The sequence below is a fragment of the Cavia porcellus genome, unplaced genomic scaffold (assembly GCF_034190915.1).
Source record: "Cavia porcellus strain 051 isolate PalLab524CR breed Dunkin Hartley unplaced genomic scaffold, mCavPor4.1 scaffold_22, whole genome shotgun sequence".
Taxonomy (NCBI): Eukaryota; Metazoa; Chordata; class Mammalia; order Rodentia; family Caviidae; genus Cavia; species Cavia porcellus.
Window position 1 is genome coordinate 49,507,861 of NW_026947505.1, and position 144,179 is coordinate 49,652,039.

The 144,179-nt window shown below is 35.5% G+C and overlaps 1 protein-coding gene and 2 non-coding genes across 10 annotated transcripts; all 3 read right to left on the bottom strand.

Annotated features, from left to right (window-relative positions):
* Positions 1-3,047: 3,047 nt before the first annotated feature.
* On the bottom strand, positions 3,048-113,911 carry Snap91 (synaptosome associated protein 91). Of its 8 annotated transcripts, none has more exons than XM_063233146.1 (29): positions 113,770-113,911; positions 112,769-112,928; positions 76,585-76,727; positions 75,888-75,963; positions 75,170-75,272; positions 73,304-73,397; positions 71,358-71,469; positions 62,512-62,618; positions 58,504-58,545; positions 52,958-53,028; positions 47,709-47,736; positions 44,446-44,555; positions 42,681-42,796; positions 37,082-37,096; positions 36,768-36,935; positions 30,855-30,962; positions 29,980-30,243; positions 29,666-29,743; positions 29,429-29,500; positions 28,941-29,024; positions 27,623-27,706; positions 19,569-19,703; positions 17,850-17,984; positions 14,013-14,043; positions 12,991-13,102; positions 10,650-10,733; positions 9,946-10,050; positions 6,382-6,484; positions 3,048-4,450 (listed from the first exon to the last, which is right to left on the bottom strand). In XM_063233146.1, exons 2-28 carry the CDS (start codon positions 112,896-112,898, stop codon positions 6,392-6,394), a joined length of 2,700 nt encoding a protein of 899 aa, XP_063089216.1. In that variant the 5' UTR covers positions 112,899-112,928; positions 113,770-113,911; the 3' UTR covers positions 3,048-4,450; positions 6,382-6,391. The 8 variants fall into 8 exon arrangements, with proteins under 8 accessions (XP_063089216.1, XP_063089215.1, XP_063089214.1 ...); XM_063233145.1 differs by having other exon boundaries at positions 17,850-17,999; XM_063233144.1 differs by having other exon boundaries at positions 17,850-17,999; positions 37,082-37,099.
* Positions 34,120-34,223, bottom strand: LOC111758353 (U6 spliceosomal RNA). Its single transcript, XR_002792540.1, has one exon. It is a non-coding gene; the product is annotated as a U6 spliceosomal RNA (small nuclear RNA).
* On the bottom strand, positions 70,873-71,036 carry LOC111758327 (U1 spliceosomal RNA). Its single transcript, XR_002792520.2, has one exon. It is a non-coding gene; the product is annotated as a U1 spliceosomal RNA (small nuclear RNA).
* Positions 113,912-144,179: the final 30,268 nt, after the last annotated feature.

The window sequence follows — 144,179 nt, forward strand, 5'->3', positions numbered from 1 at the left end:
ATGATTGCCTACTTGCAAGGTAGGCGCTTATGCCGCTGAGCTAAATCCCCAGCCCCTTTTCAATAGTTTTAAAATCCACATGTCTCAAAGTAAAGATGATTTAAAAAGTAACTTCATCTTTCCTTGGAACATCATTGAACTTTTTAGATTGTAAGACTTAATCTGTTTAGGCTTTAAAAATATAATTAAAATTATAAAATTATTTAACATACCCCAAAGAGATTCCCTGCACCAAAGGAGAGAGATGAACCACAAAGATGTAGTCTATCTGGAGATGAATCTAGTATTAAATACAGTTTACTAACAAAGTATGATCACTAGGTGATTTTCTCCTCATCCAGTTAAGAGCAGGCCTGCTTCTCTGGGGTGTTGCTTTCTACAGGCCTTGCTGCTGTTCCATGCTATAGTTTTGTAGCACAGACTTGTTCAAAAGTATGTCCAGCCTCAAACTCTGATGGATCACACTGATAATGTAGGTATTTTTATCTTTAACAGCATCTTTCATATCAGTCTAATTCATCACTAAATATTTTCTTGGTTAAGAACATCACTGTCAGTAACATAATTCATTCATTAAACTTTGATTTCTAAGTAGGAAAACTTTCAGCTGTGTCACTGTCATAAGCACCAATTATCATCATTTATGTATTTAAAAGCAGTCATCAGAACTGTGACAAAGAAGGTTCCAGAAAACGGAGTTTAAGCTCTGCTCAAGACTGCCTATGCCTGGTTCAGATACCATTTTCCAGTTGGTGGTGCATCATTCCCACTCTGGGTTGAGTAGATGTGTTTATGTGTGGAGCAAACACACTGACTAAATTTCAAAGCACATTTAGCACTCCGGTGACTGTGAGTTATTAAGAGATACTATTATCAGTTACTATTTTAATACTTTCATCTTCTTTATCCTTTAGTACAATTGATTAAAGATAACCATAATAATTTTAAAAAGTAAAACCAGCAGTATTTACCGAGCACTGCTTTGTGCCAAGCATTTTCCACTCATTATCTCATTTAATAATGCATACATAGACAGAAATGCTCCCCATTCTTCAGCTGAGAAAACTGCAGAGAAGTTTAGTTTGCTGCCTGGGCTAACAGTGGGTGCTTGAACAGAGATCTGCTTCTGTGTGGTATGGACACGACAAATATTCTTGCATCAGCCTGAGTCACTTAAAAAGTGAAGTGGGGCCCTGAAGGCAGGCATTCGGAGAGGTGCCCAGCACATGGTGGTGGTAGTGCGGCTATTAGGCTCATAGACTGTTGCATCACGCACATGAGTGGAATTAACTAGCAAATGTAACAATTCCTTTAGAAATAAAGTGGTGTTTCTCCAAGCATGCCCAGCGGATCCCTTAGATCAGTGATGGCGAACCTTTTAGAGTTTTCTATAACAAATAGCTGTGGTATGTGTGCCATAAGTTTATACCAATACTTAGGTTCATTGCCAGTACTTTGGTGAGGTCTGTGAGGTTAGAATTATTTTTACAATACTGTGTTGTCAAAGTTGTTTTTACAACAACAGTAAACACATATACTCTTACAAGTCTGCATGCAGTGAAAATTTCAACAACTACCTGACATGACTATTACGTGATCCTCCTACCTCAGGCTTTCTTGCAGCTCGGATTACAGGGATGCACAGCCATATCTAGTTTTCATTTTGATTTTCAACTGCTTCTATTTAACAAAACAAAACAAAATTAAATTAAACAAAACATGCAATCACCACACCAAAACAAGGACTTTTCCCCAACAACAAAAATTTGAAGATACACTGGTAAGGTGACTATTTAAGGGCCAGGAAGAGATCTTTATCCAATTTTTCTGAGAATTGAGTTCTCATTTCTCTCTTCATGTCCTCCTCTTCCAAACCTCAATACTCCTTAAATCTTTATTATAATATGACCTCAAAACAATGTGTAGTTAAACTGAAATACATAAAAACATACTGCAAGCTACATGTGATACCATATACTTGTAAACCCCAGAAGCTTGACAACTGAGGCAGGAGGATCATGAGCTCAAGACCAGCCTGGGCAACTTAGTGAGATAATGTCTCAAAACAATGAACAGAGCGACAAACAGGGCTGGGGATGTAGCCAGGTGATAAAGTACTTGCTTATGCATGTGAGAGGCCCTGGGTTCAATGAACAGCATGAAAAAAAATTGTATCACATGGATCAGATCCTAGCTTCTGAAAGTTTTTAAGACATGTAACTAAAGGAAAGACAATTTAAAAGTAGACATAAAATATGCTTCTTATAGGAAATACTCGTATCTGAGACTGGATTTTTCTTTTTCCACTGGTGATTACTGAATCTAGAGCCCTCCCTGCAAAGCTGGGCACGCACTCTACCACTGAACTATCCCAAGCAGCCCCAGGACTGGACTACTTTTTGAGATGTTGTGACAATCTTATAGGGCTAAAGTCATCCAATGTTATTAAAATAGGCTAATACAGAGTTTGTGTGAGAATAATGTGTGTGCAAGTATATTTGTACATTAAAATTAAAGGGCATATTATTTTTGATCTTCCAAGGAAGATTCTTGTGAAAACTATTATGAGACTTTAATTGCATGTTTTAAAAGAAACTTCACCCTGAAACTGTATGTATGTATGTATGTGTGCGTATATATATATACATACATATATATATGTATGTATATATATATGTATATGTATATATACATATACATATATATACATACATACATATATATATATGTATTTTTTTTTTTGTACCAGGAATTGTGACCTCACACTTGCCAGGAAAGCACTTAAGACACTGAGCTAAATTCCTGGCCTAACATGTATTTTGGAATATGGAACTTTAATGCACTTGAAAGTAGCCGAGGGATCCTAAACTTAATGACAGTTCATTAAAACTGATTTTTCCCTTTTTAAATGTATTGAAAAATAATGAACTGTACTGGCATATATAGCTTTTCTCAACTCAAATATTTAAAATTTTTCACTATTCTGTGTTGCTGTGCACAGATCTTTTCCTTAAAATGTTACCAAATAGAGAAAAGTTGTATTTGCATTTTCTTTGTTCAAGGTGTTTATTGCATCTCAGAGGGCGTACATGCACTGGGTTTTTAAACCGAAATACAAAGAAAAGCCATTTTGAAATTGGTTTTAGGTAATTTTTCCCCATTACAGTGTATGTTATCCCCACAGTAAATTCAGATACAACCACTTTTAAATGGTACCATACATCTATTAAATGATTTGAAAAATAGGCAAATGCCTTTCCAACCCAATATGCTTTTACGAAGAGCTGCCAAGCCACTAGCAACACTGATCAACAGTGACCTCATATATGCATCAAAATCTTAAGCCAAGCCATCAGCACAGACAGTATGACAACAAATTAAAAATCAAAGAATACAGTATGTACAGGATACAGTTCTCTGTATTAGTTTAAATCCTAATCACAATGGTACAACAAAACATAGTTTGAGCTCAATTGAAGGATGAAAAACGCTAGTCTATAGAATACACAAAGAAATACTAAATGAACAGAGATGTACATAAAATCCACAATGAAGTAAAAATATTTGCAATAATCTTTAAATTACAGATATATCTTGAGTGGTTTCATAATCACTTAAATAGCACATCTCTAATTGCATTTTCATGGACATGACAGAAACAGACCCTTAACTTTTCAGTGCATTTAATCAAGAATGAATAAATAGGTCAATTTAGACACAAAACCTGTCAAATATAATTAAAATATATATTTTAATATAGCAGTGATAAATATGGAATTCTTTCCACATAATTTTTCATTCTTGATAAGGTAGCTTCAAGGAGAAATATTATGGATGTTACCCTTTATATTTTTTAAAATAAAATTTCTTAACATATACAGTGCCACAAAAATAAACATTTCTCACAACAGTTGAAGTTTCTGTGATTGGAAAACTGTACTCCACACCAAAAACAGTTTTGTTTATTTAAGAGTGTTTTCCTTACTATCTGATATTATCACATTACGCTTGTAACAGAGATACAGAAGAAAAGAGAATTGATAGGGAGAGTTCAGGGTTTGTCCTGAACTCAATTAAGAGTTATATATACATCAAAACCTTCAAAAACACAGACACATCTTTCCAAATGGCTCTCCACACAACATCTGTGCCATCCATCCGTGGGCAAGGTCCAGAAAAGCACTAAAGGCGTCAGAAACATCCATTCATTGGTTACATCATACAACACACAAGTAACCCAAATACACTACAATTTCGAGAGTAGGGATAACAGCTAAGGTGGTACACATTCCTAATGTTCACTTTCACAGTTGTGCTACACGTTTTGGAAGAGAAGTTATGAGTAAGCACTGGTTTTGGTACTGGTGGCTCACTTTGAAACTCTGAGCATTATCTTATTTGAAGTCTCCAAATTCATTTGATTTTTCCTGTTCAGTCACAAAAATTGCAGCTGTAAAGAAAAAGTAGCTGGGTTACTACATAGACTTACATACTCCTTAAACATTTTACTTTCCAAATTTTACTTCTCAGTTACCACAAACACCTTTTCACACTCGTATACTTTTCACAATTCTTTAAAATGGGCTTAAAATGGCAGCTTGGGAACTTTAAAAAATTTGTTCTATTTATAGTTTTATCTTAGACAAACATTATATCAGCAAAATTTTGAAATTTAGATACTTCCCAGCAATCTTAGTCATAGAATATTCAGTATCAATTAAGTCGGCTAACCTTTAAAAATGGGCAATAAAAAAGGTGTCAGGGAAGTAATTTCCGGTTTTTTTGTTTGTTTTTATTTTGTTAGTGTTGGTGAGTCACTTAGTGAATAGTTAAACAAACGAGAGATGAGCCGGAGACAACCCAGATGCCCAATGCCTTCTCTCACATCACTCTGCACTTTGTTCATAGATCCTTTTGGCCAGGAAATCTTTGTTGAGATCTCAAGGTTTAGCCACGATGGTACCTTTTTCTCGTAAAATCTGTGTCTGTCTGTCTCTGGGCTGTGAATGCCTAAGGGAGGGACTGTCTAAAACATCTTTGTTTGTGGTGCTTATCAAAGTTCCTGGATGCCATGAGAGCAACATGTATCAAGTAAGAAGTGGAGAAAAGGCAGCTCCATGCAGTTTCCTTGTTTATACTTGACACTAACTACTTGAAATAAGCGCTCACGGTCTTATTTATGCCTACAGTAGCTCAATCCACGTGGAACAGAAAAACTGGGCACAAGGAGAAATGACGTGCTTGACAGCTCAAGGCTTAAGATGATGTATTACTTTGCTTATGTAAGAAAAATAATCATGATTAAGGATTTGACAAATAGTAGGTATTAGAGAAAGTTTTAATAAATGCTGGCAATAGATGTACGATAAAGGAACACTAAAGGACCATAACTAAGGCAGCACACATTCCTAATGGAATGTGATCCAGAAGCGTCTACATTCTTGCTCTCCTTCCGCACAATCCCGGACAAATCACTTAATCACTTCCTATGGCTACAAACAGAGTAAAAATATCTAATAGTCTAATTTTAAACACAAGTTTTGCTCTCCTACTGAAAAGATCAAAGGAGTTAATCATTCACTTCAAAGTGAATGTAAAACATATTGTGTGAATGAAAAGCAGTTTTACCAAGCAAGTAATTTTTAAGAACCTACTCACTATGCTAAATGCTGGGTTAATAGTAAACTTTATAAAATTTTTGCTCATAAGATCACTATAAATAATCTTATAATATAGATGAAGTTGATGAAATTTAAAAGTAGAATGCTGGAAATTTAAAATTCTTCTTGATTCCAGATGGGCTGGAATCTGGGAGGCTGAGGCAGGAGGCCTGAAGGTTGGAGACTAGCCTGGGCAGAGAGGCAAGATCCTGTCTCAAAATAAAACATGAAAAAGGGCCTGAAGATGTAGCTCAGTTTGAAGACCCTGGGCTCAGTCCCCAGTCTAGGGGTGTGGAAAGGAGGAATACAAAGGCTAATAAAACAAGCTTTATTAGGTAAAATACAGATACACGAAACAATGATTATACAGCATACATTCTTAGGTGATTTCTAAATGCAACGTTATAAATGTTAGCCTTCTATAAATTCTAGTCATCATCTGCTAAAGTAGTAATCTTCTAACTTATCAAGTAGCTTGAACAACTTTTTTGCTTTATCACTGTAATCTCTGCTTTCCAGAATAAGGGGTACTTGGAGATTTCTCTCCTTCTGAGTTTTATAAATTTATAAGACAATAAAAATCATTGATAGTTTTGATATAAAATTTAAAACTCTAACCATTCAAATTATTATTCTATATAGCTGTTTAAAATGCAGAAGTAACAAATATCTGAAATAGCTAAGCATTATGTAATTATTAATACAAGCCCACATTAGATACCTTAAATTGTTTATAAGAAATCCTTGATGTTAAGATCCGCTAATGGGTCCTTTGCTGGAGGTTTCTTGGGACTCTGAGTGGCAGGTGTAGGGCTTGGAGAAAGCTAATGGGGAAAAAGCCATTCCAAAGAGCAGAAACAGAAAGCAAACAGAAAAAGATAAGCATTAGGCAGAATATATTCTACAGAAAACAGGCAGAAGAATAGACGGCTAAAAGTTAAACAAAATCTATTTTGCTCCACTTAGTTACAGTGTTGCTTAATTCTGGAGTGGTAAAACATACTTCGAATAATTTGCTTTCTTAAAATTATTTGACTTTCAGATTTAGCCAAAGTAAAATTTGGGGCTCTGGTAAAACAATATGGATATGAGTTAAGGAAGATATGAAAAAGTAGTCACATGAAGATATTATGTAAACCAAACATACAAAAAACAATCAATTTTTCTACACAAAAGCATTTTTACTTTGAGTTAGTACCACTAAATTAATAAAAAAGTTTAAACAGCTCATAAGCATGAGAGTGTGAAGGGAAATTAAAAGGAAAGTTAACAGTCACTTAAGAAATTATTAAAATTTTTAGTTAAATGTTAGAATTTCATATAAATTATTTAAAGTGGAAGCTGTCTTTTGAAGCACTGGTCTTTTCAGGTGAGCAAGCAGCACTGATGTCTCTAAGCCCTAATTCCACTTGCACAGTTTCCAGGAAGATAAACACTGCAAGACCGAACTGTACTGGACTTACAGAAAAAGGAACAAATCACTTATTTTACTATGATTAACCAATACTGAAATCACAGAAATATCTTACAGGAGCAGGTTTCCGAAGTTATGTCAGGGTAAAGGACTAAAAGTCTCATGTGGTCTCTCTAGAGAAATAGTTGATATCTACCCTTTGAGTTTAATTCATCTTCTTTGCTTGTATGTAATGGAAATTTCAGAACTCTAGGACTGTGGAGCACGGATTTACGTTTTTAATAGCTCAGTAATCAAGACTTCAGAAGTAAGGAATATGAGGTTTGTTCCTATGTTTAGAAACTGACTGAGTGTATCATCTATTAGTCAAATTCTTGTTTATAAAGCAGAAAGTGCTTCACAGAAATAATGACAAGTACATGTAAAGCTTAAAATTGCTTGGAAGGAAACTGCCTATAATTCATAGTTAAAATTGAATTGGCTTATAATAATTAGGTGAGATGATAATCAAATGTCAAACAGTTAAAGAACAATGGGATAATTCAGGGATCCGTGATACAAAATTGTTTTGTATTATGAAGACAAAAACTCATGTTTATTTTATTTCCACAATATTTATGCTACTTCTTTGATACGGAAAATAGGATATAAAGGTTACACAAATATGGGGTGCCATTCCTTGACTTACTATAAACTGTATTTCTAAGACAATGAATGTTTATCACATCATCTAGTTTTCATTTTTATTCTTCAAATTAAGCAAGTAATTCATGCTAACACTAGCATGAGACAAACATTAAATTACATTAATTTAGTTCTAAAGATTTTGGCACATTGAATAAGGTTTCTTTGTTTTTTAAACGTAATAGCTTATTTTTAATAACATACAAAACTTGGAGAAAGCCCCCAAAGCAATGGGGAGCCCACAGAATGGAGTTAGATGGGAGAACAGATGTTGCTCTCTCTACTGATACAATTAAGGTTTTAAAATTCTCAGTAACATTCTTCTAGTTCATTACAACAAAACCATTTTTTTAAACAAAAAAGATGTTAAGTATTCACAGCTGTACCCAACCATAATGGAAACACAATAACTAAGATTTGCCTTAAATTTAAAAACTGTATATGAAAAAGTTATCCAACCAGCAGGCCCCAAACTGTCCTCGTAGTCTACTAAACAATGGTAGGCAGAGTTCATGCAAAACAGAAAAGTGCTCCTGAATCTGATGGACCGGTAAGGCTGCTAGAGCTTTTCATATTCCAAACACATCACACGTTTTAGCACCCACCACTTGTTTGCGTGGTCGTTATGATTTTGGAGGAGTCAGAGTGAAGAAGGTGAAAGCAAATTTTGCGAATTTGTGGAGGATGGATTTAGAGATAGATCACGGAAGTAAAAGGGATTAAAACATGCTCAGAATATTTAGAGTAAGTGTGCTCTGGATATGATGATTTAAATGCCAATTTCATAAGTTAAAAATATTATAGGAGTAAAACCATTTACTAACATCAAGTGATTTGAGCTGTTTGGTTTAATTTGCTCAGCATGTAGCCATTAAAGTTGTAATTTGGTGTTCTAACTCTATTCAAGTCAATTTCTCATGGTGAAAAGCAATTTGGTTCCAAAGATACTTCTGCCTTGCCAGAGAAAGGGTGACTCATCAGTATGACTAGGAGTATTAGTACCAAAGCAATTTAACAGAGTACACATAGTTCAGCTTACTGCAAATGGAGGAGGCAGCACATAGTAAGAAATTTGGTCACTCCAGGTTTTCCCTTTGTCTTGGATCCTAGTAGATAATCTCTAAATTCTTGTGCTTTCCTGAGTGACAAGAATGTTTTTGTTTCTCCTGGTGGTGAGCACTTGAAACCCAGGATAGTTTAAACCAACAAGGTGACTCATTGGGTTGCGGTGGGGTATTAATAGTTTATGCTAATAAGGTGACTCAGAGACTGATCTTGCAATTAGACCAACCATATGATTAGATGGTTGAGTCTGCTCGCCACATAAAACCAACCTAATCTGTAGGCAGAGAGTTGAAGGCTCACTTCAATTCATGGGCAATAAGTCAATCAATTTTATCTATGTAATAAAGGCCTACTAACTTTAGAGAGACCTTTCTCTAGAGTTGACAATACTTATTTGTATTGTCATATATTAATGCCAGGAGGGGAATATATCTTGGAGGACAAAGAAGCTCTATGCTTAGAATTCTCCCAGATGTCACCCACTGTCTCTTCCTTTAGCTGCATCTAATTTGCATCCTTTCACTCCAGTAATAGGTAATCATGAATTTAGCATTTTCTTGAGTTCTGTGAGTCATGCTAGGGAACTGTCTAATTTGAGGGTGCTCATTGAAAAACCTCAAATTTATAGCTAGCTGGTTTGAATTGAGGGTGGCCCTGAGGATTCCCAATTTGATTTAAGAAAGGGGATTCTTATGGTAGCCATTCCCTCAGACTTTGCAGTTTGAAAAATTCATTATTATTGGTGTCACAAGCTTGGAGACACTTGGAAACCTGGAGAACTGAGCCTTGAACCTTTTGGGCTAATTCTGGAAACACATACTAAACCATAGATAAGAAGCACTCATTTTTTTGGGGATACATGCCTTGGGTGCCTTAAATATTTGATTGTTTTAAATCATTCTGAATTAAGGAAAAGAAGAACAAAGGAATCTTATAGAAGTTGTTTCTATCATTTTTTTTTCAATCTTTATTTTTGTCAATCTGTTTTTCAGGCTCTCTTCATTTTTTAAGTACCAGGGATCAACAGTACAGGACACAAAACGCCTTCTAAACAGCTAGCCGCAAGAAAGTTCCATGCTGAAAAGTTATTGTCACTTTTTTGTGGACATCTAAGAAACTGACCTGTGTGCCAGGTACAGCTGCAGCTCCAAAGGGTGGCCTCATCATGGGCTGTGCAAACATGACTGGCTGCTGAGGCATCATGGGCATGCCCGTCGCAGCAGGAGGCTGGAAAACAAAAGTGGCTCAGAGCAGGCATGGAAGACACTGGCTAGGCCCTGACATGTATGGCGTTTACATGCTTCCGACAATTTTTGAGGAATCCAGGTTGGTAAGAAATTATAATTAGTAATTTTGAGTTCTGGATTCTGAGATTGTCAGACTGCAGAGAGGCACTGGGGGCCGTTGGGTGTGGATTACAAGTCTGGCTGGTCACACAGCATCCTCATTTCAACAGACATTGTTATTGTTATTCAGTTTCTGTTAGCATAACTCTTGCAGAAGTAACAGTCTGTTTTCTTATGTAAGAGGCCCTAAAATTTCCTGGTCATGGAAGTGGAAAGTTCTGGCATATCAATTAAGGTCCAATTTTGGTGACTGAGCTAAGACCATATTTACTAAATATTATTGCAAAAATGAGAGAACAATGTACTATAACTCAATGGTAGAACTTAAGTATTTTATAACCGATTTTTTATCACTTCTTGTGTATGCTAATTAAGGTCTGAAGCAAATAACTTTTCAAGTGCACTGCATTTTGAGAATAATTCTGGAGTACTTGTTATTTTGGGATTTGGCAAAGAACATTAGGATAAGTTATCACTCACCATTCCAAATCCAGTTCCAGGCTGTCCAACAGACGGGGCCCCAGCCACAGGAGGAACTGAACTGGTGGGAGGTACAGCTCCTTGCTATACACCCACATCCACAGAACAACACAAAACACACATACCACCCAAACAACAACAAACAGAAAGAATCAATATAATTAGTTTTAAAATGACAGGATATAATTTTGTATTTCAAAATTATGCATATGAATATACAAAGAAATTTCAAATTTCAGTTCTACGTTAAAAAATAAATAGCTCTAGCTTCATGCCAGTGATATAAGCAAGGTTACTGACTTGATGATGTTCACTCTTGGTAATGCTATTTGTAAGTACTTGCTGGCTTGTTTCTTATTTACAACACTGAGCTTCCTTCTCAATTTCCTAATGCTTTATCAAAATTGCAATTGCCTTTTTCTTTTGGATAAATGGACAGTTTTAACTAAAATTTAGGTAGAGGTGCAAAGGTTAACAGAATATCCAAAATGGCCTTGAAAAAGAATGAATTTGGAGCATTCATATTTCCTAATTTCAAAACTTAAGTTGCATCAATCAAAACATTTTGGTTCTGGCATAAGAAAAAAAAAAAGAGATCAACAAAACGAGATAAACAGTCTGGAAACAAACTCTCACAACTAAGGCCAGTCGATTCTTACATAGGTATTAAGAGCAACTATTAGAGAAAGAATAGTCTTTTTAATAAATGATGCTAAGACAATAGAATTTCCACATGCAAACAATCTGGATCCTCATCTCCCACTATATACAAATAGAACTCAGGTCAAAGACATAATGTAAAAGATAAAACTCTTCAAAGGAAACACAGGCGAAAAACTTTAAGACCTTAATGGACAAGGTTCCTTAAACGTGACACCAAAAGGACAAACAAAAAATATGTAATTGGAAAGTTGTCAAAATGAAAACTTTTGTGCATTAAAGGGAAGCACATATACAATGAAGACAGCTCACAGAATGAGACGAAAATACTTGCAAATTATATATCTGACAAATATCTACATGTCCAAACCAAGATACCAAAGATCTCTTGAAATGTCATAAACAACTGAATTACAAAATGGACAGTGGGGAGTAAAATGTGATGCCCCCAAATATGTCAATCCGCATTACGATTATTTTAAGCTTAGGGAATAAAAAGAATACTAATCAAGATTTTCTGCAAATTTATTTTGCTTTGGTAACTAACCAAACTCTTTTTCTTTCATAGTCTTAAATCCCAGTTCTATAATTTAGGTCTGGTACTGTAAAAAGCCTACCATCTTAGCCCACTGAAATTGTGGCAAAGTGTGAATATAAAATATAATCTTTGTTGTCATTCTTTTTTCCCAAATGTTTTACTGAAATAAAATTAATAACATTTCAATTCATCATTTTAATAGTTTTACAATGTACAAGTCAGTGATCTTTAGTATATTTAGAATGCTGTGAAGTCATAACCATTATCTAATCCCAGAACATTTCAATCAAACTTCCTAAAAAACAATCCCGATTTCTTGCTCCTCAATTCCCTACCATCCAATAATTTACGCTTATTTGTGGTCTTCCCTATTCTGGATTCTCCATCTAAACTGAATCCTGTAAGCTGTAATGTTTGCAGCTGGCTTCTTCCACTTAGGGTAACATTTACATTCTAATTTATATTAGTTTACGTCAATGATGTTCTGCTGCAGCAGTTAGTGATGGTGCAGAACTAATTAAAGCAGCAGGGAAAGCACGGCAGCAAGAGAGCTTTAGAAATGGGTGTGCTTCGGACAGGTGGAGGTGGAACTGCAAATGAGCCTGGAAACAGACTTGCCTGGTTTCACTAAATCTAGGAACACAGAGAAATTTAAAATATAGAAATGAAGCCTGTATAAAATCTTACAGAAAAGATGATGTTAGTGGTTTCAATTTTTAAATGGTAAGCAGAGGTAATAGGGTTTTAAATCAAGATTTCACTTACACAATAGAAAACTGCCCAATCTTTCTGGTAAGAAAAAAAGTTTTCATTACTTATTAAGACAATCAGGAAATTTGTACAAGAAATGTGGTAAAATATACAATGATCAATGATATTACATCATTTGGAAAAATAATTTTCACAATTTTATAAAAGAGGCAAAATATTTCATAATATTAAAAATAATATAGGACATAATTCTTATTAAATATAACATCAATGGAATTTGTATTTCAGGAAAATTTGCATCTTACTTATATTTCTTCACTGTAGATGAACAAGTACAGCATCAGTAGCAAAGTTAAACAAAATGTACTTTGCTCTATACATTTGGAAACTGGCAAACTACCCATACAGTCCTGGCCTCTGATGGCTACGTACCAAAGGTGCACTTGGTGGGACACCTGCTGACCATGTGGCAGGTGTTACTTTAGGCTGCCAATTGGCTCCACCAGTCAACTTTTTCTCTCCAGCATTCCACTGAAGATCTCCCCTAAAAGCACACAGAACAGAGTACAGAAACAAATTAATAATTAGAAGCAATTGTGTTGTGTGGCTCTCTGGGTTCATTTATTTGAGTTTAGAAAGAAACTAAACTATTTAAGTCAATTGATAATTAAGAGTAGCCTAAAATTTACAGGGAGCACTACTACACTGTATCTAAGAGATCTTAAACTCAATTGAAAAAAAAGTCACTTAGAGTTTTGATCTCAGTGATAATAAGGATTTCCTCTCAGCTATAATAGAAAAATATGACAAAGATTCAGTTAAATTTCTTACTCATCACATAAAATTCCAAATAATATATCATAAATTCCATATATTTATATTTCATTGAATTTAAAATGCACTGATGAGGGTGATTTTTGGATTTCAGAGGGTTTAACAAAAGGTTTCACACAACCGTATTGTGCCTCAATCTGACTTCCAGTGATTGTAAAGACAACACCCAATGTGAAATGCACCCAATTTCAATGACACAGCATATACCTTAGAACATACATTGTTCATTATTCTCACCATCCTTCCTTAAAACTAATATTCTATAAAAGAATTTTTAAAATCAATATTAGGTACAAATATTATAATGAACCTAGAATTTAAATCAAAATACAATTATACAAAATACAATACAAATATTATAATGAACCTAGAATTTAAATCAAAATACAATTACCAAACATTTCTCCATACAACACTGACACTCAGAGACTGAAAGAGATTATTTCTTTTCATTGTAAAGCAATAGTTTGGAGGTTTCAGTAGAGTAACAGCAAAAATAATAACAAAACATAAAACAACCTTGAAATTATCTAGCCTGAATAATATACTCCAATGAATATGTTTGATAGTCTCCAATAAAAATTCTGTAAGAAGAATAACAGATAATTTAAAACACTTACTTTTTCGAGGTGGTACCAGAAATCCCAAGATCTATAAATGCATAAAATAAAAAGAGTGTAAGGTTATACATTCATTTTATATAACATTCAAAAATAAAACAATTAGAATTTTAGAAAATTTACATATTTTATCTATGAATGAATAAATTCAGTTATATGGAAAAGAAACTATGTTATGAACATACCTATTAATTTGAGATTTTCTCCTATTCACTTTAGACTTAAGAATCATATTTAGCTATGAACTAGAAAACCAGGAAAGAGCAGATGTAACAGGCTTGAAATTGCTATCATAGAAAGGACTATTAGGCTGGTGTCTGGGAACTTGGCTAGTAGAAAGTTCTCTAAATTGACATAAAACTTTATATGATAACTAATAACAACTATACTTGTTTATATAAACAATAGGATTTATGCTGAACACCTGCCTCCTTTCTGAAAGTTTGGAATTTCAATTTACGCCAGCCAGAGAGTACCCACAAAATCAGCAGTCAATAAAATCCTGGGGTACAGAAATCATCGAGGGCTCCCTTTGGCAGAAACATCTCGCACAGGGTTGGGGATGTTGCTTAGCAGCACAGCACTTGCCTAGCAAGCACGAGGTCCTGAGTTTGATTCCCAGTATCAACCAACCAACCAATCAACCACACAACCAAACTAACATGTCACTCATGCTACTGGACTCTATTGCTGGGGAAAAGAATGTGCCCATATCTTCATAGGAAAGGGCAAACACAAGAAGTTAACATGTAGATTCTTCCAGACTCAAGCTTGCTTCTTTCCCCTTTATCATCTAGCTGTGCATCCTTGCTGCACTGCTGTAATAAATATCATTGGAGTCTTGTGGGTCCTTCTAGTGAGTGTATGAATGTAGGTGGGAACCCTCATATTGATGGCTTAATAGTATGATCTAATTTCAATTCACTGATTACTTTGGCAAAGATTTAATCAGCTTCACTTGTGACAGGTATTGGTCTAGGCACCTGGGATACATGAGTGAAGAAAACAGTCAAAGATCTCTGCCACAAGGAGCTTGATGCATTCTGATAGTGTGAAAGAAGCAAGAAACAATGAAATAACAAAAAATTACACAGGCTGCTAGAGGGTGATATGGAAGGTCCACGGAAAAGTGAAAAGAAAGCAGGTTAAGGAGAGATGGAGGGCGAAGGAGTTAGACAATATTTCAGAGGGTATTTGTGGAAGGCCACAGGAGGAAATAAGACTTGCACAAAGCTGAGTGGAGATCTTGGGAAAAGCTCTTTAGGCTAAGGGAGTAGCCAGTGCAAAGGCCCAAAACAAGCACAAAGCTATTTGTTGGAGGATGATGTATTTATTTGTGCCAAACTTTGGTATGATAAAATAGATGAAAGTATATATTAACTGAAAACCACATACAGAAATTATTACACATATTTTTAGCCATGTTTTTGGAGACAGTGACTGAGTTTATTGCCAGAATGGCCTTGAACTTCTGGGCTCAAGGGATCATCCTGCATCACCTCCCAAGTAGCTGGAACTTCAGATGAACACCATCATGCTTGACTCACTATTTTTGTTTATAAAAGACAAACTTAAGTTTTGAATCTTTCAAATAAACTAAAAAATTAAAGCTCTATATATTAAATAACTGAAAAATAAAACAAAATATGCCAATTAATGAGAAAGGGCAAAATAAGCATAAATATATCACAGACATGGATATATGAGTCCCCTTTCCAATTTCTGTGGCAGATGGAAATGCTAAGCCTAGTCCTGGGCCTTTGTTGCAGGCCAGATGCCTGGGAAGTAGGCTCTGAGTGATTAGTGTGCAGAAGGTTCACTATGGAAAAGAACATTTTACAGACCTTGTATTAGTACATATTAACATTATAAAACATTGGCTTATAATATGGTATTTTCATGTATGCATATATTGTGATCATATCTATCCCATTATTTGCCCATCATTCCTATATTCTTTTCCTCCGAATGATAATCTCCCTTCTACTTTCATGTCATCTTTTTTAGATCACACATATTAGGGGAAAACATGGAATGCTTGTCTTTCTGAGTCTGGCTTGTTTCACTTGACGTGACTATCTCCAGTTCTGTCTACAGTCTTGCAAATGACATAATGTTGTTCTCTGTGCCTGAATAATATTACATTTGCTATTGCGCCTTTGATTTGTACTGTCCTAATGGCTAATGATGTTCACCATCTTTCCACATAATTATTTGGGAGGGAAGAAATAACCTTTTTCAGCTCTTTTTTCAATTTTTAAATTACATAATTTATATTTTTATTATTGAATTGTACGAGTTTTACATTCTAGATACTGCTCTTTTGTAAGATATATGCTTTGGGAATATTTTCTCCCATTCTAGAGTTTTCTTTTCACTTTTTTTGCGGTACTGGAAGTTGAATTCACATCTGCTCTGCCACTGAACTACATTCCCAACACAGTTCCTTGAAAGGCGGACAGTAACTATTCTGTTGTCTCATGGAAGCACCCATGCCATTTTTAATCTAAATTACCAAAGAGCTCATTAAGGAGCCTACTCAGGTATGGAAGGCTCTTTTTACTTTGAGACAGCATCTTGCTAAGTTGCCCGGTTGGCCCCAAACTTGTGGTACTCCTGCTCCAGCCTCCTGAGTAATTGAGATTAGAGGTGCATGCTCTTTTCAATTTCTTGATATCATTTGTGCATAACAGATTTAAATTTTGATGAATACTTATTAATCTGTTTTTTGATTGTTTCTGCTTAGGTATGGTATATAAGTCACTGCGTAACCCATGCCATAGGAATTTATATCTAAGTTATCTTCTTAAAGTCTCATAATTTTGTCCTTTACATTTACATCTTTGATTCATCTTAAATTGATTTTCATGGATAGTACAAATTATTTTTCTGCATGAGGCTAACCAGTTGTTCCAGAAAGTTTTTGAAAAGATTGTCTTTTCTCTCATTAAATGGTCTTGGTAGCCTTGTCAAAATTGATTTGACTACATATGTGAGGTTCTGCTTTGGGCTTTTTCTTCTGTTTTTTGTTTGTTTGTTTTTTGTTTTTTGTTTTTTTTTTTTTTTTTGGTCTTTTTTCATTTTTATCGGTACCCGGGATCAAACTCACGACCGCCTGCTTGTAAGGCAGGTGCTTATGCCGCTGAGCTAAATCCCCAGCCCCTTTTTCTTCTGTTTTGTTGATCATTATGTCTACTGTTACACTAGCACCATTTGTCTTGATCATTGTAGTTTTGTAGAAGTTTTGAAATTAGAAAACATGAGTCCTCCAAATTTGTTATTTTTCATTCCTCCTAGAAACCTTTTGGCTGCCCTGACTTCTCAGGGGATTTAAGGCTAAACATCCTATAGAATTTACTGTTTACTGTTTTTCTCTGTCCTTTGAGAGAGTCAAAAGGACAGAAATTTTGTTTTGTTTACTAATATATCTCTAAAGCTTGGGAGAATTCCCAGTATGCAATAAATATTTGCAGAATGACTGAAATGCAAATACTTTTCTGAATATATACTGCATTTAACATCTTTTACTCTCTCTTCTTGCTTTCAAACGAAATGGAGAATAAAGAACTTTTTACACATCATGTACTTCCTTCCATAATTGAGTAGGCTCCTTAATGAGCTCTTCGGTAATTTAGATTAAAAATGGCATGGGTGCTTCCATGACACAATAGAATAGTTATTGTTCACTTTTCAAGGAACTGTGTTGGGTAAAATATCGAGTATTTATATCCATTCCTCAATATACTTAACCATAAGCAAAAGAAGAAATAGCACAAATTAGAAAACAGAAAAAACCAGCTCACATATGTCTCATGTGAAGAAAACGAGATTACTCACTGCCTACTAAGCTGGCAAGAGATGAATCAAGATCACTTCCAAGAGCTTTGCTGGCTGCCATCGCGGGACTGGGTGGTACCATAGAGACAGGTGTAGGCTGCCCAGCTGGTGCCATGGTTGGTATCAGAAGATCACCTAAACCATCAAACACTGGAAATCAAACAGATTAGGTTCAGAATCATTGAAAAAAGATCATATGCAAAAATTAAAGAGAGACACTGTCTTCTGAAAAACTATGGAAACAAGTGAGCATACATTCTTATAAAAGAAGGCATATCATTCACACATTTTGTGACTAGAACACCGAGAACATGTCTACATAGGTCTACTTATATAGCATGGAAATACTAATGACATGAGAAAGGAAGAAAGTTGTATAATATAGAGGAAAGAGAACAAAATTGGACTGCAATTCAGCTGTACTGTGGTTCTGAGAAAACTACTCTGAATTTTTAGTTTTCTTATCTGTATATGGGACCAATACCATTAATATAATAAACAGCTTTGTTGAGAATATTACATTAGGAATATATGCCATTCCTCATTATAATGTCTGCTCAGCGTAGGCACTCAGTAAGTGGTAGCCACTGTCCCTTTTACTGAAAACAATCGCTAAACTAGTTTCCATTCAAAACTATAGTGATTTATTGCAAAGTCTAAATGCTTTAATCCAAAAATCTAAGATGTTTATTATAAAAAATTGAATTTCTTAGTTTTCTAGGACATTACTATCTAAATAAAATCTGATCTGATGTTCAGCATCTAGCAATAAATATCTGAAAAACACCTGACCATATTTTAGAAATAACAGTTTTGATTTTTTCTTCACATATTAATAACTTTTGATTTCCAGAGTTTATTTAAATTAATAGTATTTTAAATATCAGAAATCAAATTTCATCATCAATGGTTCCTGGTCACCATATGATAGATACTATTTGTTCAGTTCCCAGAATAAAGAAAGATCATTCAAAATTCAGACTCAGTATTTTGCATAAGATACTACTAATATCTATGTCAAAACTTTTTGGCTGCTAAATTTTATCAAAAACTATGCATAAACACTATAATGAAGTAATTCTAAAGCGAAAAAGGACAGCATTCATCTAGGCACTGGCAACAGAAGCAACCAAGTTGTCAAGCAGAGGATATATTTAAGGTGTTTCCGAAACACATTTAATTGCCAAAAACTCACCAAGTGAAAATTTGTAGTAAGGACCCAGCATGAGAAGAGTAGAATGGAAGAGAATACAAACAAAATGACAGCAGTGATGAAAGGTTAAAGGCAGGCAAAGAATACTGCTTGTGTCTCAACTTCATAATACTGAGGGCCATGCAAGCTTTACAGGGTAAGCAATAGCAGGGGCACGTCCACATACTTAGATCCTATTCAAAGATTTAGTACAAGTATTTGTTTTCCCTTTACCATCTCTAGACTATGTGCATGTAAGCTCATGCATATAGATGGTGTGCATGTTTAGCTACATTTCTGCTAAAAATAAGAAACAGAAACACAGAAAGGGTTTCAGGGTAAACAGAGTTACCAAAATGTGTTAGAAATTTTGATTTAAGTGACAGAGTAAGAGACTTTCTGAAGTTTTAAACAAAGTTATCACTGAAGATTTGCTTGTTATAAATTTTCTGAAAATGTACTAACCTTAGGAGCTACATTTTATCCTTAGTACAAATGACAAGAACATTTCAAAGTCACTGCCTTACCTGATGGATCAAAGGAGCTGCTGCTAGAAGTTGAAGGTGCTGTTCCAAAAGCTGCCTCAAAATTGGGCTGCAGCAGGTTATTCTGAGCCGGAGTGACAGGGGATGGAGAAGGGGCCATGAAAGAACCCCCGAATCCTGAAAAAAATTTGCGGGAAAAAACATAAGCAAAAACAATTAATGACAGTAAAGACCATAAAGAGAGTCAGAAAAAGTTAAAGGAAATGGAAAAGAAATGAGTGCATATAGACAACCGTCAACAAAACTGGGGGAGTCTGTTTTTAAAAAATTTTTCAAGTATCTTGATATGTCTTGTATTAATGAAATTTAATTTAATTAGAGATAAGGTAGCATATAAAAACATGTACCTTACTAAGAGAACCTGTGGCATCCAAATCTGTTACAATGGAGCACATTAGGTAAAGGTAGCAGTAGTGTTAAAATTCAGATAGTGTTTACTACATTGAAATCTTACATTTCTTCAGATTCACGATGTCAGAAAGCTAAAGATGTTCACATATTTAGTATAATATGAATTAGAAAATGTCTTCCTTAATATCTTATTTCTATGTTTTACTATCACTGTTTTTACCATCAAGTCTAGGCCCCTTCAACACACTCTCAGAATTCCTAACAGCCACCTGGACAACGTCCCGTCTCCAGCCAGCACTTCCTCTAGTCCAGTCTTTGTGGTGGAGCCACAGCAACCTTTCTGAGTAGAAAATGTTGACAAAACCACTTCTCTAAAATATTTCATTGACTCTCTATGACTTTCAGATTCCTATAATGCAAATCCCTTTGTGCAGCAATCAGTCCTTTCTGTGCCTACTATCTCCTCCCCATACCTGCAAAATAGGCTGCAGCTAAAATCCACCATTCCCAGTGCCACATGTTGGCTTTGGAAGGGCTTCTCTGCCCTGAAGAGCTGCCCACTGCTGTCAGATGCACGCCACCCACACTCTACATGCACACCACTGTCTTCAACGTGTGGCAATAGCCTCATCCTATTTCTACTGTATGTCGTTATTCCCAAGAGCCCCAGATCCAAACTACAGGGATGGCCTTCTGGGGTCAAAAGCTGTGTCTTCTTTTCTTGACTTTTCCACTAATATTTAAGTCAGCATGGTGCTTAAAAGGTAAGAGAAGGTAAGAAAATATCGAAGAGTACTGAAAAATCAGATTTGTTTAAAGGCTAGAAGCAAATAACCTGTGAAATAAAAGATTTCTTAGGAAGATACTATGTATTATGGTTTTCATTTAAATGTCTCCCCAAAGCCTCATGTGTTCACAGCTGGGCTTTTGGGAGGTGACTGGATCATGGGCACATGACACACTCAGTTTATAGGAAAATATGATGTTAGGAAGTGAAGCGTGGTCAGAAGAGGTGGCTCACTGGGGACCTGGCCTGGGAGAAGGTATCTCCCACACTCTTCCCCTCAATCTTTCTGTGTCTTGACTTCCATGCCATAAGCAAAATACTCTCCCATGGAGATTCCTCTGCCATGGTGCCCTGCCTTGGAGCTAGCTAACTGTGGACTGAAATTTCTACAAACTTGGAGTCACAAATAAACCTTCAATTTGTGGGTGTGTAGTTCTGTGTCCCAGCATGAAAGAAAGTAAGATACTAGGTAATATTATATTATAACATAATCATTACCACCAGAACTCTTTCTTACACTCAGTTTGGATATATATTTCTTTCATATGTAGCCTCACATTCTCTTTTTCAAAACAGGTTTACAAAGGTATAAAAGAATGCTTCCAAAAATAAGACTATATTCCAATTTATAAAACCAATCTACAATTTGGAAAATAACTTCCACCAAAACTCTCTAGTTATTTTCTAAAAGAGATAGCAAAAGTGTTCAAGTCATGCTGTCCCTGGTGATTGACAGTGACATGGTTTTAGACTTTCATTATATACAAATACAAAAAATTGAAATTTGGGAAAACTATTAATTAGAAAACGTCCTTTTTAAAGTTCACAGTGACCATATCATGTAATTCTAGTATCTGACATTTTCATCACTTGTAAATTTCTTTACTCAAGAAAGGTACTTTCAAGATCAGTAGGCACTAGTAACAATGTGAAGAAAGATGGGATAGAAATACTTATTTTTGAAGGGATGTGAGTATTTTAGTTTTAGGGAGATATTCTGATGTTTTAAGACTAATTTTTAAGAACCATCTCACACACCAAGTTGTAGGGTGCTTGTGGTTAACTCAGGCAAGTGTTATGTTGTGTGCTTCTCTTTGTTATAGATGACTGTGGAGATAACTGCACTTGAAGCAGTTTTTTAAAATCTGGTCAAGGAAGGCATAACATGTTCTAGAATCAAAGCATAATAGTTTCAGAACCATTTGATCCAATCCTTTCTTTACATGGCTGGAATAAGTGGCTCAAAGAGAAGGATGCACACTTCACCAAGATTCATTAAAATGAGGACAAAATATACATTTATACAGAGCTAATCTCTTAGTAGTAATGAATTTCACTTAAAGGTTGTATAACCTTTACATAGATGTGTATATAACATTACTCCCCGAAAAAACTTATGCCTTCTATAAGAAAGTAAAACATAAAGCTCATACCCACCAGCCAGTGTTCTAAGGAATTTTTTTTTTTTTTTGGTACCAGGGATCAAACTCATGACCTCGCATTTGCGAGGTAGGCGCTTATGCTGCTGAACTAAATCTCTGGCCTAAGCATTCTTTTTAAGGTTGAACACTTTGAACCATATGCATTGCCTATATTTAATTATTTTGATTCTATACAAACTGTAATTCCATGTGGTTCAACCTTAAGACACACATTAGCTTATTTAATTCTCAGGGCAACTCCACAGGTTAAACGGATGAGAAAATTGAGACTAGAGAAATTAAATAATTAAGTAACCCAAGGTCACAAACACAAGTGGTAGATCCAAGATTCCACAGTATAACACTCCAGAGCCTGGGCTCCTTACCGCTGGAGTGCATAGCCTTTTCCCCACATCTAAGAATAAGTGTATTATCCTTATAGGTTCAGAGACTTGACAAGAGACTTGGCAGTATGGTTTTTTTTTCTTTCCCATTATACTCAGTGTTCTCTTTTCCCCTTCCTCTCTTTAAGATAGTGTCATGCTATGTTCAGGCTGGCCTCAAACTTGTGGCAATCCTCCTGTCTCAGCCTTCTAAATGCTGGGATTACTTGTTTGTGCCACCTCACCTGGCTATACTCAGTTCTTATGAGAACATGATTTTATAAGCATAGCACAATTAACAGGAGATTAATTGATATAGTTATCAAATATTTTACAGAAAAAACTAGTGCAACACTCTAAATGAAACATTTAACAAGAAAATTATAGACATTAATGAAGAGTCTGAGAAATTTTTTCTGTTAAGTAACTGAAGTTTTAGAGCTCGAAATGGTAAAGGATTTTACACAATGGAATTGGAAATAAGGTAGTAATCAGTAGGATTCTGCATGTCCTTCAATTATATTTGAATTATCCTATGGTATAACTAACTAGCCTGCCATCTTTGGAGGCTCAATTATCTGCAGTTGCTCTGTTTTTTATCAAACAAGACTAGTCTGATGAATGTTATCTTTCTAAAGAGAAAGTGCCTACAGCACTTAACCAACCTCTCATATAGATTATCAAACCAGCCTGCCATAATCTGACACTTCATATCATCTCAACTGGGAAAGTGAAGGTTTAAAACTATTTGCAGATAAACACTTTTATACATATTTCTCAGGCATTCACATTTATTTCATTATAATGGTGATATTACTTCAATTATTTTCAGCTGCACAATCAACTACTGATACATCCTATTTATTAAATGGATCTGAAATAGTATTTCTAGGAGTACTAGTAAGAGCATTTGTCAGATTGTTTCTTACATTCATATAGGATGACAATTAACTGGTCCTCTATAGACCTCTGATTTCAGTGAAGTTGTCTGCTTTTAATTTTGATCTGAACATTTTTGTATTTTAAATTTGATTCAAGAAATTCTAAGGTTCTGCTAAAAATCACCTGGGCAATATGGTTAAGAGAAAAAATGCCTACTATAAGGAGCCTCATAAGGCTAAATCTCTATTGTTCTTTGCCATTGGGATAAAAGATAGGATAGGACATACTCTACCTTTGTACAGATTTATGCTGTGGTACTGAAACAAGTATAAGAAATATTTTCATATAAGCAAAGCAGAGGGAAGAATGAGAAACCAACTCCCCAACTGTATTCAGTAATTTACTACTTCTTATATCAAGATATAGACTGAAATAACAGTTGCCTGTGGCAAGAAGATATCTCCATTTGTCTGTTAAATTATTCAAATTGTTTTCAAAGGAAACTAGACATTAACACCCACGTATATCTATTTACATCAACTATTAATCTACTCAAATACAAAACCAGAAATAAGGATGTTTATGAAATATACAACTTTCCCACCATTGAAAGAATCTCACGAAGATGCAGGGCAAGAAATGGAAAGTGCCCAGTAAATAAAACTCATGAAAATGACATTATAACTTGCATCGCTAGGTTTTTCCTCTTTTCTGCCCTATTTTAGTAAGATTTTAAAATGGACAGGTCAGTTGAATAACCTAAGCTTATTTCTGATGAAATATCTTAACTGTACTGTTTTGCATACTTCCCCAGGGCTCAGGTGTGGCCGCCAGGAGTGACAAAATCTTTCTGCCTTTCCCTAGATGTGCTACATTTCGTTTCCATCTCACTCCTACAACTGAGTCTCTCTGCTCAGGCACTGACCTGTGATCTGGAATTGGATGGGAATACATCCTTTGTCACAGGCTTTGCCTCTCTATTCCAGTTTCTACTATTTCGTGGACTTTTTTAAAAAAAGTACCGGAATTGAACTCAGACTTGTGTTTGCCAGGCAGGTGCTGTGCCACTGAGCTATAATCCAAGCCACCACGTTCTTTCAGAAATACAGTATTTCAGCTTCCAGCTCGAGGGCAGAGAGAGGCTACAATGCTTCAAGGGTAACAAAGCAGACAATGTGGCCTTGCAGCACTGGGAGTGGTCAACAGCAAGGCTTCTGTCTTGCAGGCTTCAGCCTCCCGCTTTTGTGTCCCTAAAGAGAGACATCATGTGTATTCTACCTTAATTGTAAGTTCAAAACAAAAACAGCCCTTTGACACTGCTATTTCTGTTGCCTATTATAATCTTACTGCTGGACACTGAAACTCCGAATTAAGCATATTGGTTTAGTAAAAATTTGAAAGTTTGTATGGTTGTTTTGAAACTGTTCTATAAAAACTAGGCAGGGAGAAAAGCCAGAGATGCACTGCCTCTTACATTTTAGTTTCCAAAGAATATAGCGTATCTCAGTAGGGCTCTGGTTCTTAATCGCTCAATAAAATACCAGTAGTCACTCACTGGGATGAAAGGACTTGGCTAACAAGAGTGCCATATTTGTTCAAGGAGTCTGGAAAGGATGGGAAAGATGCAAAAGTGCTATTGTCATTGGCAAAGACTTAAATAACTAGATTGAATTACTGATGGAAAGAAAGGTTAACAGCTGGATTTTCTATTTCCTCTACCTTTTTTTGGTCTTTGTTATGGTTGATACACTGTGTCAATTTGAGAAGTCTAGGAGCTTCACTAAGTAACTCACAGTTGTACATTCTAGGGTGTAGAGGACATGCCCTTAGCTCTAGGATGTCAACTTGAGAACTGTAGAAGCTTAATGAAGTGACTCAGCAGGGGACCAGGCTCCTCATTTTGTAAAGGTCCTGAGCCTGGGTAAGAGGAGAGCGTGGCATGGAGATGCTGTGAGTGCTCCACCCACCTGAGGGCTGGTAGCTTGCATACAACATAAGAGAGGAAAAGACTCTTGCTCCCCAGCCCTCTTTTGCACTGGTTGCCCTTGCTTTTTTCTACCACCATGAACGGTTGCTCCTCAGCCATGCCAGCCTACCTTGGAGCCAGCTGATATGGACTGAAATTTTTACAAACTGTGGGCTGAATAAACCTTTCTTTTCTTAATACTGGGTGTGGGGTATTTTGTCTCAGCAACAAGAGAAAACTAACTATAACACAAAACTGAAACGAGACATTACACTCTCCCAGACATTTCCCTTCTGGATGTCTTCCCAAAACAGTTCAAAAATATTGTGCTACAGTGATATATGTATACCCATAGTTACAGAAGTACAATTCATAAAAGTTAAATCTAACAAAAAATGAAAAAGACAAAAAAATGTAGTACTTATACACAACTGAGTACTAAAGAAAGATAAATCTTTTATTTTTCTTTTTGGTATTGGGAATCAAACTCAGGACCTTGTGCTTGCCAGGCAGGTGCTGTGCTCTGAGCTATATCCCTGGCCCCAAGAAAGGTGAATCTTTTATCTTTTATGAGTCTTTTATAGGAAAAGAGGCTTGCTCTCCCTCCCCTTTGGCTCTTGTTCTGCTGTCTTCTACCACCATGCCACTGGCTAGATAAACCTTTCCTTTCTTAACTTTGGCTATAGGTATTTTGTCCCAGCAACAAGAGAAAAGTAACCAAGACAGTCTTTTTGAGACAAGGTTTCACTATGCAGTTTTGGCTTTGAACTCACTTTGTAGTCCAGGTTGGCCCAGAACTCCCAGCAATCCTCCTGCTTCAGCCACCTGAGTTCTGGGATTACAGGTGTGTGCCACTACGCCTGGCTTATTCTACCTTCTTGAAGAAAAATTTGACTTCAAATCAAATGTTCTGCAACTCTGAAGGTTGACAAAGGTCTATTAGGATCTTCCATTACAAGCACAAGATTAGATGTTCCTTAGCTTGCTGTATTTGGTGTCACGGTTGATCACTGTATTACTTATACTCTATGAGCTATGGCTACATTTAAAAATTAGTACTAGTTACTTACACTACACAGGGCGACATGACTATCAGGGTATTTAGGGTGAGAAACTCTGGATCTTATGGCTTCCTTGTGTTGATGGAGTGCACACTGTCATTAGCCCTTTGTCAACCTTGGGATGGAACTGCAGCCCCTCGGGTGAACTGGGGGAAGGACATGAGAAAGCTGTATCTGAGTGCGGCTCCCGGGACCCCACTGCTGTACTTCCTATTATGCACCCTTCTAAGTTAAGATCAGGGAGGTACGTTACCGCATCTTTTGAGTTCCACTGAGTGTCTGAACCAAAAGTTACTATTGCAGTCTTACAACTGGTAATTTTTTACGTCTCTTATGAAGCACATCTTGCCTTGTTCTCAAGGAAGACTGACATTTGACTTTTGCTGTCTTTGAGTCTTTGGACTGCTCCCTTTCATTCTATCTACACTGTTTCAGCCACAAGTCATGATCCAATACAAATTGTGTCAACCTGTTGGCCCTGTGAAGCTTGGGACACCCCATGTATTTTCAGACAGAAAAATGATCAGCTTTTTTGACACAGATAGCAGCAGCTTCAATTCAACAGTAAAAATCATTAAGATTTTTTCCTATAGTTAGTCATGTATTTCTTTTTTGTTTTTTAACTTCTATTTTTAAAATTAATTTATTTTCTTTGGGTCATTTTCTTTATACTTCTTGTAGTATACAATGTTTACATTCCTTGTTTGGGATTGGTACATAATATATCTTAATTCCTTTTTTCATTCCTTTACCTTTCCTCTTATCTTTTGAGTCTGTTCTGCTTTGACAAAGATCTCGCTCCTTAATTCCTATTTTCTCTTTTATTTTGTTCTTTATTATACTTTAGATTTCTCATGAAAAAGAAACCATGCAATAGTTAAGCTTATCTATTTATTTCACTTAATATTATAGTCTCAAGGTGCTTCCATTATTCCTACAAATGACACAAGATTAGTATTTGAAAAGTACAGCATATTTTCCCACAAACTCTTTCAAAACAATGAGCACAGACATTAGAAGATTAAAATTGCTACACAGGTTCATATATAATGTCTTGTTCTTTAGTTTTGCATCTTGAAAGGAAAACAGAAAATGAAGTCTGTAATTTATAGTACTTGTTATGTCTGAAAATAAATACAAACTTAGTTTCGACTGAATACTATTTTATTTTAGTTAATTAATTACCAGCTAGTAGATCTGCCGATGCTGATGAACTAGAAGCAGCTTGGGGTGCAGGTTGGGGTTCAGAAGCACTACTTCCAAATGCATCTATTCATTATCCATTATGCAGCAAAAAATAAGACAGTGTAAACAGTAAGTACAGTAAGTAATTTAAGTGTTGTGCAGAGACATGCAAAGAGACGACGTTTCGTATGGTGAGCTTGTCTCCTATGCGTATGTGAAATGACTGAATGAAATGCATCATGCTCTATACAATTTATTCTCTTAAATGAGTTCTAAAATATTTAGGAATTAATACTTCTTTTTCAGATTAAATCTTTTTTCCCCTTTAAGAATAAATCTTTGGGCTAAATCATGTCATTTATCAAAACAGGATTAAACTTATAAAATTTTTACCAAAGGTAAAACAGAATCTTCCCATTTAGGACTCTCTTAAAATTTTAAAAACAATTAATGAACCTAATGGATCAATTACTGTTCTACTTGTACCTGTATATGGAGATTCAGTATTTGGGCACTTAGGACTCACTTTAACCCTCCAAGTGTCAGAAGCTGTAATATCTTTGTACTCGCATGTACTCATCTGACATATACCATGCTACTGAATAGTAAGTATTTAATGTGGGTACAACTTGCAAAGGATGGCATTTAAGCCCAAAGCCATACACAGCTGTGGGCATTCATGAAGTCATTTTATTTTTTCCTGTAAGTTTACTGCTAAAAGACAACTTTATGTATATTAACCAACTGAATGGTTTAAGAGTGAACTCAATACATCATGCTTTCAGATAATATAACAGGGAAGAAGAGAATACATTTAAATCAGGGAAACAGTTTTCAATTATCTGAAGGGTTTTAAAACTATTAAACTAATAAATTATAGAATAATGTATGAAATTTGGCATGTATGCTACCAGTTTTGACTAGCTTGTTTTCAATTGTGAATGACATAGTTTATGTTTATATTGCTTTTTAAGAACTCAACAATGTTGATTTAGTAAGTAGATCAGGATCAACAAAGCAGAATAGTATAAGGGAATTCCAATCAGGTAATTATATATTAGGATGAACAAAATGTTGAAAATACAAAGACTTCCTATGAAAAAATTAACTGGTTTTGTTAGGTCATCCACTAAAAATTATGGTGAACTGCGGAGGATGAAGATGATAGCAGAGATATGCAAAAGATCTTAAAAACAAGTTTACATGTAAGAGGTAATTTCATATAGTCAAAAGAAACAATGGTGAAATATAATGAAATGGAAGATCTAGAAACTATCCTTAAATACTCCTTAAATCTTGAAGGAAAAAGGATACGCACCCCCAAAGAGGTCTATCACACCCGAGGACTCCACCTTTGCTGGGGAGGCAGTGGTTGCCGGAGATGGTGCCGCAAATGCATCCACTGCAGTGAAGCACAGAACATGAAAAACTGTCACCCAGAGAAAGAAGAAAACTGGAGCCTTGGCACAGGGCATTTTGAGAAATTACGGTTGACTCCAGGCTAAAGGACTGTAGACAGTCTTAACAGCTGAGAAAACCAAGTGGATTTAAAATGTTCCAGAACAAAATAAAATTTGACTCCTCAAAGTCAGAGGTTTTATTGTGATGGTTTCTTTTTACTTTTTTACTTTATGTTTGAAATACTAACCCTCATCTGTGGGTGATGAGTCAAAGAGTAAGATTTCTTTTACAACATAATTTTACATTTAAAAGAACATACAATAAACCTGCAGCTTCTTGTGCCCTCCTGTCCATGCATGATCCCCATAAGACGACTCCAGAGACTGACCTTGGCAAAGCACTCACCGGATAAGAGGTCAGCGGTGAGAGAACTCTCAGGCACAGGAGAGGCCCCTTGTGGTGGAGAGGAGAAAGCATCTTCCGAAAGTGAAACAAACCAAAACCAAGCAGAAGTAAGTAGCAGAAAGCTGAAATCAAAGTCACAAATCTAACAAATGCATTATCACAGGTGAGTACAAACAGCTTAATCATGAAAGTATCTAAGAAAACTAAAACGGAAAAAAAGGGTTGCTGTGATTTTACCTGTACCAAACAGGTCTATGCTAGGAGCAGCATCTGGCTTAGGCGCTGCAGCAACTTCAGGAGCAGACTCAAATAAATCTAAGACCAAGAACACACACGCCTTTACTTCACTTGAAAATCAAGCCTGAAATGGCATCACTTCCCAGTTCTCAACTAGCTCTTTGAAGAATTCTGAATTAAGTAGCAAATGGTTTCCAAAGAACCATTTAATTATACAGCGAAATTCATGCAGTAAGAGCTATACATACATCTCAAGGACCACATAATTCAGTACATCAGACAGAAAGAGTTCAACAACGACAACAACAAATTACCACCAAAGATATCTAGAGCAGGAGGAGCAGTGGTGGCGGTGGCAGCGGCAGAGGTGGCGGTAGTGGTGGCGGCAGCGGCGGCAGCGGTAGTGGCAGCAGTGGCAGCTGCAGCAGCTGGCGCAGGAGAAGGAGCAGTGGCGGGAACTGGAGGGGCTGTACTAGCTGTAGGGGTAACTACAGGAACGCTGGTTTCGGGTGGCTTCATTGCAAAGAGGTCCAGCTCAGGTGCAGCCTCTGCACTACCTTCGGATGGGGCAAAGGGGTCTTTTGGAAAGCAAAGTGGAGACACATACGGCATCAGTAAAGAAGGAAAGCATCAAAATTACGGGTGAGACACAGCTTGCACACATACAGTATCTATATACTAGCTAGTCCTCGGGCTGCTTATATTCGACTACTCTCTATTTGCAGGGGCCAGCATTTGGGATGTCTTTCTAAATAATGTGTCATAGGAACCACAAGTTTAGAATCAGAAACAATTTGCAAAGCGCTGCAATATTAGCCTATAGTTTAGGATCAGATTGTCATCTCAAACCCTTATTTAATTTAGTTTGGTACCTTTGAAAGTTCATTAAAACGATGATATACTTGAACTCAATGTTGTAAGAGTACAATACAGCATTAGAAGGGATAAAACATTAAGAGAGCATACTTGCACTGACAAAAATTGTCAATCTTGAGCAATTGTCAATTTTGGTAAGTATGCACTTTATTGTCTTAATGTTTTAAATGCTGGAATTATTTATTCATTTATGATAAATGACAGTTTGTACTCAGAAGAAAAGAAAATAAGAAAAACATATGACCACATCTAACTACAAGGGTTTCACGACAGGACAGAAAAATGACAGACTGGCTCATGACCGTAAACCCACCGTTTCCTGAGCATGCATCAAGTGCTGCTGCTACGGGGGTGGGGGTAGCCGGTGCTGCGGCCCCTTCGGATGCTGCAGGGGCCTCCCCAGGAGAAGCTGCAAAGGCATCTTGGGTGCGGGTTTTAAAACAACAGAAATTAAAGGAACAAAAAGAGAAGAAAATATAGTAAAAGAACCAAGTTAAATTTTGAAGAAGGCTCCCTTATACAACATGAATTTCTTCAAATGCATTTTTATGGCCCACACACTGTTGGCAATCATGAAACAATTATTCTTTGTGCACCTTCATGTCAGATAACATGCAAGTAAGTGGTTGTGCTGATACTGTTGAGGCCTATTGGGATCCAATGAGATTCTCATTGTATAAGGGCTCTGAGAAGCATGTTTCATGTATCATCAGAAATTAATGGATGTGAAAATTAAAATATAAAAATAACTTCATTATTTAAGATATTAAACTTTCATGTACAGATAATACTTATTCATTACTATGAGACTCTGACTAGTGGCTTCTAGCAAACACCAATGTTTTTAATGCAAATAATATTAAACAAATGACGGCAATGTAAACAATTGTAGTTTAAAAATTTTTTGTAGTCTAGCACAGACAAAATTATGTTGTTACGATGAAAGTTCTAGTACATATTCATAAATGTTAAATTTTTACTATCCTTGAACAGCACCTTGGAATGCTGTATAAGACTTAAAAAAATATAACAAAACTAGGACATGATGCTATGTCTTTATTTCTACATAAATTTATTGTTTTCAAATATTATATTTTTCTGGTCATTTGAATAATGGTATTTTTCAAAGATTAAATATATAATTTCATGTTTTAAGACTACAAATCCATTATTTATAGAAGAAAGTTCACTAACATGTAGGCAGGCTCAATTTATAGATACCTACTTTCAAAATGGCTAGCAAATGGTTCTAATACATTTCTACCAGCAAACCATGTTAATTATGGTACAGTGTCCTGGAGTATAACTCAAACCTTCATTATTTCAAAAGTACTCAAGGAATCAAGCCATCATAAGTACGATGGACTTGAGAAGAAATCCTGGGAGAGTCTGACCAGCACCTACCTAGAACTTGTCACTTATTGCTAGACTTGCGCATACCAAATACCATCATTCACAAAATCTACTGATTTACCTTAGAATCTTATTCCTCAGTCATTAAAAAGAATTTGTCAAACATGTTTGGATGTCACGCAGTAATCCCTTTATGGAAATACAAATAGGACACTAGTTATTTATGTCTTGCAGATAATTTGTTCTGATTGCTTTTCTCAGCTACCCTGGGAGAAGCCTATGTGCTGAGCCTTGAAGTTGAGGCCAAATAGATCCAAGAGAATGAGAACTGCATCAAGGAACAGAGTAGGGCTCCTTCCACAGAGATTAGAGGACTTCCAGGGACATAAAAACCCTAAGAGGCAAGCAGAAGCACAGGAGGAAAGTGAAGAGGACACCTGGCGCACTGTCCATATTCTGCCATGAATCTGTTTTCTTTCTTTTCATCCCTCTACAACCTGGAACGAAGGCCAATAATATCAGGAAGAATAGGAACTAACAGTACACAAAATTTTTGGATTTTTAGTAAGTTTAATTCTTGGAATTATATTGTGATAGCTTCTATTATTTCTATTTTGTAGAGAAACGAACCAAAGTCTACAGATTTTAAGTGTTTTCATCACAAAAAAAAAAATGACTGAATCAACAACAAATGTTAATTGGCTTAATTTAACTACTTTAAAATCTACACAGATTAAAATATGTGAGATTTATGGGGCTGGGGATTTAGCTCAGCGGCATAAGCACCTGCCTGGCAAGTACAAAGTCTTGAGTTCAATCCCTGGTCCAAAAAACAACAACAAAAAAAGTAGAACATGATATATATATAAAATTAAAAATACATTTAAAAAGTCCAATGACTTGGCCAAGGTCATATAGCCAGCAAACAGCAGGGCTAAGATTTGGCCTGCACCTATCTGCCTAAGATTTAGCCACTATAATACACTGTTATGAACCATGCTGCTCTCTACTGAACTTTTCTCTCCTAAGATGATAAAGACGTTAGTGTTGGGGCAGAGGAGAGATTCAGAAAACAACCTCTTTCAGTTATACTGTATGTGTAAGTAGGTGAGGCCTGTATTTTTGGCTACTTCCTTGGGCAAGCGTGCTCCCTCCCCTCTCAAAAGCAACACATCTTTCAATGCTGTTCATGTTACTTAAGACTAAGTATTATGAACTTAACTCATCTACTTTGACAAAACTACTCTGAAAGGTGGGAGCCCCAGCTGCTCCAGACCCCAAATGTCTGAGTCTTCCCTGCCCAGGACAAGAGGGGTGAATGAGCTTCCAGATGATCCTACCCAGTCACTGTCTGAGTATAATCAAGCCAGGCACTGAGTGAGAACTGCCCTGCTGAGCCCAGCCAATGTCTCGAATTGTAAGAGAAAATAAAATCTTGATCCTAGTAAAACAAACGCACAGCTAAAAGCTTCTTTTAATATCTAATCTCTTCTCATTATCTTATGTACCTGGAAACTAAAGCTTTTTCCTGTCTACTTCTCTTTCCTTTGTTACTCATTTGCAGTTTGCATCTACACTTTTCCAATCTTCCTAACACTGCTCTTTTCAGGAAATGCATGTTTCTGCTGGTCTAAAATTAGGGGCCCAGGTCAGGCCTTCACCAGAAAGCTGACCTGACTGTTGCAGTCTTTTATATTTTTATTTTCCCTGTTAGCACTCTGACAGATTTTTCCTCTAAAAGCTTTAATACTGAGGCTATCTTTATCAAAACTGCCAGCAGCTACTGTTTCTCCAGTCTGAATCTCTCTCCCATTTACTCCACCACATTCACCACTCAGCAAAGGCTGCAACTGTGCTCAACAGCCTGAGTCACTATTCTGGCCCCCCAAATCCCAGATTATAAAGCTGTTACATGAGATCCAGCTGTAAGCACTTATATTTAAGTATTGCTTTTAAGGAAGGCTGACTGACTTAAGCCCATGAGTTGTATTTCTTGGTTTCCCAGCAGCTTGATTTCCTGCTTGTAAGTCAGTATTCTCACAAAGGTTTGTTCACAAATTGGCACAATTGATCAATAGGATACCCTGAGTGCAATGTTAAGGAACTGACATCAATTTGGCATTTTAGCACTTAGAAAAATGCCTTGTTGCTAGAAACCAGCATGCAATATAGTTTGTAGTTTGCAGGTATGAAAAGCGGGCTGCTTTTAAGGATTTTATGTTTTTTAAAATATAGAATGCTTCATAAATTTGCAGGCATCCTTGTGCAGTGACCATGTCAATTTTTTCTGTATCACTCTAGTTTTAGTATATTGTTGCTAAGGTAAGCACTGAATTTTTCCTTTACTGTTATCAATATCTATAAGCTTTGCTAAGTTTTTAAACACAACACTGCCTTATAATCCTGTTTATCTGAGTACAGAAAACAATTTGTTTCTTAAAAGTTCACCTTAAAAAAAAGTTCATTCTTTCTTTTCCTGTCTCTTATCTTTCCTTTCTTCTTTCTTTCCTCTTCTCCTTCCCTCTATCTTTTATTCATTTTATTTCATTTTATTTGATTTGATTGAACTCAGGGTCTCAGGAATGCTAGAAAGTGCTCTACCACTGAGCATCCCCCTCCTCGTATGTAATATATCTGAGAAGACATTTTTAATAACTTTAAAAGAACTACTTACACTGAAATGACTAAAACATTATGAATACTTCTGTTAAAGTAACAATTCACCTTTTTCCTTTGTAATTCACATACAACACTAAAAAACAAATAAAATTATAATATTTCATATTTGTGTATTTTTCTGAAATTGAATTCATTTACCTTATTTCCAAAGAAATCCCACTAGCTGCTGCAAACCTTATAAAGAACCTCAAGATAGCATGTTTTAACTTTGTGTAAGCAAACGTAGTAATACACATGTAATAAATTGGCCTCGTTAATCTGGAGTTCTACTACCTGCCCATTTTAGGGACAAGAAATACTTTAAAATGACCATACAGAATGGCCAAAGAAATGTAAGACTGGGTATTTATTTAAAGTCAAATCTCTAAGTGATTTCTTATAAATCAATTAAGGGCATGAAAGAAATTAGGAAAAAATTCACTGAAAAACACAGAGAACACCACATGCGACTCTTGAACGTAACGGGTAACTTTTATAGCTGCCAGAGGCCAGGCGACACTTCACAGCACTGCGCAGACCGAGGTGACAATCGCGGTGAAGTCTGCAGATGGACTAAAAGGGTAGCCATGAAACAGCAGAGGCAGCCCCCTTCTCTGGTATCAGGTCACCTGACTCTGCTGTAGTCCTTGGAACTTGTGTTTAAAGGTAAATTGTCATGAAAATATTTCCAAGTGTCCAGACTTTTCTGCTTGACAAATATAGCCAAAGGAGTAGTAAGTAAAAAATGAAAGGAGCATAATGGCTCAAAGAGTATTTCAAAGAAACATCTTGGGCTTTATTATTCTAGGGCATATGCTTGCTACGCAAGAAGAAACAGCTGATTGGTTTCTAAGAGGTAATCAGGCTCCGCAGAAGTGGAATGAAAATAAAAAACTGAAACAGCAAAATGTGTAGAAACATTTCAGTGCAAAATTGTTATGCAACTTCTCTGTATTTTCCATTTTCTTTGAGTTTTTTTTAACCCAAGCCTATGAGAAATTCCTTACACCCAACACCAATAATGAGGGCAAACAAATTACCATTGTAAGTTGAGGCTGAAACTTACTGAATAATGAGCTTTCAATTTTGGGCGAGTCTGTTTAATAAATACTGCTGGGTCTGCAATCCTTTCTCCTCTGCTTTTTTTAAGAACCAGGTTTCTCCTTACAGGAATGGCAATACAGCAAAGTGCCAGAAAATTCCTTTTGGGAAACAGTGATGACAATGCTGTGTCTAGCTGATCCCTGTCTCCCTCACACACTGAGGCAGAATGCCATCTGCCAGCGTGTGAGTGGATGTTCCCTGGAGAATGTATATGTTCTGCTAGAGCCTGCCAAATCTCTCCTCCACTGCCTGTCGTTTGCTCCCAATTTCTTTACTATATTCTCTGAATGCCCTGGAAAAGACATTATATGGTAATAAGAAACACAAAACTATAACGAATATAACACCACTTGGTGCATGCATTTTATATGCACGCTTTTCTAGGTTTGCACACCAACTACACTCAAAGAGGATTATATAAATAAACTGGCTTTAGATGGTTGTTCAGGTTGAGGCATATTATAGGATATTTTAATGGGTTCCAACTTACATCTGCCTGAAAAGCAAATTTCTAGACAATCATTTCAAAGACTGACAAACCTGTTCAATCAGCATGTCAAGTGCTGTTTCAGATACTCTTTGAAAGCTCCAAAGTAAAGAACAATGTTCCAAGTTTTTACAAACACACAACAAATTTAAAAAGTGCATGAAGGAGACCCAAATTGTCTATAGAGACCTCCAAATCTGAACTACTCTGAGATGTTTTGCCTTAAGTGTTAAGTGATTATTTAGGCTTGGACTGCCCTTTCATTTCTCTAAGTTGTCTCTGGGCTAGTTCTAATCAGTTTAAAAAGCCAAATCTGTGTATGTCAGAGGCGTATGTACCCCTCCTGTAGCACTACTGCACAGTAAGAAAGTGACAGGGCAAGAGATCGGGCAACAACCCAATTCTTAACGTAAGAATAATTGGGTTTCAAGTATGACAACCTTAAAACACCAAAATTAAATGGAACGATGATGAGTTTAGCAAAGACAAACATATATGAATGGACATAGGAAAGGTATTCAAACATTTTGCCGTCCTATTATATAATGTAAAAATATTTAACTGCCATGTAATTTTAGTTGCTCTGAAAGGGAAACTTAAAGCGCAGTGAAGTGACTAACTAACCTCCAAAGAGATCCACGTCAGCAGTGACAGCAGTCACAGTCGTGGTGGTTGAGGCAGAAGCTGAAGCAGTTGCAATTTCAGCGGTTGTAGTAGGAGGGCTAGGTTCTGGAGCAAACGGATCTGTGATCTGTGCTTCAGAAGGAACAGAGGAAAGTGCAGCCAAAGAATCTGTATGTCCCCAGAGAGGGAGCGCAAACGGGAGAGAAGAAAAAGAAGGAAGAAAGGATACACCAGACTCCAGCAAGTCACAACAGGACAGTTATGGAGGTACAGAAGTCTCCAAAAAGAGGAGTTCAAAAATGATCTGTACTCACCCTCTCCCAGAAGGTCTACTGAAGTCCAACATGTGGCAGCATATGAAGGAATAAGAGCTAAAGCTGAAACATTTGATCACACCAAAGTCACGCAGAGTGATGCACAGAACAAAGACATTTCAGCTCTATGCGCCTCTCCAGACCATTCATTATCTTAGAACATTCAAGCCGGACAGGACCGCAGGGATCCTCTAGATCCAGCTTCTAATTTTGCCGACGAGAATACAGAGGACAAAGGAGGTCCAGAGACTTACCTGAAATGCAGCCTAACAGCGGTGACAGACTCTGTTTCCCATCAGAATTACCATCTGGCTTTTTCTGAATTTAACATACTAAAAATGTCAATTCTAAAAAAAGGGAAGTTAGCTGAACTTTTTTGATCTTTTCCTTTTACTTTTTCTTTTCTTTCTTTCTTTTTTTGGTACTGGGAATTGAACTAAGGACCTTGTGCTTGCCAGGCAGGTGCTTATTTGCTGAGCTATCTCAGCCTCTCATCCTTCTTTTTTGATACATCATTAAACCTAGAATGCCAGAGAATAAATGGTTTTATCATAGCTGTAGAGTACCAAATGCATTCAAAGAACTGAATGCAAGGTGAGGGATCAGAAAAGGCAGCTCTACACTAAACAGTTTTTTTCAAAACTTTCAGATTTTCAGGTATTTTTAACTTGATATATACCCTTGACACTTATAAACATATGACAATATACAGAAATTATTTTTAAGATGTATGTGAGAGAGATTAGAGGGCATTGAAACTTTTCAAAGTTTCTGAGGTCTGGCTGCCATTCCGAGGTTGGTATTTTCTTAGCTCAACAATGGAATCATAGTTAACCTTCGGACTAGACACCTAAGAAAAGTGCTTTTTAACTATGGAATGATTTCATGTTAAGCACTTGAGGTGTCCCAAGGCATTCTCCTGTGCTCAATCATGTAATGTGTGATACATTTCTGGACTCACACTAAAATTCATAAATACTATAGGACATCTATTTTAATTATGAATTTTTAAACTTTTATTTGAATTTACCAGGGAGTTAATTTCTAGGGTCTTAAAAAACCATATGAAAACTCAGAAAACTAAGATTCATAGAAGAAATTTACAAAACTGAGAAACATTTGGTATTGAAAACAATAGCATTCATCTTTTTATATGAAAATACAGTCTCTGAGTCAACATAGGCTTTTAAAAAATCTCTGTCCTGCTACCTGCTAGACATATATTTTAAAATTTAAAAACTAAAATACAACGCATAATCCCAATCAATGTTATCTGAAGCACTCTGCAAATACATTAAGATAATGAAGATTCACATATTTTATAATATTACTAAACAGCTGTAGCTCACACAGTATTTGACATTAGAAACAACTTTGAAATTTTAGACTATATGCCTAATAAATGGCAGGCAAGGGGAAAACAACAAGTCCTGAGCTGACTTGAGGGCAGGGTATTTTCTGCTGTTAGATGGTCAGTCTGAAATCCTGAGACATAGTTCTTTAGGTGATTCCTCAAATCAATAGTTCCTAGCTCAATACAACTGCCATCACACAGGCACACATTTAAAAAATATCACTGAGAAATCAAGGAGGGTCAGAAAAAGCCAGCTAGATTCCATCTCTCTTCTGGCATCAGTGGGCCTCTCACTAGCCCTGCCTCCATCAATGCTGATTCAATCTGCAGTATGACTCAGAGGAGAGCGATGAGCCATATAATTTAACAGCTTCCAGACCTGTCATTGACTAAGACAGCAAGTGGGCAGTTTATTTCACATGTTTGGTAAGTGGTAGAGAAGAAGATGTGCACAAGAAGGAGCAGTAAAATCTATAAATAAGTATATTTTAAAAAGACGTACCAAAGATTAAAGTATTAGGTCTTTGGTTTTGGCTGGTGTTTTTGTTTATTTAGATGAAGGATGTTGAGGCTGCCTGTGGTGATATGATAGAAGATAGTACATTTCTTCTGTAACATTTTAAGAAAATGTACAGTGACTAAGTATATTAATAGACAATTAATACCAGACTTTTTCCCCATTTCTGGAAATCACAAATTACAGTCTGAAACTTTCTAAATGAAATGTAATTTGTATTACTAATTCTCTGTTTTAGCCAAATTTTTATCTAATATAAAAGGAAGTCCTTATATAAGTTCAGTTGTTATATATAATTGTAATCATCATTTTAAAGGATTAAACTATACACAAATTACAGCAAATTAAGTTGAATATCATCAGAAATATTTTTCACCAGAGAAATTGTTAGAAAATGTTTATTATAACCTAGAGAAAGTTACAATTAACAGAGAAAACTATAATCTTCAGTGAGATATAGTCAGATTTTTTTTCTTTTTTGTACCAGGAATTTAACTCAGGACCGTGCACTTGCCAGGCAAGTGCTTATGCTGCTAAGCTGTGTCACTGGCCCCATAGTCAAATTTTTTAAGGTTCTATGGAAAGCAAATTTGTAAATATATCTAAAATATTAATATCTGGGACATTATCTAAGGCTTGATAATGATAGCTAAATATAGTAATAGATAATATTTAAATCAAGTTAAATTTTCCATTTAAGAGTGTGAATTTCAATGCCTATGTAAGTCTCCCAGTGTGTGAGTGATATACATCATATAGTAATCCTCATGCATGTATATGAACACAGCCTATGGCTACGTACCAGATTTTAACATGGCAAGAAAATGAGCCACAAAAGTACTTGTACTGTATCTAACAACCCACATGAAAAATATGAGTCAAATGATGACATAATATTAATTAGCATTCAAATAAATATTGGCAGCAATCCAGTATTTCTCAAAAAGTAGAACTTTCACTTCAAACATTTGTAAAAAGAAATTGTTTTCCCACTTTTAAAATACAGACATGCAATAAATGCACTTGTTTATGCTCCTGAATCATATATTTGTTATAAAGAAAGTAAAACTCTTCCTACTATGGAGACAAATGGAGAGATGTAGAAAATTTTCTGTATTCTTTTAGACAAATGTCTGTACAAATGTTAAATCTCATATGCATCATTTAAATTTTGCTTAGAAATTAGAGAATTTATTTATTAGTATTTCTCCATAAGAAATTCCTAGTGGTATGAAATGCTGCAGTTCTGCACGGATGCTGAGACAGAAATGCTGTCTAACGGTTAAATGGTGCCGCGTGCCAAGGCTTCTAGCAGGCTACGGTGCCTTTGTATCGTCTATGAAAACGTGCTCCCTCTAGTGGATAAAATTAAAACAACACTTTATTTGGAGACTTGTAATGAACTATTAGCAAATTGAAATAATAAAACTTTAAAAGATAAAGCTCGGGACGAAAACATGAGCATAAGAATATCTTTGTGAAATCTCCTCAGAAGTACTTTTCTACTACCAATTGAAATTTAATAACAAACTTTAAAGATAACTTCACTTTAAAAATTGATAGTTGTAGGTCTAGTAGTTCAACATTCCAATACAGGAAGAGATTTAAATAATTAAAATGGAAATAGTCCAAAATTTAAAATATTCACATTTATACTTAGCAACTTTATTTCTGAACTGGTTATCTTTTTTTTTTTTACCCCCAGCCCCCTGAACTGGTTATCATATTGATTAAAAAACTGAGAAATGAGGCCAAAGGATTATAGGGTTTACTGTTGATGACATGCGATTTAATAAACCCACCCTTCATTTGATATTGCTTTAACTGTTAATTAAGAACTTTGATTAAGTTATAGTTTTTTTGATTAGTGATGCTCATCATTTCTTTTTTTAAGAAAAGATAACCACAAGGTCATGGTTTTTATTACCTTGTGGCATGTTCAAGCTCCGTGTATAATTTTTATTGTTTAGATCTAGAATGTCTCCCAATAGCCTGATGTGTTCAGAGGTGGTGCTTTGGAAGGTGCCTGGATTATGTGAAGTCATGTCTGAATATGCTGTGCAGATACGGAAAAGGAGGAAGGGGTGGTTCTCTGGGGGGCATGACCGAGAGTTCCCTGGGTTCTTCTGCTGTCTGCTTCCTAGTTGCTGGGGTTGAACTGTTTCCCTCCAGCACGCCAACGTGGACTGAATACTCTAAAAATCATAAGCCAAAGTAAACTTTTCCTTTAAATTATGGGTGTTAGGTATTTTGTCCTAGGAATGAGAAAGTGACTGAGACACTAAACTGGCTATATCAACATTTCTTTTCAAGTGCCTGTAAATACTCGGTTCCTTAAAATACTCTGAATCAGCTGTATCAGCTTACTGGTTTCCTCTTACTGGGTTACTAAATCTTTTACTAGTGTTGCTTCTATAGTTATACAAAGGGTGATCAAAATATACAGTGGATGTTTAAACTTTAAGAAACAGTAAACTTTACAGTAAAAGATACAATTGTCAAGAATATGGGGTAAGTGTGCTTCAAGTGAGGAGTATTTTGAGGGAGAATAACAGCAATGCGTCTTTCACTATAATAAAGTTTATTATTTAAAAATTTATCATAGTGTGTTGTATCGTAAACTTTTTGAAAACTTTATTGATAAGTTTGATCCAAGAGTACAGTATTAAAAATAACTGTGCAATTTTGAGAATCATGCATAAATTTTCTTCATTTTTATCAGTATTTGATATTTTTAATCAAGTATTTTTATTTTATTTATTTATTTTTTGGTACCAGAGATGGAACTCAGGACCTTGCACTTGCCAGGCAGGTGCTTGTGCCGCTGAGCTAAATCCCTAGTTCCAAATCAAATATTTTTAAAAGTTTAATTTCTCTTCATGAATCAAACAAGAATTCAGTGCTAAAATGTGACTCCTCTCAATCTGTGTAGTTAAAATCTTTTCTGACACAAACAAACTAAAATAGATTTCAACAGCATGAAATCAAATACAGTATGAATGTAACAGCTGAACTGGTCTGCCAACTCGTCAGCACCACCTAGGGGAGTAGAAAGCACACTTCTCGGTGTTTCTGGTGGGTCATATAGGCTTGACCTTGGCTATCATTTCTGTTACATGCCCGTTTCCTCTCTGGCAAGACCCTTCTTTTCTGCTTCCTGACTGCATGCATCGTGCAGGTTTCCTGTGACACACTCTTCTGCCACGGAGCCTGCTGACCACGGACCTGGTCCTCTAAAACTATCAGCAAAAATAAACTCTTTCTCCTTTATGCTGTGTGTGGCCATTTGATCTCAGTGATGCACAGCTGATTAACAATGAATAAATAAAACCAATTCAGGCCTACAGGAATCCAGAAACTCTACCTAGCCAAATCGATTTAGAAATACTGCCTCAAGGAAATTCATAAATTCATGGGAATACTCCATCCTCTAAAGCCTGAATCTCTAGAGAGCAGCAAATATAAATAATTAGAACTTTAGACTGGCAAAAATGCATTCTTCATTTCAGCTTTCAAATAGAACTATATGAGTACTTGAACACTGAATCTACATTAGCGGTACTGTCTCTGTCTCTTTCTTAATGTACTTCAATCAGAGGATGTCATTCTTAGCATTGTGCCTTCGAGCTTCTGACACCACTGTGTCCAACTAGGAGATAAATCTAATAATTGTAGCTTGAGCGAAAGCAAGCACTTAACAGAGAAATAACCCGTTTAGTTCCACTCACCTCCCCACGCGGTGGCTCCTCCAGCAGATGGAGGGTGTGCTGGTGCCGCAGCCGCTGCAGCCTCTCCGGAGAAGTCTGGCTGGAGGTCCAGGAGATCACTTGATGGCTTAGCAGCACTGACAGGGAAATATAACTTTACAATCAGATTTTGGTATTTTATAATGCAAAGTTGCTTTACAATAATGATATACGTTAAAAAATTTAAAAATTGGGATATTTTATATCCAACAAAAATATTCTGGAAAGTATAGCATTAGTATCACGTATTAAGGGTCAGAAAACTACTTTTTAAAGGAATAGATGGTATGTATTTTAGACTTTGAGGGAGAGGTGGTGTTTTGCTGTATGAAGACTTAACTAAAAATTACTTTTAATTTTTGTTCTTAGCTTTTCAAATTATCCACAAGTTTCAAGTGAAGTCTAAGTTTGCTAATTCAAAGTGTGGCTTCCAAACTAGCAATAGTCTCAGATCTTGTTAGAAATGCAAAGACCTCAGGATATATCTAATATATCAGAATCATCATTTTAAAAAGAACCTGATGATTCACTGGCACACTCAAATTTGAGGAACACTGGTTTGAAGATTAGCAGGCCAAGAATCAAGCCATCAGGGTCCCATACTCCCCAACCATCTTCAAAAACAACAGTCCTATCTTTGCCTTTAAAATATTTTGTTTAACATATTAGGTTTCCAAGTAATAGTTTTCATGAAAGGATTCTGTTATTTTCAAAAAATATTTCAAAACCCCTGAAAGCATTAGCCAGTTTTGATTTTCAGTGCTTAAAAACAAGTCAATTAAGTAACAGACCAAAAACGCATTTGTTAGTGGATGGTTAATCAGAGGCTCTGCGTATAGCTCAGAGTTAGAGCACTGTTAGAGGACTTGCCTAGCACACATGAGGCCCTGGGTTTGATTTGCAATACTGAAAAAACAAAAACAAAAATGAAAAAGGTTTTAAAAAGCAGTTTATCTTACTACAGAAAGAACTTGGTTTTATTAAGATTGTTATTCTAAAAAGCAAAATCAAGCAAGTAGATTATACACAATTAACAAGTGTATAACCTCTGAATTTATTGCTTTCTTCAAAAGTCAAGTCTCCAAATACAGGGCATTCATAACAGGGTCATGGACACTACAAAAGGAGACTAAAATTCTATCAAGGCAAAAAAAAAATCCAGAAATGACCCAGAATTACTATTTGAAAAGGCTCATATGTGTCAGCAATCATTTTATGCCGCTCTGAGGCTTCACAGAATGCACAGTCACCCCTTCCTTTCTCATTACTGTTCTGACAAATGGGTCCTATACAATCTGATTAGGAATACCCCAAAGGCCTCTTCCTACCACCAGAGCTTGATTCCTTGTATGCACCAACTGACTGGCCTACCATTACAAGTTTGTTACAGCTTTTAAAGCAGCTAAAATATATTTATCTTTCTTACAAAAAGAAATTAATTCTAATAGATATTTTCCATACGAGCAATTTTAAAAGAACCTGAAATGTACACACTTTTTCCACTTCCTTTCTCAAATGTGTAAGCAACAAAATGTTTTCTATAGCTTTGATCTAATGATTAAAGCAACACAGGCCTATATAGGCCTAAGTAACTGTAAGAGTGTAAAAGAACTTACTCTGTGACAAAAACAAGGCAAACCATCACATGTCTAAGATTACCTTATATTTGGTGAAGTCATTTGGGTAAAGTACATAAAAATCTAATCACAGTGTTAATAAACAGCTCAGGACACACTCACTTACTCACCTGACAGGGACGGCTGCGGATGCCGCTGCAAGTAAGTCAACAGGTGGGGATGTGTCGATAGCTTTAGCTGGTGTAGAATTAGGAGATGTAACAGTTGTAGCTGGAGAAGACTGAAAGTAAAGATGTATAATGCACTACAGTCAAATAGGAATCCACAGGACAGGGAGCAAAAGGACTTTCACTTTGTAGACCCATGACATTCCCAGGTATCTTTTTGAAACTCCTCATGGGCAAAAAACAAAAAGAAATGAAAATCAAAACGAACAAAACAATCTCAAGAAAATTTGAAATTGAGAATTTTAATAAAATAATCACAAATAAAATATTGCTGATATTTTAAACTTCACTTACATAAAATTTTTATATTTGTCCTAACACTGCAAATGACCCCTGTTCATATATTTAAAATCAAAGCTAAATGTATATTTTAAAAATAAAATCATTGGGAAAGAGTATACTAGATGCCACAATTTCAAATGCTATCAGCTGTAATAATAACTGCTATAAAACCAAAGTCACTCTTTTTCCATTGCGTCCTAAACACACTTTATGTGGAGTAGTAAAAGGACTTCCACTTGGGCTCAGATAACTTAACACCTGGATGTTTAACTCAACGAACAGCTCACAGGTGGCAGAGAACAAATAAGCAAATTCAGTCAATGGCAGCCTGAGGGAATTGGGACTACATTCTATGAGTAATATGAAATAAAAAAATTTAAAAAGTGAAAATCTAAACCTGTTTCCTTGTTTTTTATAGAAGAGTTTACAGTCAACTAATACACTGAAAACTAAAAATTTTGGTGGAGTAACTGTCCTAATTAATTGTATCCAGTGTAGTTCATTTTCCATATATTCATACAAGCACGATTAATGGATTATTTCAAAATCAACTATTGATTCTTAGCTTTGTAAGTGGAAATGAGACATAACAGCAAGTAAATACATGAAGATCAAGACCAAACACAGAGTTATAACTCTGCCAAAACTTGAGCATCTAGTTTCAAACAGACCAAATATTAAGGTAATTAAAAAAGAGTACAAAAAAGAATGAGTAAGATAAATTTTTAGGAAATTTCATACTTAAAATAGTTTTTGCTTACTATCCATCTAATAATAGAAGTATTAAAGAAGAAAAAGCTCAATAGATGTAAAACTTCTAAACACTTAGCTCAAGAGCCTTAAACAAATGAGCAGCACAAATATTACTGCCCTGAAAATTTAAATCTTTCTATTCAATAAATTTCCAAATAGGATACAAAAGATCATCAAAAGAACAGAAAAAACCTAAACTGTATTTTGTCCATTGTGCACAGTGACAGCTTCCATACAAAATTTTTTCTTTGTAAGCAATACTTGCAAATAAGCTTAGAAAAAACAATGTTTATGAAGCAACATTAAGAATATCATGACTTACTCTGTTCAACATTTTTTCATTTTTATTTAAAAAAAGCAAAAAAATATGGAAGAAAGAAAACACTTAGGATAAGATATTTCAAGTGTATGAATAAGGACTTGGGCTAAAAGATGAATCTTTTTTGAAACTGTTTACAAAAGAACTACAGCGAAGGTTATTCTAGTACCTTAGAATAAACAATACCAATCGTTAGGGAAAAAAATCATGAATACAAATAAATACTATCAATATAAATGCAGAAGTGACTAAAGTCCCTTGAAAGTGCCTTGCAGCAATAATCTGGGAGATATGAGAGCTAGAACAATAAAACCCAAATAATCCTATTATTACAAAAAGACACCAGCAAAATTTTATTTGGCCAAAATGTTGAAAAAGACTACCCCAATGGACATCACAATTTTACCTCACTCTACTTAGAAGTCATCTTGGAATTTTTCACACAGACACTGGCCTTCTATCAAAACTCAGAAAGCTTTTTACTTGTTTAATTTGTTTTACGTCCTAAGGGAATTGTAGGCAGCCAGGCATTGGCACAATGCATGGTGTCACAATTATCAGCATAATCAAATTGATATCCTAGAATGCCTATAATAGCAATCATACAATGGAAATTTGTCAGAGGAAAGAGCATATCACTGACAGTTTTGCTTGAAAAATAAAATGGCAAATGTGAATTATAGATCCAAGGAAGTAAACATTCATTGCCTATAACATTAATCCTACCCTTCAATGTGCTAAAAAAGAGATGGGGAGGTGAAGGGGTTATTAAAAGTATTCTAGTTAACTGTTGGACGGCATGCTTGTGGACAGATACCTAATTACAGTATTTTTAATCACAAAAACACTCAAAATGATTTGCATTATTTATCTCATAGGGCTGTGATCGGCAATGTGCGAAAAGGGTGTGTAACTAGAAAACATTACATTGATACTTTGTTTTTACTTGTAAGATAAACACATGAAAATCTCTCCTACTTTAAAAACACTATGTTCCAATACAGGACTAAATTACACACAGTATGTTACAAAGACCTGAGAATTTAATATAAGGGAATATATATGCACCAAATACCTACAGTGAAGGTAAACATACGTCGTAAGCATGAACTAAAATAATAACAACAATAAAATAACAATAATGAAAATGGGGAAAGGGGATCTAGAGACAGAGGAAGGAGGTGGGGAGAAGGAAAATAAAAAAGTTACATACATGTACCTATTCCCTGAGATGAATGTAAACTTTATGTACTGCAAACGTGTACTAATAAAAATTTAAAAACAACATACCTTTCTCAAAAAATTTTAAATCATAAGATCTGCTATTCCACTCCTAGGTATGTACCAAGAGAAATGAAAGTGGGGACTCAAACAAATACTTTAATACTCATGTTCCCGGCAGCACTATTCATCTTACCCCAAATGTGGGAGGAACTCAAGTGTTTATCCATTCTGATGGATAAACGAATGGATAAACAAATTGTGATACGTATATTCCAACCTTAAAGAGGAAGGAAATTTTGGCATATGCTACAACAGCTGAAACTTGAAGACATATTAAGATAAACTGGTCATCGAAGGACAGACACTGTGAATCTACTCATATCATATCATATGAAGGATATAGAGTAATCAAATTTATAGACACAGGAAGTAGAATGAAATCTCCAGGGCCTGGAGAGGTAAAGGAAAGGGAAATTGTTTAATGACTTTCATTTCTGAAAGGTGAAAAAGGTCTAGAAATGCATGGTGGAGATAGTCACATGACAATATAAATATACTTGATGCCACTGAGGTAAACATTTAAAGACGGTAAAATTTAAAGATGGTAAGAAACAAAAACCAAACTTACCTTACTTAATGGAGAGGGAGCACCAGATCTAAAAGGCAACATTAAGAAAATTAAAAATGAATATACACAAATACATTTGTAGAACATTGAAGCTAGATACCATTTATTGAGTATTTATAGTTAAAAAAATGGGAAAGTTATTAAACACTTTAATATGCATTTTCCTCAACTATTCCACCCTCTCCCAATGTTAATTTCTAGTATTAGACATTTTAAATTCAAAATTATTTTCTATCTAGCGACGTTTTATTTGATCACTATTGTCCAATTTTCAGCTTTTAAAAATTTGCCACGTTAGGAAAAAAATCATGATATGTAGAAATTTAAAACGTCTCTGATTTATAATTTTAAGAGGTCAGAAAACTCACAAAGTTTAATGCATATCATTGTTTATTTTAATCGTAATTAGAAGGAAGAACCTCAGGAGAAAAAAAATCCTTATGGGCCCTGTGTCTGAGATATGAATCATGTCTGGATTCACACTTGTGAAGTTTGTCTGTTTTTAATTTCACCACTGTAATAAAACTCTATGAAAAATATTGCCATTATCCTGTTATGACTAGTGGGATCTTGAAAAAGAACAGTAACTTACATGCTTGTTTCTAAGGGAAAGAGGGAACATTAAGGGACCATTGTGTATAATTTCTACCAAATAATCAAGAAACAACTGCCCAAATAGCTCAGAAGATAACAGTCTGAGTTGGTAGAAAAATGAATAAAACAAAGATAAAAATAAATTTCACTAAGAAGCTATATTCAGGGTCTTACTGAATAGAAAGAATGATTTTCTATTCATTTACAGGGGAAAATATCACACATAGTAATGGCAAAACAATATTAGCAGAAAGTAAGTTGAATTTTCTGCAATATTATAAAGTTTCACCAACTTATATGCAAGATTAATATGTTTTTATATATTTATCTATCATTTGTCATTTCAAAAGCTCTAGAAGTAATGAGATGTACAGTTTTCTCTGTCTGAAAAGTTACTTATAGATCTAAAAATCTAGTATAACTTGAGGTTGAAAATTCGTTAAGGAGCTTGGTTAATATCTTTAATCATTGTTCCTTTATATAGAAAAAATTTTAAATAAAAAGAGAAATTTAAATAAAAATCCAAGAACATAATGACCTGTACTCTTCAAGACACAAAATAAATCACTTGACATGGTTACTTTCTAAGATTAAATTTAAATGAATTCTTGTCCCAAGGAAATTTCATGAACCAATTCTTTGTGATACTCATACAATAAGAAATATTAATACATAAAAGAGAATTGAAAATAAGCAAGATTTTTTGAACTGTGCTTCCCAGGCAATACATAAAACTGATAACCTATCTTTTCCTCATAACAAACATTACAGAGTTGCTACGTGCTATTAAAGAATAGCATACTTAAAAACCAAGTATGAAAAATTACAATTAGCTGAAGAATCAGCATGCCAAAATCCTACCAGAACAGTATGATTAAGTGGTACTTGTAGTTATTCCATGGATTAGACAAATGAAAATCTTTTACTCTCTGTTACATTATCATCTTACCACATTATAATTTAATTGTTTAATTATCTGTCTTCATCACTAGGTTCTAAGTTCTAGAAAACAAGGAACTCATCCCACTATTTTATATCCTTTGCAGCCAGGATTTTCTATGTTATTTGAAATTTTAAATGAGAATTATATTCATGTATCTGTTTTATAATAAATAAATTACCCAGAAGATATAAAATTACTTTCGGTGTAATCAAGCTATCATGATGGTAAGCTACTCCCAAGAACCAGATCTGGCATTTCTGACATAATTTAATAAAAAAAGATGAGAACCAAAGGTTCATGAGACAGCTTTAAAAAGCATCGTTAGACAATTATTAAATTATGAGAGCTTCCTAGGCATAGTGACATTAATATAGTAGCTCTCCCAAGTGTCACAGTCTTTACTGGCAGATTTAGAACTCTGTTCCAAGTCTGTGTGCTGCATACAACTTGTGCTTGCTTTGCCCCACTGAAAACACAGATGAACCCAGAACAATCCTGTTCTCTTACACACCACATAGACTGCTGTGTCTCACAAATTCTTTGCTTTGTTTTCCATCTTACTGTTGGTCATTTCCCTTTATGAAAGAAATCCTACATACTTTTATACATAGTCAAGTGGTATTTATTAAACAGCAATACTTACATTTCTAATTTTATCTACAGAAATCTAGTACATAGTGAACTGAGTTAGGAAAACTAAGGCAATGTGATAATTTTAATGATCGACATAATAATCTAAATTCCTAAAATGATACAAACAAATCCATAGTGTTCATTATGAGCACATCAAATGCCAAAGCTTCCTGACGATAACAGAAGTAAGCTATTAAAGAGGAAATTTTGTTTTCTTGATTAAAAACAATAAATTTTGTTCTTTCTTGATTAAAAACTATATCATTGAGTATAAACTTTAGACAGAAAAAACAGAGAGATGAAAAACCTGTCTAAATATTACAAATAGTTTTCATTACAAAAGATAATTTTTAGTTTCCTGTACCTTCAACACTTACTAAATCCACATATAGAATAAAATTCTGTCTTTTACCTTGTGGAATCATAGAAACAACATACAAAAGTATATCATACTGTATTGCATGCAATTTCAAAAATAAACTGGATAATACTGTTGAATTTTGTACAATATTAAAAAGTGATAAAGTGAACACATATTTTTCATAATAGACATTTGCAAAGCCTTCATTTTATGTATATACTTAAAGAATAATTTATACTGTTATTGCATGACAAAGCAATGTCAAGTAATGAATTTTTGTTGTAAAACTATATTTTGATAATTCTACCATATCCCAGGGGGAATCTTACGTTTCTGTAATAAATGAAAATTCTTTTATTTCCCAAATTGAAGAAAAATATTATACTCCTAAGAGAGATTAAGTTTTGACCCAAGAAGACCAAAAGAAAGTTAAAACCATTTATGCTAGTCACTGTGGAAAACAAAAATAAAGTATAATAAGAAATTCATAGATGTGTAAAATGGAAAAAAATCAGTTTTAAATGTTATTCATACCAAATATGGTATATTAAGAATGTTTTTTGCATTTTTAGTAATTACCAAATGCAAAAAGGTCATTCAATGGAGTACTCACCCTTCACTTAAGTTCCCAGGTAAGCACAAACATACAAAGAAGAAAATAGTTAACTACCATAGTTTAAAAAAATAGAGAATAAGCAAAAGACAAATTCGAATGTGTTCGGAGCCAATTCAGAAGAGAAATCTGACAAGCATAAGATGATTTTAAAGTAAAATGAAAAGCAGAAGATAATTTAAATAAAATATTACTGAATTTTTATTTCACTTCTCTAGTAACTAAATGCCCATAGTTAATTTTTCCAAAGATAATTTACAGTGGCCACAGGGGGCAAATCAGAGTGGAAGCCAGGGCTAAGGAGATGCACTGTGTAACACTGGTAGCCTTAACAAAAAATGAGAGGAACGTGTGAACCTAAGCTGTGTATGGGGACGAGAAAAGGGCACGGAGAAGTCAACTTGCAGTGTGCATGTAACACCACATGGAGAAGAGACTAACTCTGGGGAATGTACATGTTTTCCAAGCTAACTAGGTCCTCCTGCTACTGTTACAGGAACATTTCTCAGGCTCCTGTCTCCACTTATGTAAACCTCAGGTAACTCATCTGGCCTCCTACACAGCCAGACAGAGGGTGACCCCAGCAATAACTGGAGGTAGGTACTCTGTTATTTAAGGTACATTTCTATCCAAAGCCAGACCATTCAGAGCCACACCAAACCTGGGAGCAGACTGTAGTAACAACAGCCTTGCCAGGATCCTGCAAAGTCCATCATTCCAAGTAACTCTGCGATAATTACTTGAAAAACTCCTCCAATATTATTTATCATTGAAAAATATAATAATTTCTATGCTAAATTGGAAAAGATAACAAAAATAACCATTTAGCTAATGAAATAACCAGCAAAGGGATGGGGAGTTAGCTCAGTGGCACAAGTACCTGCCTGGCAAGCGTGAGGTCTTGAGTTTGATCCCCAGTACCAAAATAAATAAATAAATAAATAAATAACCAGCAAAATGTAACACGAGGTCATACAAGTCTCAGTTCTGAGAAAATGGTAAAAAAGTCAGAAGTTACATTCTGACAGCTGTATTACAGGTTAACTTCATGATGAACTGACAGCCCTGCAATGATCAGTTCACTGGTTGTCTCTCTTATGTCCTGCCGTAATCTAAATGCACATAAAGCTGGCATGACCAACAACAGAAATTTAAACTGATATTGCAGCAACTACATAAACGTCAAGATAATGAACTATAAAATAATTTCCAAACTTCAGAACCAGAAAATCTATTGCATCTCATAGGCAGGAAAAAAAATACAGGGATGTTCATGATGAAAGAAGGCTTCATTAGAAAGCAGGACCACAGAGGGCTCTCCTTGGATGCATATGATTTACACAGGAGCACAAGGACAGCCCTCCCAAACTAGCAGAAACAGAGTCTAAACAAGGTACCAACACTGCAAGTACCAGATCTTGTGAACAGACAAGTTTCAAGCCTAACAGAGAAATAGGAAAGCAAAACAAAAACAAAACCAAAAAGCAGAACCTGGGTGTCTTTGTATGCAATGAGGAAAAACACTCAAAAAGTGTAAGCACCAAATACAAGGCACAAAAATGCAAAAAAGTTACACTTACTGTGTTTTGGTAGCTACTTGCTCTATAAAAAGACATTTGAGTAAAGTATCAGCAACTGTGCCATGCCTAATGTTTCAAGTGAGCAAAGATCAGAATCCTGGAACCTATACTGGAGGGTTTTGCTTTCTTAAACAAAGCTGTTGATAACATAAGTGTTTAAAGTTGATACTGAAACTGTCTTGTTTGTACACATGACCAATCATAAAAATTATTTTTTAAGCACAAGCAGCTCTTATTCTTTGTATAATACACTGCTTCTGAGGGCAAATATGTTACATCATCAGACTCAGTCAAAATGGGAGCACTCTACTAATTTCCTACCTTAGCCTGTGGACAGATTCAATGTTCATGAGATTACATCAATACAAGTTAATTTAGTAAAGGCAAAGTTCTGAGGGAGCCCACAAGAATGAGAAGATAGCATATCCTGAAATGGTAGTAGTTTAAGTTGTACTTTCACAAATTTTTCTTATAAAAAAAGACTAATATTTTTCATCTTATTTAAAATATACAACTAATGCATACTTGTTTCCAGGTTTCTTTCCTTCTAATGTATTTAGATGCTGTTCAAGGGTCTCCATTAGACTGCTGGGAGCCTATAATAAGAAAGTAAAAATAAATGTCTGCATTTTTTTTCCTTTCAAAGTAAACACACTGCAATATCACTGTAGCTTTTATGGTGGAGGTCTGTCGATGGATTCCAATGTGGGACAATTTCATGCCAGGTTCTACTGGTGTTTAAATATTAAGATTCCATGGAGTCTCACTTGGATAGGCATGTCTAGAATACACTAACTGCACTGCATACCATGTGGTTTCAGTGTGAGGTTACACTGGTAGACTCTTACTAAGATATTATTTAGATGCAGTAAACTTGAATTGAATTCACCACAATCTTCCCATACAACCACAATGAAAAAGAAAAAGGTTTTGTATCCATGTCAAAAAAAATGCCCAAATACAAATTTATAGAATTTTGGAAATACAGTAAAATCTCACTTATCCATATTTGACTAAAATGGCAAGAAATACTGTTATTGTATTTAAAAAAGGGGGAGTTAAAACTGTAAGGAACAAAATACAATTTTAATAGTAAACCAAAATTAAGATTTTATTATTGAATTACTTAATTTATATTTATAACAAAGTATTGTGTGTTGATAGATTTAATATAGTTCAACTCATTAAAAAGTTCTTGAGCATCTCTGTCTTTAATAAAATTTTAAACAATATAAAGTGATGCTGTTTTACTATATATTAGAAGGAAAAATTAAAGACTCATACAAATACTTTACCCAATTTATTCCTCAAGCATTATTTTATTTCATATTTCTGAAATAAATTTAACTCAAATTAGGTCTTTAAAGCAACACAGGCATTCATTTCATGATTGGATCATCTTACCATATATACAGATACACTTAATTCTAATAATTTTCCTTTAATGTGAAACTAATTTTGAAGGACTTTATAGTAATTATGCTGCTAAAATAGCTCATAGGCAGGGTGTGGTAGCCCATGCCGATAAGCCCCACACTCAGGAAGCTGAGGCACAGGTCTGTAGAGTTTCAGGCCAGTCTAAGTTACATAGTAATTTCAAGGCTAGCCCGAACTACATAGCAAGACCTTGTGTCAAAAAAAAATTTAAAGCTTTCAAAATTCAAAGAAATTCATATCACGGTACATTTTATATTATACTTTCCATGAAAAATTAAAATAAAATCTTATTAACACCTTTTAACTTCAGAAATTCAGGACATTTATTTAATATTCATTTAAGTTTTGCTTATAGATTCATAAATTGCTGACATTTATGTTATTACTATATATATAAATATATGATTATTATAAGTATAAATTACCTAATGAATTAAAACATGTAAATTCATAAATATATAAAGATTACTAAGTAAGGAAAAATACTAACTAATTAAAATGATAAACAGAGTATTATCTAGAAAGCTTTGGACTAAAGAACAAAAAATATTCAAGGAATACAATAATTTAGAAAATTATAAAAATTGTGTCTTAAAAATAAAACTCAGGTGAAGATAAGACTAGATCCACACATTCTAGAACCTGGAGTTAAAGAAACGTTTTAAAAATAAAATTTTAAGAGGGATGACCTATAAAGAAATGCTCATTGAATGAATATATACTGTAACCTTAAAAAGAAAAATACATAAATTCTACAAAATTTTAGATAAATAACTTCAAACTGTCATAATAACTGTTAGTGGTAATGATTATCCTTATAATGACAGAAATATGAAGCCTGAGCATATAAATGTAAACCCTTACATGTTTTTAATGAGATTATGGAAAGAAAACAATATACCATGAAACTTCTGATGAGACTCAAGTCCTCTGAATGTTAAGTGAACGGCAAGAAATTATGATTCATCACTAAATCTAAATTTAAAACACTGACAAAAATGGGTATTGTTTAGTCACAAAATAGATAATAACACATATGCGATAACAAAAATGGTAATATTTTCTACTTTAAGTTTCCTTAGTTGCCCAAAATAAAATATTAGGAAAACAATTGCAATTTAATTTATTTTGCAAAACTTCTTAATAAATTAAATGAAAAAAATAAAAAATGAAGTTGAAGTCACAGAAATCACAATAGTTGAAAGACATGTGACAAAGAAATACAAAAATGTAAACCTGAGTTTTACTGTAAAGGGAATTGATTATCATGCACCACATGTAAAATTCAATTTGCAACATCTTGTCACAGAGATTTTGAAAATGCCTCATAATTTATTTTTCTTATGAAGACATGACAAATCTAAGAAAAACAAATTCCTCAAATGTCTTTGGAGAAGAAAGTATTATGACAGCAATATCTAAGATGTGAGATCTTAAGTCTTCTTCTCAACTGTACATTTGACCTCAAGGATACCCTCACAAACAGGAGTCAGTAAATGAAAATGATTTCCTTCATTTCTAAGTAGTAACACTTTCAGAACACCTCTGCTATTGTAAAAGAAATGTAAGATAACAAAATATAATTAGCAGTTTATTTATTTGCTCTTTTTAAAATGACAAAATCAATCAATCAATCAGATGAAAACTCCAATGCAAAGAAAAAGAGTTGGTCTATAGAAACTAATAGACAGCAGCTATATACCCAGGGTTACCATTTCATCATGGCATCATCTTTAAAAGGAGACTTTTCTTTACTATTAGTTTTCAGATCTAACAAAATTCCTGACATCAAAACCTAAGGTAGTTTTTATATTTAGAGCACACACAAACATATACACATATCAAACAGGAAATCATATTCAAAGCATATTGTTGAAATAAATTCACAGCTAATGTTGAGGCTCAGGATCAAAAGGAAAGCATCCATCTACAATTTGGGTGTTTTAGATGATAAGGCATCATTAAAACTGAATGAATAAAACCAAACTATTATTCAACTTTATGACAATTAGACATATGAAATCATTTCTTTGGGTAAAAGTATCTCAGTTCCGACATCATATTCAATTTTTACTCAAAAAAGTATTTTAAAATATTTTACAAAAATTTCATTGATATTCTATAATCATTTAAAAGTACTTATGATATTATATGTGCAAATTTAAAAGCGTTTTAGATGATCGCATTGGTATTTACTGTGCATTCTCTACCCTAAAAGATAATTAAATTAATAAAGAGATTAAATTCCTTGTTCAAGTTTTCTGTAAGAGGAATTCTAATTCTTTTTTAATCAAGAATATCCTGCTCCAACTTGTAGTCAATAGATGTCCCACTGGTTTCCATTATTTCCTTAACCCTTTTCTAACAGATTTTTTTTTTTTTTTTTTTGCCTATCGTATGGTTAGATTCAACTGCCATGTTAACCATGGAGAAAGCTGACACAGAGTAGAAATGTAATCTCAAAGGAGTTAAACTGAATTCATTCAGTGTGGCATTTCTGACCCATCTCTCACCTTACCCTGGTCTAATGTCTTAAGGACTCACCACAGAATATCTTACATTCCAGCTCAAAATTATTGTGCTGTCACTGTAAGTCAAAATCCCGAGCTCAGCTAGAGATTTATCAGCCCTGTGGAAGGATCCTTAAATAAGAATTAAGGAGAGAGTATTTAACTCTGGTTTCTCACAATCTAAAAGAAACCATAATTAGGCTACTTCAGAAGCAAACTGTAATCTTGCATTGTAATTTAAAGGTCCACAGGAGAATTAACTAGATGATTTCTGTGAAGAGGTAATTTAAAAATAAATAATGAAGTTTACATATCTCTAAAGGTTATAACAGAAGCAAAGGAGAGTGCTACCACTTTTAAATGAAAATCTCTACCACTTAATAGCTTTTAGGCAGAGGACAAGATTTTATTTCTTTGATGGTGAAGTTTGCTCGCCTAATTATGAAAACATGCACTTTAAGTCATTATATTAAATAAGTTTCTGGACTACTAGAGAGATTACATGAACTATAGTGAATATTACAAAAGTTAAACCCAAGTGTGTGAATCTTTCCTTCAATCATATGTTAGCATTTTCAAATTTAAAGAACAAAGTATCTAAGTAGTCTGTTAACTCTTTCCTAGTTTCTATGGACGTTTTGCCCAAACTGAGGCAAACAAGTTGAGAATTTCTCTGACCGTATTTGTAGTTTTTCCTTTACGCCACAGAGAAGTTGTCTGCAGTGTTAAAATAAAGATATGCCATTTCTAAAAACTATTTACTGAGCTAAATATTTTAACGTCCTTCTTCCTAAAGTTAATATGTATTATTTTTCTGGGATATTTTAGCAAAATGAAATATAAATTTATGTTATAACTAAATAAGTGAAAATGCTTTTATTATAATGTTGGAAGGGTAAGTCTATCCCTAATATAGATTTTACATAATACTTTTATGCACAGTTTTTAATTAACAAGCACTATTTTTTAATGATAGCAGAAAGTTTTTATCCTAATATGCTGTTTACTAGATGGAGCTATCTCAGTTTTTAAACCACAAAATCAATGTCATCATGTTTTGAATTGCTCTGTGAATATTATTTGTGAGAAATTCTTGCTAATTTATTAGTTTTTTAAAATAATGCTAATACACAAGAACCATTTCTTTTGGTGCCCTGAATTTTTTAATAGAAATTTAATAATGAACATTATTTTAAATATGTGTATGTTCTAAAGTACTATGAAGATAGAAAATTACTAAACACATTTTGATATGAAAAAGTGTAATTTCATTATGACAATTTTCTTCTATTACAGTGATTTTCTGAATTTACAAAGACAAAATTCATTTATTCATTATTGGCATATGAGCTAGCAATTCTATATAGTTTCCCATCATCTTACAATGTCACTTTTAGTTAAAAAAAAAACCATGTTTGGAACAGGAGTTTATTTTCACAGAATTATTAAACAAATAATTTCTGCCAATTACGAGAAAAATCATAAAATAATCCTGTATCTGTGAATGACCTCAGTCTCTTCTGTCTTAGAAGCTATATATCCTTGACAGGTAAAATAATTAAGGAAGAAGTTTCATTATTGTTGTCACATACCAAATGGGACCCTGAAAAATCACTCACCTACCACAACTACCTCTTTGTTTTAAATAACTCTTTTTAAATAAAGAGAAGTTCTTCCTTTCATAGAGGATACTAGAATCAGTGTGGTACACTGTGACAGCTGAGTTTTTCCCATTCGTGGTCCTCCTTATAACAGGGACACAATGCACAACTAAACATGAGGAAGAAGAACACTTCGAGTGTTCCGATTATCACACACATGCACAGTCACATTTCTTAGAAAAGCCATTTTTCCTAACATTATTCAAGGCTCCCTTTAGAATCAAATTCAAGAATAAGAAGATGAGCTCAATTACTAGACTGAGTGACCTTTAAAGAAGAAACTTTATCTTAAAGGCAGGAAACCTGCTACCTTCAGAAACATAGTCAATAGCTGAAAAAAAGTAAGATAGAATATTTCCAAGATAGTTGGCTGGCCTAAATTTAAAATCCACTAAATGTTTACAAGACAATACAGACTAATAATCTCATGCATATTGAATCTTCCACCAAGAGCATCACTTACCTGAGTGAGGTCAGGAATGTCACCTTTATCAATACCTACTTGCTGTGGATTTAAAAAATTAGAAGTTACTTAATGTAGTTAAAATATTTTTGCATTTAATGAAAGATCACTGGCATAATTTGATTAAATTATAGGTAAATTTTTGTGTAAAAGGATTGTATCTATCCCTTTAAAAATCTGCACTCACTAGAAACAATGGCTTAATACTTACAATTAATGTATTTAATTAATATATAGGATTTGACTGTAATAAAATAATGAAAATAAACTGAAACATAAAATTTAAATATATCATCTCTGATCAGTAGCACCTATAAATCTAACTGTTAAGACAAAAGTAATCATGCCCATTAAGTTCTCTGAACAGGGAATGTTTGTTCAGTTCATAGTATAGTTTCTATTCTCCCTCTTATAGAAAGAATCACTTTGGTATTTCTTACCCTCCCAAAGTTTATGTATAACCAAGAAACTAGGAAATACTTATTTATCTCCCCATTCAGACATGAATAACAACATATTATATACACTGGACTTAGATTTTTCATGCAACCATACATTTTAAAGATATGTGCACATCAATACATAGAATATCTTCATTTTTAGACAGCTGCAAAGAATTTCCTTGTCTTATAATTTAATGAATAATTTAGTAAAGTTGCTTCTAATCTCTTATCATTGTAAAGAATACTGCATGCACCACTTTGCATCTGTAGGCTATACACTGGTCATGGAGGTAAACTGATAACTTAGGTAGCACGGTGGTGAGTGGAAGAAAGAGGATGGGAAATAAATATGGAAAAATATTAATAAACCCGAATCAATGAAGAGACACACTATATGTATACATTAATATCAAAATTTGTTTGTAGGTTTCAAAACTATTCAAAATAGAAAGATAAAGAACATGCCAATTACAAATTCAATTTTACCACTTTATAAAACAGGTAATGAAAATGAGGGTTAAAGAAACAAAGTAGTTTAAACCAAATTTTTTAAAAATGAAGTGCTTTCTTTATAGTGATGGAAATGAAAGAGCAAACACATAAAAGCTCTGGGCTCCTCCAAAAACAAGGCAACTATTTTTTTTTTCTTTGCTTTTCCTACAACTGAAATTGGTATTTTGGAAAGTTAATTTCTTATTGGTGACTGTCCTGTGCATCGTAGGATGCTCAGCAACACCTGTGGCTTTAAGCCACTGGATTCCTGTAGCTACTCCCTTTACTTTGATCCTCAGAAACAACTTTAGAAGTTCCTTCAGGAGGAGAGAGGAACAAGATCACTCCCTACTGACTGGCTCTCTTTCGTCTGGATCAAATTATGCTGGGAAGCAAAATTCCAGACTTTACCTTCCAACAACTGAGTTCTGGCTTTACAGAAGCTATGCATCCCTCCTTGTATCCATTTACATTATAAATTATGGAAATGATTAAATGAGGTAACTTCATTTCCATACTTGAACACCTGTTTAGATGATGGATTCATAATATTAACACGAATTGATGAAGGCATTCTAATACTCGTATATTATGGATGTCTATTACTGTTATAACTGGAAAAAGGGAATGTGTTCCCATTATATGGATAATTCTGTTAAAAGACGTATGTATGAATTCTTTATTATTGCTACTATTTTCACCTCCCTGAACATCTGAATTACAATGTAAGTGGGGGTTGGAGTGAAGCATAGGGCGGAAAACTCTTCACTTTCTGGGAGAAAACATTCTGGGAGACATAACTCCCATGAGTCTGATATTTACCTCAGAATAGAAAACTAGTAATAATGTAATTGTATGAAGGGGAATACTATACTATTTAACAGAAATTCCTACTACCTGTAAAATAACCATTTTATAGTATTTCAGTTGTCTGCCTTATAAGACTTTCAGTATAAAAATCCAAGACATAGTGAGTTCTCTGCACTTCAAGCTGTTCCTCTGAGAAATTCAAATATTTTCATACAAACTGTTCAACTGGTCAGTAAGACAGTAAGAGTATTATAATACATATTACTTCATTTCTTCACTGCTTTTCCTCCCCCACCCCACCTGTCCCTTGATCTTCTTCCTTTCTTGGTATATTTGTAGTACACAATGCTCTTGTTTCTTGTGTGAAACTCATACATGTATATGACACATCTTAATTCCTTGTTTCATTCTTGCTCCTCCCCGCCCTCTTGCTTGTTCTCGCTACCTCCCAGTTATATTTTTAAAATAACATTCTAGAAGTCTTCTAATAGACTCTTCAGAAAATGGTACTAGGTACAGAATAGCTACCAAGTATGCACCCGCAGATATGTACACCACGCACATACTGTTTGGTAGGAAGACGGTCTATGCAACTTGTTAAAAATTTTCTGAATTAACCAATCATACCTCAAACACTCAACACTATCTTCAAGCAGTAAGTGTTTAAATTGTGAGTAATTCAATTTAAATATCAAAGAAACAAATGATGTGGGCTATCTCAGTGGGATTTATGTATTTTATTAAAATCACCATAAATTAGTGTCCACTCTATAAAATGTCTTATGTTTAAATAAAAACCATTTATTATCCAGTTATTTAAAAATAGGCTCTTAAAATGTCATTGGATTTCAATGCATCTCCTTATTGGGATAAATCTGGCTACATTAGACACAAAGCCAAATTTTATAGTTAAAAAACTAGAGTCAATAAGAAGCCTTTTTCTCATGGAGATGTTGAATCCAGCTTTAATATACTGACTATATACCACAGACTGTCACATACGCACTTGCTTACAGTAACAAATGGAAAAACTGGGAATCATGTTCTCTAGGATTTCATGGAATAATTAATCTGCTGTGAGTGCTTGGGCATAACTGATACTTTCACAGAAAGAAATTAGATAAATTTTAATAAATTATATAGATAATTATGCCTAAACCAAGGGGAAATCATACCAACTATAAGCCGTGGAATATGTGTAACTGCAAGAGAAAAAATTTCAAGGTATTCTACTTTACCTTAAAAACAACCAACACTGATAAATCTATGAGGAAACACACATGAACACACTTTAATGTAAGTGCAGCTTACATTAGCTAATATTAACCTTTTGCTTCCCCATGTTAAGACACACATTTTAAAAATTCTGATTACATGTTCTACTGGTCAAAATTTAGGAATCCAAATTTTTAGGATAGTACTTTAGTGCTAAAATTTGAATGTGACAATTATTAATTCTGTGAGCAAATGAGATCTAAAAGATAATGTATGCCCGAAAGTACTTTTGTGCTTTCAATGTATATCCTTATTCCTTATTCTCAAAATGATAAAGCAGCACAAACATAGCATGAATGTCCCATGTCCATGCTTTGCAGTTGAGCATCAAAACCTCTCTCACACCACACTGCACTGTGTCTCTAGCAATCACTTAGCTGATGTATAAAATAAAACTACAAAGCACTACAATAACAATGTCAAAAATTTCCAATTATTGGACTTTATATAAAAGACATCAATTTACAGATAATCTCAGAAACACCAACTCTATTGTTATATGATTATTAAGTATAAAATAAACTTTTTAGATGTAATTCATTAACTTTATAACAAGAATTACATTTTGATTTATTGTTCATTGTGCTGAAGTCATTGACAACAATGATTTAAATTTAAATTCACTGACAATCAGAATTTATGATTATACATTAAGAATGATGGACAGGCTTTTCTAAAGGCAAATATAGAGTTTAATGCAAAAAAAGTACCTAGATTTAGAGCTGCTAGGTAGACTATAGGTATAGACCACCCTGCAAAGCAACAAGGCTATTACTTAATATTCATGAAATTTTTATCTGACATAAAATGATCATTTGGTTGGAAAAGAAGTGAGATGATTTCTAAGGTCACTTACAAAGCTCAGACACTGTGACTCTGTGGCATATTATTTTGCTAGATTATATACTCTTATACACTACAGACACACAAACTAACACAAACTAATACTTTTAAAATTATATTCCCAACATATCTTAGTATTACTCACCTCTGCAACCTTGAGAAATTCAGACACTCGTGTCATTCTAGTTAGAAATCGTTTGTAAATTTCTAGAGCATCTTTACATTGTCCTTTCTTCATTTCAAAAAACTTTTCTAGAAGAGGCAAAATGATAAGCAATTTGAAAAGTATTCTATTTTAGTCTAAACTTACATATTAATTGGCTCTCACCCCAACCCCTAAACTTTATTTTTTTTTTTTTGAAAGCTGGACAAGTTTATTTTTCCAATACCACAGGAGCTACAGAAGAGCAGTGCTCTTCTCTGGATAGCTCCACAAACTAGACCAGTGTCAAACAATACCCTGGAGTGGTCCCAAAGGTCCCAGAATGAAGAAGAGGACTGAAAATAGTTAGACTTCTGCTCCTGGTCCTTATTAAACAGACTCTTGAATGGACAACTCAGACCTTAACTATAAAGGACATTGAAAGCACAGCCCTGCTCACTTCCCACTCATGATTCGTATAACAGTAATGCCACCTCAGCTTACCTGGGGGGAGGGACTTTTCAATGAGATAAGACTTGCCCAAGACAGACAAATTTACCCTTAAATCTACTACTTAAATTACCACGTAAAGTTTAAGGTTTGAATCAAAACACTTGGGCACTACAACCTCTAAGAAGTATTAAAGCACTTCAAGGAGGGGGCCCTGAGCAGCGTAAGAGATGTGTTATGGCCCAAAATAATCATCTGTCTCACATGAAACAATCCAAATAACGAAAAAGAAAGTAGAATTCATGAACTGTCAGAACAGGTTACGTGTACATTCATCATCTATATATCCCACTATTAAGTTTTGAAAAACAGCAAATTCTTTCTGATTAACAAAATTCAAAAGTTATGACTACAGTTCTACAATATCCTTATTTTCTTATTAGCTCAATATAAACCAACAGTATACATAATAAACTAGTAATCTATAAATCTCTCTGAATTGAAGAACTCTTTAAATTTTTTATATAAACTGATACTTGCTTTTATTGATACTTGCTTTTATTAGTCAAATATTTCTTTCAAACATTATACAGTAACGTATCTTTTAGATATAAAATGGTAGAGCTTCAAGAGTTGGCATATCAAATTCTTGAGGCTTGCTAGACTGTAATCCTATTCTGTTTCTCAACCTTTAACTTTACAGACAGAAAAACAGGATCACTTTGCTGTCTTCTTTTTCATTTCCATGACTAGAATTCAGTCTAAGGTACAGCAGCTCCACTGTAATTGCAGGGAGTGTGTCTTTCCTATATATTTTAAAGAAAATCATTTATTTCATCAGTGTTTTGCCAGCCATTCAGCAATTCATTTAGCCAATAACTTTTGACACTGCAGATGTTAACACAGTACAGCACTGTCTAGGCAACTCTAGATTATAACTGAAGGCCCAGTACCCTCTTTATGAGTTTATTATTTTATATTTGCACATACTTAAATACATGCTACTTTTATATTCTCCATACTTTAGAGTTCTTTATGACATTCAGCATATAATTTTACTACCTCAAAAGTATTTTTAATTTTCTCAAGAAAAGTTTAATAATATATAATTATGTAAAGAACTAATTATCCAGGGCAGCTATTCATTATCTTCTGTTGACAGTCTTCGGGTAATTTTACTTTTAACACAGACCTCCCCTGTAGGGCATTTAAGGAAAGCAAAAAAAAAAAAAAAAAATCAAGAAAACAAACACATACAATACTGTTTTCTACTGAAGGTTTGAGAGAGAACTGAGACTTTGAAAATGGCCAAATCTGAGAACAGTTTCTTTATCCACACCATTCTGTTTTCTAATGCTATCCATAAAATCTTGATGCTATATGTAAAGAAATCATTTTTAGTTTAAAAAGTAATGAATAAAGACATTCTGACAAAATATACTTTTCTTTCTGTACTAACATCGTCACATAAACAATTTCCTATAAAGATCTAAATTACTTCTTTTTACCGTACTCTAGGTTTAGTTCTTTGCACCAGGTCTTCAGCAATAACACAAGAGAAATCAAACTGAAAATCTCAATTTTCCTTCAGAACAAATGCATCAAAATTTTAAGCAATTTTTCTGTTTCATTCAGATGTCTGTATTTTTCATGATAATTTAGGATTCACCAACAAAAGACAGTCAATCATTATGGCTTGAGGTTATAATCTTGTAATCGTTTTTATAATGATGGTAATGACACAGAAAGGCAACATGCACTATTTTTACTAATATATGCAAGCTATGAGTTTTTGTTGCCGTCCAGAGACCAGGGTAGGGTCTAGAAAGGCATCTCAAAATGAGTCTCTACCTTTCTTTTATACTAAAATAACCTATGGTGATTTTTTTGTATTTGACATGATCATATCTCATATTTGTAACATATTTATAAAGCTGTAATAAATTCCTGTTTGTACTTTGGCACTGTATTAATATTCAAAGAACAAGTGTTCCAAGAGATAAATCAACTGAAAAGGACCCTCATGCCTGAGAAACAGACTTTCCACGTGGTTGATTACTAATGACCTCTAGACAACGAGGGGAATATCTCACTTGGAAATCAGTTTCATCACAGTTTTGAAACATTTGTGAAAGTTTGCAGCACCAAAACTGATTCTGACATTACACGAAGTATTGGCTAGGAACCCTTTATTAAAGTAACCTGGTACATATTTAGAAGGTTAACTCTTAATGCCCTCTGGTAAACAAAAAACATATTTGCCTCAAAACAATTAGGATACTGTGTTTTTTAACGTTTATATTCGCTGTGGGGAATCAGTACACGTGTATAGTCATCTTAATTCCTTTTTTCCACCCCCTTTTTCTCTCCCACTCTTCCCTCGACCTCTCTTCTCTTTTTAGTGTATGTTCACAATGGATACTGTTTACATTCCTTGTGTGAAGTTGGCACATGTACATGACACCTATCAAAATTTTTCTAGACTGCCTCTTTAACAACAGCGATTCTGACAAATGAAACTGTAAAATACAAAAATGCTGCAAGGCAAGAATACTCCCTCAACCCTTCTGAAAAGTCTCTACTAGGAAAAGGCCCAACTCTCCTTTTTTGTTTCCGATTTGGCCAGCAGACTATCATTTTAAAATTAAATTTAAATAACATCTCAACTGGTTATTTTAAGATAAGGAGAAAGTGCATTCTTAATACCGTCTATCTGGGAAAGCCAATATAAAGAGAAAATAAAGCAGAACAGTACATAAGTAGCTGTTTAGGACCACAGAGAAGAGTCACACGACTAAACACGCTAATTGCTAAGTGAATTGTGAAGACACTAACTCTAATACTCTTGAGGCAGAAGTGGTAATGAAACAAGGTGAGAGTGTGAGAATAAACCAACAGAACCTCATTTCTGACCAGCTGAGGACTTTAGGAAGACGACCAACTCAAAGATAAGTAAAGTTTTAGGCTTAACAGACTATGTATCAACAGAAATAAGGACATTAGGAAGGGTTCAGGAGTTCAGTTTTAAAGGTTCTGATGTTTTATTTAAGAATATAGTATCTAGATTTAAATGCCTACAAATACTAAGATGGACAAAACTGGAGTTTAGAAAAAAAAGTAAGAATTAAAATAACAGATTTGGGGCTCAGTATAATGGAAATGACAGGTTTTTTTCAATGAAGAACACTGATACCTTGATTCCCAAACAATTCTTTCCATGTTTCTGGTTACAAACTGAACTGGACAAGAACCTAGTCATACTCAATGATTAGGTACATTGTTGACCTCTGAGAAATTTGATTCAATTCTCATTCAATTCAGATTGTGTAAAAAGTGACATTCATGAACTAAGATACCGTGCACAGAAAAAGCAGAAAAGCAAATGCCTAGAAGTGAACTTCAGCAGAAGCTTTGCATTTATGAGCAGTAAAGAAGACTAAGGTTTGTTGGCAAAAGGTAAGAGGAAAAATATATCCTACCTGGCTTCCTGATAAAATTTATGACCTGAAATAAATATTATTAAGGTTTGAACTTCATTTTTGGGGCAGTTCTCCATTAAAAGCAAAACATCTGAGAGCACTGTGTTTGATGTTGATGAAAGGCTCACCCAACTCCCCTTTTTTCTTTTGAATTCATGTGAAGTCAGGGTTCTGGATAGACACTCAGCTCTGAAAATTAGACCTGTAGGAGATCTAGAAGGTGAAACTAAGCTAGAGCCACCTTCTTATACCTGTCCAGCTGCTGCTTTGAGAGGCAAGATCACAGACACAGTTTTCAGCAGCATTCTGCTCTCTACCTTCTCCCCCAACTTCCTGGATTTCTGAGAAGCAATCATTAAACTCACAGCCACTTATGTGACTCTTTAATCCCTGGCTTACAGGTGTCCCATTTTCAAGCTTCCTTACAGTTGCAAAGCAGTTATGGGGGTAGTGGCAGCTTCTAATTTTTAGCATTCTTTAAACTCTTTTCCTATTTAGAAGAAAAAAGTGCAACTTGCCAGCACTCATTTAATTTTCAGAGATCAATAATTGTTGTATTTTGTAAATGAAAATACCACACTAAAAACAGAATGTCATAAATACACTGACGCTTTCTGTTTCCAAGACTATCAAATATACACAACTATGTGAAAGTTGTAATAAAAGACATGTTTGGTGACAAATTTGGGAGGATAATGTTATGACTGCAATCTTCAGGTTATCTTGAGTTAAATGCTAAGGCTGTAAACACTGTTGAAGAGTGTTCTCAGGGAAAACAGGAAATGTGTTAAATAAGTAGCCTTTGAATAGTAGCTCTTCTAAAATGAGAATACAGTATTTAATTCTGGGAGTCATTTCTAGAATTCCAGCTGATAACTAGTTCTTTCCGGATTCAATAATTATAGAAGTACCATCCCTATATTAAATTCCTTCCTATTTAGAATCTGGATACCAATTTCTGTTTCTTTAATATACATAGTGCAGATTTTCAAATTATTAATTCAGGAACCTGAGAATAACTATGTAACCTAACTAGATTTGAAGATGATGATCATCTATGCTGAAATATAGGATCCTTGTAGTCTATGCTATATTGGAGCAAAACAATTATTTAAATTACTACCTAGCTCTTCTGGTGAAAGATTTTTGCAAACTTGTTGGAAGTAGGTTCACCAGATAAATACAAAATATTGAGTTAAAAGGCAGGTAAATAACAAGTAATTTTTACTGTAAAACCCAAATATTGCATAGGGCTTATTAGTACTAAAAAGTTTATTCATGTTGCCTTCAAATACAAATTTAACTAGGTGTCTTGTAATTTTCCTCCTAAATCTAGCCAACATAACTGACAAAAATCTGGAAAATTGGAATGAATTGTATTTTCTGGGTAGAAAATAAAGAATACATTAGATTTATGATATAATTTATAATTTACCAATCTGGGTGAATGTGCCAAAAATTGTGGATTCAAGCCTGAGTATCTTGCAGTGGCTCCCATCTGAAGTACTCTAGCAAATAGCAAGAGCATCACTTAGGATCTGAGTAGAAATGCAAGTTCTCAGGCCCCACCTCACACCTACTGAATTAGAAATTTCGGGGCAGGGTCCCCTATCCAAATTTTAATGAGGCCTCCACATAATCTTGAGAAAGGTCACTGAACACTGCCCAAAGCACTTTTCTTAGTCTTCTGTATGGAGACTTGTACCAGCGTGAATACACACAGGGAAAAAGGGCATATCTAGACAATTTTTAAAAGGCTATATATTTTCAGAGCAGTTTTATCAACATTAAATGGAGAGGACAGAAATGTCTGTTAAAGACTTTGGCCCACTTTAAAAACTGGGCTGTTCATTTTCTTATTGTTGAGTACCTTAAGTTCTTTTTGTATTTGGGTAACAGTCTGTTATCAGATGTTTCTTTTGCAAATGTTTTCTCTTAGTTTGTGGCAAGACTTTCTCTTTTTGGTCTTTTTTGAGATGGGGTCTCACTATGCAGTTCAGGCTGGCCTTGAGCTCACTTTGTAGCCCAGGCTGGTCTTAAACTTGCAAGAATCCTCCCATCTCAGCCTCCTGAGTGCGAGTGCTGGGATTACAGGAGTGAGCCATCATGCCCGGGGATTGAACTCATGACCTAGCGCTTGCCAGGCAGGCACTTATGCCGCTGAGCTAAATCCCCGGCCCCCAAGACTTTCTCTTTTTGATATTTTGTTTCATGGAATAGTTTCTACCTTTAATGAAGTTAAGGTTTTAGATTATTTCTTTCATGGATCATGTGTTTGGTCTTATATCTAAAAAGTCCTATGTACACTTGAAGTCACCTAGGTTTTTGTCTATATTATCTTCTAGGATTTCTATGGTTTTGTATTTATATTTAGGTCTATGATTATTTTAAATTAATTTTGTGAAGGGAGTAAATCTCTTCTAGATTAATATTTTTACATATAAATATTCAACTATTACAACACCATATGATATGAAGATTATCTTATCTTTGTTTATGTCATAGGCCAGTTGGTTATATTGATGTGAATCTACTGGGCTCTCTATTCTGTTGTGTTCATCTAGTTTCTATTTCTTTCCTAAATACCTTACCATCTGATTACTGTAACATTATAGTACTAGGTTTTTAAATTGTGTAGTTTGCATGTTTTAACTTTGTTCTTCTCTGTCAATAGTGTTGCCTATTTTAGATTTTTTGGTTGTCCATATATATTTTATATTCAGTTCGTTGATATCCATATTGTGTGATTGTATTGAACTTATAGATTCAAAAGAACTAATATCTTGACAGTACTGAGTATTCCTAAACATGAACATTTAATATCTCTCTACTTAGTTCTTAAATGTCTTTCATCAGAGTTCTATTGCTTTTCTCATTAAGAGTATATACACAGCTTCTTAGCTTATTCCCAGTTATTTCATGTTTGCTGATGCAAAAGATACATCTTCAATTTCATATCCCACTTATTCATTGTTAGCATATCAGAAAGTGCTCAGTGTTTTGTATATTTACTTTTATCCTGCAACCTGGCTACAATTGTTTGTTAGTTTCAGAAGCTGTTTGGGGTAATTCTTTCAGATTTTCTACACAGATGAATACAGTTTTATTTCTTCATTCCTAACCTGTTATTAAGTCTGTCCTCTTCTTGTCTGATTACCTTAAACAGGACCATCAATATGATGCTAAAAAGTAGGAAGGAGGGAGGATATCCTTTTCCTGTTGCTGATCTCAGTGGAAAAACTTCTAGCTTGTCTTTAAGTATCATGTTAGCTATAAGTTTTTGAAGTTTTTTTTTTTATTAAACTAAGGAAGGTCTATGCTGCTTTCACTGATCCCACTAATTTTGATAAACTGTATTTTAATTTTTATTTGTTCAAAATATCTTAAAATTTCTCCTGAAATTTATTCTCTTGTTCATGGAAGCATGATATTTAATTGTCACTGTTTTGGGATTCTTCAGGTTTTTTGTATCTTTGATATTTTGATTTCTAGATTAATACTGTTATGGTTGGAAAGTGGACATTATTTTTCTTTAAGTTTACTGGTACAATTTAGATACGCACAATGATCACATTTATCGTAGCAGATTTGTACCTGTCTATGATGTATCTCGAGTCCTCTTCTTTTCCCCATTTATCTCCCTTTCCTTTAACCCCTCTTCTCCTTATTCACAAAGCTATTTCCATTTTATCCTCCTTTCCTCATTTTTTCCCCTTCCTTCCTTTCCCTCTGCCCCCTCAACTAGTTTCTTTTCCTTTTGAACAATTTTTTCTTACTTTACAATATCTATTGAACATTTTGATTATTTACACTTTCAGTTTCTCATTCTTTTAAATTCATTAAGGTATATTTTATGGCCCAAATTGTGACCTTCCATGCAGACTTGAGAAGAGCACATAGTATGCTGCTACTGGATAAAACAGTCAGGAGATATCCATTATATTCGGTTGACTGATTTTGAGATCACATCAGTCCTTACTTTTTCCTGCCTGGTGGATCTGTTTACTTCTGACAAGTAATGATGAAGAATAATGACATCTCCAACTTGTAATAGTGGATTCATCCACTTCTCCTGGCATTTCTACAGGTCTTTAGGTCCTGTAGTTTGATGTTTTGTTGCTAGGTAAATACACACTAAGATTATCTGTCTTCTTGGGGAACTGACACTTTAATATCATTATGCAATGCTCTCTTTTCTCCCAAAATCATTTTTGTTCCCTGTCTAAAATTAATACAGCTACTCCTGAAAATTCTTTATAGTTACAATGGGATATGTTTCTCCATGTATTTATTTTACTTTTAATTTGTGTGAGTCTTTATATATAAGGTAGATTTCTTGTAGTTACCATATACCTGAACTTTGTTTTTGATGCAATCTGATAATCTCTTTGTCTTTTAATTGGTGCATTTATTTTATTATTCTTATTTTATTTTTTAGGGCAATATATGAATGCAGTTCCCCACTACCACAAATTATGCAGTCGATTTTTCCACATTTGGGGAAATCACAGAAGTCAGCACATTTAGAGTGCAATGGATAAGCCTTGTCCTGGGAAAACCACCTTTCTGATCATGATATCTCCCCTGCAAGTTAAGTATATTCAGTGCATCCAAACTCCTGAGTTTTTAAGTGATTATAGATACATTAAGTGACACTGACATATTGACATAGACTGATATCTGTTATATTTCTTACTATTTTATATTTTTTGTCCATGTTCTTTATTCTTATTTTTACCTTCTATTCTTACATTCTTAAACTGCCTTGTGTGTGTTTGTGTTTAAGAGATGGTGTCTCACTATATAGCTAAGTTAACTTTACATTCATGGAATCAAGCAATCTTCCTGCCTCAGAGCTCCAAAGTACCTGTGACTACGGAGGTGTAGCACAGTGCCTAGCCCTTTTATAGTTTCACCTACCAAGTAAGTTAATAACTCCATCATTGTAGCAAGCAAAAAGTTTGATAAGATCTTTGAAAAGAAGCATAAATGCAGCATTTATGACACCATTTGTTAGTTCATTTGGATGCACCTAGGAAAAGACAAAAATTTAATGTTAGTTGTATAGCATCAAATCAGTATTTTCTCAAATCATATTAAAATGTCTCAAATAATAACTAAAAAATTCATATTCTACACATGTTGGGTGATTTTTTAAAAGTTTTATTTAAAAGGAAAAAGAGAAAAAACAAAACAAAACAAAGCAGTGTAAGGGTACAAGTAATACAGAACTACAAAAAAAAAAAACAATAAGGAAATCACCAGTTAATAGATTACACATTATCATAGTTGTTCAACTATGACATCATAGTTAGAGGTAGTTGTTCAAGTCACAGTATCAAAGCATACAAAGGGGTAATTATTTTAACAACCTAAGAATATCAAAAGATGCATTGCAAATGTTGTTGCTTCAATTTAAATCTATACAGTTAGACCTATCACTCAAAAGACATACACTTCTTTTTGACCAATGATACACAAATCACTCAAAGCCAGTTTTCAACATTCAGTCTTTTGCTATAGTATATCTCTTCCATTTCTCCTACTTTATGTCTCTGTAAAATGGACCAGTCTCTGAAGGCCCCAGAGGAAGAATAGCGTCCAGAGTATCTTACTCAGCTCCCTTTCAAATACTTCCTAAGACTGGTAGTCATTCACTCACGTACTACAATAGATACTCTATTGGCAACACAGAAAAAAATAATTTCTCCTCACTCCCCAGTCCTTTTTCACAACTCCTCAGCTTGCTTTTTTCCCCTCTATACAACATTTCCTCTTTAAGGAAGAACCCTAACTAAGGGCAGGGAAAACAAATAAAAACATAGGAATAAAAAGAAAAAAAGTTAAGCAATTACACAGGAATCTAAAAATGTATTTATTGTAAAATCTGTCAAAAGAACAGTAATACAATTTGCTGATTTTACTGAAATGTGACAGAATTTAGGTGTTACAAGAGCTCAATGATAGACTAAACCACATAATCTTAACAGAGACTTTAAGCTACTAATATTTGAGCAAAGTGTTTAGGCAACCACCAAAATACAGAAAAAGCTGACAATGTGAGTTAAGAATTTTCCTACATGTAAAATAGGTATTATTTTCATGACTCAGATTTTTAAAACTTTTAATTATGAGCTAGCTGTAAGAAGTAATACAGAGATCCCACATATCATCTGCTAAGTTTCTTCCAAACATAATACCTTACAAAGTGATTGTTTTATAACTATAGTTAATCACAATCCAGATACTAACAATGCAATCAATAGATCTTATTCCAATTTTGCTAGAGAATGTGTACTAATTTGTGTGCGTGTGTGTGTGTGTGTGTGTATGTGTGCCCATGTCTTTAGTTTCATACAATTTTATTATTTGAGTGAATTGGTTTATCTACTGTCAAAACTGACAGACATATGATTTTAAGAGACAAATCACACTAATATTTCCAGGAAGGACTCAAAGTTACTGATGATAAAACAAAAATAATTATCTTTAGTGGGAAGTGTCAGTGGAGAAATCCACAGAAAACCCAGCAGATCAAGTCATCTACTGGCCCGCACGTACAATCATGCAGACACCTCATTTGTCAAGCCCATCAGACAGCCATCGTCCCACTAAGAACATAAATATCCAAGAGTTCAGTGTTTGAATTTTTCTGTAACTTAAGTGAAAACCTGGCACACTGCTTGCAAAATCTGGGGAAACCTAGATCATCTCTATAACAGCCTGAACTAAGTATTCACCTCATTCATTTAAATGAGGAAGATCTCAAGCTGCCTCCCAAGAAACCTCTGGATTTGCATACAGCTCACCTTCAAAGGAAAGACAATATTGATTATGCAAGAAACACTTTTTGATGAGATACATACATCAAATTCAAGCAGCGCATCAATCTGTCCCTGTAGTATTGGCATACTCTTTAGTAGCTTTTCAGGAGCCATTGTCCTCATTACACCATCAGCCCTGTAATAGTATTTAAAAAGCAAAGGATTAAACTCCCTGGTATATGGAAAATTCAGTACCACAGGTATTGTTCTAAACTGCCTCATCTCAGTTTCCTCGTTAATGTTGCAGGACCTTTAGGAGACACTAAGCGGTTGTGGCTGTTTCTCATTTCCGTCTTACCTCCTTCTGTGCATTTACATTCCTCAACCACGCAGGCAAAGCCTTCTCTTTTTAATTTTTATTTTTGTTTTATTTTGTTTTTAATTATACTGGGAATCAAACTCATGAACCTGAGCCTGCCAGGCAGGCGCTGTGCCACTGAGCGGTATCCCCGGCCCCAGGCAACACTTTCCTTGTACACTATTCTCAGGAACAAAGCAATACTCTCTGGATAGCAGGGGCCATCTGAATTTCTCAATCGATTTAAAAAAAAAAAAACTTCAACAGAAGGAAAGTGGTAAAAATATGCTTTCTAAAAGGGCAGTTTTTCTTTTATGAGAAAACATGCCTTGGAAGTTTATGAACCCTATAGGACTGGGAATACCCTTTGTGATACTAACAAACAAATGAAGAAAAACACATGCCGAAAGGACAGGCTGCCAAAATGCAGGTAAGATTTTAGTAGCAGGCATCAGAATGGAAGTTGGTGCTGAAAAGGGAATCAGAGGCGTGCGTGTGCCCTGTACCCATATACCTACCCTACACCCAGCTCCTCGGAAGGAGCTCCTACCTCCAGTGGTGGTCAAGGAGCAAACAGTGTTGCTGTAACTGAGAAAAATACCCAGGTGACAAGGACAGGCTTGTAATGGCAACTCTTGGAGTCTCTCCCACCCCAGTGGCGGGGAAACCATTCCAGAGTGTCCGTAAGTGTCCAGTAGGAGTGCAGGCCATACATCTATTTTGGAAAGCCCACACTATAGCACAGAACATCGAAAAGTACATATGGCCATGTAAGAAGTCAGAGGGACTTCTAGTAAGAACTAAAATCAGCTCTAGTGAAAAGGAAATGGAAGAAAAAAGCCAATTCTATAAAATATTCACTCACAGGAAACTGAATTTTTTTGAATATCAAAGTTCATATTTTTCATTACCATGATTAAAAAGTAGTTCAGAATTAAGGTAAAATATTACAAAGATAGTTATACCTTCTCATTTGGTTTCTTGAAACTAAAACATTAAAGCTTCTTCCCATTATTTCAAGTTAGGAACAGACAAAAGATCTGTATAAACTTCTGGATGAATAATTTTGATTAAACTCAAATATCTATTTAGAAGGAAGTAAATTATAATTATGGATTAAAATTCAAATATTTTTGTTTTAATGTTTTCAATCAGCGGTTGTTATCAATAATTAATTGCACTATGACATGCATGTGTTTCCTAGGACATATCAGCTTTCAAAAACTGATCATCATACATATAAGTTCATTCTCACCTCAATCAAACACACAGAAATAGGTATTAAAGACATTTAGATGTCTAAGAATTTCAAGTTGAGGGGCTGGGGATTTAGCTCGGCAGCATAAAGAACAATTTCAAGTTAATTTTAAAATCTTATTAATCTTATACTATGTAAACATTAAGTAGAAAATCATATTTTTCTGCATGAAGATACTAATAAAATAATACATATTCCAACTTCAAGGCTAACTTTATTGAGCTGCTTCTTCAGCTGATTATAAACTGGTTTCATGATCAAAATTAATGGGTATATAAGCTGAGTTAAAGTAAGTCAAGTAGACCTAGAGAACTCTGCTGCTCAAATAAATGTATGAAGATAGACAACTTACCCTTTCTTCACTCTGGCAAAATCAAATGCCATCTGTCTGTATGAAAAAGCCTTTTCATTTAAATACCTACTATAGCGCCTTATGAAGGTAGACATGTCATAACCTGAGAGAGAAGGGGAAAAAAATCGATAAAATACTTTCAACTGTCTTTTGCATAGCTATTTCTTTAATCCTTCAAATATATACAGTTCTAGGACAAGGTCAAAAAGTGTATCTGCAGGACTCATTTAAAATTCTATTTCTAGGAGAAAATAGTTTTGGCATATGACTTTTCTTGACCTTCTTTGTATACAATTTCTTTTGTAATTATTACTTGTGTTTCTTTTTTTCATGGTTTCAAATAAGTCTGTGTCATACGTGTTAGCACAACCATCTAACGACAGTCTGTTTGATATGTTTATGCATAACACATGACCAGTAAACATAATGAACAAATGACCTAAATCTATTAATCTAGAAGAAAAAATTTCTTTAATACTACAATCTTTTAAAATTTAGAAGGCATCTTTATCATTTCCTACACCTTCATAAACAGTGAGTCTAGCATTCCCAATGTTACTTTTTAAAGTGAACACGGTAAATTTGAACAAAATATAATGTTTTATGTGTTGAGTTTAAAGATATCAATTAAATGACTTTGGATTAATAACTGTACATGGAAACATAAAGAATTATCAACAATATGCATATAAATATATAAAACTTTTCATATTCTCACCATGGGATCCACTTTTGTCCAAAAAATTACTGAGATTGAACAGTGTATTTCTAGAGGCCAAATACTGAATAAATCTCTGAAAAACAAAAGCTAGAATTAAAAAATTTCATATTCTCAAATCATACCTTTAAATTATTTTTGACATTTAAGGGAAATTTTACAAATTTTCATTATGTTCTATTATTTAATTACAAAGATTTCCATTCTGCTGAATTTCTCAAAGAGGGAGGGTTAGAACCCATACAAACACTGGATTAGAATTAAATTGTATAAGCTTTTATTTCTGTATTTAGGAAACATTATAAATTTAATAAGATTCAGTAGATATTCCATATAAAATAATTTTATCAGTATTTTTCAAAGTTCAGTATTTTATGAAAGTTATTTTCATTTAGAGGCACGAAGATCATTTCTTGTGGGAAAATAATTTTAGTGTTCCTTTCTTCTAACACTTTTCCTTGCTAACAGGTTTATATAGTATATACATTTCAGGCACCAATAATGTTTCATACTTTAGTATCTCTAAGACAAAAACTAAAAATTGATTTTAAAAGATAGATAAGTGAAAGACTAAAATTATACACCAGATGATTTTGTAGATTTCTCATCTTAGTGAAAATTAAAAGGTTCTCAAACAATACTATATTCTTCCATAAATGCTTCCATTTCTCCCCCCAAAGGTTGTTTTCTTAGTTACCTCATTTCCATGCACCATGAGATGATGTGTTGTCACTAAAGCTTTAAATACAACCACCCAGCTACTGTTTGTTGCCCGCTCAAAGAGTGTGTCGGCCATCTGAGGAATATTAACATTGGTTTCATTGGTAGCCTGGATCAAATCTATGAAAACAGGAGATATGATATTAACCACTACTTACATTTGATCGAAATATTCACTTCATACTTTAAACATTTACTCATCTTTATTAAACTGTGGCTTCAAAATTACTTTGACTAGTATTTTTTTTGGTCTTTTTGAGACAGGGTCTCACTATGCAGTTCAGGCTGGCCTTGAGCTCGCTTTGTAGCCCAGGCTGGTCTCGAACTCGCAATAATCCTCCTGCCTCAGCCTCCTGAGTGCTGGGATTACAGGAGTGAGCCACTATGCCCGGCTATTTGACTAGTATTTTTAAAAAATAGAACAGTAACATTTTTACATACAGGTATTTCAATGAATTCTTTTCTGTGTCTTTTTTTTGAATTTTATCATTTGTTGGTATTGACATGATGTTTTTAAAATCATAAAATCCAGATCTAAGCCTCATGTTAATCTTTGTTAACTGATCCAAGTGCAATTCCTCAACACATGTAGACTTTTATCATATACACTATCTGAAGGTAAACACATAAATATACTTTTTGGAACATGATCACTAAAAGCATACTTTACTTTGATTTTAATTTTAAAGAGTGCCAATAAACACATTTGTGGGTGGCAGAATGAGAGCAAACAGTAAGAGAATTCTATTATGTAAAGCTAAGCTTTCACAGAACATCATGCATACGTTAAACTACCATGATTTGAGATGAATTCCTAAGCGAGCAAACAATTATAAAACATTCACTGCCCACATCTGCATATTAATAAGGTTCCAGGTAGAGAGTATGGTACATAAGTGGTCAGCAGGGGTGCTCTGTGTTAGTTCAGAAAGTGCCTGGTGTCAAACAGCAACGTCAACTAAAGATCAAGTACTCAGAAACAGAATCTAGCAACACTGGGACAGTGCAAACTTGAGTACTTCCAGCAATACAGACTGACCTCTTCAGGATAACAGATACTGTAACACTTCTGTTACAGACTACACCTAGTGTGCAGAAAAGCTACCTGTGATATGCCAGCTCCTAGGAAATCTAATGCAGCCAAAGCAAAGGAAAACCCTTCTTCTCCTTCCTCATTCAAAATCCCTATTCCATAAAATTAAAGTATATACGTTTAATGCATTCCCATATTTCACAATGAGTTTAAAAAATTTGACACTCCATTACTAAAAGAGTTCTTACCAACTAGACTTAAACATCACTAATGTTCTGAACTTTAAAAGAACTAGACATTTCTTTTCCTTTATTTCAAATTCCAGTTATCATCCCCACCAACAGATTTTAACAATAATTTCTTTTACTGCAATTTTATTCATCTTTTAAGAAAGCTTTCCTGCAGTCTTTTTTCAAATGCAGCTCCCTGTGCCCTCCCTCTGCTTTAAAGCCAGGGGTATTCTGTTCTTGCTGGCTGTTCATACTGGATGGGAACCTGGGACACCAAAGTTCCCTGAAGATGGAAACTATCATTCATGCCAATGTCTGTTTCCTGTACAATGCTTTAGACTACTGTGCATAATAAATGCTTGTTAAGTAAAATGTTCAGGAAACATCTTTCACCCCAAAATATAAATTCTTTGTAAAAGAAAACTCATTATAATACTGTTTTCTGAAACATCAACATGGAGTATTTCATACCTGAAATTCTGAGCCAACTAAAAGTATTTCTATTTATTCATTTATTGACTGGGCTCTGGAGATACAGAGAATGATGATGACAGACACTCTTCTGCATGATGAAACAGTAAACATTAATTTCATTACATCTTTTCAATTTTTATTAGTATATGTACACAGTATTATATATATATATATACATATATAGTACACAGTGATTATCCTCCTTGTGGGGAGTTGGTACACGTACATGGTACATGTGCCTTATCCCCCCTTCTCTTCACTCTCTGTCCCCTCCTCCCTCCCTCCATCTCTTGGTCATATAAAAGAAACTATGCAGTATTTAAGCCGTGTGTCTGATTTATTTCACTTACATCACAGTCTCTCGATGCATCCATTTTTCTGCAAGGGACTCAAGTTTCTACTTAGATCTTCACCTCAAGTACTTGCTTTTTTTGATACAGAGTCTCACTATGTTGTTCAGTAATAAGGAAACAGATATATCTGTATCTATCTAATACATATATAAATAATAAAGAAATCCATACAAGAGATCAGTTTTTAAAAAAAGGCAAATGATAGAATAAAAACCTAAGTCCAGAACTCAGCACAGAGCTGGTTAGATGTATAATTCTGAACAAATTATCTCACTAGGCACTCATATTTGAAATGGGGGTAATAATTACTAACTTTTAGAACATTATATGATTACAAACTGTCTGAACAAGTAGGCACCCAGAATCTAAGACTATAATGGAGTTATTAGGAAAAAATGTATTGAGAGAGAAAGTTCAGTGAGAGCAGAGTAAGACGGACATTTTTAACAGATGTGCAGAGTGCTGATGCTTTAGGAGGCTTGTGTCCCTGGAGAGCTGCGGTAGCTAAACACCGTGTATGTGAGGATAGGTGAGGAGTGGGACTTAAAACTGAGCCAGTGAGGAATCTCATGCACTACACTGACGAGTTTGAATTTTGTCCTCAGGACAAAAGGAAGCCACTTCTAGTGACTACTAAATATTACCTGCAAAGTATAATAAAGGTACAGGACAAGGAACAATCACCATTACAGGGTAACATACTGAAAAAGAAAGGAAGCTAGAAAGCTCAGTTGAAGATCAGAAATAATATAAAACTAAACTAATGAAAAGTCAGTGAAGATTGAATGAGGTAACAAAGGAAACAAAGATATTAAGTACAACTTAGTGTGTTTGCAGGGAGGCAAGTATATATTAGAGGTAAACATAAAGACTAATTCTGAACAATTCCAGATTTCTGGTCTTGGGGCCCAGTGAAAGCTGTTTGCTGGAAGTGGAAAAAAGTTGCTTTCAGGGGAGATATAAACTATTTTAGACATGCTAAACTTGAAAGAACTATTGGAGATCCAAACTGAGATGTCTGACAGAGGAGTAGAAATACATTTTAAAGCTCTGGAGAAACATTTGGTCTAGACAGAAAGTTGAGAGTAATTGGGAATTAACAGAAATTGAAACTATGCATTTAAAAGAAGTAATTCAAATAGCAAACAAAAAAATGAAAATTACATGTGCCAATAAGAATAAAAGTTAAGAAAGTGGAGTATAGGGACAAAGTAGAGAGAATTCTAGGAAAGTGAAACAGTGGAACCCATCAAGAACACCAAAAACTTCAAGAAGCAATTAGTGATCACAAGTGTTTAGCTATAGAAAATCCCAGGGAGCCAAAGTGTAAGAACAGAATATGTGAATGAAAGATTGCTACTACATTTGGCAGAGGAAGATCAAAGCTCGAGCTCGTTGGATGTAAGGAATAAATAACCAACAACAATGGGAAACATTTAAACGTATTTGAGGCAAGGAGAAAAAGTCTAAAACGGGTGTCAAAAATAAAAGTATACATGACTTATGAGAAAACTTAAGGGCTGAATGAGCTCTAAAATCCAGGGCTTCGGGCTCACGTGCCAAGATTAGTCTCAGAGGGAAGAGTCACACAGGAAGTGTTGGGAATGGCTGCTCTGAATGCAAGAATGATGGCAGTTAGTCTGCTGAGAATGTCTTTGATGAAGCAGCAAAGTTGTTAATTTCCTTAAATCTTAAGCCCAATCTTTTTGAGAGATGGTCTTGCTATGTTTCCCCAGATTGTTCTTTAATTCCTGGGCTCAAATGATCCTCCTGCTTCAGCCTCATGAATAGCTAGCAGTAATGGCATGTGCCTGGCTATTATAATTATCTTTTTACTATTGTATGTCAGGGATTAGCAAACTACAGATTGGTGGGAACATTTGGCCTGATTTCTGTTTTTGTTAAAATCTTATTGGAACATAGCAATATTGCTGTATTTATATATTGTCTGAGGCTGTTTTCCTCGTAGTTGAATAGTTATTAGTACTCAACTCGAGCTCAATTTAGTAATGATAACAGTTGACTAGTTAATATAGTTGATAAGTTGTTAACATAGTTGATAAGTTGTTAACATAGTTGATAAGTTGTTAACATAGCTGAACATAACATAGTTGAATTAGTAACACTCAACTCAAGCTCAACTCAGTGACCCACAAACCTAACTTATTTACTGTCTGATCCTTTATAGAAAATGTTTGCTGACAGGGCTGGAGGTTTAGCTCAGTGGTGTAAGTGCTTGCTTGGTAAATGCAAGGTCATGAGTTCAATCCCTGGCACCAAAAAAAAAAAAAAAAAAACAAAAAAAAAACCTTTGCTGATTGCATCTATTTTACTAATTGGAAAGTCTGCCTAACAAGGATTCGTGATGCGTAACAAAGATCAGTGGCTGTCTGATCATGGGCTTTCTGAAGCCCATGATCAACTTGTTGTGGGAAACAATTTGTTTTTTTGGACAATTTTAATTTTAAAAAATGCTTGACAGACTTTATAATGACTCAGACTTGGTATTAAGCAGCAGTTACTTTCTCAGAAATAAAAAAAAAGTGCGATTGTAACTTCAAAAAAGTGACAGTACTGGTTGAATTTTGAAATAATGAAATTTGATCTTACAAATGAAAACTATTCAAATGAAAATTTTTACAAACCCATCTGCCACATAAGCTTGACAGCTTTCTCATTTATACTGACTTCTCTGATATCACTGATGGCATTCATAAGTATCATTTATTGATAATTATGTGATCTAATGTGTCAACATTTGAAAAATGTGAGTAATAGTTTCCATATGATTAGTGCATAATGTTAGTAAAAGATCCATTTAAAGTATAAGGCAAAAAAGAAAGTACAAGGCAGACTAATAATTTTAATGTAATTGAATACAAAAGGGAGATTCAACACTGCAACTTAACTTATCACTTGGAGAGTTGTGTAGTACAAAGACAAATATCCAACATTTTCTTTAAAAGCCTATTTAAAAGAATTCTCATTTTCCAGCTGCATATCTTTATGAGGTCACATTTTATTCATATATTTCAAATAAAACAATATATCCCAACAGAATACAGGAAAAGATATAAATATTAGTCTTCTACCAGGAAAGACATTAACGAGATTTGTGAAAATATAAAACAATACTACTTTCTTGTTGTTGATTACATTCAGAGTAATATTTTCTATAAAAATGTACTTGTGTTAGCATGTCAAAGGTTTATTATATTTAAAAGTATTTCAAACCTTTTCTGCTTTAATTTTTAAGGCAGTAAATGTATTATGTAAACAAAAACTCTGAATTTCTCAATCATAAAAGGCTCCTGAAAGTAGTTTGACAGCTTCTATTTTCATATACACCTAGAAACAGAATTTCTCAGTTGTACGGTATGCACATATTTAATTTTAAGGTTTTTTTTTTACATAGTGACAACATAAATTATGTTCTCAGTACTAGATTTTATGTTTCTACTGCTCAATTTCCTCACAAAATAAATGGTTCCCATTTCAAGAATTTTTAAAAAGTTAAAATAAGAACTATAGCTATACATGGAGAAAAATTTCTTGAAAATTGAGTGTGTCCAAATGCTTTATATCTGTCATATTTGTTTAGATGTCAAAGTTTTAGTTGAACTTCAGAAAATGTATCTGGTAGCTTTTTGATAGTTTAAAAATAGCTTCATTAAAATATAGTTGACACAGAAATAGCATGTATTTAAAGTATATTATTTAGTAAGCTTGAATAAAGATGAGTTCAAAAAATTATCACCAAAATCAACATAGTGAATATGTTCATTGCTCTCAATGGTTTTTTGCTCTTAAAATTCTTCCTTCATACCCTTGCCCATTCTCCTTCCTGCCTGTGTCTTAGCAACCACAAATTTTCATCTGCACAAATTAGTTTGTCATAAAGAGAAATTATTTTCTCGGGTGGGAAGGAGGTCTGGGTTCTTTCATTAAATATAATTGAGATTTATCATTATTGCATATATCAAGTTTCTAGCTTTTTACTGCTGAGGAGTTTTCTATCAATAAACAGGCCAAAACTGTTGATTCATTTACCAATTAATGAACACTGGGGTGATTTCAGTTTTGGGCTATAACACACACAGCTGCTATGTGCATTTATATACAATTCTTTGTATATAAATAGATATATGCATTATTTTCCCTTGGATAATTGCCTGGGAATACATTGAGTCATTTTGGTGTTTAAGAAACTATTTTGAAAATGCTTATGTCATGTGACATTACCACAGCAGTGTATGAGCATTTCAATTGCTGAACATCTTTCCAGGACTAAGTATGGTCTGTTAAAATTTTTACCTTCATCATTCTGACAGTTATGTTGTGGTACCTCATATGAGTTTTTTCATTTTCCTAATGGCTAATGATGCTATTTAATACTCATTTGTTTAGTTTTTCCAGGTATTTCACACCGGGGAGTAAATACAGACTGTTATTCCACCTTGCCACTCTTTTTGGTAGTCTTAATTTATCTTAGAAAACCTGTCTGAAGTAAGACAATTCATCAACAAGAGAATGGGAAAAAAAAAAAAAAACAGAGTTAAAGGAGAGGACAACTTTAGCTTTTAGGAGTTATAAACAATAGTTACTAATTTAAGGAAGTAACAACAAACCTAAATATTTCTCAGAAAATCTACTTCTTTTCTAGTACTACGTTAGACTGATAATTACTTAAACTCTGTGAAAATCAGCTGATGATAGGGCCTCTGGCTCGAACTGCTATATAATCTCATCTGTGGGTCACTTCAAGCATAGATAGATATATTTGTAGAAAATTTACTGTCCCAGAGTACTCTTCTGATCATAGTCTCCTAAAGCCTCCTGCTGGCCACTAAGTTAAATACAGATATCCCAGGTATGCACCTTATACTTATAACTGGATCACAAGGCCTTTACTTACACCTTAAGTATAAGGTTTACATGTTATACTTTACTTTGAGGATAGGCCTTTCATTAAAAGGCTCCAATATATGCTAATCTTTACTCTGCCAAAAACTGTGTTCCAACAAAATTATTCTGATACTTTTTAATACTATTCTCATTGCCTTAGACCAGTGATGGTAAAACTTAGAGAGACTGAGTGCCCAAACTGTGACCCAAAAATCAGTTTATTTGTTGCGAAGTGCAAACACTGCAATTAAACCTTAATGCTTGGCTGCTGGGGTGATGCTGGGATTACTCAAGTACCAACAGACAGGGTTCTGCGTGTCTGCTGCAGCACACATGCCATAGTTCACTATCGCTGGCCTCCAATGTCTCTGCCATCACCCTGTTAAGATCTTATTTTCTAGGGTCAACCTCAAATACAATATGCTCTATTAAGTCGTGTCTGAGATTGCCTTCAAGTCGAGGAGTTTACATCTTCTCCCCCACGGTGCAGAAGGAAGGACCGTGAACTAGGAGACAAGACCTAGTTCACCACTCAGCTCTGCTACTCAAGGATAGGTTAACCTAATCACGTTGTGGCTCTATTTTTGATTTAGCAATGAGGATAATACAAACTACCTTATAGGATAGGCACTGTAAATGTGATAATCCTTGCTTTATATACCTGTTAAATATACAGACATAACCATGAGTATATATATATATACTCATGGTATATATATATACATACATATATATATATATGTGTATGTATATGTATATATATATATGCCTGTCATCCACAGCAGCTCCAGGTCCAACAGGTAACAATAAGGTCATATCTGCATCTTTTCATCCTTGGTAACTAACACAGGCCTTGAAGCAGAAAAAACAATAATTTGAGATGGCTATGACTGATTTATAATCTATATAAATATAAGATAATTTTACACTAAAATTAATAGTAGGTATTAAGAGGTTAATTTCTTTCAACTCTTATTGGATAAAATTGAATCAACCAATTAGACAGGATGAATTACTTTCTATTGCATTATTATACATACTTTTATTTAGAACACCACCCTCTGTTTCATTTAATAATTTCTTAACAAGTTTAATTTTATGAGTCTGTCAAATTCACCAGAACATGTTTCCTTTGACTGAATGCTGTAAAGGGGAACCAAACGTGGTCACTCATTTCGAATACAAATACAATCATTGTCTAAACTTGAGTTCAGAAAAGGAAAATCAGATACTATACACCAAAGTCTAATGACAAGCTAGTATGTAAAATTTAAACAATCATATCACATATAGCAAAATTATTAACTCTAGTTCTTTGAAACTTGTTCTTTCTCTCTCTCCCTCCTCCCACCTATCTGATATGGACTGTATGATTATGTATGCTTAAAAGTCACTCATTGAAATGCTGACCTGAAATGTATGGTACTAGAAGGTGGTGCCTTTGGGAGGTGATCAGTTCATAAAGGTGGAGTTCTCCAGAAGGGAATTAATGACCTCAGAAAACAGAGTTGAAAAAGTTCCCCTTTAGTTTTTTCAGCCACATGGTGACTCAATGAGAATAGCCTGAAATCCAGAAGAGGGCTCTCAATGAACTCAGCCATGCTAGGCTTCTGGTCTCTAAAACTGACAATTTCTGCTGCTTATATACCAGTCTGTCTGGACAGTAATGGCAACCCTCAAAAACTCAGACCTTCTCTCCCTCCTTGTCTGCCTCATGTCTGGTAGTTAACATCAAAGAGCTCAAACTTACAAACACTTGTAAACAGAAACAAATCCTTTCAATTTGGACAATATAAAAAAATAATGACACAGATGATTCAGAAGTTCTTCTTGGGTTCAGCATAAGTGACAGATATTAATATTTTCTTACCAACAATTACTTCTTTTGTCTTTTGTATCAGAAAATTCCTGTCCCCATACTTACCCTGCCTATCAGGAAGCTAAAGTATTACTCTATAGGTGCAATCTCAGCTTCCCTGGTAGCTGGACATGAACAGCATTCTTCTGGGTCAACTGAGAAAGCATTCTGTTTTTGACATGAAAAGACACGTGACAAATAATAGAAATATGTCTCTGCTTCTTCAATTAATGTGTGGTATAAGCATGTTATATCACAGCAATCTCAAGACAGGAAGACAGATTTCAACAAGCTGATGCAAGCAACAGGTAAACATGGGAAGCAAAATATTTTGAAGTTGCTTTTCAAACTCTGATCAGCAACTTCTTTTTGAGGAGGACTGCAGATAATTTTATTAAGTCTTTAGTTTGGAGACAGACGGTAAAACTTAAAGTATTATATTTCAGGAGGAGAACAACACTGTATTTTTCCCATAAATCAAGATGACATAACAGTGTAAAATAATTATATAAATTTTTCATTTAGAAGTTCTGAAGCAACACTATGATAGGGGCTGGAAAATAATCAGGACAAGAATCTGAAGAAGGTAGCTTTGCTTCCCAAAAGAAGCACAGGCTGAGGGGAGGGACTGGAGGGAGGGACTGACTTATGGAGGCTGAGTTGTGGGAATTCTCCTTCGTAAAATGAAACCAACTGGCTGAGGTGAGTGATGCCTGCAGAGAAAGTACTTAAAGCTACAAAAAGCAGCAAAGGGAAGGACATCCAGACGCAGAAGAGATGACATTAACAGGAGGTGAAGGGAGAGATGGAATAAGAAATAAAGAAACACTTCTGAGTTCAGGAGATAAAAGGAGAGCAGTTTGTAAATGTGCCATTATGATGACTTTTATTTGCAGAACTTAATTTCAGGTATCCTTCCTTAAATTTTTCTTTAAGTAGAAAGATACAAAATGAGAGCTTTAGAAATTTCTCACTTAATTTACTCAATGTAACTGAATAAATTTACTTGTATTTTTATATTACTACTTGCGATCTTTAATGTCATCTATTTTATAAAGTACATAGGTGACTTCTTTTATCTAAAATACACTACAAAAATTTTCTTTTATACTATTTGTTCCCAATAGAATTTTGGCAGATTCAAAATTAGGAGATGTAACATCTAACACAGTTACTGATTAGATGTTTTAGAACCACATCAGATCCAGTTTACTTTATTTTATTTAACAACTACATGACCTTGACTTGAACAAAGCTGCCTCTTTGAGTCTCCATTTTTTCATTAGTATGATGGGAATAATGGTAGTATAAAGTCACCTATCAGCTATCAAAATTAATTACTTGATTTACTTCAATGAAGTCACTGATTAATAAGTATTTCCTGGATGCCTATTATGTGACAGGCACTGCGTCTTGATTACTTTTCTCTCATTGCCGGACAAAATACCTGACATGAAGGAAGGAAAGGTTTATTTAGCTCCCTGTTTGTGGAGGTCTCACTCTACAATCAGCTGGCTCCAACACCACGTGACGTGGCACAGGGGCTACTCTTCATGGTGGCAGAAAACAGCAAAAGCAACAAGAGTAAAGGCAGAGAGCACAGAGAAAAGATTCTTTTTGTTCCTCATATTGTATGTTGCCTAAACACCGTATGTTGGTTGTACAATTTACACCCATAACCCCAGAATTGGATGTGAATCCGTCACAAAATCTAGAAACCTACCCCGATGACTGTATGGCACTTTGGGGGGACATCCAGACACAAACCATAATACTGGTGAATTGCAAAAAGATCATTTATCAAAACAGACTGTATTCTGGGCTATGAAGCAGCCAGTAAAAGCAGCTAGAAGAAGCCACTTTTCCTCCCTTATATCATAAGCAGCTAGGGGCAGGTGTAACACTCACCCCATCTCTGTGCCCTCCTCTTCCATAGGCTGAGGATATTTACGAAGTAAGGATACTGGCTCCCTGCTGAGTCTCTTAATTAAATTTCTGAACTTCTCAAGTTGATACAGTATATCAACTATAACACATACTTTTATCAGTTAGAAAAATAACGGTGAACCAAACAGCCACTGTTTGCTTTCTTAGAGATTAGATTCTAATGGAGAATAAAGACAAACTAGATAAATAATGTCAGGTAGAGATAAATAGTATGAAGAAAACTGAAAAAAGGGATGAATAGATAGATGGATAGCTATCTAGAGAGACAGATATATGGAAATGTGATACTATTTTGGATTGGGTGATCAGAAAAGGCCTCCCCGAAGAAATGACATTCAAAGAGACCTAAACACACAGAGAGAACCAGCCATTCAATCACCTTGGGAAGAAATGTTTCAGACAGAGGAAATGTTAAGTACAAAGCCCCTGTGATGAAGATGTATCTGGAAAGTTCAAGACAAAAGAGCCAAGTTTGTGGCAGCACAAACTTGTAATCGTAGCACCTGAGAAGCTGAGACAGGATGATCAACAGGAGTTTGAGGTCAGCTTGGGATACAGTGAGTCCATGGCCAGCCTAAACTACATAGTAAGATCCTGTTTCAAGGAAAAACAAACGAAGAGACAAATCAAGAAAGCCAGTGTGACTGGAGAAGGGTAAGGAGAGAAGTGGCAGGTGGAGAACTTATCAGATTCCTGGTAACTCAGTATTTATTAGTATCAGGAAAGATTTCTCGTTTAATGTAAAATGTTTGAAAAACTGTTAGAGAGTTTTGGTCAGGGGAGGGATGCGATGTAACTTTTATTTCAAAGAGTTACTATGGCAGCTATGTGGGGCACAGACTGGGCGAAGGAAACAGAGTTGGGGGACAAGCAGGTTGTTTTAAGAGCTCAGGTGAAAGGAGATTATGAGCATGTAACAGTGTTATAATAGAAATCAGAAGTAGAAATCAAAAGCAGTTATTTCAGGTATCTCAAAGGTTGAGCCAAGAGGAACAACTGATGGTTTTGATGGGACCATTAGGAAGCATAAGCTACAAGAGCAAACAAGAACGATGAGCTCCTAGCAACTGAACAACTGGGTGATAAACCGTGTCTTTTGTATATGTCTGAAGAAAAGAAACAGAAGCAGTACAGCCATGGCGGGTGCTTGTACTTCTTTTTTCTCTTTCTACCTACTTCTACTGACATTAACACTCTCTTCTCTATTTCACTCCCAAACACAGATGGCTGTATCCTTGTTTAATGTTGGAGCAAGAGACAAAAGCATGTCCATGGTCAGTAGAGTATGGCCTCAGAGTACATCAGTCATGTAACACTGGCACACTATAGCCCCAAACATTCTAAGTGTCGTTCATTCAGCAACTTTTCAAAATGAACATTACAGATTGCTGTGATTCTTCTAACCAACTGAAGTAAAGGACACACTAACCATGCTGCCTCCCGAATGCAGTACCATGACTCAGAGATTCAAGAAGCCAGCATTTGGCCCAGCCTGCATGACTAGAAAACCAGGACCACAGATCATGACTTCAGAGTGAGGGGGAAAGCAGCCCATTTGCTCAAAGTTGTCAATTCTCAGGGTTTTACAGAATTATTGGGACAAAAATTGGAAATTTATATTTTTGACCCTAGGATTTAAATGGTTACTTGTGATAGTAATAACACAACCTTAAAAGCAAGTCTCTGCATCTCCGTACCCTAGAGTCTTTATCTATGCGACAGAAATAATTACATATGCCACCAGCCATAATAATTTCTTCCTTTCATATCTTACTCTCTTATGAATGTTTTTTTAATCATCACAGGATTTGCAAAAGAACTCTGTGCTTTTTAAACCAGATAACAATAGATATAAGAGAAAATTTAGGCAGTAGCACTGTAGTGGTAGAAGACAGACCTCGGTAACTAACCGCACAAACAGAAGATCATCTGTTCTGGGCCATCCACAGAGTCCTAAGGCAGTTCTATCAGCTGGCCATAAATGCTGGATGGAAGGCTTTTGTTCACTTGGTTGCTAAGGTGATTTCAGAAGATACATGTGGTTTGGGTTTCTGACTTCCTGCTACACAATGGTCAGCTACCTATATCTAGTCTTCATGTATGTCAGATAAATTGACCCATGTTCTATTTACATGACAGCCTTAAGGTTTTTTTTTTTTTTTTCATAGAACTCAGGGTTAAATATAAGCTTACCGAGTTTGCTTTTAAATTATCCCTCTAGGGTCTACAGAAAATAATTTTCCATAGCTAGCACTGAGCAGTCCTGCACTTCTTTTTAAATGTCTAACCTGGGGCTGGGGATTTAGCTCAGCAGCATAAGTGCCTATCTTGCAAGTGTGTGGTCGTGAGTTTGATCCCCGGTACCAATAAAAAAAGAAAAAGACAAAAAAAAAGTCTAACCTACAGGCTTTTATAATCGTCCATCATTTCCTACTCTATCCTCAGGAAAGGAGGCCTATTTCATCCTCAGTTAACTCTTTTTATTCAGTGCTTCCTTTTAGAATGCTCTCAAGCCATAAGAAAAGTCATGCTTTATAGACAGGACGCACACAGCAGAAACAAGGCATCAGTTTTCTGATCTAATCAAGCTTCCTAACCACATATGTGAAACTTATGTTTCCTAAAATAAATAGTACTTAGGAATGCCAACTGGTACTGTAAGCTTCTGGGAATTCTCCTTCACTGGCTCTGTAGCTCCCACTCTCTAAGGTATCTCTCAAATGCTTTGCCATTTTTCATTCCAAGGCTCATACGAGACTGGACCTTGCCTATCACCTGCTCCTCCTCAGCGAGAATCTCTGGTACCATCTCTCCAGCATCATTCTATCCTTATGGCCTTACCGATAGCCTTACTGGTTCTGCTCTTTAGAGACCTTGGCTCATGTCCTTGGAGGACACATCTAAAATAAGATCTGAATCTATGTCTCAAATACCAAAGAATAAATTCATTGCCTCACTGAAATAAACACTTGTACAGACTTCATTCTAGAGCGAGGTATTTCAAATCGACTTTCACACAGCCAGCTGCCTGACACATCTTCCTGCCTCTGGATGTTATCCTGCCTGGAGGGCTCTTCTTCCCTTCTCAGTGTCACATCGTCTTCTACTTGGTGCATTTGGAAGGCATTTTCTCCACTTACTTAAAAAGACACAGGTGATAAAAGTGCAAACAAAAAAGAAAGTTCTAGAGAGGTGATTTATAATATTAAAAAGCTTCAATATTCATAATTAGCAATATAAAGCTATATATGGTACCTAAGTCTACATATTTTTTTCAAGAAGTAAAATATAGTTACCTTTCTCACAGGACAGGTAATACTTCATTTACTCATTATTAACAAATCTTTCTAAATACACCTCTTTGTGTCTCTTTTTGGCTTTCATATTTACAAAATCTGGGTAACACTGCTAATTTATGTCAAAAGAAAAAGGTAAATCTCTCCTAATGAAGTGTAAAAATTTAGGACTAGAAGTTTTATAACATTTCACTCCCCCTCTTCCAATTAGCTGTATCCTACAATAAGTGCCTGAAACATTACATTAGTAACTATATAGACACATCAACTATGTAATTCAAAACGATCACATAAGGTTTTAAACTTACAAAATTTCTGTATGGAAAATTCCCACCTATCCTATTTAATAACTTCTGGTCTTTTCATTTTTATTTCCCTTCATTCAAGTAATAGAAAAAGGTGGTAGGTTTACATTCTACTAAAAAGTCTTTGATGATCCAATTCTTATTCAAAACTATCTGTGTCTAAGTACTCTGAGCATACTCACCAAAAAAAAAAAAAAAAAGCTTTATAAACAAAGTGTTTCGGCAATCAATTTGCTTATTTTTCTCCAAACTTAATTTAAAAAAAAAACAATAAAATCCCTCCTTTAATCTTTGATTCTCTAAACTCACACTCTTACTATCTCTCCATTTCCTCGTGGAAGCCTATTATAATCCAGTGCGCCCTGGAATCCTCTACACTATGATATCCATCTACTGTGTGATCTAAACTGAACCTATGTTTAGCATAGTCCTTCAACCTGCCACTCAACAGATACTCTCTCGTTTACATTAGATTCCATTTTGTAAGTCACTGGGCAGTCCTTACCTAGACATCTCATGTTCAGGGACGGGAAGAATTTACCATCATCTTCTTAGTATCTCCTAGTTCAATCATGATCACAATTGCCAAATAGTTCTCTTTTCTTCATCTATTTTTAATCAGGTATCAAGAGTATAGTTCTAAATACAAATGTGATGTCATTCTATGAGGAAATGAATTGTTCCATATAATGCAGTCCTTCTCGATCTGATTTTCCCAATATGATAAAGCAACTGTCATATGTAACAAATTAATTTCTCTCATGTTCATGGACAACTATAGCTATACACTATCATTGAGAGAAATGAGAAAGTAGACACTCAAATCATGTTCTATGGTGAATTCAAGACACAAAAACATGCATCTCATGTATCTGTGTAGTTTATACAAGAATGTGAGCTCTGCTTCATCAGCAAAATTCCTGAAATACAGAAATATAGAATGAAAAGCGTTTTTAAAAAGAACCACAGTAAGTGTTCTTTTTCTCCTTATCTTAAAAACCCACACTAGTTAACCCAATATTTAGAGCTGTATTCATTGCTTTTAAAAAGCAGAAACAATTTAATATCACATTGATACTAATCAGTTACAAGAAAGTCTAGAACTCTCTCTGCAACTATTTGTCATTTTCAAAGGAACAGATGGAAATAAAAATCTATAGATGTTTCAACAAGATCTGTACTTCTCCCAGAAGGTAACCAACATGTGCCAAAAAAAAAAAAAGGAAAAGAAAAAGAAAACCAGGAGGAAGAGGAGGACATGCAATTTTGCATTGAGTTTGTTAAAATTCTCTTTAAAGATCCACACTTCGTTGCCACTAAATTTCTGTCAAAGAAAGAAGCAAACCTTGCCCCTTGGTGTCTAAACAAGGAGAGTTATGGTCAGATAACACAGGTTAATAATATGGACAATTGTGCTTCAGCACATGTTACTGAAAGGGGAAGAACACACAAACACAGACACTGTTTCCTGGTTCAGCCCTCAGAGCATGACAGTTTCAGGGTGAAAATCTCTCCAGGCCGCCTGCACACAGAATGGACCTCACCAGCTCCAGGCATAAGCCACTTCCTATATTAGAACACTATTTCTGACAGAAAGCTGAAAGCAGTCAGCCATGCCTACTGTGCTAACATAAAACTAAGAGAGAACCAGAAAAATCATAGATACTTTGATTCTCCCTGTCAGAAAACATTCACCTCATTGTTACTAAAAATAATTAAAGCAAAACCTAACACAGACAGTGGTCATCCCTGCTTCAGTAAGCTTTGAGACTTTGCCACATGGCTTCATTTCTTCCTTTTTCTGTCTGAGTGGCAAAACTAGAACTGGAAGTTATTATTTGACTCTTTCCTTATCATTAACAGTCACACCACAGTGTTTTGAACTTCACATCTTTAATTCCATGCATATTTTCCATTTTTCCTACAACTACTACCTCCCAATTTCTAAGCACTGGGTTGAGAGAATCTCAACAAATACGTTCCCCTTTGTCTAATCCTCTGCATTCTACAAGATTCCAGTTCCCAGAATGTTATTTTCAAACCAACTGTGCTCTTGCTGTAAATAATTTCAATAACCTATCACTTGTAAAGAAGATCTAGGCATCTTTATCTCACAGTAAGATACCATCTCATGGACTCCAACATCCTATGACGTATTTCCATCTCTCTTTTTTCCTATGGCTCTTTTGGCTGTAACTCAATTTATTTACTTATATGTTTACTGTATACTGACTCTCCTAGCCCTTCCTGAAATGTGAGCTCTATGAGGAAAGCTTTTCATTCATTTGTTCACTGATATACCCACTCACACAGATTAGAAGCAGCGTAGATATTTAGTAAACATTTATTGTGAACTTAGAATTCACCCAGTTGCTTAAAATTCTAGTCTTCCTTTATATCCTACAGCCAATAATGATCTTTTCTTATGCCTTTTACTTAAGTTCTTCTTGTGTTGTATCTGCAAAACAAATGACATTTGATGAAGTTTTTTGTATATAATTTGGCTACTTAGCTAAGTGACTATTTTGGTGACATTGAGTGAACTTCTGAATAAGCTGGACATATTTATATAATTCACTATTTAGCTTTTTAAAAACTACTTGCCACAGAGGTATTAAGCAATTAACAGAGGGCAAAGTATAATGAATTTTATCAGTTTAAATACTAAAGAACAGTCTTTTATTCAAAGCATCAACAAAGCTTGCTAGTTTAAACTGTAGGTAATACGTCTTTGGTGAAAAATTATGCTAGTTACTTAAATTTATGAATACAATCATTTTTATGCTTTTACATTGGCTAGTGCTTTAGGTAGATGAGCTAAATTTCAAGTATAATATCTGCAGCTTAAATATCTTTGAGGCTTATATCCTTTCGAATTAATAGAATGTTTCAGCAATGACACTAAATTTAACAATTTCAACTAGCAGAGATTGATCAAACTTTTATTTATTTTTGTTTCTCATGGGAGTACAAGTAAGAATGAGATGAATGTCAATTTCCACAGAATTTATTAAGGGGAAAAAAGCGATCTAGTGTGTTAACTGTGTAGTTTTGCTAAGTAACAGTGATGCTCTTTTGTTGCTGATGGGCATGAAAGTCCATTCTGGAATTTTTAGTACCTTGCGTTAAGAATAAGTGATGCTCACTAGGTTTTGGCTTTTGTGAATAATAATTTTGTAATTTCTTAATAAAAGTCAAGTTTATTAAGTTTTGAACTTGAAGAATGAATAAAATGCAGGATTTAACAGGACAGATTTGACTGCAATGAGCCAGGTATTCTATGTCTTATGTAGCTTTGCTGTGAATTCTAGCTTGCTGAGCTGGTTGTGGCGCTCCTGTAACACAGACAGAGACAGGTGTTTAGGAGGATTAGTGTAAAATATCAGTTACTTAAAATGAACATATGCTTATTATATGGGATTGGTTGTCACAAGACTGACAATGAAAAACATTGTTTTAAGAAAAAAATCCAATAAATTATTCCATGTTCTCCAGAAAACAATGAAAATATTCTAATGGGTCATAGGTTTGTGATGAAATTCAGCTGAAATTTCATTGTGTTAGAATTTCCAAATATACCTGTATGATGTGACACCACTAAAATTAAGATAATATGATTTTCTTTTTATATTTTTCCTTTTTCTCCCTTTACATAGTAGGCTTATATCTCGGACAGCAGTCACTTCACTTACTGCAGTTATTTGGTGGAAGGTTGTTCATTAGAGGCAGAGAAGTCAGCACCAATGTGGGTCCTATCTACCTGTTGTGGCCAATGTATCTGGAGCGCAGTGTGAGATGCAGTGGTCTGAGGTTGAATCCTACAAGGCCTTAGATTTTTGGTTGAAACAGGGGTTATTGTTTAGTAGTGCCATAATTAGAATTACATCTAAAAAGATTACTCTAGCTTCTAGATTAAGGATTCACCATGGGGAAAAGGGTAGAACAGAAGCAAAACTGGGGATCTTTTCAGTAATACTGCTAAGAGATGATGGTGGCTGGGGTGGGTGGTAAGTGGAGGTGGTCAGATCTGTATTTTTCATACAGACAGACCAACAAGTTTTCCTAACTGAAAATAGAGGTGAGAAAGAAAGGAGTCAAGACAGTCTTCAAAGATTTCACCTTGAGCAACTGGATGGGTGAAGCTGCTATCAACCAAGATGGTAACTGCATGATGGGGAAGATAAAGGGTCAGTCTTGGATGTGTTGAGTGTGAAATGTCTAGAACTGCTTTCAAACTGAAGAATTTTGATGCCATTGTGGATCTAGTGTAAAATTTCAAGTAATGTTGGTTTTCTGTATGTCTCATTATTACTTTTTGGATATGGCTCCATAGCTTCTGCGTAAGAACTTCCTTTCAAATTCAGTCCCTCTCTCATACCCTCTCAGTAATGACCTTGTTTGGGTTCTCCTTTTCCCTTAGGTCATTCTAATATTTTTTAAAATCTAGTTTCCTCTATTTCTAATTAGCTAGCTTCTATATGACCAGATGTACATTCTTAAAAAAAGTAAATGACAGTGGAACTCTCTTGTTAAAAGCTGCCTTGAATTTTCACTCCTTTAAAAAATAACAATAGGTTCACCTCTATGATTTTTTCTACACAATCGGATTCCATCTCTCTTTTGTTTTTTTTACGTACTAAGTGCCCAGTCATGTTTGGTATTGGTCTCTCAGTACTACTTCTAAAAGGCCTTTTTCCTGACTCCTTTAAGGCCAAATTAGCCGTTCCTCCTCTGTATTATTACCTATCACAATACATCAGTCATATTTCCACTACATCACAGGTGATGGTATATTAAATTGTCGAAAAGTCTGCCCTATAAGGCTCTCAACAGAGAGCTGCTATCTCTTTTCTGTCTTCCTGCAGCATCTTACTTTAGTTGTAGGTTCATGGAGTGGCCTCTGCTTCCTGGGCCCATTCATGAAATCAAGTGTCGCCCAGAGATGGTGCAGGTCCCTGTTCCATCAGCTCTTACCTTCAGGTCAGACTCCCATCACAGCTCAGAATGGGACTTAGGGTATCTTTTCCCATCCCATTTGCTATGATGGTGATAAGAACATTTAGGAATGCCAAAAGAAAGAGAAGCTTGTGAGGGATCAAAACATCTTGGCAACATAGCAGCCATGAGGGTACTTCAACTGCCAGCCATCTCTTCATATTCAATATACTCATAACGTGAGACTATAAAACATGGCTTTCAAGCTAACACACTATTCCTTAAAATTAAATATTCTAGTTTTTGCTCTCCAATTAAACTATCAAATCATACAAACAAGAAAACAATGTCTAGTAGAACATACTATGGCTTCTAATTTAAAAATTCATTGGAACAGGGTATGGTGACATGGGCCCATAATCTCAGCACTTGGGAAGATGAGACAGGAAGATGAATGTGAGTTTGAGGCCAGCCTGGGCTACACTGTGAGTTCATGGCCAGCATGAACTACATAGTGAAACCCTGTCTCCAAAAAAATCGTGAAGTAATGATAAATGAATGTTAATATATTTTGCTTTTACTAACAATACTAAGAAATTATAGATTACTAAAAAATAAGCATACAACAAGCTACACAATGAAAACTTCAAAATAATTTTTTTTTTTTTTTTGGTACTGGAGCTCGAACTCAGGACACCTCATGCTTGCCAACTATGCTGCTGACCGAAACCCCTGGTCATAAGATAAATTTCTTTAAACATATTAAAAATACACTTAATTTCGGGATGATGGTGCTCCATTTGACTGATAATTACAAATATCATGAAACAAAAAGAATGAGGTCACACATTTAGAAAATAGTGCATTAAATAACCTTTGACATCTCTAGTAAAAAACTCTGAATCTTCTTTTTCATTTTATAATTGCCTTCCCTTTTTATTCATTATATTTCAATATTTTGTTCTTTCTATAGGGTAAAAAATTTTATCTTAAGTGCACTAAATCATCAGGATCTTTCTATTTTTCATCATTCACTTTGTTTTCATCTTATACACTAAAATATTCCTAGTGATTCCTTTTTACTCTGCCCCATCTCTGCAAAATCCATTAAAACTTTTTTTTGCATTTATGATTAACACAAAAATACTACAAGTAGGTTACTTTGAACCTAAGGATAAAAGGGAATACCACAAGTCGAGTTTTTCTAATGATTATGATCATCTTTTTTAATGCCAGTTTTGTTCATTATGGTTATCACTTTTGTTCGTCTTTCCATTTGTGCCTAAAGCAATAATAATTTGATTGTCTGAAAATTTTCAAAGCTACTTCCTAAAACTACTTGGATGAACAAATCTCTGAAGAATGAATATGTGATTCAAAGCAAGTATAACACATTGCTGAAGCAGTTCTGTTGTGCAGTTTTTAAAGAAAGCTATGAGCTTTTTAGCCTTCTTTCACTGTTTAGCCCAAAAGAAACTAGAGCATATCTGAGATCTCCAAAATGATTAAGGAAGCACTTGTTGAAGGGTTTGTAGCGCTAAGAAAACACAGTACAGCGCCATTGCACATTAACAATGAAATACGCAATTGTCTGCTCAAGCAAGTGATCCACTGAATAAGCATTTGTTTGGTTACAACTATATTGACCAACAGACCTCCAAGGAGAGAGAAGGCTTCTAATGCTAAAGTCCTTTGTATTTTCATAATTGTTAATTTTGAAATAGGAATAGTGATTCTTTAAATTGAAAGACAGAGGTAAGCCTTACAACAGGCAATTTCTATGTGATTACCTTAAGCTTGGACCTTCTTCAATTTTTTAAATATGTACTGCTCTGCTTTGAGCATATAACAAAAAGGAGACGGGCAGTGTTACTTGGGTAACTAGCAGCCTAGAAGCATTCATTAAATTATGGAAAAGACATTAATATTTCTAGGAAGTTTCATATAGTATAAAAATGATTTAAACCACAGGGTAACACCATTTTAAAAAAGATGGATAAAACCTGATATGTAATAGTCATACTATGATGTAGAAATTACTATTATTCAATTTCACATGCACTTTTCCTCTAATGTTCTACTAATAATTCTTTTAAGATAAAAAATTCAACTGAAAAACAGTATTCTCAAATCCATATCTTTTTCATAACTGTAAATACTGGATACTTATCAAGTTTCAAGAAATAAATAATTCAAAAAAATAAAATAGCATAATAACTCACTCAAAATTCTGAGATCCCATAGTATTGTACCTAATCTACTAACTTCTAAACATTATAAATTTTGTTTTGGGTATTGAGTTTTGAGACAAGGACTTACTGCATAGTCTGAACTGCATGTGAACTTGTTATGTAGCCCAGGGTGGTCCTGAACTTGGAATCCCCTTGCCTCAGTCTCCTGTATGTTAGGATTATAGGCCTATGGCACCTGCTTAACTGTCATAAAATTTTAATCAAAACTATATTTACTAGCTTACTGTTACTTGCAAGGAAAGAATTTTGACAGGTAAAATCTTAAATGATTCAATTATCTACTAACAGTTTTTCCAAATGTCTTGTCATATGGTTGTACTCATTTGTTAAATGGTTGCTTACCTTTTCATTAACACTAAAAACTGTTAATGTCCTTCAAATATATTTCACTATAAGTAAAGGTGACATAAACAAATGTAATGCTAACACTGAGATTAACAACAACTATTGATCATTTTTAATTCACTATTAGGTGAACTCTTTTTCTCAAATGCTTTACAAATCTTTCTCAAGAGCAATATACTAACACTTAATGTAAATTTGGAGTCTTTCCATTTCCATTTATTTTAACTATGACCTGACAACAATATAAAATACTAATTATGAAGAACTCAGTCCTAATAATAAAGTCACTTCATATAGTTTGTGCGTTTTAAACACTTGGATGGAACCAACAATCATTACTCTTCTTGTAGAGTCAATAGCTCTTTTACTCAAAGCCTCCTTATTTCAAGTTTAGGCAGGTTATGCACACCTATAATCCCAGCAGGAGGAGGCAAAGGCAGGAGGATTATCAAGCAGAGATAGAAAACTCCTCCCACCAAGACCTAGTCACACAAATCACTGGGTGACTAGATCATAAAGAAAAACACACTGGCAGATGAAGCCTGGGCTTGGAAACATCCTTGTGAATTCCAGTTCTGGGCATCTATGTAAGTCCAGTGAGCATCTTGTCTTTGTAACCAGCATAAGATAAACTGCCTAGATTAAGGACGAAAAATTTATTTCAGTTTAAGTCTTAACAACTGACAGTGGAAATTCAACGCACTGTATATGGATGCAGTTGGGAGGCCAAACCAAAACTTTAAGAAGCAGCAGTATCAGTGAACAGTATCTGCCACAGATGAAAGGCAAGCAGAGAATCCACTTTCTGGCCATTAGTCACTCAGTTTCAAGACATTCAGCCTCACAGAAAAAATTCACAGTAGCCAGTTTACTGCTGTATCTTAATGACTACACTAATATATCATTTCCATGGACATGGTAGAGTCAAAGCTGTGTGTTTACATCCCATTCCCTTCTCTTCAATTCATAGCCAGACTCTGTTCCCCAGCTTCCCTTACATTTTGGTGAGGTCATTAACTGAATTCCTCACAATGAAACATAGGTAAAAATGGTGTCTAGGCTGCTCTTACCCCTGCAGTTTTTTCCTTTTTGTCTTCCTTCCTTATTAGCCAGACGCACAATGTAGCAGCAATATAACAGAACCTCTAAATAGAAGGAGCCACCCATAGCAAAATGCAATACGAGCAAGAACTAAAACTCGTATCAAGCCACTAGTTGCTGGGATTGCCAACGAGCTAGTTCCGGTTGAGACCGACAGTCCTACTTCTGTCCTGCCACATTCGCAGACAAACCATGACTTGCACTGAGGAAATCAGAATTATTCCCTGTTGACTTTGTAAAACTCTAGCTCCAGGTAAAAAAATTGATTTTTCTCAGGGAGGCTATGAAGACACGGGCTTGGGAGCTTTAGATACTGTTTCCAGGGTTGCCGAGAAAGTCTGCAAGAAGGAAGCACTGCTTCCCTTCTATTACAGGAAACAGAAGTAGAGGACCGGGAAGTGGGGGAAGAGTCCTGAATATGTGAAGGACAGGTTCAGCTTCATCCCTGTTTTTATCCTCTTCTCACTACTAGAACCAAAATATTTCCTTTTTGCCTGAATTAGTTTTATCTAAATTTCTATAATAAGCAAACAAAAGTCACGGCTAAGTCTAAATGCTTCAATCCACATGCAACATTTTGACACATATTCTTCCAAAATATGTATTACAGGCATATATATGTGAATATACATATGAAAAATGTATCTTACTGAAAAATCTTCTTTCCATGTCAACACACTTGAATACTTCATTTTTACTCTTCTTAACTTTTTTTCTTTTTTCATTTTTAAAGGTTTTCTCAGTTTGGAAATACCATCTTTTAAAAAAAAACAGTACGTAAGGGTATTTCAATTTTGTTTTCCTACACAACTATCAATGCAACAAGCACCCCTGGATGCAGTTTTCTCTACTTCCTGAGATAAACTTGTAAAAAGTCAAACTGCTAGGTCAAATAACTTTCAAGGTGCTGAAACTGACAATCCACCCTTCTAAATATTTATACTAATTTATCCCTCCCCATCAACTGAATACATGACTCACACACTTTCTACCTGGTATTAGTTAAAACCAATCTCTGGCATATCACTGTCACTAAAGTTGACATTTATTCACAAAGTATAGGTAAAGGTATAGGTAAAGGGCAACACACTCAGGATTCCCTGTCTCTCCCTCAGACAGAAGCTTTCTTTCTCTCAATAAATATATTCTGCTAAAAAAAAGTGTAGGTAAAAATCAAGGGAACATGGTAAGAATTATGTGAAAAAATGACCAAGCAGAGAACCACGAAGTGGTGACGGGACACAAGTATTAAATAGCTAGTTCAGCCCACTCAACAGTGCAGCTTCAAATTAGCCCTATGTGGAAGCTTCATTGCAGTCACACTTATTCAAAGCTAGCCTAAAGCAGTGTTACATGTTAAAACACTTAATGAAGAGGCTAGAAAAATACAAAAAAACTTCAAATTTGATGAATCAAAAGAAAAAAATCAACAACAAAACTACATTAAGCCATAATCTAACCAATTTTCTGGTTGGAACTTGGAAAAGCTGTAAACTGCACACATTAACACTCACCAGGTTAACAGTGAGACTAGAGTGAAATTCTGTAAGCTGACGTAGGTGACCAAAACAATGACCCATTAAGGTGCCTGCTCAAGGCAGGTAAATAAATGGTATTCAGTGTAAAACCCCCAGAATGTGTGGCTCAATTTTCTTGGGACTGAGCTGTTTCATTTGTAAAATTTAAGAGGCTGGATAACTTCTAAAATTGTATTGAACCTCAATTCCCTCCAGCTCTGAGCCCACCCACAGTTCAGGTACTATCACTTGACATTCTCTTCCTTGCTAAACTCAATCTTACAGCAACTCTTAACTTCTCTAAATTCCTATAGTGTGTCTTGTTTTCCATGAGGCTCTTCCGAGAGAGCAGTCTGCAACAGTCTTGTCCGCGTCTCACTGATTAGGCTTCATAGATCCATCACTTCCTCTTCAATGTTCCTCCTTCACTGTAGTTGTCACCTTCCCTACTAACACAATTCTTTTGAATGATTTATAATTATTTCTTTCATTTTCTGTCTCTCTTATTAAAAGTTGAAAGTTCTATGATGCCAAGGGCTGTATCTTTTTCAGAATGGTGTTAATGCCTCTTGGAATAATTTCTGGCATCTAGCAAATATGCCAATATTTGTTAAATGAATAAATGAGACTATGTTAAATAAGCTACTAAAACCCTCCATGTTGAAATTTCTACCAAATAGTAATCAAAAAACCAAATAAAATATGTTGCGATTTGTTGTAATTTTTACAATGGCAAAAGAATTTTAAATTTTATATTAAGATCACTGTTGTTCTAAAGCCTCAAATTTTCTTTCAGCCCTGGGGATTGAACCTGGAGTAGGTCTCACACCTGCTAGGTGAGTGTTTCGTACATCCCCAGGCCTACCCCTCAAAGTTAATGGTAATACTGCCAACCTACTGAATAATATCACTAAATAGTGAAGACTAAATGTGTTATCTTTTGAAATGTTTTTCTCTCATATCCATCCTTAAAATGCACAATGTATAGATTTATGAATTATTAAATGAATAAAGCCATGGGATCCTGCTGTAACCAACTCAAAACAATTAAAGAATTTACAGATACATATAAAATGCTAATGAATAATTTTATTAAATACCTAATCATTCTATTATCTAATCATGGATGATATATCCCAAGAGAAGCATATATGTGCTTTAAATCCCCAACTAAAAATCATATGTATAAACTGTGTAAAATGTAATTTTTTCCCAATTGCTCATTGTTCTAACTTTCCCTACCAAGGTTATAATTGTATTCAAACTGAATTTTAATCATATTACAAGAATACAAGTGTTTAAAAACACAAGTGTTGGGAATCTGTCAGGAAATATGTATTAACTGTGTACAGTAAGCACTAAGTAGAAAGTTTGTGACAATAAAGCATCTATAGCTTGGGAAACAGGAAGGTTATAATTTAAAAAAATCACAATTTAGCACAGTTACCAAAATCTGCTATTACTAGGTTTGGTGAAGCAGTCTGAAATAATCTTCATACTAGAGAAAGAAAATTACTAAACAGAATCTCACTGCAGCTTTATGAATAAGGGAGAGGTATATGCATAGGGGGACCATCTATGCACTGAGAAACGTCTAAAGCTAAGTTTTAGAAATGAGATTGAAATGTGTTATAACACAGAAATTACATGTGCAAAGGCCTCAAAATAATGCATGGTACAGTGACTCTACTAAATTAAAACAGTAGCTCAAGAATAAAATTTGAGCTGTATGTGTTTATGCAGACAAGAATAAAAGACAGAAAATCAGGCTGACTCCATTTCCAGTATACAGGTGAACTAGCAAAGAAAAAACATGTGATAATCTAGATAAATAAAGCAGTCATCCTTCCATCCATTTGTCTGAAGTTAAAATAAAAGTAAGCCCCTGGGCCAAAAAAAAAAAATGGTTTCAGGAAACCACACAGTACAGTAATACTAAGAGAAGGCTTCCCTGAAGGCAAGTGTTAATCTCAGCAGTTTAAAGGCTCAGATCTTAACACCCTGCATGGCTAACAGATGACAAAGCAAGGTGACTAGATGGAGCTAGGGCCCCTACAAATATCTGGGATCCTTTGTGGTTATAAAAGTAACAGGAATAAAACAAAAAAGTATCTTTTAGCAAAAGACAACAACAGAAAATGTGCCCTACTAAGACTACACTCTGGGTGGATGCGACAATCTCTAGGGTACCTACTGGTAACCACAGCTTTCCTCTTGTTCAACTTGGCTTTCGAATATATACTACAGTTGGACACTCCAATACCTAAAACTCTCAAGGCCACGTGTTTTCCAGAACCCATGATTTTTCAGGTTCAACAAACATGTGATGGTGTACATGCCACACACTAATGTGCTACTATGATGCCAGCAGCACAAAATAATGTGAAAATATTTTTGTAGCTTGACATATGAACTTTTGTGATAGATAATACAAAAACTATATAAGGTCAACTCTGCCACTAAATGATTTACAAAATTAATTTTGGTTTTCTTAGTTTTGGGAATTTTCAAATTATGGATAAGGATTAGAGACATGGGCCTGCTGTGGATGGGAAAATCTGAGAGCAGAAATCAACTTAAAGTGCTCCCAGGATCACAGCACCTGTGGGTCCTTTTGGAAACACACACAAATTCTCTCCAGGTGACTCCAGGCTTCCCAAGATTCCCACAGGTGAGGTTCTAGCCGGAGTCTACAATTATAAAACACATGAGGAAACACCATGATTGAGGGTCAGGTGTATTCAACAGCAGAAGCAGAATTTCATATGCTAATTGTATGTGATACAGAATATAAAATTAGTTTCGTTAAAATGGTTAAGAAATAAAAGAATTAAACATGTGAGCAAGAAATTTACATTTTCCAAAAGTAAGAAACTCTGCAAAATTTCAAGACTTAAAAATATAACTAAAAAGGGGCTGGGGATTTAGCTTAGCGGCACAAGAATCTGCCTGGCAAGTACAAACTCATGAGTTCAGTCCCTGGTACCAATAAACAGATAAACAAAGGATGTACAAAAGTGGATAAGGCAAAATTAAAGAGAATCTGTAAACTTGAAGATACAGTATCTAAAAATAAAGTATACCAATCAGAAAAGGAAACAGAAGAAAGAGCACTGAAACTGTGAAAGATGTATTTAGAGATGTATGAATGCAATAAAGTCTAACATATATCTAATATTTGAAGGACAGAGAAAAGGATAAGGTATAAGCAATAATCAAAAATACATGAGAGGCAGAAAATTTTCCACAACTGATGAGAAACATCAATTATCAGATTCTAGAAACACAAGTTCCAAACAGAATAAACAAAATGAAAGCTGTATCTAGTCACACACACTATTGAAGAACAACATAAACTGGAGATTATAAAAGTAGCCAAAACACACACACACACACACACACACACACGAGATTATTTTATTTAATGGCAGGTAGATAAATGAATACTTAAGAGCACAATATTATCTTGAATGATAATGGTCATTCTAGAATTGCATATTCAGGTACATTAATTTTCAAAATCATGAAAATAATATTTTTTAATGGAGTTTACCAGTAAAAAACCTCACTGAAGATGCCTCAGGACACAGTTGAAGAAAACTATGAAATTATGAGCAAAGAATTTACGGGATAAATTTATGTGAATAGACAACGCTTCAATCAAATAATGTCAAGCTTTGATGATTAAAACTATGATGGAACTAAACATTAGACAATAATACCACACAAATCAAAAGTGGGTAAAGTAAAGTTTTCGAATGTCTGAATTTCTGAAAAAGAGATTACTGATATACTGCAAAGAATACATATTGAATTCTTAAGGATAATCACTAAAAGAATGCAAGTAATATATATAGCTTCCAAATTATAGACTAGTGTAGTTGAAATTAAAGTATGACACAGTTAAAAAGGGTAAAAAATAAGTATGGCAAAGCAAAGGGTCAAACCACTAAAGATATACAGGAACTGTTACAGAGACAATAGTAATAGTTATGGTACTAGTAATAGCAATCATAATAGCAGCAGCAATTGTACTAGTAATCGTTAGCAGTAGTAGCAGTGATAATAACTGATTACTATTGAATATTTGTATGTCAAACTCTGGGCTAAGTATTTTATTTGCCTTTTTGTTTTCATTCATCAAAGTGAGATAGGTACTATTATGAACTTTCATGTTACAGATGAAGTTTATTACTGATATAAACCAAGGGAGAGGATAAGCAAGGAGATTTCAAAGAGTTCTATAATCATTGATCACCTACTAGATCTAACACATGACAGATAACTCAGGTTAGTGGCTTGTTGAGAAGACAATGACTGACAGTTAATAATAACACTAATATTTCACACACGAATTAAGCCAATCAAAGGCATAGAATGTCCAAACAAGTGTAGAAGTTATGTTTGTTTACTTTGAAGTGGTGAGGTCAGTGTTTCGAGAAGTTTACTTGTGGGGAAGAATAAAGCAGAAGATGACAGGTTGCTTGTTAGGAAGAGGTCACAGAGTCCAGAGACATTTGTTAAGCGGGTAGTTTTTATTTTTGCTTCTTTTAAGTGAATGTACTTGAAAATGTTTACAAAATTATAGAATGAGAGGTTAGAGACATAGATGACAGAGAAAATAACTCATGTAGAAAGGAGGAGAGCTGTAATTAAAAATACAAGTGCTAACCTCAGGAGGATGATCAAATGAAAAAAGAAAAACCCCATACAGCAGAAAAAGAGGTAACTTCTCTCTCTTGAGGAGCCAGGAATGGCACAACACAAAAGCTATTAGAACATACTAGATCCTTCTTTAAGAAGCATAAACTTATGTACACACATTGGAAAGGAGGATCCTCACTCATTTAGAACAAATGAGACACCAGAAAACAGCAAGAAAAAGACAGTGGACCTCGATGTACAGTTCCCTGGTTTTTATCGTCACTCACTGCCCCGTGGAATAGTCTATAATATTTTACTCATAGGTCATTGAGTAAAATTGTGCAACTGACATAAAGTATATCATTCAAGTATTCTCTCCTTTACAAAAAAAGAGCAACTCTCACCTTACATAAATGCCTAAGAATAAAACACTCATACCCCTTTACAAGCAAACAATACATTTTCCTAAAAGAAACTTAAAAAAGAAACAGAACTGAAGAATAAAATTTTTAATGATAATAAAATGTAGCTTTTCAAATTATGTAAATGCAGTATGATCATATTTGAAGGCACTCTCTGCAGATTGTGGCTCAGGCATTGAGTTACCAAAATACAATTCTGTTAGGAAGGCATCCTTAGCCCTCAGGGATCAGGGTCTTTACTGAGTTAATGAAATCAACATAAACTCTGAAGAAAATTATCCCTTCATCAATTAGCTTGAAGCAAAGAGGAAAGATTTTTAAAGGATGTTTCTGAAACATTCAGGGCAACCAAATGTACAAATTAAGTTACAGACAAGTATTCCATAGCAATTTATTAAATATTAAAAGCACAGTAATATACCAAAACTCTAGACTTGAATCTAGAATGCTACATGCAAATACTGCAATTATGATTTCATGTATTTTATAAATACAGATTATTCTTAAATTATCAAAGCAATGTTTAAATACTCAATGTTTTGAGGGCTGGCATATAGCTCAGTGGTGCAATGTGGTTAGTATGCATGAGATCCAAGGTTCAATCCATAACACCAAAAAAAGAAATAAAGTAATCTGAGTTACCAGTGTTCTACTGGTTCTAACAAACTACCCACCCAAACACATTATATCACTGTATTAGTCACTTTCCCATCACTAGAAGAAAATACCTGATACTTGCATTAAAGAAGGTTTGTTTGGTTCAGTTTCTAGTGGGTTCAGGCTATGGCTGGCTGGCTCCAGGCAGAAGCAGCATAGTGGCAGAAGGACAGGTGGAAGAATGCTTTCAACCCACTGACACCAGAAGTACAGAGTTGAAGGGCTGATCCAGAGACAAAAATGCATCCTCCAATGTTATGTTCCCCAGTGAGCCACTTCCAACTAGGCCTCACTTTCTAATGGTATATTCAGCTATAAACTCATCAATGGATTAATCTACTGATAAGTAAATATCATACTTCCACAATCTAATCACCTTCCAAAAGCTCCATCTCTGAATAGAGGAGACTGGGGGGAGTTCATTTTAGATCTAAAGTGTAACAATCACAATGGAGAAAACACATCTAAAGTCACTCAAATATATTCAATGTTATAGAATACAGAAAAAAAGAGTCCTCCAAAAATGAACAAGAAAAAAGATACCAAAAAAAAAAAAATCCTCGTCTGGCTTGGTAATGCATGCTTGTAATTCCAGCTCTCAGGAGGCTGACGCAAGAACTCCATGAGTTCAAGGCTAATTTGGGCTACATAGCGAGTTTGAGGCCAGTCTGTACTGTATGGCCAGACCTCATATCAAAAAAAAAATCCTCACTATGTCACAAGGTGACACACAGCCTGTTATGCACTTTTTTTTTGGTACGGGGATTGAATTTATGACCTTGCGCTTACTGAGCTAAAGCCCCAACCCTACACAACTTGCTTAATTACTTGTAAATTTCTTCTAACATATGTTTCCTCCTATTACCTAAGACTCTCTGTGACTCCTTTGCTTCCCTTTCTGCTACCAACCCTAGAACATCATATGATTTTTCTCTCCTTATGGGATACTGAACACCATCCAAGAATATCACAGAATCTGAGCATCTTCCAAGAATATCACAAGAGAACACAGATTGGACTCCTTATATTACACTTAAAATATAAACACCATTAGGTTAAATGCTTTCCTGAAAAATATTTCCCCTCTCTCTTCATGATTGTCTAAAAAGTAATGTAGTAGTCTTATTTAAACCATCTCCTACCAGAGCTGAAATCAAGGAGGATCACAGTGTGCATGGTATAGGAAAATTTTAGTTAACAGGAAATAGTTAAAAGAGAACAAATGGAATCAAAGTATACTTCTCATACTGAAAATTATCCTAGTGTTCAGTAATATTTTATACATTGTTCTACTTTATTTTGGCCAATCAGCTTCTCTTTTTGGATCTTTCAGCACACAGAATGTTATTACAAATATATGGTATCCAAATTTCATTTCTTTAAATCAAAATATGTATATTGTTTCTTTTCTAAATTAAAGTATATTTATATATACTAAGCAAACTTAGGTAAATTAACTTTTTTTGTTGTTGTCTTTTTTGAGATAGGGTCTCGCTATGCAGTTCAGGCTGGCCTTGAGCTCACTTTGTAGCCCAGGCTGGTCTCAAACTCCCAGCGATCCTCCCATCTCAGCCTCTTGAGTGCTGGGATTACAGGCGTGAGCCACCACGCCCGGCTTGGTAAATCGACTTTTAAGTTTAAATTTCTGTCCTACTTTTACTCACAAAATTTCTTTTGCATTTTTCTGAAACAGGGTCTGCTGTGTAGCCTCAGCTGGCCTTGAACTCTCAATTCTCTTGCCTTAGCCCCCCCAAGTGCTGGGATTATAGGCATGTGCCACCATGCCCAGGTTTCAGATATTTTATGAACACAATTAAAGTAGCTGGAATTTTATGGTACTTTGACAATATTTTCTTTGAATCAAACAATCTACATTCTGAACTGCCTTTATTAAATATGTTTATAAGAACCATAATCTTATTTTTTTCTTAGTTTTGACAAATAGTAAAATTATAGTATCTCAAACTTACAATTCAGAACTGGAAGCACTTGCTTTTTTATGTAGGCTAAACTAATTACTAAAATCTCTTAAGAAGTTTAATATGAGAAAAATATGATTACTGATAACCAAGTTGACATTCCAATAGGTATGGTATGAAAATAATGCATAATTTTGAATTTTAATATTATCAAATAATGTAACACATAAGCAATATAACATACAGGATATAGAAACTGATCATAAGCACTATTAACTGAAATAAATCTTATACCATGGTTGCACAAGTTTCTAAATTTCTCCCTACCGATGTTTCTTTGGGCCTAGTCTATTCATCTGAAACCCTTCAGAGTACTTTTTTAGACAGTGGGTGTCCTGGTGGATTTTTTTAAATTTTTATTTTTAACTGGCACTACTGGTTACCCATCAGCCACAGGACAGAGCAGGAAAACCTACTAAAGTATAAAAACAGTTGTAATAAAAAAGTGCATTATTTGTTAAATTCTGGATGCTACATAGGCACAAGTTACAAGTGAAAAGTAAGGCTGCATAGTGCAAATGTCTGTAGGAAATCTGTCACACTAACACCAATTAGATCTTTCATCTTCATATGCAAAAGGCAACACTACTCTAGTAGGACAGGGTATGAGCTCAAAGTTTTACATAATCCAAAGATCCTATAAAACACTTATTTGGATTATCAAAAAGTATATGATCTTTTATCATATACTTTGATCAAAGTATAAAAGTATAGAATCAAAGTATAAAATCTTTAAAAAAATTTTTTTTTATTTCCTTTTTGAGACAGGGTCCTGCTATGCAGTTCAGGCTGGCCTTGGGCTCACTTTGCAACCCAGGCTGGTCTCGAACTCCAATGATCCTTCTGCCTCTGCCTCCCAAGTGCTGGGATAACAGGTGTGCGCCATCACACCTGGCTTACGAAATGCTTTAAACTTAACCTAACTGCTGACTATCGTGATGGTGTTTTGAATCTGTTTTCTTTCTAGTGTACTGTTACTAGAAAAAAGCAGTTTCATTTTTCTTTCACCCTTTAACCATATGCAATTGTGCCTCTAGAAGTTAACGAATCATTTCTTCAAACATACAAATCATACACCATTAAGCATTAATTTATGTCACTAAAATTCACAATAATTTTCTTGAGATTTCCACCTAAAAGTGTTATCTTCTAAACAAGTATTTTATATATTATATTAAATATATATTCCCTAAGGATTCTGAGTCCAATTAATCCAATAGTTTAAAAAAATCACAGAACTATATACTTCATTCTAATTATCTACTGACCTAAACTGTGAATTGCAACATTCTAATATGTCAAACTAATAATAATTTTGTTGTTTCAAACTCAGAGTATACATTTGTTTTTTCTTCCCACCCAGTAAAATACCAACTACTTCAGAACGCTTTCATTCTTGCAAATTTTAGTTATGTAGTTGCATGTTTTAACAACAAGTGTGACTTGCATTTTAAAAGTCATAGTATTTTTTCAGGTTTATTATTTATGATTATAACTAGTGTGTTAGTTAAGGCCTGGACATAAATTCCCTAGGTAGGCTATTGCTTTTCAAAGGAATTACTTGACAAGAAATTGGCAGAGATGGCCTAATACATATAATTTATATACTCAGGTTTCCCAAATAACCTTTTCTTATAATAACACACATTGATGGTGTGATATCTGTCTCTCCAAATTCCACTCAAAGGTTGGTTTTAAGTAGAAAATACATTTTATTACTTATTATAAAAGTAAAAACACTGCACAAGAAACCCATTAATAAGTATTATTACTCAGTGTTTGGTTTTACTCATTTCTATGACTGAATTTTTAAAACTTTCATACATAGAGACCATTACATGTGTGAAGGTTATAATGCTCAATTCTACACAAAACCAGAGAAGCAGGTAGATGTTTTGGAGATTAGGTAAATTAGGCTAATGTGGTTCCTTTTCTCCCTTCATCAATAGATACTGCTACTAAATAAATCAGATGAGAGTTAAATGCATAGTTAAAAACTACAAAAGTTTATTGTACTTGTTGAACCTAAATAGTGACCGGTTAATAATATAAAGCTCAGTGCCTGGCATACAGTAATTGTTCAATAAATGGTTAGCTTATCTGATTATTTATATTAATAATTCAACACCAGCTCCTACTACAATCGCTTTCTATTAACATGGAATCTTCTCCCATGTTCCATAATTTCAAAATCATCCTCATCACTAATGGGTGCTGATATCACTGGGAAATCTCCCACTTTCAAAAAATTTAAAAGACTCTTCCAGATCTAAAACATTAAGGTGACTAAATATTTGAGTCTCACAAGTCAGTCTTTATCTGAATGATGTCTTCATGAAATGCTCAAACGCATAAATATGTTCTAAACCTATCCTTTTTATGAGAATTTTCTACACTGATAGACACTCTTAAAACATGAGTCATCCTTTCAGAGTTGGGGAAACTGATGGAAAAGTGGCTAAATGATTCAGCATGCTGCAGCAAAATGAGCTGGTCATGAATTTGTAATTTCTACTTCACTTAGATGTCCTGGCCCTGGAGGCCACTCTTACCCTGTATTACATGCATAACACACGATACTGTGGTCAATAAGTTTTGTTAAACATTTCCTCAGGAAAGGTGTGCTTTTATTTTCTTCTCAGAAGAGCTTCTAGAAAATAATTATTCAGTGCTATGAGACAATAGGCTCACAAGGCTGTAAACTTTTACCATGTCCAGCTGTGAGCTTCCTCAAGCTTTGCTTGTGCAGATGATAAGCCTGGAGTTGGTTTTAACACTGCTGCCATTTTCTCAGCCGCACAAGAGACAGTGGGGGATGGACTTAAGCTAAAAAAACCAGAAAATGTGCAAGGAAAAGCCAGATGGGGAACTGGGCATGGCTATTCCTGTGTCTCTGCTGCCAACAAACGTCATAACCAAAGATCCTATGCAGGTCAAAAAGACCAAGCAGAAACACTAAAATATAGTCTGATGTAACCTTACTTACAAGGAGCCTCATATCCAAAGCAAGTAAAACTTTTATACAGTGTCCTTATTTACCCTTCATAGTAACAAAACATTTACATGTTAATCAAATGAAATAATTCAGAAATCTGTAGATCCTGAACCAGAATAAAGTCTGGTTTATTCACACAATCAATATGAAATAAATGAGAACTAAATGTTTTCCTCTAAAATTGTACTATCTCCAAAGGTGAGAAAGTATATCCATTCTGTCACCATGGGATAATCACAGTACCCAGAATTTTCTGAGAATGGGACAAAGAAATGCGCCAGGATGTGTAAAGCAAAATTGCCATCATCAATTTAGTGTCATTTCCTCATCTGAAGTTTGAATTAATTTAAATTTGGTATGGTGCACCACACACACACACACACACACACACACACACACACCCCTTCTGCAGCAACAGAGAAAGTATAGCGCTTTAGAATTATTCAAAATGTATGTAGGAACTAACTAGGGTGACAAGTTTGACCTTCATCTTGTCCCCCATTTTAAATGATTTCCTTTAACCTGGAGGAGGGAGCCTGGTGGAGAAAGGAAGAAATGGGAGCTGAAAAGTGTCTAATCGAACATTTGTACAATTTCGTGTGAACATTTGTGCAATTTCTTGTATGTGTGTGTGCGTCTGTGTGTGTGTGTCTGTGTGTGTGTGTGTGTGTGTGTGTGTGTTGTGTCGATCCACGAGGACCTTGGAGGTCAACAAAAGGAAAACAAGGCTCAAAAGGCAAACTTTCAAGGCTGACTCAAGGCTAGATCTCCATAGTTGGAGATTTTCAGCTCAGCGGCAACCCGTCGGGAGTTCAAGGGACACTGCATAACCCTAAGCCAGCCTAGGCCGCACCTCTGGCATCCTGGGTGCCTCTGCCACGCGCGTGTCCCACTTATATAAAGAGATGCTTACAGTCCAGGTGCTTCTTCTTGGGACCCATCACCTCATGAGTGGTGGCTTTGCAGACTGCTCTTGCTACCGCAGAGCCTGTCACGCTATACTGAGCCGCGGCGATCCGATCCGTGAGCGTTTGGCCCGACATCTTCTCCAGCCCTGTCTATCACCTCCTCCTCTGCAGGAAAGAAGGGGAGATGGTCCCGCTTTACACCCTACCCGCTGAGCACCCAGGCCTTGCCTCCTCCAGCCGCATGGCGGCTCTCTCCTCCTCCGACCCCACCCTGGCACCAGCTCTCAGGGCCAACAGAGCTTCCAGCCCTGCTCCTTCAAGGCGGCCCACGGGATACTATCCCCGAGCAAGTCCTTTAGGGAACCTCGGCGGGGTCCTCATTCCATCTCATCCCATGCACTTTTCAGTCCTTTCTGTCAAGGAGCACTTCTGCAAGCCGATTCCTGGTGCTGAACTCGTCCCAGCGTGCGTCGGGGTTATTCCCTGGGCATCTTGCTCACCAGTCGCCCACCTCCTCCCTTCCCCATGCCGCAGTGTTTCCTCTGGGCAGCCTGCACGCTCCGGAGAGGGAATGCAACACCCAGCGCTGACCACCTCCCTCCTCCTGTTGGGAGCTGCTGCAGCAATGGGCTCGACCTCCCTCGTCCGCGCTGGAGATTATCCTAATGTTGCGCCATATTACACCCTCGCCTCCTCTTCTTTCCTCGCTCGGTGTCTCCAAAACGACGCCGAGGCCTCCACCCGGCCCCCTCCCCCTCGCCCCTAGTCCCCTCCGCAGGGGCATCCGGGGGCTCTGCGGAGGCGCCCCAGCCTCCCTGCGCCTGCCTCGCCTCGCCCTTTCCCGCTGAGGAGCCGAGCTGGGCTGACAGCCCAGCCCCCGCCCGCCCCGAGCGCGCGGCGGAGCTGTCACCGGCCGCTGCCCTTCTGCACGCCCTGGGATTAGCCTCCCGGCTCCCCGCGCGGCCTCCCGCAGAGCAGGGGGCCGAGCCCAGCGGCGGATACTCACCGCGCCCTGCAGCGGCGCCGCCCGCCGCCGGATGAGCGGACCTCGGCCCCGAGGGAAGCCGCGACGGTGGGTGTGTGCGGTCGGGTGGCGCGCGGACCCGGTTCCCGGGGCGCGATGCCTCCCGCCCTGGCCGGGCCCCCGCCCTCAGCTCCGCGGTCCCTGCGCCCGCCGCGCGTCGCCTCCCCCGCCAGCGCCGCCGCGTCTCCTGCGCTCCGCGCTGCGTCCCCATCCCCGCCCCCACCTCGGCTGGGGCGCCTCCGTCTGGTCAGGTGACGGCGGCGGACAAACCCGGCTGGCGCTCCGCGGAGCGCCTCGCGGCCCCTCCCGGCTACTCACGCACGCCGCCTCCCCCGCCCCCGGGCCGCTAGCTTAAAGGCGAGGGGGCCGCGCGAGCATCCCCGACCTGCGCGCGTACGGAGAGGCGGTGCGGAGCGCAGGAGCCGCCCGCTGCGCTCCGCTAGCTCCGCGCCTCGCGCACTGCCGCGCGCGCACCGCACTCACCTGCCCGCCCCTGCGGGCCGCGCCGGCGTCGGGCTGCGGAGCTCGCGGGCGGTCGGCTCCGCGCGGTGAAGGCCAAGGCGCGGACGGCGGCCTCGTGCGCTGCCCGAGGGAGGGCCCTGCCCCTTCGCCCCACACTCTCCTCTCCCGCGCCGGCCTGGCGGAGGCAGCCCAGGCCCCACTGGCAGAGCGATTTTAAACGTCAGATGCAGCCGCGACCGTTACCTGTGCGCCCTCGGCTCCTTGATGCCGCTCAATTTAGATCTCAGTTACAACCAGGAGCCGGTGCGCAGGTAATCCTAGCCACTTCAGCCTTCAATGGATACTGCGGTCCGAAGCAGGAACCAGTAATTAACAGAACCATTAATGGAGTCCCACAGTACTTTCCACTGCAGTCGTTTGCATCTTCAAAAAGTATTTTTTTGGCAGTTGAAGTGTTTGAACATTTAACGTCAATTGATTCTTGAGTATCATTTGCACTCTATGTATAGATTTCTAAACAGGCATTTGGAGTTGATCAATAGCTTCACTGAATTGTTATTTTTTAAAAATCCTCGCAATACAATCAAAATCAGAACATCATTGGTAAATTTCCCTAACCTTTTTCCTGTCTACAGGAGACTTCTGTTCAGCTTCAATGTCTACTTAAACATAGCAAGGTTTTGTTTTGCAGTCCTCTCTTATCTTCTAGTGCAGTGTTCAGTATGTAGTCATGATTTCATAACAGTTGAGAATGATTCTAGTACTAATTAGAAGATTAATGCCCAAAAATAGACAATCAAGACCACCACTGTTAGGTACTATTACCATATAACCTACCAGTATCACAGTCGGTAATTACCCATTGGAAATAAAAATACATTTCCATTCAAAACCTTTTGATCAAATTTGTAGCAGTTTTGTTCCCAAACTGGAGGCAACCCAAATGTTATACAACTGGTAAATGGATTTTTAAAATGTGGGTATACCTACACGGTGGGATACTGCTTAGCAATACAAGAATAAATGAAAACAACATTGCCTTAGTTACTCTGCTCGCTGAGACACAACAGCTAAAAACTCAAAACTCCAAATTGTTGAACTTTATTATATATAATTATACCTGGATATATCCGATGAAGAGATAACGGGGTGACATTGATATCAAAGTAGACTTTACAAGAGAGAGTACTGCTAATAATAAAGAAGTACATTTCATAATAATAAAAATTATCATGTAACAATCCTGCATGTTTATGTATCTAGGAACAGAGTTTCAAAATAGGATGATGCAAAGAAGAAAAAAAAAAGCAAATGAAAAGTGTTAAAAAGAGAAACTGGCAAATCCACAATTGTACTTGAAGATTTCAATATTTTTCTATTTGTAATTGATAGGATAGAAAGCAAGTAAATATATGGATACTTGATAACACTGGCCAATTTAACCTATGGTCATTTATAAAATTCTCCATCTAGCAAAAAGAGGAGTAGTTTTTTTTTTTTTTTCCAAATGCACATAGAACTTTCACTAGTATGGCCCATATTGTATGCTATAAAGCTAGACTCAATACATTTAGGAGCGTTACAGTCATACAAATTGTGTGTGTGTGTGTGTTTACCACAGAGAAAACTAAAAATTATCAACAAAGGTCTGAAAATCTCTTCAAGTTGATGGTTAAATATCATTTCCTAAATAATCTACGGGTCTAATTTTTTCACAAGGCAAATAAAAAATTACTTTGAAGTAAATGATAATAAAAATGTAAAATCAAAAGTTATGGGATGCAGATAAAGCAATGACTAGGAGAAAATTTATGGCATCACAGTGTTCACAGTAGACATGAAGAAAGACCTAGAAACTAGAAAAAGAACAAATTAAACTCAGCATAAGGAAAAAGGAAACAAGAGTGGAAATCAGTGAAATAGAAAAGAGAAAAATAACAAAATCAATAAAACCAAAAGCCATTTCTTTGAAGAGATCACTGAAATCTATAATCTCCCCATCCAGATTCATTAAAAAAAGAAATGACACAAATTTCCTTCTGGAGAAATGAAGTGAGGATACATGTTATGGATGTTACAAGGGTAAGAGAATGTTATGAACAACATATGCCTTTCAATTAGGTGACTTATGCAAAAAGAAAAGAAAGAATGTAGACTAATGATTCTTCAAATGTCCCATAATGGTCTCTTGACACAGATGTTGCTATTAAGAGTTTTTTGAGCAAGGAAAATATTAATGATTCAAATAATATAATCTCAATGACTTTTCAAAAAATTAAAAATCAATCCTCTAACAGTGTAAAATTACAAATGTACTGAGAAGCACGTGAAATCATAGCCTGTCACTGGTCTGCTACATATGTCTCTGGAACTATACACAGGAGAGTGTTCCACACATAAACATTCTGTCATGAGTGTTAGCATTGAAAATATCTCAGCCATAAAAGTATCATATATAAATTGATGCATTATGGAAAAAATGATGCTAACATTTGAAATGTGGGTTGTTTTTGAAAGTCTTATGGAGTATTGAAAATAGTAGAATGATTCTAGTGGCAAAGATTAAATTCTAAAGGCTATCATTACAACCATGAATGTTATATACTAAGTTGGAATGAAGAAAATTAACTAAAGAAAATAATTCCTTATCATTGCATATTCTTTGAAGGCACATAATGATATTCAATTACTGAATATCATTTCTTGCTTAAGTCTTAAGCAAGAAAAATAAATTATATTTGATTTTTTTACAGGTTGAAAAATTTTGATCTCTCAGTGATCAGAATAGAGGTTAACTACAATAGACAGATGCTCCCAAACTTAATATGGACCTTTTTCTGAGAAAATACATATGCATATCACCATACAGATTTTTTACCTAACTTAATATGCACATTTCTTCTAAGAACCAGATTTAACACAGAAAAAATAATAATTATATGTGAACTATTAATTGATATTAGAACATGAGGACAAATGGCGTCAAGCTCTTTGTTTCAGTTTATTTTAAAGTATTACAAGTGTGCAAGATACAGAACTAAAGCTAAAGACAACCTGATTGACCCAGGCAACAACCAGTGATCCAGTCAGAAGGTTCACACTTTTCTCCAAAATCTATATAATCCTTAAAATAAAACTGTAGGGTGATTCCATTGCAGCCTTTCTATCAGAGTAGAAAAAAACATATGAGCTACAAAAATTAACCATATTGGCATTCACTCCTACACACAAACGTGACATCTCTAGCCAAGCTCAAAAGCAATCAACAACACAAAGCAAATTTTGATATCCTGAATGCACTTGAATAGAAAAGGAAATTATTGCTTTGCTTTTAAAGATGACAGTTAAAAGAAGTCATAAAACAGATGAGCATTCTGTTCAGCAAAGAAATTATAGATTGCATAAAGTACTTGTAAGACTGAGATTCAAACAACTAAATCATCTTACAGAAGTGTAAACATTTGTGAAAGCATCAAGTTATTTAAGAATGAAAGCATATATATATGTATATATATACATATATATATATTCCAAGCCAGGACAAACATGTTTACTATGTCTTGTTTTGCTTAAAATTTAGGTTAAAAATAAATTTACCATGACAACTGGCATATTAGATGCACAGTAGCATGAATATAATTTAAATATAATGTTTTCATTTTGTTTCTCTGTTAGGTATCTAATGTGACTGTGGTATATATCTCTTGTTGTGTAACAAACTTTGCAACTTAAAACAACACTTTTTAAGTTCTTTTTCACAAACCTATAGGTTAACAAGGCTGTATTGGGTCATTTCCTTTAATAATTTTAATGCTGTATCTATCATCAGGTGATACGATTAGAGCGCTAGGCATCAAAGACGCTACTGAACCTCCCGAAACGACCTATTTGTTTCTATGTGTGGTAGCTGAATTTGGCTGTGGACTGAAATCTCAGCTAGGGTTTTAAGAGGAACAGCTACACAGAGCATCTCTGTGTGGCTGGGCTACTCATCACCAAATGGTCCAAGGTAGTCACATATCTTACATGGTGGCTGCTTTCCAAGAGGACAATATGAAAGGTGAAACGTTCTGGTGAATGTAGTGGAAACTGTAAAACATCAATATGTTGTATTTTATTTATCAAAAACAAGTTTCAGAGGCATCCCAGATTCAAAAGCAGAAGGCTGTTACTGGGAGGATTATTAGGAGACTAATTGCTATGATGATGCACAAAAGTAAACTCTTGTGAAGAACTTATAGAGACAAACTTACATTCTCAGAAGTATGAGATATAGTAACTTATGTCAGCTCCGTTGAAATAAAAAAGTTATCTGAACATAAAATAACACATTAAAGTATCTTTTTCAACTGGAATATCCTTCTCTTTCACATATAAGGTGAACTCCTGTGAGATCGCAGTTAAGTTATACATGACTTGTGAACATTCCCAAATTTTCTACATTAGCACCTTCTTTTGTTTTTTTCTTTTCTTTTTTTGAATTTTAAAGAGAATAAAATAAAACAAAGCAAAACAGAATAAAGCAAATCAGAATACAACAATGCAAGTGAAACAGGACTCCAAACCAAGATAATGGGAAATAAACAATTGCTACCATGTCTTATTTTCTTCAAAATAGCTGTCCATAACATCGTGCACAATAAAATCAAACAAAACAAAATCAATCAAAGCAAGAGAATGAAAGCATTACAGGACTTCAAAGATAACAGGAAATGAACAATGGCTACCACAATGTCTCTAGTTTTCTTCAAAATAGTTGTCCATACTAGCACACATAATAAAATCAAATAAAACAGAATAAAACCAATAAAAACAAAAAGAAAGCATTATAGGACTTCAAAACAAGTTGATAGGAAATTAACAGTGGCTACCATAATCTTGTTTTCTTCAAAATAATTGTTCATACCATCATAATAAAATGATACAAAACAAAACAAAACCACTCAAAACAAAAGAGTGAAAGCATCACAAAGATACCAAAAATCAACAATGGTTACCATAATATACCCAATTATTTTCAAAATAGCTTCCCATACCATCAGACACAGTAAAATCTAACAAAACACAACAGAATAAAACAAACCTAATGAAATTATGAAAACATAGAAAAATTCAAAATAAGATAATAGGAAATTAACAGTGGTCACCAGGTTCCCTTTTTTGGCATTTCCTTCCCTATCACTCATAATATCTACTATGCGTTTTTAAAAAAGTTTTGAAACTATTGAGTTTAAGTGACCGTCTCTCTATCACATATAAAATGCATAACCATTTGTCAAACTGCCACACCAGTGTTTATTCCACTGTACTGATTGCTTCTGATAAAAGTATAATAGTATTATGGTAGAATATCACCTAATAATATTTATTAATTTTTTAGTTGAAATTTTTTCTTAAAATTTATGAGGCAGTAGCACACACCTGTAATCCCAGTGCTTGGGAAACTGAGGCAGGAAGATCATTGCTAAGTGAGTTCAAGGCCAGCCTGAACTACAAAGCAAGATCCTGTCTCAAAAAGACAAAAATGAAAAATAAAATTTATCAGGTAGAAGGTATGATATTTAATGTCTCAGGTTATTAAATTGGGTAACCCCTAGTGTGAATCCCTGGCATTAAGCTTATTAGCTGATGACTTTGGGCAAATACTGTAGCCTTTAAGGTTTAGCATCCTCCTGTGTAAAATAGGCATGATAATGTCTACTTCAAGGAACAGTTACTATCATCAAATAAGAGAATTCCTATGAAGTCAGTAGCACAATGTTTAGCACATAATAAAAGCCCAGTAAATGTGATTAGTTGTACCTTGATAATTGTTGATATATTTTCATTATTTTATTATTTGAAAGTATAATTCATGTTTATATAGACCTCTAAGTGATGTTTTATTCTACTAGTGGTATTACTAAAATAATAAAGTAAACTAATAATGTATATAGTTGCTGAGATGTGAAGTCAGGTTTACTTTAATATTATCATGTGAAGAACTGTTATTATTCTCAGGAAATCTGTAAATATATACATATATTTGCATACATATGTGCAAATATACATATGCAAATAGTTGTGCTGCAATGCTGTTACAAACAACAATTTATTTCATTTTTCAAGTTTAAAGAAATTATTTCAAGGGAATTCTTGGAATGAAAGACTTTCTTTGAGAAAGGAAAACATAATTAATCAGGAAAGTCCATCTAGAGAGTCTCAGATGAACTAACTAAATCAAGAGCGTGTGAAAGCTGAAACAATGTGCCTTCCCTGCAAGTGTGAATATCTTGAGGTTTTCCATTCACTCTTTTCTTTCTCCTGTATTTTCTGACGTGGTTCATATTTGTCCACAGTTAAATTTACATTTTGCACTGCTCAAGGGGAGTGACTGTGACTCAACTGGGTATGTTTTGCAAGGATATTACTGTATTTGTCTTTGTATATCTCCAGCACCCAGCAGCATGGTGGGAGCTCACACTCTTTCAAATTGCCTAACAAGAGCATATGCACATTATTGATTGGTTCAAAAAATTCTCATTCAAGAGGTAAATATAAGTGTATCTAAAGTATATCCCTCAAATATTTATGTCTTGCTGATTTATGTTTTCCCACTAAAGAGAATATTAAAGACAAATGGAAGATAGGGATCATTTGATGTACTGTATAGAGGAGAACGAACTGAGACCTTACTCTTTCTAGAACACAGTGTACCCAACAGCATTGATTTCCACCCCCTGCTTGCTTAAAGTACTTTTCTTTGTTTAAGGACTTATGCTTCAGACATCAGGAGTCATGCATAGGACAAAACATTGTTGTGGGGTTTTCAGAAAACTAGCTAACTACAATGACAGCAAATTCAAATACTTATATCAGCCTCAGTCATAGTTTCCACATTGGCTACTCCCAAAGCATAATGAAACAAGTTAAGTAATTTCCTTTCTTTTAAATGTTATTTGGAAGATAAAAGTTTTCAGCTGATGGGGAAGACAGGTTAGAATAGTACCAGAATGCCAGGGGTTACCCGTGACACACTGAAGAGTTGATTTGTGTACTTCTCCAAATCTGTGGCTGCTATTGACTCGTTAGTGTATGTTTTCACCCTAAAATTTTGCCATTTCAACATTAAACTGAGTTAATTCTGCATTCATTGTGAATAAGTTTTAAAACATTCATACAAATAACACTCAAGAAGTTCTCTACATTTAGATTTTTGTTAAGTCTGCATTGGATGATTCTAGATGGGCCTTAGAAATGCTCTTTTGCTTTAATGATACCTGTGAGGATATTAATGGATCAATTCTTATTTCTGTTAAATGTAGATATACCAATTAGTTTCCACTGCTGCTTTGTTTTGTAGCTGTTATCAAGTTCACTACGGATTTTGCTAAGAGAGAATGAACATCAACATTACAAGACCTTAAAGTTTCCGTTTCATGGGCAGAAGCAATGGAAAATATGGATTAGAAAATATGGATTAGATAATTTCCTAGAAAAATCAATATATTTCTCATTAATAGTCTGCAAAATTTGGAAGACATACATGTAAGAGAAACAACAAATACTGTTACTGCATTTTTGAGATTTTGTTTGGAGTTTTAGCCACTAGCCTGATGCGATAGTATCTAATGAGAAACTCATTTGGTAGGTAAATGATTTATTGCTGGTTACAAGACTTATCATTGTCACCTAATCCCTATTAAGAAGCCCTAGCCTATTCAGAACTGTGTGTATAAATATTATTGATTGATTTCTAGTCATAATTATTATCTATATGACTGATTTTATCTGAAACCTCCCCCTGACACAGAATCACTTGTTTACAAGCCCTTAATGGTGATTATATCTGTTTAAGTATATCCTATTTGGGGGGCTATAGTTCCTCTGGAAGGCCTGCCACATACTATGCAATAATATATCCTTAAAATATCTCTTGTGCTTTCTCTAGTTGCAGTTGTCTTGAGCTTCAGCTGGCTATCACTGAGGTATTTCTATATCCTTATCCTCATCTGCTTCATTCCACACAGTTGTGTGTAAAGGAGACTTTTAACAACAGATTGACTATAGTTAAGAATTCATTTCTAGAGAATTCCTAGAGAAGCTTTCACTGCTTTGTTGTCCATAATGACTAACATCAAAGACTGAAAGTTATGATAGCTCTAAGTATCACTGTAATTTGGAAGGTTGAACATATACTTCTAGAACTTGATACCTCACTGACACAAAACTGACAGTGTCATCTTGACCTTCTTGATTCAGTAAACCAAAGTAACTGTCATGGAACAGTGTACTGTGGCTTTTATCTCACTGAGTACAAGAAAGGGTCTGACTGTGGATCAGATTACCGGACAGAAATTTAAGTGAAATCATGTCAGTAGGCAATAGCAAGTGGAAACATCAAAATGACATCCAGGATTTGGAGGCAGATTTATTTCACATTGACAGGCACTGATCAGGATCATTCCCAAATTATCAGACTCCAAAGGCTCAAGAAGGAAGATGTTTATGGGGTCTTCAAAATAAAAAATCCAAAGGCAGAGTAATTGGCTGTCTTTGATTGGTCATTACAATATGCATCATAATGACCAGCTATGCATCACAGTGACCAACTTTTTCTCAGAAACAAAAATAAGGCAGCTGAAACTGGAACTGTTTTATGTACAACTAACAACCTGAAGTATACTGGCTGGGAGGGTAGGCATTTTCTGCTGCAAGTAGGGATATGTTTATTCCATGGCATGCAAACTTCTTCCTATGCAGAAATTTGCAGAAGAAAAGCCATCAACAGAATTATTTAGAAAATTAAATAGCTTGTTCTGCCATCATAATGATAAAGGATATAATAGTCTACTGGGTTTTCTTATATATGTTAAAGAATATTATAATATAATCCATGTCTTTTTATAATTAGGAGCAAGTTTTGATAGAATAGATTTCTTTAACTGTTGGTAAAAGCATGTACACTGATCCTTGACTTGGCACATCCTAAGAAAGATGAAAAATATAGTATGTACCTCTAAGGTTTAAGATGTAGGTACTTAAACCAAAATTGGACATATGAAGATAACATCCAACATGTCAGAAAATGCAGGCAAAACTTGGTTACTCAGGAAAATCTGCCAGGTGGAAGCAGAGCCCATTTGGCAGGAGAAGGGAGGGAAGGGCAGGAGAAGGGAGGAGAGGAGGGAAGTACTCTAACTTTAGTGAAAGGTGCTGGTGAAAGAAAATCTAGAATAGGGATTAGAAGTCATTTCTAAATACTACCTTGCTTGTATAGGCTTAGCACTGTTTCTGAAGTATCAGTCCCATTTATAAGTCCCATTTATAGTCCCATTAAAAAGAAATCCTGCACAGGTAATAAACTTGCTTTGTTTTAGTCTTACTGTCTTACACTGTACTGTAGATCCTTGTGAAAGGTGTTTTCCAGCAGTCTAGAAAGTAGACTATTAATGATATGCACACATTTCTTTATAGTGCTGAATCTGTAATGAAAATAATACAATTACTTTTTGGTGTTTATATTTGATATAACATATCTACAAATGGTTAGTACAAAGAAGACTTTTAACTATAATTTCATCTCCTTTTTAACTTTACAACAGAAATATTTTAAAAATTGGTGCTAATTGTATGTTTCTTTGTGTAAAAGTCAAAATGTCTTCTGTCACCTAAGCCTTCTCATTTTTTATAAATTAATTTCCTGACTGTGCAACTGTCTGATTTTATCTCTTAAAATCTGTGTCTTTTCTTTGTACAGATAATGTTTGATTAGTGATTCAATGAATAAATGGATCTATACCTGGCACAATAGTGAACTACAGTAGATACCTGATAAATTACTTTAATGAGAAATCATAGATGATAATGTTGGCAATAAAAAGTAATTTTCTGAAAAATTTGATTTCTGCAATAAACCAGGAGTCACTAACTTTATGAGATCAGATGTACAAAAAAAATCAAAAGGAGATTGCCTGATACTTTTTGCAAATCAAATAACTTTTCTCCAAGGAATCCTAGACATTATCACAAGGTGCAATTTGCCAATTATGTGTTAGTTTTAAATCACTTCCAAGTGAAGCTACAGTAATTGTCCAAAAGTAAGCTTAAAGTGTCAATCATTGTGTTGTGAAAATAATTTTGTTAGAATAAAAGTGCATTTCGAAATGTATACGTGGAAGTATTATAAAATAGCTAAGCTGTCACTGTGACTCATTGTTCCTGACCAAATTTCATTAACTTTTCCTCCTAAAAATTGCTCAAAGCTTTGATATTTATTAATTAAAATATAAATGTGAAAACATTTTCGGTATGTTTTAGTATCCATATGACAAATTTCTGCCACAAGAGCAATTTTTATATTTAATAATTAACTCATAGTACACATTTTGCCTAGGGACTACAGATTTAGAAGACATTTATTTTAAAAGAAGTATATAGAATCATAAACACCAATAGATATACCATCTTACAATGTAGTTTTCAATAAAAATGTGACATGCCATTTAATTCAATAAACATTTGTTAAGAATCAATATGGCAGGCACTTTATAGGAAAAAAATTCTTGCTATAGTGAAGATTACATTCTAGCAAGAGAATACAGATAGTAAACCAATAAATCAACAAATTATGTAAAATCCTAGGAAGTGAACATGCTATGATAGAAGAATAAGTGGGATCGGGAGGCTAATGTTGCAGGAGGGGCCACACCTCACACAAGGTGGTGTAAGGTTGGAGTCATAGAAGCAGGACACTTGAATGAAGACTTTGAGAAGGCAAAGGAGAGCCACTTTTGGCTCACTGGTTACATTGATACAGGTTACATTAATAATTACTCATGTCAGTTCCTTTTGAACAGCCCACACGTGCCTAGATGGATGATGTCATTTCTCTGCTAAAACTTCTCAAAGACTTGGCATAGCATAAGCCTGATGTGTAATCTCCTCAATTTGTTGTATGCTGATCTTTGTCATCTCACCCACCTCAGCCTTCACTCCCTCTTTTTCTCACTTATATTTCAGCCATACTGGATTTATTTCAGTTCCTAGTTGAGTACTAAAGTCTTCCTAGCTTTCATCATTTCCACAAGCATTTCTCTCTGCTTACATTCTATGGACTTGTACCCAACCTGGTTCTCAAATAGCTGATTACACTACTATGGCCTGTTCTTATATTCTCATTGCATAATCTAGTTACGTCTCCAGTCCTTTTTACAATCAATAGTAAAAATGGTTTGTGTAATTATTTAATTTCTATTTTTCCTGATGGAATTTGAGCACTCTGATGATATACATTTCTTTGGTTTGCATTGTTCATTACTATACTATATCATAGTATCTTATACATGGGAGATGTTCAGTCTTTGTTGAATGAGTAAAATCAAATGGGTTAGAAGTCATGATACTAGATTGCAAAGAGATAATGTACTCAAAATTAGAGTAAAAAAATAAAAATAAAAATAAAAATAATTCTTTTCCTTCTGAACTGAACATTGTATCAAGTTAATTAGTCAAGGCTGAAAGAACTTTAAAGTCTTCAGACAACACTCTTAGAGTATATCCTCACAAATGTTTCAAGAGAGGATACTTAATCTCCTTAGATAACTGTTGTCTTTGTCTTAGAAGTAATGTTTTCACATCTTCCAGTGATACTTCAGGATCAGACCATTCATCTAAAGGAACCAGCTAGCCAAAGCAGAGCAGCTGACTTTATTCTGGAGCCCTTCATTCCCTTGGTACTCACAGGCAATCTGCATCTTCCTAAACCTTCCGGACACTTTCCCTTCCTTCTGCACCACTCCACTTTCCCCCTGTCTCTGTCTTATTTCAGGCTCTCACTATTTTCCTCCTGGATTGCTTCTTAACTTAAATCCTTTTCTACTTTCATTCCTCTCTAATCTTCTGCTACACTGTTGCTAAAATAAATTTCTAAAGGAGACCTCTGGTCACACCCTTTGTTTAAAACACTCCAGGGAATTCTCATGAACTTCAGGATCAAATCCTCAGCAGGTTGTACTTAAGCAGGACACTTGTAGCACGTGGATCCACTATTGTCCCTTGAAAAGCTTATTGCATGCCCATCCTCTATTTTCTTATAATCACTTACTTTTATCCCTACTTCATGTTTTTTCATGACCCTCCAAAGCCCCTTACCAGCTTTGCAGCAGCAGGACATGGAACACAAGGATCACAGTGCCACACCTTGGAGCAGTACTCCTTCCTCCCTACAAGTCACTCGTGTGATGATTCGGGGATTTAAATAGACAGTACACATCATGCTCATCATTAGAACTGCAAGCATATAATTCTGCTCACTAATTTATACCCCCCCCCATTTTCCTTATCAGGACAAAATACTTATACTTTTAATCTTGAAATGCTCATCTCTGCCATGTATGTGTCCTAAATAAGACTCATGATTTCCTTTTCCTAGAGTTTTGGCCATTGGATGTGGCCTTCCTCATGGAGTTTACTCCTACGAGAACCTAAACCACATGAAATTTTAAATCCAAGCACTCTGAAGGCTGAGGCAAGAGAATCAGTGTGAGTTTGAGGCCAGTATGGGTTACAAGTGATTTCAAGGCTAGCCTGAACTGTATAGTGCAAACTTGTCTCAAAAAGACAAAATGAATTTTTAAGTACAAAACATTTTCAGGGCTGAGAGGGATGGCCCTTCTTAGGAGCAGCCCTTTGTTGTATCTGGAACCCTGTGAAATGGGTCAGATACTATCCCTAGCGGCATCTCATACACAGCCATTTCCCTGGTCAGATGCTGTGCCTAATGTCAGCCCATATGTCCCGTTCAGCCGCTATCCCTAGCAGCGTCCTATACACAGCAGTCAATCATTGCAGTGCCTTGTCAAGGCATCTGCTAAGTTATTCCCTGGTGAGAGGAGAGGCTGTGTCCTCTGCAGAGGGGCTAAGTGTCATGACCTCTAGTCAGTCATCAGTAGTTCTCATATTTAAAGCTAATCATTTTTGGGAAATTAACTCAGTGATAAAAAACCTGCCTGGCAAGCTCAAGGTCCTGTAGTCAATAACTAGTACCACAAAGAAATGAAAGACAAACCATTTAATATTATGGGTTCTATGTAATTCTGTTAATTTATTTAACTGATAAAAATTGTATGTATTCTTGTACAGTATGTTTTATAATATTTTGTTATATATATATATATGTTGGACAGTTAACACTATGCTTTATAAAATAAGTTTTACACTAAAAATGAATTCTTTCCTTTTAAAAAATATTAAAATTTCATTCACTACAAAGTAAATTTTTTAATATTTATTTTAGTCACCAATAATTTTAAAAATATGACCTGTTATTAAAGTTACATAAATATGTTTTATCTACTAATTTTTTATGATGTTTTATTTAAAGAGAAAGAAACAAAAAAAATAGAGAAAAAAGGGTAGAAATGATACAGAATTATAGAAAAATAAGCAGTAAGAAATCACCATTGGTAAGTTACATATTATCATCTTAGAAATAGTTGTTCAGGTTACAAAATTAAAGTATGTAAAGTGACATTCAAATAGTGACACTGCCAACACTTCTGCTCAATGACCCAACAAAAACTTAGTAATGCGGTTATCAGTCCTACACACTTATTTTTTATCTTCAAGAGGGTAAGATTAATCATATCAAAACAGAATAAAACAGTTAAAAAAGAAACATTTTAAAGAAATACAGATTTCAAAGCAAGTCCACTGGAGATCTTCACAGTCTATCTTATTGTCTCTAGTTTTCTTCCAAATAGTTGTCCCCATCTTCTCACACAGTGAATACAAATTACATATTATGGAACTAATCAAATCATTACAGGATGATGAAGGCTTTTTAGGTCTTCAAGATCTGACATTGGGGAAGACAATGATGACTAACATAGTGTCTCTCATTCTCTTCGTAGTATCTGTCCTTATCTTTATGTATGCTGAAATTGAACTTAAGAGACTAATACCACTCTAAACAGTGAATAATAGTATTGCTAGATTTTATATCATAATGCTACAGACTTAGCATTGGATTTCTTAGTGTCTCTTCTTTTTCAGATTATCTGTTCATTACATCTTGCATTATATAATCTGTTCCTGTAAATAGTTTAAAAACTTCTTCTCATGTGTGAATTTCTACATGTATATCTATCATCTCTGTATGATAGGGAAAAACAGATCATAACAAGACAGCAAAACAAATTCCTAGAAAAACTCACAATGAAAAAGTCATAAGACTACAATATTAGGTGATCTACCATAATTACTATGCTTTCTCTTGTTATTTTCAATAGATTTGTCCACATCATCGGGCTTAATACAGTTAAGCATAGTATTACATAGCTATTTTTGATAAAAAACACAACTTTGAAAACTTTGTAGGACTTGAGAGCGGTTAATAATCAAAACCGGTATGGATATCATTTACATCTTGTCATCTTCAGAGTAGTTGCCTCTACTTTTAGACTTGATACTATCAAGCATACCAAATTCAAATAAAATCAGCCAAGGCAAAACCACGGTCTAACAAATCAGATTCAAATAAGATCAGTCATAGTAAGACAATGTAAGTGATACAGGGTTTCAGTTTAAGTTAATAGGAAAATAAGGATAGTTACCATGGTATAACCTGCTATTTTGGGGTTAGATGTCTGTGTCCTCAAATCTGATATGAGTGGACAGACTGGAACAAAATAAAATCAAACTAAAGAGTGATAAGACTACTATGACCTTTAAATCCTGATATACTATTAACAATGACCTCTGCCTTCCCTTTTTAGGCTATTTTTCACCTTTCTCCTTCTCAGGATGCTTTGTATGTTTTGGGTCTCACTAGCCACTTTAGTTTTTAGACTAGTGGGCCAGCCCATTGTCTGTCTGAGTGTTGCTGAACCTTTCTACCCCTGAGCTTGATCTTGAGCTGTACTCCTTTACTCACTAAAGTCACAGGGTTTTCCTTCCTTCCAGCTGTGTAGTTCTACACTGCCCAAAAGTGTCATAGCTTTCCAGTCTATCTGCGGCTCCTGGATGAGTTGTCCCTATTTCTCTCTGGTTTCCTGTCGCATATAGCTTTGCTTTCTCATCTTTGACTTTCAGTTTATTAACCCTCCTTCGGGCTGAGTTATATTTCCCATTCAGAGCATCTTGATGGAGCCTGCCTCCTAATCTATTCTCCCTGTTTTTTTTTTATTTTAGTGTATCAAGGCTATCTATATTAAAGATTATAGCTTACCATCTCTGCCTCATGTCTGCTACTCCACTTTACTGCTATAATCCGACCACCTTACTCCCTCATTCCACTGTCTGCCCATTCATTGAGGCCTCTCTGCCACTGTTGCTGGAATCCTGGTATCCCTTCCTCTCTCTCTCTGAATGTCCTTCAGCATTCTCTGTAGGGTTGGGGTGGTGGCCATGAACCCTCACAGTTCCTCCTTGTCTTGGAAGCATCTTATTTCTCCATTAATTTTGAGAGAGTTTTTCTGGGTACATCAGTCTTGGTTGCAAATTATTTTCTTTCAGGGCTTGGATAATTTCCCCCCAGGCTCTTCTCAATTTCAGAGTTTGTGTTGATAAGTCTGTTGTTATTTTGATAATTTTCCCATTGTAGGTAATCTGCTGCTTTTCCCTGGCTGCTGTTAGTATTTCTTTCTTTTGGTGGATTTCTGAAATCTTGATCATTATATGTCTGGGTGTAGATCTGTTTTGGTTGTAGGTGTCTGGAGGTCTGTATACCTCATTTATCTGGATATCATTTCTTTTTCCTATGCTTGGGAAGTTTTCCTTCAATATATCTGTGAATATTCTTTGTAGTTCATTTTTGGTCACTCCTGCTTCCTTGCTTCGTGCTTTAATCTTTTTTTTTTTTTTTTGTCTTTTTCATTTTTATGGGTACTGGGAATCAAACTCACGACTGCCTGCTTGCAAGGCAGGGGCTTATGCCGCTGAGCTAAATCCCCAGCCCCCATGCTTTAATCTTAAATTATGTATCCTTTTGTCATCTTCTAGCCTTTGAATTGTTTCTTTCTGGTTCCTCGTTATTTTCAAGAGGTCTTTTCTTTCACAATCATATATCATAAATATCTCTTCAAGTTTCAAAAGGCTAACTTTAGTTTCTGTGAAGGTATTTTTCCAGTTTTCAATGGAGTTTTTAGTTTCCTGGCAATCTTTTTGGATGTTTCATGTGTTCTAGGTTGTGTTTAAATTCTTCATCAGAGGTTTCTCTTTCTTTTCTGATTTCCTCCATTCTTCCATCTGTGTTCTCTTGGGAGGGGCTTATCATTTCTTTAATTAATCTTTTTATATCTTGCTTCACTTGGATCAGAAGTACAGTTTTAAATTTGTCTATGAGGTCATAAAGGTATTTCTTTATGTCTGCTGATGCTGTGTCTTGTATTGGATGGTTACTGTGCTGGTTCTCTTCTGTATTTACTTCTCCTGGGTTTGGCAGCTGGAGATTTTTTAAAATTTCTATCTCTTGTCATATTTCTGGTTTCTTTCAGACTGGTGTGTCCTGGGAGTCTCTGGCCCTCTCTGTATTGTGTAGGGTCTTTCCGAAGCATGCTGATTGTAGTTTTTGTTGCCCTCCCCAATTTGCTGTTATCTGAGGTAGGCAGGGATGCAGGGACAGTGCAGGCTAGCCTCCAGCCTCTGTGCCAGTCAATCTGCAAGTTATACGGTACCTTGTGGACGTCACAGAGTCGTGACAGTTTTGTATCTGCTTATTGGGTCCCAACCAGAGTCGTAGTTCAGCCCCCGAAGACCCTGCCAGTTCTCTCTGTGCCAGGGGCAGCTGACTGATGTCACCACGGCAGAGGGCTCTGCCCAACTCCAAGCTGTCCTCCACCAGACCTCTCTGTGTTACAGACACTGCCGTGGCAGTGGGCTCTGCCCAATTCCAAGACGTCCTCCAGCCAGCAACAGCAGCCAGGACCCAGTCCCTAGTACTGACCAGGACTCATTGCAGATTTTCCTCTTGGGTCCACTGCACACTGTGGCATGTGTCTTCACTGCTTTCCAAGCACAGCGCGGATCAGTCAGAAACCTGCGTGGTGTCCAGTTTCAGAACCCAGGAGTTTCTCGAAGTCTCCTCCAGTGAAGCCAGGTGGCTTGGGCTGCTTTGCGGGGCTCCAGGTCCCAATTTCCAGCAGTCACTGAGAGCCAATATAGCTTTTCCCCTTGAATCCACTGCTCACTGAGCGGTGTCCTCCCATTAAGGTCCCGGGATTCGCCGACTCCTGTTATTGGCAGCTGTGGTCTCAGCGTGACCTTAGATCCTCTGGGCGCGCCTAGTACAGCGCAGAACAGGGCTCAGTGAGCACTTCGGGCTTCAGCTCTCCACCCGAGCTTTTACTTCCTCTTCCTAGTTTTATTTTTCTCTTTGGTTACCACCTTGGTTAATAAGAATCATTATCCATTCATCTTGCCCTCTCCATGTTGTCATTTTCTAGCATCTGATCTGATTTCTCCACAGAGACTCTGCACCCAGCCCCCTAGCAAGCTGCCATTTTTTTCTCCTCTACTTCTAATTTTTGTATTGTTCTTACAAGAAAAAAAAAAAAAAACCTCACTGACGTATATCCAAGACCCTAGCTTGAAGTGCCTATAGTTACTTCAGAGCAGCCTTGAAGGCCAACCTGAGAAGGGCTTGAGGGCCTAGACTAGAGAGAAATCTAAGAAGTGCAATTAGTCCATGGGCACTGTGGATTCTGAGTGAAGTCCCAAGCTTCAGGACAGCAGCGGCCTTGCCCTGCCCAAGCAGCAGAGCTGGAAGAGTCCCAGTGGACATCCCTTCCCTCCAGAGAGGTGGGCGGTGACCAGCAGGATGCAGGTGGGGTGCACAGGAGCCCAGAAGTCCCAGTCACTGAGGTGAACCCTCACACCTCCTGCTAGTGCTAGGCCAGTCCCCAAGAACAACTGAATATGTTTGCTCTTTTACTATTTTGCTTAAGACTGTCACTTCATTATTTATTCAACGTGGTCATCTCTTTTTTAGTTTAGGTCTTTATTCAAGAGTTATTTACTGAGCATTAACCTTCATCAAACAATATTCTGGGCATGGAAGACCTGGATGAAAAGGATAGAATACTTGCCTTGGAAGGAGTCAGAGTTGCTACAGGTGTCTTCTGCCTGGAAGTTTAGTTTCTTTTTTTTTTTTTTTTACTTTTTTTATTTTTTTTTTTTAAATTTTTATTTAAGGAGAAAAAAAAAGAAAGAAAAAAAAACAGTGAAGTGGTACAAGTTATACAGATTTACAGAATAAAAAAATGCGCAGTAGGAAATCACTAGTTAATGGATTACATATTGCCATCTTAGAAATAATTGTTCAAGTCACAAAATTAAAGCTTGTAGAGTGGACATTCCAACAATGATACTGCAAACAGTTCTGTTCAATGATCCAATAAAACTCTGTGATATCATTTTCTATCTTATACACTTAAATATACATGCAGTTATATAGTTTAGAGCACTTTCTTTTCCTCTCTTTTGTACAGTGACTATTACACATTTTGGGTTTCATTGCTCCCACGGTTCTTATTGCTTTTTTGGAAGAGAGTAAAACCAAATGTGACATAACAGAACAGAATCGGTCAAGTCAAAAGGGTGGACATGATAGATAATATAAAAACATAATACAAGGTGATCAACAATGGTTACCATAATGCCTCCCGCTATTTCTAATAGAATTGCCTATATCATTAGTTGTAATACAATTGAACAAAACCGTAAAGAATAAAACCGACAAAACCAAAACATTGGAGATATTGTAGGTCTTCAAAAGTAGATAAAAGTCAACGAGAATGGGCGTTATAATGAATCTCATTATCTTCTCAGCTGATGCCTAAACTTTCGAACCTGATACTATCCAGCAAAACAGAATAGAGGAACCTCAGTCAAAAACAAGATGGTGAGAGTAATACAGGGCTTCAAATCGAGATAATAGAAAGTCAAAGTGGGTTACTATATTATATCCTGCTATATTTTTCCCTTTAATTAAATGGATAAAAATAAAAAAGTAAATAATGGAGTGGAGATTGAGAAAAAAGAGGGCATAACAGCGAAACAGGGCAGATCAAAACATAACCATTTAAGCAGAATAGTGTTTCACCACCAGATAATCCTGACCCAAAAATAGTTACCATATTGACTCCCTCCCTGAAGTCCTTGAGTACAACTTCATATACTGTAGCATTAAGTATATCAAAACAATGTAAAATTTAAGAGAATGACAGCATTATAGAGTATTTAGAATCGACTAACAGAAAATGAACAATGGTCTCTGTATAATCTCCTTGTCTTTAAAAGGTTTTTGCTTATACTATCGTACATAACAAAATCCAATAAGATACAACCTGTTTAGACCATTGGAGACAGAAGAACAAAAGCTAGATGAGACTTCAAAACAAGATGGTACTAAATCAGCATTACCTATTAAGATGTCATTTTCTCCAAAATAGCTGTTCCTATCATCCAATCTTCTCTGTCTCATTTCTGTTGAGCTCTTTTTCTGTCAGTAGCTGTCAGTTTGTCTTCTTCATTTTGTTCTCTGCTCCATTCGTTGTGGCCTCCCCGCCACTATTTCTGGGTTCTTTGTATTTTTCTTTTTTTAGAATATCCTGCAATACTTTCTGTAGGGTTGAATTGGTGGTTGCAAATTCCCCCAGTTCCTCTTTATCCTGGAAGCACCTCGTTTTTCCATCAATTTCCAGGGACAGTTGTGCAGGATATCTCAATCTTGGCTGGAGATTATTATCTTTCAAAGCTTGAATTATTTCTCCCCATGCTCTTCGTGATTTGATGGTTTGTGAAGAGAAATCTGCTGTAATTCTGATGGGTATTCCCTTGTAAGTGATCTGTTTCTTGTCTCTTACAGCTTTTAATATTCTGTTCTTGTATTGAATTTCTGGAATTTTTATTATTATATGCCTGGGTGTTTCTCTGTTAGGGTTGTAGGTAGCTGGGGTCCTGTATGCCTCATACATTTGAGTATCTTTACCTTTTGCTAAATTAGGAAAATTCTCCTGGATTATTTCTGTGAGTAGCTTTTGTAGTTCACTTGTTTGTGTCCCTACTTCTTCTTTTATGTTCTTAATCCTTAAGTTATGGCTCCTCTTATCATCTTCTTGTCTTTGTATTATTGCTGTGTGTTTCTTTGTTATTTTTAAGAAGTTTTTCATTTCATTCTCCCATGTTTCAAGTCTGCCCTCCAATTCAGATAGTCTGTCCTTAGTTTCTTTCAAGCTGTTATGCCAGTCTTGGGTAGACTTCTTAATTTCTTGATAGTCCCTTTGCACCTGCTTCACATACTCAATGCTTTCTCTGTTTTCTCCATCAAGCAATTCTCCCCTCTTTTTCTGTTCTTCCATTCCACCATCTGCTTTTTCCTGGGTGGTGCTTAGCATTTCTCTAACTATTCTGCATACTTCTAGCTTCAGGTCATTGATAACTTCATTCCTGAATTGGTCTATGAGGCTCTCTAAATGGCGCTTAATGTATATTGGTGCGGTGTCCACTATTGCCTGATTCTCAGGATTGGGGGCCGAGGAGCCTTTTTTGTTGCTTCCCTTCCCCATATTTTCTGTTCCTTATAAAATGCAATCTTACACAGGAGGCCCGGCTTCCCTGCCTGTCAGCCACAGCCTGATCAAATTGCGCTGGCTAGTTGTTCCCGCCCACCGCTGCCCCAGGGGGTTGCGGAGGAGGCAGCCTATGCGGGAGTTGGTCGCTCCTCCGGGCCACCGTCAGGCTCTGGGATCTGGGTTAGGCCAGCCTAGGGAGTCCGCCAGCAGCGTCACTCAGGCCAGGCACCTTTCACCAATCCCGTCCGAGAGGGGAATGTGCGGCTGCAGTTGCCACTGCGCCCTGCTCTTACAGGACTGCCCGAGCCCAGAAAAACCTCCGCTGGAGTCAAACTGTGGTAGGGAGTCAGTTTCTCGCTCACCTCGCCACCAGTCAGTTTTCCTCCTTGTCTGTCCTGTTTCCGACTCCGTTCGCAGACTCCCGTTCCCAGAGCTCGGCGCGTCTCTCCTTGCCGAGCCGCTGTGGAGGCAGCCAGCCGCCGGGCGGCGGGAAATCCAAACCGCGGTTTCCAATGGCGCGGGGTCGAGCCTCCACACCGAGATTTTTCTGTTCCTATTTTAGCGCCAGGACTGTATTCTAAGTTGGATTCTCTCAGCCCAGTTCGTTCCTGAGTCAGCAGAGCATATCTCTACTGGTTTGTATCTCCTTAGTCCGCATCATTCCTGGCCTCTGAGCCGAGCCTTTAGAGAGCCTTCAGTAGTTGCTGTTGTCTGTCCGCCATGTTCGAAAATCCTCCCCGGAAGTTTAGTTTCAAAAGGAGATTTCTCGATCTCATCCACGGAGAAGAGCTCAGGAAGCATGGAGGTGTTACTGAGACGCATGAAACAGAGATCTTCAAGTATGGGGAGTTTGTCTTTTGGCTTGGAGTCATAGAGGCTCCAAGTTTGGGTATCTTTCTTCTTATGAAGAGGAATAAGGTGATCTTGACAAGAAGAAAAGAATAATTCAGGAAGGAAAGTGTAAGGACGGAGAAAAATTTATCAGGAGGTGAGGATGAAGGACAGAGGGAAATAAAATATAAATGTGCAGAAATGACAGAGTGGGACACCAGAGAGACCAAGAAGAAAGGGCAGCATGGGGTTGACTCACAAGCTTTCCCATAGTAAAGATCTTCCATCTGAAGAAGTGGATCTGAAGAAGTGGATTGAAAACCTCAGAGCAATGTGAGTCCCTAGATACTTGGCAAAGGAGCGTGTTACTCACCCCAGAAGGAAGTATGGCCTTGGTTGGCATGTTTCTCAGGCAGCCACATTTGTGTTCTGTGGGAAAAGTGCTCATTTTGGGCAATGCGTGCCTGAGAAGGCTCAGAAAGCCCCTACAGGCTCACACATTCAGGAGCCACCCCTGCTTTGAGCAGTTCATGTAAAGTGCAGTCATGCAATAGAAATGTGTTGGAAGAATTGCTGATGACATGATTCAGACCACGGCAACACTGCTGTACTCACACAGCGTGAGTGGCCCTCTGTCCATCCTCGCTGTTCTCTTTCACCCCTTACTGTAATTGGCTCCACCTCTTCCCATCAGTCATCCAGCTGAGCAAGGTTCCCTGTTCCCTCCTTCTGGACTTGGATTTCCCCTGATGTTGGGGCACTCACCATGCCCCTCAACACAGCCCTGGAACCTCCCTTAGAATAGCACTATGATAGTGCGGAGCTCAGCATTTGGCTGTAGTGGCCTGGATTAGACATGCCCTTGTGAGTGAGACCGTGGTCCCAGGCAAGAAGGAAAGAGCAGAACAGAAAGTTCTTACAGACCCAGGGATGTTTGTGGCTTACAACAGTCTGAGTGAAAAAGTGTGACACCCCTCACAACCAAAATAAAAATAATAGCTCTTTTTGTACTGACTTGATACTCTAGTTTGAAGTTATGGCAAAAGAAGCCGTTCATGGCCCCTACTTGTCTGGTAATGCAAAGGAATGGCTTAGGCTACTGAGGTTTATAGGAAGATCATGAAAAACCCTCTGTTCTCCAAGAAGGTCAAATACCAGAAAGCAGAAGTCTGGATTCTTCTGCAGGCAAAGTGTCTCTTAGGTTTCCGTAGAAGAGAGGTTATTCAAGTCTCTCTCCTTAAAAGTGTGTCAAATATATTCATAGGATTTTGATAATTTTTACAAGAATTAAATGACAGTCTCTTAACACAGTGTGAGAAAAAAAACAGAAGCTAGGTATAACTGAAAGCACAATATGGGAGACTTTTTAGTGAAGTGTTTGCTAAACATATTTTTAACAGTTTAAAATAAGGGTTCAAGATGTGTTATATGTCAAAAAGTCCTAAGCTCTCTGTTTCAGTGTATTATAAAAAGTAGTTATACATGTAGAGGCCCCAAAGCCTCTTTTCTAGCTTAGGGTCATATTTCTTTTGCTGTTTAAGCCATAATGATCCGTGACTCCTCTTTGCCCCAGAGTGTTTACTATGAAGTCTCTTTCCTAGACTGACTCTCTTCAAATGTTCTTCCACATCCTTCTTCCCCATTTTGCTCTGTACTCCAAAAACTCTCCAATGCACTGTGGAACGTTTCTTGTGAGAACTAACAGCATTTGTACTGATCATTTGCTCTAAATACAGCCTCAGCAACAAGAGAAAAGTGGCGAAGACAGCTCCTTTTCTAAAAATGATAATAAACCAGTCGTTAATGATTTTTCCCAGGGAGCCACACTAAGTTGTAGTTAACATCTATTTTGTGAATTCAAGTTAACACGGGCAAACAGAACAAAGATAAGTTGTTTGCACAACTTTCTGTTAAAAAAACTGAGAAAAGTAGATTGACATTTCTAAACATATTTCCTTTTTTGTGGAGACAGTTTTATCAGGCCCTACTCTTTCAGAATAGCTTTGCATTTTCAAAACATGTAAATAAATTTATGGTCTGATTCTAGTCATTTGTAAAAACACAGGCATTGATCTGCAGAGCAATTATCTAGAAATGAAATAAATGAAAAATTACTGGTGATTTTATGTCATTTAAGACATGAAGACTTTAAAATTACACAAATATTGTTTATCATTGTTAAAATTGCAAAATTGAAAAGTAGAAATAGTACTATTACCCATAACTATTCACAATGGAACAAATTGTGACTGGGTGTGGAGCTCAAGGGTAGAATACATGCTTTTGGGTGCATGAGGCTCTAGGTTCAATCCATAGAGCATGTGAACACACACACACACACACACACACACACACACACATGTGTGCACACACACAGAGGAGAGCAAAATATGGGAGGGTCAAAAATAAGAAAAACATTCATCAGTAATCATCACTTAGAGATAGTTGTTATTTTTCACTTTCCTATAATTCTTTCCAGTATACTTTTCTAAATCATTTATCCATCCTAATTTTTCTCAAGTTGCTTGAAATGAAAGTTTGTGCATCATTAAAAATGATTTATAAATATTGTTTTGATGAAAAATACCATTAGGGTTGATTTTGGCTAATGATGACCCTTTTAGTTTCAAAGCTTGATAATAGGTCATGTTAATATGAATTAAACAGCTTTATAAGAATTGAAAGTCTTATTATAATCCAGTCCACTTACTATAACATTACAGTAGTACCTTTCAGAAATCATAAAAAGGCAAATAGAAGATGTCATTTATCTCCAATCTGGAGTGGAATCTGAGGTGTAACCTTTGAGTATTTTTTTCTAGACTACTGAAGATTCTCATGAGTACTAGAAGAGCCTGTAAAAATGGCAGAGGAGAAGTCCAATAGAAACAAGTGATCATAACGTTTAGTTTCCCTAGCAAATAAAAATCAAAAACAAATTTTGATCTCCTGCTATGTAGGAGGCTCTGTCCCAGATGTTGTACATACACTGATCAACTTGATTTGATTCTGCCCTTGTGGGCCTCACATCTAGAGCTTGCTAACTACAGTTTATTTGAAAGTTTTGGGGGGACTAAATCATTGGAGTGAGTCTTACCAATTACCGTACCATAATACAGATTTTAAAGCAATATTCTAATTATTCAAAATGAAACAAATGAAGACATGTCTATTTAATTATCTGGCATATGTCACTTTCCAAACCTTAAAAAATAAAAGCTGTGTTTTTTAAGCAGGATAGAGAGAAAACATGCAGCCATCTTATTTAAGAGCAGATGATGATCTTCAGGAGTCAACAAACAACTTGTCAAAACTATACTGCACAGAAAATGTCTGTTGCAGAGCTTTTAATTGAAAAATTGTGTATTATAATGAATTCTATAATCAAAATAATAAAAATAAATAGTGCTCTTTTTTTTATAAAAATAGAAGTTACCTATTTCAGAATATACAATCCTCCCCATCTTAAAAGAGGTATTTTAAATGGATTTCCTTAGCGCACAAAATAACATATTTGTTATTTGTTGTCAACATATTTGTTATTCTAATTTGAGGAACATGGCATTCTCTTCAGGTAACCTGTTCTTGAATATCCAAAAGATGAAAATTTTTTTAAAAAAGTAAAGAGGAGGGGAAACAGAGAGATACTAAATGTACATTTCTGGATTTCTGGATGCTTATTTATATATTTAAAAACTGCTTCTGAGAAAGACTGAAGACCTCATTCCATGCATGCTATACTAAGAGCAATTATCTTATCACATGTGCATTTTAATTGTTGGTACACTAGATAATTCCCTTTTGCTCACATGCTTTTTACACACTAAGCTTCCTGAAAGCATTGTATAATTGCTTGTGGTATATAGACACATGATAATTCTGTTATCACATGGCCAAGAGCAATTTTATTGTATTCAGTTATTTATATTGTCATAGGGCAAAAGTTACTCATCACTGCAAGGCAGGGATTTAACATTTTCCATTATCTTCACCACTCTGTAGTATACCTAAAGGAAACCATTAATCTTTTTTTCAAATGTCCCCAAATTTATTTTTCACTATGTATTATCTTATTTTTCCCTGATGCCTACATTAAAATAAGACAAACTATTGTAAAAAGTACATGTTTAGCATCACAAACTGGTTCTTCCACTAAGTGTACAAAGGGGTTAATTGTCCATTTATAAAGATTACTGAACTGAACTGCAATAGGTGTGACTGCAAAAGTAGTTATGTATGCTGCAGGCTTATTTTTATGTTTAGGTTTTGAAGGAAAATGGCTAAGGTTTTACAAAATGAATGAACAAAATAGCATTTGACAAATAAAACTGAGAGTGTAGGTGTTGGACATGTTACTCATGATGACATGTTAAAGTGAAAGGACGCCTTTTATACTAGGAAGCAGTTGTTTACTTGGTGTTGACAATGAATCATTGAAAAAACACTCATTTAAAGAAGAAAAAGTAGTGCTCGCATTATCATTTTATGCTTTGTAGTATTCAACAGTGGTAGTTATTGAATTTCTTAATTACAAAGTGCTTATTCTTTTCAGTCTTGTTCACAAGAGTGAGAGAATACTGGACTAATAAAAGTGAAGCCCTAAAGACATAAATTTCAAAACAGAAGTCTGTATTAAATTCTGCTTTTGGAATGCTGAGGGTTAAACTAACAGTTTTAGCTATGGAATACTAGAGAAAAATATTATGAGATTGTTAAACAGGAATACTAATTTAAAGTTCTGTGTACACACTCATGTAAGAAATGCCTATAGCGCTAGAAAAATGGCAAGAATTTCATAGGAGAGGTGAGAGGTTTGCATTTCTGTTATGCTCCCTGTTGCTAGATTAGTGGTGCACAGGAAGGATTTGTTTTCACAAATGCTCATTTCAGGATTTTACTGCAAGTTGTCAGATTATGGCTGTGAAACTTTTCTTGCATGTGTCACTGGGAATTTATTTTGTAATGCAAAATAACATCTGAGGCAGAAGTTCAATTCTGCAGTGTAGGATTAGGGGTAGGGTTGACTCTTAGTTAAATGTACCGGAAACTTTGTCTTCCAGTACCACGTGAACGTGTTTTTAAACAAGTCAATGAAGCTATGGGAGAGAAGTGGTAGGAGTCCTTCATAAGAAGATCAATCCCTTGGGGTAGGGTGGGAAGGGACATATCTTTATAAACAAATGAAATAGTTTAATTTTCAAATCAGTAATATTACTTGTTATAAAAAAAAGTCTGTACTGTATCCTCAAGATAATTCCAAGTTTCTCTGGATGACTAAAAATAAATTTTGCCTATTTGTGTGATTATACTTACAGGAAAGCTACTTTTATATGAATCTAGTAATCAAGAAACATCTGCTGTCAAATAAAGTAATAGTTTTATTTTCTGAAATATTTATGGTTCTCCTAATAAAGGAACTTTAAGAATTTACAAGTTGGAACATGTATAGTATGCGGCTTTACTCTTGAAATCTACAGGGACTCTGAGGGTAGAATGAAGATTAATAGTCATTATTTGGGGTTATCCATTATGGAGGATACATTAAAACTCTAAGGGACAGCATGGCCTCATCCTTTCCTTGCAAACTTCACAGGCTAGGTAAAAGACAAACACATACACAGTGATCATGATCCAGTGTGGTGACTCATACATCTTATTCATGCACATGTGCAAAAGGCTATTGGAACACAAAGGTGGAGGATATTCCCATTGCCTGGGGAAGAGAGAAGGAGGAGACTACCTGGGAAAGGTAACCTGAGTGATTATAAAGGTGATTATAACAGAGGTTTGTACAGCCCTGAGAAATGCTTGGTATAAAATGGGGAAGGATGATAACTTCTCTTAATTTGTCACCATTAATAAAATGTAGAAAGTAATCTTAGGCATCATAATTCCTTCAGAGTTAACAAAACCCAGTATAGTTACCTCCTTCCACTTTGGCAACAGTTTTTTGTTAAAGATAATAAAGCCCAACAAAATAAAACAATAAATCTAATCAAAACAAAGCAGTGAAGTTGGTACAGAACTTTGAAGCAAGACACCAGGAAAACAACAATGGCCTCCATACTGTATCCTACCATCTCCACAATAGTTGTCCATTCCATCAGATAGAGCAAAATCAAACCAAAGCAAAACAAATATTGAGTAAAGGAAAACAGTTAGTTGGAACAAAACAAAATTGAGAACGATATTGAATTTCAAAAACAAGTTAGAAGGAAATCTCCAATATTTGCTATACTGTACACTGTTATCCTCCCTATAGATGCTCAGACCTCCGGCCCCAGGCCTGCAAAGTCAACCAAATAACCCAAGCACTCAGCTGCCCCCTGTACCTCAGTTGCCACCGACTTAGCCTGTCCTCTGAACCAATTGGCAGCCTACGGGGAGGGGGATTGGTGATTCTCGGCCCATGCACCGGGAGGCTCATGGGGAAGCAATAGTTGACTATTCTCTTCCTGGGCCCCACATGGCTTGCATGGTTTACCAGAAAGGTGGCTAGTTGGCTTGTTGGTTGGCCTCTCCTAGTCCCAGCGTGGCCAGTTCTCAGGAGGCGCTATCTGACTTTTCTCTTCCAGGGCTCTGCATGGCTTGCTGGCAATAGTTTTAAAGAGATTCATTTAACCTTATTCTTCTAGTTTACTGCAAAGAAATAAGTAGAATCATTCACAATAATAAAAACTAGAAACACTTAAGCTATTATATCAACTTGATGGAAAACTTTTCAGATTTTAAAAAGACAAATAATGTGGGGTCCATATAGAAATATGGAGACATGCTTATGGCATAATTATAAAAAGTAGTATTTCAAAATGGTACCTATGCTATGATTACCACTAAGCATATGGGAAAGATTTAAATAGTTGTCTTGATATATTTAGATTAGTAGAATTTAAGTTTTTAAATTCTATTTTGATAATTAAGTTTAACGCAAAAGAAAGACAATTTCTTCACATAGGTATGAAAAGACAAATAGTGAAATAGAGAGTAACTTGATAACACATCAGATAAGAAGGCCCAAGTTAGTATAATCAACTATGAAATTAAAACGAAAACAGGCTGATACTGCTATCAAAAAAGGAAAACTCTATAATAAGAAGCAAAGGTGAAAGAGAAGGATTTGTAACAAAGATGAAGCCACAGCTCGGCATCAGTGTTTTGACTCTGTCAAAAGGTTATTTTGTTCTGGAAGCTACATTTTAAGAGGAATATAAGCAAAAAAAAAAAAAAAAAGCTTAAATGGAGTGAGAGGATGAAATTGATGGATGTTCCCAAGTTTAACTTGGAAAGGGAAAGGCAAGGGGAGGATGAGCAGGATTCATTGCTACCTTCAAACTTTTAGGGGCTGCCTTATGGAAACTTTCATGTACCCAGGAGTCTTGATCGGTAGCAAATGCAGGATTATAGAGTTAAGATCATTTATACCACATTTTAATACTGTTCAACAAAATGGTCTGTCATGAAAGATAATGAATTCCTTGGAACTGAACTGGTTTAGCCAGTTGCTGTACAAAACCTGTTGGAGGTATTGCAGAATGGATCACAGTTTGGAATAAATGTCTGTTAACATCTTTCCCAGGTCTAAAAGTCAGCAACTCATCCTTTCCAGAAATCTGGACTTGGTGTTTATGCTTTCCTGAACCTGTAACACTTACTTGTGGTCTCTCTTTTATTTTGTGCGGAAGATTAATTGGGCTGCTATGATTAGTAATTACACAGGTTGGGTAAGGTATTGGAATGGCAGCTGAAGTGAAAAAGTTGATATTTAAGGATGAAAAGGACAACTTGAAAAAGGTACTACTATCAGATCCTTTTTAATGGACAATGGGATGAAGAACAGAAAGCTTATATTGTAGTAATTATTTCCAATAATAGGTGTTTTGCAATTAGGAGCAGTTTTATTAAATTTAATTCCAGTAAAAATTAAATCCACTGAAATCCTCAGAAAGAATGTTGAAGGAACATTACAAAACCTAGAGAAATGCTATAGGCTGTGTAGTTTCTGTATTTTATGAAAAAAAGATGTACTTAAGATAAATTATAAAGTGGGTCCTCTTTATTCATGGAAAACTAAATTTGAAGCTAAAAATTTTCTGTGATTAATTACTAGATAGCTGATTTTCCAGAGTTTCCAATAAAATTGTACTTTTATTGCTTCCTGATTCAGTTATTTTCATAGGACAGTCTTATTTTCTTTGGAAGAATAGTATAAACAAAGTCACAGATCATTATTATAGTTATTCAGAATTTTGTTTTATTTGAATAATTTGTGGCAAACTACAAGGCCTAATTTGGCCAAAAGAATGTTCTGAATCTCTTTGGTTTGTCTTCTCATGACCCAGTAAGTGTTATACAGTGTAATCACTGAGGATTGATTCACCATTTAAGAAGTTCCCTATGATAACTTGCTTTAATCTGTTGGATCTTTGTATTTTTGTTTTAATGTAGAATTTAAGAATACTATAATTGTTACTATTTTTAAAATTATTAAGTGTTTATAAAGGTTGTGCACAGTTCTTCAAACAGGATAGTGGGATACTCCCGTAAACT

Bases quoted from the DNA above. Each gene is read 5' to 3' on its own strand.
- Snap91 (XM_063233142.1), bottom strand. From the start codon at position 112,898: ATGTCGGGCCAAACGCTCACGGATCGGATCGCCGCGGCTCAGTATAGC. The intron at 62,619-71,357 runs GTAGGTGAAACT...TGCCTCTTCTAG, and splicing joins TGGAGTTATTAACTTACTTG to AAAAGTTTTTTGAAATGAAG. The intron at 18,000-19,568 runs GTAAGGCAGTGA...TTTGATTTCCAG, and splicing joins CAGCTCCTTTGATCCATCAG to TGTTTGATGGTTTAGGTGAT.